Genomic DNA, 144,179 nt, shown 5'->3' on the forward strand with positions numbered 1-144,179 from the left:
GGAAATATTTCATGAATGTTCTACTGCAATGGGGTGACAATGACAAAGTGCAAAAATCAAGTTGATTAGGTTACGGGGCAAGGCTAATCTTCAATCATTTGATGGGCTCACAATCCCACAGCTGCAATGTAAAAAATACAGTAGCTGCAACCAAACGTATTCTGAGTAATGCCAACTTCCATGGAAATCTTTCATTGTGGGTGTGTGAGGGGGAAATCAGTCCTGCACAGACCTGAGTGAGTGTGTGTGTGTGTGTGTGTGTGTTTGTGTGTATCGTGGTTTTGTTCACATTCAGTCCTTAACATTGTGTCGGTACTCTAATCCAAACTGGTTTTCAGTATTTTTGTTTAGCATGAATAACTACGTGACTATGTTCAGCATTTAGTTTGGTTTATTACTGTGTGCAGGGCTCCATTCACATAGGGTAATTAATAGAGGTCGACCGATTATGATTTTTCAACACCGATACCGATTATTGGAGGAACAAAAAAAGCCTGATACCGATTAATCGGACGATTTTTATATATATTTGTAATAATGACAATTACAACAATAATGAATGAACACTTATTTTAACTTAATATAATACATCAATAAAATCAATTTAGTATCAAATACATAATGAAACATGTTCAATTTGGTATAAATAATGCAAAAACAATGTGTTGGAGAAGAAAGTAAAAGTGCAATATTTGCCATGTAAAAAAGCTAACGTTTAAGTTCCTTGCTCAGAACATGAGAACAGATGAAAGCTGGTGGTTCCTTTTAACATGAGTCTTCAGCATTCCCAGGTAAGAAGTTTTAAGTTGTAGTTATTATAGGAATTGTAGGACTATTTCTCTCTATACCATTTGTATTTCATATACCTTTGACTATTGGATGTTCTTATAGGCACTATAGTATTGCCAGCCTAATCTCGGGAGTTGATAGGCTTGAAGTCATAAACAGCGCAATGCTTGAAGCACAGCGAAGAGCTGCTGGCAAATGCAGGAAAGTGCTGTTTTTTCGAATGCTTACGAACCTGCTGCTGCCTACCACCGCTCAGCCAGACTGCTCTATCAAATATCAAATTATAGACTTAATTATAATATAATAACACACAGAAATACGAGCCTTAGGTCATTAATATGGTCAAATCCGGAAACTATCATTTCGAAAACAAAACATTTATTCTTTCAGTGAAATACGGAACCGTTCCGTATTTTATCTAACGGGTGGCATCCCTAAGTCTAAATATTGCTGTTACATTGCACAACCTTCAATGTTATGTCATAATTATGTACAATTCTGGCAAATTAATTACGGTCTTTGTTAGGAAGAAATGGTCTTCATACAGTTCCCAACAAGCCAGGCAGCCCAAACTGCTGCATATACCCTGACTCTGCTTGCACAGAACGCAAGACACAATTTCCCAAGTTAAAAGAAATTCATGTTAGGAGGCAATATTAACTAAATATGCAGGTTTAAAAATATATACTTGTGTATAAATTTTAAGAAAGGCATTGATGTTTATGGTTAGGTACACATTGGTGCAACGACAGTGCTTTTTTTTATGAATGCGCTTGTTAAATCATCACCCGTTTGGCGAAGTAGTCTGTGATTCGATGAGAAATTAACAGGCACAGCATCGATTATATGCAACGCTGGACACGCTAGATAAACTAGTAATATCAACCATGTGTAGTTAACTAGTGATTATGTTAAGATTGATTGTTTTTTATAAGATAAGATTAATGCTAGCTAGCAACTTACCTTGGCTTCTTGCTGCCCTCGCGTAACAGGTAGTCAGCCTGCCATGCAGGCTCCTCGTGGAGTGCAATGTAAGGCAGGTGGTTAGAGCGTTGGACTATTAACCAGAAGGTTGCAAAAACGAATCCCCAAGCTGACAAGGTAAAAATCTGTCATTCCGCCCCTGAACAAGGCAGTTAACCCACCGTTCCTAGTCCTTCATTGAAAATAAGAATGTGTTCTTAACTGACTTGCCTAGATAAGTAAAGATGTAAAAAATGTTTTTTTTTACAAACAGCTGGAGGCAGGACAAACAGCTGGAGGCAGGGCTTTCTCCTATAGAGCTCCATTTTTATGGAATGGTCTGCCTACCCATGTGAAAGACGCAGACTCGGTCTCAACCTTTAAGTCTTTACTGAAGACTCATCTCTTCAGTAGGTCCTATGATTGAGTGTAGTCTGGCCCAGGAGTGTGAAGGTGAACGGAAAGGCACTGGAGCAACGAACTGGCCTTGCTGTCTCTGCCTGGCCGTTTCTCCTCTCTCCACTGGGATTCTCTGCCTCTAACCCTATTACAGGGGCTGAGTCACTGGCTTACTGGTGCTCTTCCCTAGGAAGGGTGCGTGATTTGAGTGGACTGAGTCACTGACGTGATCTCCTGTCTTGTCCAGTGTCCTGTGAATTTAAGTATGCTCTCTCTAATTCTCTTTCTTTCTTTTCTCTTTCTTTCTTTCTTTCTCTCTCTATCTCAGAGGACCTGAGCCCTAGGACCATGCCTCAGGACTACCTGGCCTGATGACTCCTTGCTGTCCCCAGTCCACCTGGCCGTGTTGCTGCTCCAGTTTCAACTGTTCTGCCTGCGGCTATGGAACCCTGACCTGTTCACCGGATGTGCTACTTGTCCCATACCTGCTGTTTTCAACTCACTAGAGACAGCAGGAGCGGTAGAGATACTCTGAATGATCGGCTATGAAAAGCCAACTGACATTTACTCCTGAGGTGCTGACCTGTTGCACCCTCGACAACCACTGTGATTGTTACTATTTGACCCTGTTGGTCATCTATGAACATTTGAACATCTTGGCCATGTTCTGTTATAATCTCCACCCGGCACAGCCAGAAGAGGACTAGCCACCTCTCATAGCCTGGTTCCTCTCTAGGTTTCTTCCTAGGTTCTGGCCTTTCTAGGGAGTTTTTCCTAGCCACCATGCTTCTACACCTGCATTGCTTGCTGTTTGGAGTTTTAGGCTGAGTTTCTGTACAGCAATTTGTCACATCAGCTGATGTAAGAAGGGCTTTATAAATACATTTGTTTGATTGATTCTCCTATTGGGACAGCCGAATAACCCTTTGGATCAAATAACCCTTTTGGAACCGTTTTTGTGTGTAGCTTGCATCCAGTAGCTTGCTATCTGCTGTTAAGCCAGCTATTTTACAGCAGACTCTGCTTTACATAGCTACAGTATCTGTTATTTATAGCTTCAACATCTGTTCTTTAATACATGAATATGCAATGCTTCCCATTGACGTGGGCTAAATTATTTCACAACATACTATGACTAGCTACGTTAGCTTTCTAACGTTATCTAACTGGTTAGCTAGCTACTTGCAGTACTCACTGCCACATTGACTGCATTTCGTAGCCTCAAATAGTACCGTAGCTAGTTAGGGTTGTTATTCATAAATTAGCAAAGCTGTAATAACCCAAAGCGAGTAAATTTATTTGCAACCTACCTTTTCACAGCGTCCTCAGTTATCCAACGTACACAGGAAGTGCCGCGTGGTTTGGACTATCTTGTGACTTTGTAGTCTTTGTAGACGACCTGGGACTCATATTTGCAGCAGTAAATTGTAGTCTTTGTAGGCTAGTAAATCTAGTACTGGTGGAGGTTTGTTGCAAAGTACATTTTTTCTCAATGAGCTATTATGCCTGTTGGTGAAATTACATTGAACCAACGTGGAATAAGACATTGGATTGACATCTGTGGCCAGTGGGATTCTGTTCTGACCCCTAGGCACAAAAGTCAAGAAATCAATTTTTATCATTGATGATCAATTCGGTAAATTATATAATTACAAGGGTTTCATCATTAGGACAGTAGTTTATTTTTCTTTGCTATCCATTGCAGTTCTGAAAAGGTAAATAAATAAACGATGACAAATGATAAGAACAAATCTCACACACAAACTTTATAACAGAATCATGACGTTGTAACATTGAAGTATTCTTCATAACCAGTAGTATTTATTTTGATGTATTTACTTATATTCCATTTTCATTTACAAAATACACAAAATCGAAGACACCATACAATAGTACTCTGTCATTTACACTTCAGTTTTTTTGTCCTTTGTATTTTTTCATGGTTCCACATGTATACCGTATTGTAATTTCTAATATTATGATATATACTTACATACAAACAACTACAGATTCTACAGCACAGTACTATGACAGTGATAAATTCTCTGTTACATGTAATTAATTGCAATGTTTTCTTATTGACAAAAGCCTCCAAAGACCTAGGGGTAGTTTTAGAAGTGAATATAAGCCATTCAGTCCCATTTAGTAGAAGCCAACACACAGCATTTCAGTGGAAAAGGCCCAGCATATTATGTGTTTCATTTCCCAGTAGTGTTTTGGGTAGAGATAAAAGACAAACAATCTAACACTTATTGCTATAATTACGTTTTTGCACTCATGATTGACCGTTGACCGAGCAACAAGTTAAGAATACAAAAAAACCTTGTAACAGAATTGAAAATATGCAACTACAGGTACTAGAAACAATCTTGACTTAAAATATCCTGAACTGGTTCACTGAGAGAGTAAATAGATAGTTAAGCATTTCACAGCGTTCCATGTCGTACTATACAACATTAATATTGACATCCTTGTTTATCATTTCATGGGCGGTATAATTATGACAACATAGAGATAGGATATGGAAACACAGATCAGACATGCTGTAATGCTGATGCTGATTCTTCAATAACAAATGGAATATTTTAAGATTACTGCGCTTCTTCGAGGAATTGTGAATAAATGTACTTTCCGACAGACTGGCCATCCAAGTCCCAAATCAGTTCATAAAAACTGCTCCCCCTACCACAGGAATATTTTCATGGGGTCAAAGGTTATAAAGAGCTATAATATTTATTAATGATCTATGTTATATTTTATTTATTTTAATTTACATATTTAAATCTATATTCCAGTTTCTTTATGACATAGTATAAACTTAAGACATACAAAAATATTTGGCAATAATCAATGAGAGAAGTTACTCATGGCACACTTATAGATCGGCAGTCACTAAACCATCAGTGAATGGTTTGGATGTGTAGACTAATGCATGTCGATTTTGAGGAATGTGGTAACGGCTTGAAGTTCCTATATAGATTAAGGGGTCATACATTGAACGTACGATATGCTAGTTTATGGTAATGTGAACATAAAGTAAAGTGAGAGGTTGCTATGTCAATAAATAGTCAACTGCAACTACTGTAAATCAATGTATACTGATTATTTTGTGTGCTGTTCACAACTGCATGCGTGACTCATTTGGTACCAATGAATCATTTGGCTACTGTCTTAAATTGGTCGCTTGTAAGCAGTTATTGTGCGTACGTCAACTGCTCTACCTTCTGTTTCCCTTCATGTGCTAGCTACTGATATATTTTATGTCTCAAAGGTTTTGGTCTTTTCAAGAATGCAAGGCATTAACAACTGTGCATGTACAGCTAAGTACATTTAGTGCAATGGATTGGTCTTTATCTAGAATGCTGTTAAGTCTACATATGGCTGCTATCCTAAAAAATGGCAGTTTATGATCATTTCCTTTGTTGCTGAATCAGTGCTTTGTTGCTTTTCTGAGTTTGTTTCTTTGTAACATGCAATTGTGAACATACCACACTTGATCAATGTGCTTGCTATAAGGGGAATGTGGAACGTTGTTTGGTACCAAACCAATGTTCAGGAAATCTATGGATCAGATATCCCATGAGGACACTGCCCTTAGCAGTGTGTTTAGTCCTAGTCTATCATGTATGATAAAAAAAACTCAGCGGAGGTGTGTAACATGTTAAATGTACCCATATATCATGATGTTCTAAGCTTCAAGGGTGGAAATCAAAGGAAAGTTATACTACTTCTATTTCAATGCTCGGTGAAATGTTTCCCATAAGCATCCAATAATGTTCCCCATCTCATCGAGGTTTAATTGTCGTTTTGATCATCCAATCAATAAAGCAGCGTTTACTTGTATCGCCACATCAGTTAATCATACTCCAAGTATCGGATAAAACAACTAATAAACAAGCTATCAAGAATCCACAAAAAACACCTCAGTATTGCAGGTCAAAGTTCAATATTGCACAGGCAAACAAGCACAGTCTCACACCCATATCAAAATAAAGAATAAAATATGGGCTATGATGTACATGATAGTATTTAATGACAGTGCATATATGTCCTTACCACTATAGTCTCTTTTGAAACACATTGCACCCAAAAGTAAATATATCATAAATAAATACATCTTAAATATATCTTAATATCTTTCAAACTCAAAAATAAATATCAAATGGAATCTACTGAAAATATGTCACATTGTTGCAATGTTTCACGGAGGTTTACTACGTCCTTTCCATATCTTTGTGTCTTATTTTCAACATCTAGTTCCTGTTTCACAATATCACAAAAAATGAAAAGGTATGTTTCAGTTGTGCACATTAAAGTGGTTTGATGTGTTTAAGGGTTGCGAGAATGTTCCTGAATTCCAAGGTCAATGTTAGAACAGGCAAATGATATCAAAGGCAGTGTGATTTCTCTCGTAAAAAGGACATGGATTCAACATCTAACATCTGACTTATTGATCTACAGCAACATGATACACTTCAATGCCATTTTCGTATTGTGTTCTATCTTTTTGGCTAATTGTCCACGAATTCACTTATGCATACCACTTTCCAAAAACACATTTTCTACGAGCAAAACATAAAAACCTCTGACAGATGGAACAAAGAAGGCATTTGTTACTACAGGATACATGACGCGAGAATGACGCTTGAACTGTGGGCTTTTAAACGTTTGTTTAAAACGTGACAATAATAATAACTATTGTGACAAATTGTGACAACAGTCCTATTTGCATTAGCAAACGTTTGTGCTTTAAATGTGGAATGTTTGAACAAAAGTGCTGTTCTAAAATGTACATGGCGAACAATGTGGGCTGAACAAATTTCAACATTGTCAGAAATGGAGATTTGAAGGATTGATTTGAGCAGCCGTTTATGATTGACTGAGATAAGAACGGCTAGAAAGAATGTTTTAAAGGGAAAAGCTCAACAGATCACTTTTGTCAACAGTCTCATTCAAACCATAATGAAAAGTAAACCTAGAATGTTCTAAAACCTATAAAATGGCAGTTATTTTGTACATAACATAAACACAAGACCTTGGAAGGTATGAACATGAGGAGAGGCCTTGGTTTAACTGAATGTTTTGGTTTACCCATTAAGTCAAAAATGGTTCAAATCAAGGCATAACGTATCATTTATGACTGACGTTCTACCATAGCAATGTAGACTCATGTAGATGGGAAGTGAGCTGAGCTTATCAGAGAAATTGGTGTGAATATGGATTGGATGGCTAGTGGTCATTTCTATTGCGGGCTATTGGCATGGCTCATAAACTAGACCCCATGTCCCTACCCCATAACCCCAGTAATCTGTCTTCATTTTGGGGACCTGCATCTAAACTACCTCCTCAACCCTCATAAACACATACACTCAGTGATTGAGATTGCACTGAACAAGGATTCAAGTTGGAACAGCTTCTGTTGGTCTAGGGGCAGAGTTTGGTTGCACTTCCCTTTCTCTACCAACTCACAGCCTATTCATAGGGATCAATGTTAAGCATCGGCAGCACAGTTCCACAGATCTTAGTAGTATAGAGATGTGTCTATCTAAACAGTACATCCAATATCAGGCAATCCACAATATTTACAGCTTGGTAGATATGTGCAGCATCTGCATTGAACTAATTCCTGTGAATAGGCTCTGACTTCAATGGGGCGTACAGGGCGGAGTTTAGGGGTTTCTTGGACTACTTGTTGTTCACAGTGTGGCTTACTCATTCTGACCCCCCATGTCGCCCCCTAGGGGTGTGGCCACACTATTGCAGCACCTGGCCCCGCGTCTCCGGCAGCTTGAACGCCAGGAAGCTGCCCGCTGCAAGCGCCCCGGAGGCGAACAGGATGGGCACAGCCTTGGTAATGCCCACGAAAGAGGTGAAGATGCTGATGCCCAACACGGCTGCCAGCTTACAGAGGGCGTTTAGAAAGCCAAACGCTGTGCATCTGGGAGGAGAGAGGAAGATCAGTCAGTTCCCTACTGACCTCTATTCAAACAGTCTCAGATTGAACTCATAATGTAACACCTGCAGGAGGACTGTTCAGCCAGATGGGCAGCACTACTACCCTTTCTGAAATTGGAAAATAATATTTAATCATGGTCCAATATTATTAAGCAAAAAGGCTTGAGGGGGTGTGGTAAATTGGCCATTTACCGCAAACCCCCGAGGTACCTTATTGCTATTATAAACTGGTTACCGACGTAATTAGAGCAGTACAAATAAATGTTTTGTCATACCCATGGTATACGGTCTGATATACCACGGCTGTCAGCCAATCAGCATTCAGGGCTCGAACCCCATTGATAACAATGAACAGCCAGTATGCTATGATGAGATCTCAGAGTTTTGAAATGGCCAGAAATGTTTCAGTCAACCCAGTTTACTGGGATATACAGATTATTATTTATTTTTTAGTATATGTTGGTTGAGGCAGTGCAGTGTTCACTCAGCCATGGGGTGGCAGTAAGGATTCCCACCCAGTTTCAAGATCCACTACCACCAATGCTCTTACACAGTACTACAACCTCCATTTTCCTCCATCTAGTGTAACCAATTACATCAAGGCACCACTTTTGCCAGTACACCCTGGAAGCTACAACCTTCCACAATGCCAAGGTTTTGGTGTGGCTCTCTGGTTGGCGTTTCCTACCTCTTGTCAGAGGGGTAAAGCTCCACCGTCAGCACGTCCAGGGCATTCCAGGAGGCGATGCTGATGCCCCCGAACAGACAGAGCAGAGCGATCATGGCCGACTCGCTGTTGCCAAACGACAGGAAGAAACAGCTGACACAAGAGATCACACTGGAGCCCGCTGAAGAGTGAGAGGAGAGGAGGGAAAGAGATGGGGAGGGAGGGAAAGGGAGGGAGATATAGGGTAAGGAGGGGTCAAGAGAGAGAGAGAGAGAGAGAGAGAGAGAGAGAGAGAGAGAGAGAGAGAGAGAGAGAGAGAGAAGAAGAGAGAGAGAAGAAGAGAGGGAAAATGAGTGAATCTATGAATATGTCATTTAATATGCCTGCTATTCTTGCTGAATCCATTTTGGCCGTTGTGAGACAGAAGATTCTGCCCAATCTACCATAGATTAAGCAGACTACATTTTGTTTTCTTAAGGTTGCTGATCTCTATGTGTCGAAGACATGCACCAACAGTACAGTGCAAAATCAGATGACACCCTTGTAGCCGTGACGACACTGTCGCCTCTCCTCGCTCTATTACCCAGCATCCTCAGCCGTCCGATCTTGTCCATGAGCAGCGCCGACACAATGTTGCCGGGCAACACGGCCAGGGTGCCCAGGAAGCTGACAAAGTATATCATGTAGGCACTGTTCTCGTCGCTGAAGTCGCTAAGCATGCAGCCCTCCTTGTTGTGCAGGAAGGTGCTGTTGACCAGTTTGCTGTTGATCAGCCTGTACTTGAACAGATCTGTTGGGGAGAGGGGGGGGGGGGGGGGTGTTATTGACGAGAATTGTGGTTAATTCGATTCAATGTAGGGATAGACTTTAATGCATTCTGTACTGCTGGTATCTTTAATGTCAGCTGAGATCAGCTGAGATGATGGTACTGTGTTCATATGAGATATATGAACACAATACCATAAACTACAGTCATTCTAATGGATGAATGACAGAATATGAACTGGGGCGTAAGGTTCGCATATATAGGGCCTATTCAATGAGTTACAAAATAAAATACATTCATAATACTGAATTCTTTATTGGCGTTGTACATGAGAGACCGGTGTGTCCATACTGTCCAAGCCTAACCTCTGACCTCCAACCTCTAGGTTTTGCTCTGCTGTACTTCTCAGTATAAATCCATCATGTGGTTGGTCCCATAGTGGGTTAACATCCTACACTATGGCAACAATCTAGCAGCTTCTAGCTCTTAGTGGGAAAGAACAGAGAGATTAAGCATTAAAGCAGTAGTAGTGAAATGGCTTTTTAATTCAAATGCAAATGAGTAGCTCCTGCATGGCATTGATAGCAGCAGAGTGATTGCTTGACTAGCCTAATGACGGACAAACACCTAACAGAACGAGAGGGAGGCGTTTAGATCGTCACTATCGTACTGCTCTGATAACGTCTTGAGAGAGACAGAGAAAGAGAGAGCGAGAGAGACTAAGCCATTGTGGGCTTGTGTTTGGCTGATAATAGGTTTCCATCGTTGTAATGCCAGAGATAAAATTGGATTCTGCCGATGGATCGAGAGGACTTCAAGCTCATCAATTTTGCCCATCTTTTGTCATCAGCCATACAGATGAATCATCTTCTTGTGCAGGCTGCCGTTGTTTTGGAAAAATCTATCATTCAGTTTGAGATGACTGACAGTTATGTAATTTGCAGGCTGAAGTAAAATAGCATTGGGGCTGTGTTGCTAGGATACCTCTCTCTGTCTGCATTGCCTCATTATGTTACAGGGCCATGGAGTAGAGTGATGGTAATTGAGCCATTTTGTCTTGTATGAAGAATATAATTGGAGCTGATTCTCTGCTCTGTTTCTGGCTCTGTTTCTGTAAGAGAGGTTTAACACCTTAGCAAGAAATGCATACGACCTATATGAACAATATAAGACATGTTTATCTCCTTAGACAACAATATGGCATACAATTGTATTTTATCTGTCAATCAAACACAGAAGCCACTAACACAATTGAGATTACAGTACTTAGATGAGTTAATGAAGGGGAAAACCCTTATAAGCAAAACAAGACATTCACAACTTATAAACACTGATACAACACTCATCAGCAGAGAGTTGAAAACAACCGACCTGTGTTATAGAAGAGGGTGGCGATGAAGGTGCAGTTCTTGAAGAAGGTGTTGCTGGAGGTGATGTCTTCAAAGTAGCACTCCTCAAACAGAGAATCCTCGAACACCATGGACTTCATCTTCAGATTCATAAACCTGTCAGAGACAGGGAGACAGAGGGGGAGAGGGAGAGAATCAGGGAGAGAGAGAGAGAGAGAGAGAGAGAGAGAGAGAGAGAGAGAGATACAGAGTTTGTTTTAACATCAGAATGACTGACTGACCCTTGACCTGTATGAATGGCTTGGTACCCTGCTGTGTTCCCATGACAACGCTGGTGAGGGAAGAGGGAAAGGGGGACCTACTTGTTGTTGAAGTACTCTCCGTTGCGGTGCACCTGGTTTTCCAGGGTGAAGTTAAAGGTGACGTGCTCCACCTTCTCCTTGATGAAGACCTTGGTGCGCGAGGAGTACTCCTGCTTCTGGAGATACTTGATCATGTCAGGGAACCACACCGTCAGCCCATAGTAACTGAGGGAGAGAAGGGAGATGGATGTTAAGACAGACGTAGGGATCATGATGATCAACTTAACATAATCCACTTAGAAGGGATAGGACACTAATTACATCATCAATATCAGTAATATCAAACTACATTTTCACTTGAGTCAGACACAATCAAATCAAAGTTTATTGGTCATGTACACACATATGCAGGTGTTATAGCAGGTGCAGTGAAATGCTTATGTTTCTAGCGCCAACAATGCAGCAGAATGCCTCGCAAATACAATACTAATACACAAATAATAAAAAAATTGAAACAAGAAGTTAAGTTAGTTTATTATACCTGTAGTTCATTCTATGCGAACATGACTTTGGCTGTAAATGACCTGAAAAAAGTTTTGGGAGCGTGACTTTACCTGAACGACATAGAGAACCACACAGCCATCATCATGAGAGTGGTGCGGCGGTACTCAGGAGAGAATATGGCCAGGAAGTTGCTCCACACCTACAGGGAGGTTCACACACACACACACACACACACACACACACACACACACACACACACACACACACACACACACACACACACACACACAAACGGACAAACACACGCAAACAATATATCTCAAAGGAAATCTCTCTACAATCTACAACAGCAATAAATAAACATAAAGTTCCACGTTCCACACAAGCCAACAGTAAACACAGCTAGTGAACATAGCTAGTAAACACAGCTAGTAAACATAGCTAGTAAACACAGCTAGTAAACACAGCTAGTGAACACAGCTAGTGAACATAGCTAGTAAACACAGCTAGTAAACACAGCTAGTGAACACAGCTAGTAAACACAGCTAGTGAACATAGCTAGTAAACACAGCTAGTAAACACAGCTAGTAAACACAGCTAGTGAACATAGCTAGTAAACACAGCTAGTGAACATAGCTAGTAAACACAGCTAGTAAACAAAGCTAGTAAACACAGCTAGTAAACACAGCTAGTGAACATAGCTAGTAAACACAGCTAGTAAACATAGCTAGTAAACACAGCTAGTAAACACAGCTAGTAAACATAGCTAGTAAAGACAGCTAGTAAACATAGCTAGTAAACACAGCTAGTAAACACAGCTAGTAAACACAGCTAGTGAACACAGCTAGTGAACATAGCTAGTAAACACAGCTAGTAAACATAGCTAGTAAACATATCTAGTAAACACAGCTAGTAAACACAGCTAGTAAACATAGCTAGGTAATCTCTGCACACAGGCACTTTATAAACAACGGGGGCTCATATACAAACAATTGTTCCAGTCTCTCATTCTGTAGTTAAGAGCATATAAACATGAACCTTCTCTGTTCTCTTTGATAGTAATAGCAGTGGTGATTGTCTATCAGAGAGGTATGTGAGACTATAGTAGCCTAGCGGTTAGAGCGTTGGGCCAGTCACAGAAAGGTCGCTGGTTTGAATACCTGAGCCAACAAGGTGAAAAATCTGTCGATCTGCCCTTGATCAAGGTGCTTAACCCTAATTTCCTCCAGGGGAGCTGGACTACTACGGCTGACCCTGTAAACCAACACATTTCACTGCACCTATCTGGTGTATGTGACAATAAAACATGTTTTTTGTTATACAGATACTATTTAGTTTAGCTAGAACATAGCACATTTTTGTTAGACCAATGATGAGCATTCAAACTGTAGAAGAAGAAGAAGAAGAAGGAAGGATAATCCTCCCATTCTTGTTAAACTATTCACTCAATTTAGCCCCAGTTGACCAAAGATCCTTAGGAGAGCAAGTGAAACATTACAATCATCTCTGAACAGGTGAAGGTAGAGTATGTTACCTGGTTGAACAGGTTAAGGTAGAGTATGTTACCTGGTTGAACAGGTTGAGGTAGAGTATGTTACCTGGTTGAACAGGTTATTAAGGTAGAGTATGTTACCTGGTTGAACAGGTTATTAAGGTAGAGTATGTTACCTGGTTGAACAGGTTAAGGTAGAGTATGTTACCTGGTTGAACAGGTTAAGGTAGAGTATGTTACCTGGTTTAACAGGTTGAGGTAGAGTATGTTACCTGGTTGAACAGGTTATTAAGGTAGAGTATGTTACCTGGTTGAACAGGTTATTAAGGTAGAGTATGTTACCTGGTTGAACAGGTTGAGGTAGAGTATGTTACCTGGTTGAACAGGTTGAGGTAGAGTATGTTACCTGGTTGAACAGGTTATTAAGGTAGAGTATGTTACCTGGTTGAACAGGTTAAGGTATAGTATGTTACCTGGTTGAACAGGTTAAGGTAGAGTATGTTACCTGGTTGAACAGGTTATTAAGGTAGAGTATGTTACCTGGTTGAACAGGTTATTAAGGTAGAGTATGTTACCTGGTTGAACAGGTTAAGGTAAAGTATGTTACCTGGTTGAACAGGTTGAGGTAGAGTATGTTACCTGGTTGAACAGGTTAAGGTAGAGTATGTTACCTGGTTGAACAGGTTGAGGTAGAGTATGTTACCTGGTTGAACAGGTTAAGGTAGAGTATGTTACCTGGTTGAACAGGTTAAGGTAGAGGATGTTACCTGGTTGAACAGGTTATTAAGGTAGAGTATGTTACCTGGTTGAACAGGTTAAGGTAGAGTATGTTACCTGGTTGAACAGGTTGAGGTAGAGTATGTTACCTGGTTGAACAGGTTAAGGTAGAGTATGTTACCTGGTTGAACAGGTTAAGGTAGAGGATGTTACCTGGTTGAACAGGTTATTAAGGTAGAGTATGTTACCTGGTTGAACAGGTTAAGGTAGAGTATGTTACCTGGTTGAACAGGTTAAGGTAGAGTATGTTACCTGGTTGAACAGGTTAAGGTAAAGTATGTTACCTGGTTGAACAGGTTGAGGTAGAGTATGTTACCTGGTTGAACAGGTTAAGGTAGAGTATGTTACCTGGTTGAACAGGTTAAGGTAAAGTATGTTACCTGGTTGAACAGGTTGAGGTAGAGTATGTTACCTGGTTGAACAGGTTGAGGTAGAGTATGTTACCTGGTTGAACAGGTTAAGGTAGAGTATGTTACCTGGTTGAACAGGTTAAGGTAGAGGATGTTACCTGGTTGAACAGGTTATTAAGGTAGAGTATGTTACCTGGTTGAACAGGTTAAGGTAGAGTATGTTACCTGGTTGAACAGGTTGAGGTAGAGTATGTTACCTGGTTGAACAGGTTAAGGTAGAGTATGTTACCTGGTTGAACAGGTTAAGGTAGAGGATGTTACCTGGTTGAACAGGTTATTAAGGTAGAGTATGTTACCTGGTTGAACAGGTTAAGGTAGAGTATGTTACCTGGTTGAACAGGTTAAGGTAGAGTATGTTACCTGGTTGAACAGGTTAAGGTAAAGTATGTTACCTGGTTGAACAGGTTGAGGTAGAGTATGTTACCTGGTTGAACAGGTTAAGGTAGAGTATGTTACCTGGTTGAACAGGTTAAGGTAAAGTATGTTACCTGGTTGAACAGGTTGAGGTAGAGTATGTTACCTGGTTGAACAGGTTGAGGTAGAGTATGTTACCTGGTTGAACAGGTTAAGGTGGAGTATGTTACCTGGTTGAACAGGTTAAGGTAAAGTATGTTACCTGGTTGAACAGGTTAAGGTAAAGTATGTTACCTGGTTGAACAGGTTAAGGTAAAGTATGTTACCTGGTTGAACAGGTTAAGGTAAAGTATGTTACCTGGTTGAACAGGTTGAGGTAGAGTATGTTACCTGGTTGAACAGGTTAAGGTAAAGTATGTTACCTGGTTGAACAGGTTAAGGTAAAGTATGTTACCTGGTTGAACAGGTTAAGGTAGAGTATGTTACCTGGTTGAACAGGTTAAGGTAGAGTATGTTACCTGGTTGAACAGGTTATTAAGGTAGAGTATGTTACCTGGTTGAACAGGTTAAGGTAGAGTATGTTACCTGGTTGAACAGGTTAAGGTAGAGGATGTTACCTGGTTGAACAGGTTAAGGTAAAGTATGTTACCTGGTTGAACAGGTTAAGGTAAAGTATGTTACCTGGTTGAACAGGTTAAGGTAGAGTATGTTACCTGGTTGAACAGGTTAAGGTAGAGTATGTTACCTGGTTGAACAGGTTATTAAGGTAGAGTATGTTACCTGGTTGAACAGGTTATTAAGGTAGAGTATGTTACCTGGTTGAACAGGTTAAGGTAGAGTATGTTACCTGGTTGAACAGGTTATTAAGGTAGAGTATGTTACCTGGTTGAACAGGTTAAGGTAGAGTATGTTACCTGGTTGAACAGGTTAAGGTAAAGTATGTTACCTGGTTGAACAGGTTATTAAGGTAGAGTATGTTACCTGGTTGAACAGGTTAAGGTAGAGTATGTTACCTGGTTGAACAGGTTAAGGTAGAGTATATTACCTGGTTGAACAGGTTGAGGTAGAGTATGTTACCTGGTTGAACAGGTTATTAAGGTAGAGTATGTTACCTGGTTGAACAGGTTAAGGTATAGTATGTTACCTGGTTGAACAGGTTATTAAGGTAGAGTATGTTACCTGGTTGAACAGGTTAAGGTAGAGTATGTTACCTGGTTGAACAGGTTATTAAGGTAGAGTATGTTACCTGGTTGAACAGGTTAAGGTAGAGTATGTTACCTGGTTGAACAGGTTAAGGTAAAGTATGTTACCTGGTTGAACAGGTTATTAAGGTAGAGTATGTTACCTGGTTGAACAGGTTAAGGTAGAGTATGTTACCTGGTTGAACAGGTTAAGGTAGAGTATATTACCTGGTTGAACAGGTTGAGGTAGAGTATGTTACCTGGTTGAACAGGTTATTAAGGTAGAGTATGTTACCTGGTTGAACAGGTTAAGGTAAAGTATGTTACCTGGTTGAACAGGTTAAGGTAAAGTATGTTACCTGGTTGAACAGGTTAAGGTATAGTATGTTACCTGGTTGAACAGGTTGAGGTAGAGTATGTTACCTGGTTGAACAGGTTATTAAGGTAGAGTATGTTACCTGGTTGAACAGGTTATTAAGGTAGAGTATGTTACCTGGTTGAACAGGTTGAGGTAGAGTATGTTACCTGGTTGAACAGGTTGAGGTAGAGTATGTTACCTGGTTGAACAGGTTAAGGTAGAGTATGTTACCTGGTTGAACAGGTTAAGGTAAAGTATGTTACCTGGTTGAACAGGTTAAGGTAAAGTATGTTACCTGGTTGAACAGGTTAAGGTAAAGTATGTTACCTGGTTGAACAGGTTAAGGTAAAGTATGTTACCTGGTTGAACAGGTTGAGGTAGAGTATGTTACCTGGTTGAACAGGTTAAGGTAAAGTATGTTACCTGGTTGAACAGGTTAAGGTAAAGTATGTTACCTGGTTGAACAGGTTAAGGTAGAGTATGTTACCTGGTTGAACAGGTTAAGGTAGAGTATGTTACCTGGTTGAACAGGTTAAGGTAGAGTATGTTACCTGGTTGAACAGGTTAAGGTAAAGTATGTTACCTGGTTGAACAGGTTAAGGTAAAGTATGTTACCTGGTTGAACAGGTTATTAAGGTAGAGTATGTTACCTGGTTGAACAGGTTAAGGTAGAGTATGTTACCTGGTTGAACAGGTTAAGGTAGAGGATGTTACCTGGTTGAACAGGTTAAGGTAAAGTATGTTACCTGGTTGAACAGGTTAAGGTAAAGTATGTTACCTGGTTGAACAGGTTAAGGTAGAGTATGTTACCTGGTTGAACAGGTTAAGGTAGAGTATGTTACCTGGTTGAACAGGTTATTAAGGTAGAGTATGTTACCTGGTTGAACAGGTTAAGGTAGAGTATGTTACCTGGTTGAACAGGTTATTAAGGTAGAGTATGTTACCTGGTTGAACAGGTTAAGGTAGAGTATGTTACCTGGTTGAACAGGTTAAGGTAAAGTATGTTACCTGGTTGAACAGGTTATTAAGGTAGAGTATGTTACCTGGTTGAACAGGTTAAGGTAGAGTATGTTACCTGGTTGAACAGGTTAAGGTAGAGTATATTACCTGGTTGAACAGGTTGAGGTAGAGTATGTTACCTGGTTGAACAGGTTATTAAGGTAGAGTATGTTACCTGGTTGAACAGGTTAAGGTATAGTATGTTACCTGGTTGAACAGGTTAAGGTAGAGTATGTTACCTGGTTGAACAGGTTATTAAGGTAGAGTATGTTACCTGGTTGAACAGGTTATTAAGGTAGAGTATGTTACCTGGTTGAACAGGTTAAGGTAAAGTATGTTACCTGGTTGAACAGGTTAAGGTAGAGTATGTTACCTGGTTGAACAGGTTATTAAGGTAGAGTATGTTACCTGGTTGAACAGGTTAAGGTAAAGTATGTTACCTGGTTGAACAGGTTAAGGTAGAGTATGTTACCTGGTTGAACAGGTTATTAAGGTAGAGTATGTTACCTGGTTGAACAGGTTAAGGTAGAGTATGTTACCTGGTTGAACAGGTTATTAAGGTAGAGTATGTTACCTGGTTGAACAGGTTAAGGTAGAGTATGTTACCTGGTTGAACAGGTTATTAAGGTAGAGTATGTTACCTGGTTGAACAGGTTAAGGTAAATTATGTTACCTGGTTGAACAGGTTAAGGTAGAGTATGTTACCTGGTTGAACAGGTTATTAAGGTAGAGTATGTTACCTGGTTGAACAGTTTAAGGTAAAGTATGTTACCTGGTTGAACAGGTTAAGGTAGAGTATGTTACCTGGTTGAACAGGTTATTAAGGTAGAGTATGTTACCTGGTTGAACAGGTTATTAAGGTAGAGTATGTTACCTGGTTGAACAGGTCAGCCAGCCTCATCCTCCATCTCTGGTGCCAGGCGGTGCCCTCTCCCATGTCCACCAGCTCATCCATCTGCTTAACTGTCTTGATGGTGGTCACCTAGGGGCAACAACACAACTCAGTCACACTAACTTCCTTAACATAATTACTCCCTAAACAAGTTTTTCAAAGCTTAATTCAGAGCTTAATTCATCCTCAAATAACTAATAAGTTCAAGCTAATTCATGCAAATTGAACAAGGGTCCTCCTTACTGTAAATGTATGAGACAGGCTGTGATTGCTCAGAGGCGGGATTTGCTAGATGATTCATGAATATAAAAATGTCCCCTCATTTCTTTTCTCTGAATAAAAGACTGCTTCACTTCACAGACTAGATGTGTCTGATCTGGGTTTTATAGTAGTTTAGGATGGATGTACTGTGTGTGCATGTGTGTGTGTGTGTGTGGGGGGGTGTGTGTGTGTGTGTGTGTGTGTGTGTGTGTGTGTCACTCACAGAGAAGACCCTCTCTGGGTAGCCCTTCGCCCTCATGTTGGTGTCATGGACCTGCTTCAGAATCATCCAAGCCTCATCGTGTTTCCCATTCTACAACAGACAAGACAGACACATTTGTCTAATGAATAGCTAAATAAATAGGAGCTCATTATAGTATATTTGTGAGGATAATCAGGATCCCAGCAGCTGTATATTGAAAGTAGCTACTGTAGGTGTCATGATATTCAAACACAGCAGTAAGTCCCAAGTTAAACCCAAGATGATAAACGATGCCTTGGGTAGCTACTATGATTTTTTGTTATATTTTCATTGGTGGTTGGTGGACTGACCTCCAGGAAGAAGCGTGGGCTCTCGGGCATTGTGGTGAGGGCAGAGATGGCTGCCACAGAGGGGAAGGCACACACTAACACAAAGACACGCCAGCTGTGGAATTGGTACGCAGAGCCCATCTGGAAACTCCAGCCTGGGACAGGGACATACAGAGGTTGAAGAACTATGGTGCAAGGGTCATACCAGAGAGCAGTACACAGGACGATAAGCATATGCATCCATGTTTGATAGGAGCATAACAAAGAATGTAATGATTGTTTCTGTGTGTATAAACAGTGTGCATTCAATTGTATTTAAATGTACAGAATGTGTAATCTTTGCTTGGAAACCAAATTTCACTCTGGGGTGGTAGAAATGAACCGACGAACAACCCCCCAACCGACTCACTGATTTGTTGATTGATTCATTGAGTGATTGACTGGTAGGTTGATTGGTTCATTGACATTTCTTACCATAGTGGGGGATGATGGCCCAGGCCATGGCAGAGGCGTAGATGCCACCGATCATCCAGAACATGCAGAGCCAGCTGAGGTGCTCTCCTCTCTTCTCCTGGGCCAGGAACTCAGAATAGTAGGAGAACACGATGGGGATGGAGCCACCGATGCTGCAGAGAGAGAGAGAGAGAGAGAGAGAGAGAGAGAAGGAGACAGAGAGAGGGATAAAGCGGGAGGAGAGAGAGAGAGAGAGAGAGAGAGAGAGAGAGAGAGAGAGAGAGAGAGAAATAGAGACAGAAAGAGAGGTAATAAAGTCTCTTCAGGCTATTAAGCCAGTTAAATAATCTGTGCCAGCACAATAACATTGTCAACATCAATAATAGATAGGCTTCATACACATTTCATCCAGTTGATTTAACCAAGCTGGGATCGCTTTCAGACTTCCAGCTTTGGGAGTCATTGTGGGGCACATTAATTTTGGCATAATTTACAGTCGGCACTAGTATTTATAGCCAAGTTGTTCTCAGAGGAGAAGGGGTGTGTGACACAGCATGCTTCCTTACCCCACACCGGAGAGCAGACGGCATAAAAGGAAGGAGCTGTATCCTTGAACGAAGGAGGAGAAGAAGGCAAACACACTGTTGATGGAGAGGGAGATGAGGAGGGTCTGTCGCCGTCCAATCCGGTCGGCCAGGCCGCCCCACAGGAAGGCCCCCACCATCATCCCCAGGTACACAATAAGACCTGAAAGAGGGAGAGAGAGAGAAGGGGTGGGGAAGTGGGAAGGAGAACAAGGGAGAGAGAGAGAAAGAGGAGAAAATGTGAGAGGGAATATAGGGATGGAGGGGGAGAGAGAAGGTTATTAATACCTATTAGGGTTATTATAAAAAAGGGTTCCAAAATGGTTATTTCGCTGTCCCCATAGGAGAACCCTTTTTGGTTCCAGGTAGAACTATTTTGGGGTCCACGTAGAACCCTCTGCGTAAAGGGTTCTACATGGAACTCAAAGAGGTTCTACCTGGAAATAAAAGTGTTCTACCCGGAACGAAAAATGGTTTTTCAAAGGGTTCTCCTATGGGGACAGCCAAAGAACCCCTTTAGATTCTAGATAGCACCTATTTTTCTAAAAGTGTATGGATCATAGAAATAGAATGGATGGAACGGGCGTCCCCATTCAAGTCAATGATGGTGTAATGGGTGGACAGCCATTGTGAGTGTACCCATAGGAGCAAATCAGGAAGTAAAAGCAGGAAGTGTACCCATCAATCTCTGCCGTGATTTTTTGACTCAACTCAACTGACATTACAAAAATGAGCCACATCAGTTAGCATCATGTGAATGAACATTCTAAACTCAGAAAAAAAAGAAAGAGAAGAAACATCTTCTCACTGTCAAATGCGTTTGTTTCCCAGAAAACTTAACATGTGTAAATATCTGTATGAACATAACAAGATTCAACAACTGAGACATAAACTGAACAAGTTCCACAGACATGTGACTAACAGAAATGGAATAATGTGTCCCTGAACAAAGGGATGGTCAAAATCAAAAGTAACAGTCAGTCTCTGGTGTGGCCACCAGCTGCATTAAGTACTGCAGTGCATCTCCTCCTCATGGACTGCACCAGATTTGCCAGTTCTTGCTGTGAGATGTTACCCCACTCTTCCACCAAGGCACCTGCAAGTTCCCGGACATTTCTGGGGGGAATGACCCTAGTCCTCACCCTCTGATCCAACAGGTCCCAGACGTGCTCAATGGGATTGAGATCCGGGCTCTTCGTTGGCCATGGCAGAACACTGGCATTCCTGTCTTGCAGGAAATCAAGCATAGAACGAGCAGTATGGCTGGTGACATTGTCATGCTGGAGGGTCATGTCAGGATGAGCCTGCAGGAAGGGTACCACATGATGGAGGAGGATGTCTTCCCTTCAACGCACAGTGTTGAGATTGCCTGCAATGACAACAAGCTCAGTCCAATGATGCTGTGACACACCGCCCCAGACCATGACAGACCCTCCACCTCCAAATCGATCCCGTTCCAGAGTACAGGCCTCGGTGTAATGCTCATTCCTTCGACGATAAATGCGAATCCGACCATCATCCCCGGTGAGACAAAACCGCGACTCATCAGTGAAGAGCACTTTTTGCCAATCCTGTCTGGTCCAGCGACAGTGGGTTGGTGCCCATAGGCAATGTTGTTGAGGACCTGCCTTACAACAGGCCTACAAGCCCTCAATCCAGCCTCTTTTAGCCTAGAGTCAGTAGAAAGGCCTCTTTAGTGTGTTAAGTTTTCATAACTGTGACCTTAATTGCCTACCGTCTGTAAGCTGTTAGTGTCATGTATTGTCATGTTGTGTCTTGTTCCTGTTCTTTCTCTTCACCCTGTCTCCCTCTGCTGGTCGTATTAGGTTACCTTTTCTTACCCTCCTTCCCCCAGCTGTTCCTTGTCTCCTCTAACTACCTCGTTCACCCCTTTTCCCACCTGTTCCCTTTTTCCCTCTGATTAGGTCTCTATATCTCTCTCTGTTCCTGCTTCTGTCTTTGTCGGATTCTCGTTTGTGTTTCTCATGCCTGAACCAGACTATCGTCGTGTTTGCTGCAACCTTGTCCTGTCCTGTCGGTATCTGCCAGTTCATCTAACCTTGTCCTGTCCTGTGTTTCGTCATTAAAGAAACTCTGTTTTGTTAATTCGCTTTTGGGTCCTCATTCACGCACCTGACAGAAGAATCCGACCAAGAATGGACCCAGCGACTTCGGATCCTCTCCACTCAGCCGTCGAGATCCAGGGAGCGATGCTAGGCAGACACGAGCAGGAATTGTCTGCTGCTCGACATGCCGTTGAGACCCTGGCCGCCCAAGTCTCCAACCTCACAGAACAGGTTCACCATCTCCGCCTCGATCCACCGGCCACTTCCAGGGCTTTCGAATCTCCGGAGCCCAGAATCAATAACCCGCCGTGTTACTCTGGGGAGCCCACTGAATGCCGCTCGTTCCTCACCCAGTGTGATATTGTGTTTTCTCTCCAGCCCAACACTTACTCCAGGAGCACTGCTCGTATCGCCTACGTCATATCTCTCCTTACTGGACGGGCTCGTGAGTGGGGCACGGCAATCTGGGAGGCAAGGGCTGAGTGTACTAACCAGTATCAGGACTTTAAGGAGGAGGTGATACGGGTTTTTGATCGATCTGTTTTTGGGGAGGAAGCTTCCAGGGTCCTGTCTTCCCTATGTCAAGGTAATCGATCCATAACAGACTACTCTATTGAGTTTCGCACTCTTGCTGCCTCCAGTGACTGGAACGAGCCGGCTTTGCTCGCTCGTTTTCTGGAGGGTCTCCGCGCGGAGGTAAAGGATGAGATTCTCTCCCGGGAGGTTCCTTCCAGCGTGGATTCCTTGATTGAACTCGCTATTCGCATAGAGCGACGGGTTGATCTTCGTCACCGAGCTCGTGGAAAGGAGCTCGCGTTCTCCGTTGCCCCCCTCTCCGCATCACTACCATCTTCCTCTGCCGGCTCGGGTGCTGAGCCTATGCAGCTGGGAGGTATCCGCATCTCGACTAAAGAAAGGGAACGGAGAATCACCAACCGCCTCTGTCTCTATTGCGGTTCCGCTGGTCATTTTGTCACTTCATGTCCAGTAAAAGCCAGAGCTCATCAGTAAGCGGAGGGCTACTGGTGAGCGCTACTACTCCTGTCTCTCCTTCAAGATCCTGCACTACCTTGTCGGTCCATCTACGCTGGACCGGTTCGTCAGCTTCCTGCAGTGCCTTGATAGACTCTGGGGCGGAGGGCTGTTTTATGGACGAGACCTGGGCTCGGGAACATGACATTCCTCTCAGACAGTTAAGGGAGCCCACGGCCTTGTTCGCTTTGGATGGTAGTCCTCTCCCCAGGATTCAGCGTGAGACGCTACCTTTAACCCTCACTGTCTCTGGTAATCATAGCGAAACCATTTCTTTTTTGATTTTTCGTTCACCTTTTACACCTGTTGTTTTGGGCCATCCCTGGCTAGTTTGTCATAATCCTTCTATTAATTGGTCTAGTAATTCTATCCTCTCCTGGAACGTCTCTTGTCATGTGAAATGTTTAATGTCTGCTATCCCTCCTGTTTCCTCTGTCTCTTCTTCACAGGAGGAGCCTGGTGATTTGACAGGGGTGCCGGAGGAATATCACGATCTGCGCACGGTGTTCAGTCGGTCCAGGGCCACCTCTCTTCCTCCACACCGGTCGTATGATTGTAGTATTGATCTCCTTCCGGGAACCACTCCCCCCCGGGGTAGACTATACTCTCTGTCGGCTCCCGAACGTAAGGCTCTCGAAGATTATTTGTCTGTAGCTCTTGACGCCGGTACCATAGTCCCCTCCTCCTCTCCCGCCGGAGCGGGGTTTTTTTTTGTCAAGAAGAAGGACGGGTCTCTGCGTCCCTGCATAGATTATCGAGGGCTGAATGACATAACAGTGAAGAATCGTTATCCGCTTCCTCTTATGTCTTCAGCCTTCGAGATCCTGCAGGGAGCCAGGTTTTTCACTAAGTTGGACCTTCGTAACGCTTACCATCTCGTGCGCATCAGGGAGGGGGACGAGTGGAAGACGGCATTTAACACTCCGTTAGGGCACTTTGAATACCGGGTTCTTCCTTTCGGCCTCGCTAACGCTCCAGCTGTCTTTCAGGCATTAGTCAATGACGTCCTGAGAGACATGCTGAACATCTTTGTTTTCGTTTACCTTGACGATATCCTGATTTTTTCACCGTCACTCCAGATTCATGTTCAGCACGTTCGACGTGTCCTCCAGCGCCTTTTAGAGAATTGTCTTTTTGTGAAGGCTGAGAAGTGCACTTTTCATGCCTCCTCCGTCACATTTCTCGGTTCTGTTATTTCCGCTGAAGGCATTAAGATGGATCCCACTAAGGTCCAAGCTGTCATTGATTGGCCCGTCCCTAAGTCACGCGTCGAGCTGCAGCGCTTTCTCGGCTTTGCGAACTTCTATCGTCGTTTCATCCGTAATTTCGGTCAGGTGGCAGCTCCTCTCACAGCCCTTACTTCTGTCAAGACGTGCTTTAAGTGGTCCGTTTCCGCCCAGGGAGCTTTCGATCTCCTCAAGAATCGTTTTACTTCCGCACCTATCCTTGTTACACCTGACGTCTCTAGACAGTTCGTTGTCGAGGTTGACGCGTCAGAGGTGGGCGTGGGAGCCATTCTTTCTCAGCGCTCCCTCTCTGACGACAAGGTCCACCCTTGCGCGTATTTTTCTCATCGCCTGTCGCCGTCGGAACGTAACTATGATGTGGGAAACCGCGAACTGCTCGCCATCCGCTTAGCCCTAGGCGAATGGCGACAGTGGTTGGAGGGGGCGACCGTTCCTTTTATCGTTTGGACTGACCATAGGAACCTTGAGTACATCCGTTCTGCCAAACGACTTAATGCGCGTCAGGCTCGTTGGGTGCTGTTTTTCGCTCGTTTCGAGTTCGTGATTTCTTATCGTCCGGGCTCTAAGAACACCAAGCCTGATGCTTTATCTCGTCTCTTCAGTTCTTCAGTAGCCTCCACTGACCCCGAGGGGATTCTCCCTGAGGGGCGTGTTGTCGGGTTGACTGTCTGGGGAATTGAGAGGCAGGTAAAGCAAGCACTCACTCACACTCCGTCGCCGCGCGCTTGTCCTAGGAACCTTCTTTTCGTTCCCGTTCCTACTCGTCTGGCCGTTCTTCAGTGGGCTCACTCTGCCAAGTTAGCCGGCCACCCTGGCGTTCGGGGTACGCTTGCTTCCATTCGCCAGCGTTTTTGGTGGCCCACCCGGGAGCATGACACGCGTCGTTTCGTGGCTGCTTGTTCGGTCTGCGCGCAGACTAAGTCCGGTAACTCCCCTCCTGCCGGCCGTCTCAGGCCGCTTCCCATTCCCTCTCGACCGTGGTCTCACATCGCCTTAGATTTTATCACCGGACTGCCTTCGTCAGCGGGGAAGACTGTTATTCTTACGGTTGTCGATAGGTTCTCTAAGGCGGCTCATTTTATTCCCCTTGCTAAGCTTCCTTCTGCTAAAGAGACGGCACAAATCATCATCGAGAATGTTTTCAGAATTCATGGCCTTCCGTCAGACGTCGTTTCGGACAGGGGTCCGCAATTCACGTCTCAATTTTGGAGGGAGTTTTGCCGTTTGATTGGGGCTTCCGTCAGTCTCTCTTCCGGCTTTCACCCCCAGTCTAACGATCAAGCAGAACGGGCCAATCAGACTATTGGTCGCATCTTACGCAGTCTTTCTTTTCGTAACCCTGCGTCTTGGTCAGAACAGCTCCCCTGGGCAGAATACGCCCACAACTCGCTTCCTTCGTCTGCGACCGGGCTATCTCCTTTTCAGAGTAGCCTCGGGTACCAGCCTCCGCTGTTCTCGTCTCAGTTCGCCGAGTCCAGCGTCCCCTCCGCTCAGGCTTTTGTCCAACGTTGCGAGCGCACCTGGAAGAGGGTCAGGTCTGCACTTTGCCGTTATAGGGGGCAGACTGTGAGAGCCGCTAATAAGCGTAGAACTAAGAGTCCTAGATATTGTCGCGGTCAGAGAGTTTGGCTCTCCACTCAGAACCTTCCCCTTAAGACAGCTTCTCGCAAGCTGACCCCGCGGTTCATTGGTCCGTTCCGTATTTCTCAGATCATTAATCCTGTCGCAGTGCGACTTCTTCTTCCGCGATATCTTCGTCGCGTCCACCCGGTCTTCCATGTCTCCTGTGTTAAGCCCGTTCTTCGCGCTCCCGCTCGTCTTCCCCCCCCCCCCCCATCCTTGTCGAGGGCGCACCTATCTACAGGGTCCGTAAGATTTTGGACATGCGTCCTCGGGGCCGTGGTCATCAGTACCTAGTGGATTGGGAGGGGTACGGTCCTGAGGAAAGGAGTTGGGTTCCCTCTCGGGACGTGCTGGACCGTTCGCTGATCGATGATTTCCTCCGTTGCCGCCAGGTTTCCTCCTCGAGTGCGCCAGGAGGCGCTCGGTGAGTGGGGGGGTACTGTCATGTATTGTCATGTTGTGTCTTGTTCCTGTTCTTTCTCGTCACCCTGTCTCCCTCTGCTGGTCGTATTAGGTTACCTTTTCTTACCCTCCTTCCCCCAGCTGTTCCTTGTCTCCTCTAACTACCTCGTTCACCCCTTTTCCCACCTGTTCCCTTTTTCCCTCTGATTAGGTCTCTATATCTCTCTCTGTTCCTGCTTCTGTCTTTGTCGGATTCTCGTTTGTGTTTCTCATGCCTGAACCAGACTATCGTCGTGTTTGCTGCAACCTTGTCCTGTCCTGTCGGAATCTGCCAGTTCATCTAACCTTGTCCTGTCCTGTCGGAATCTGCCTGTCCATCTGAGCCTACATGTGTTTCGTCATTAAAGAAACTCTGTTTTGTTAATTCGCTTTTGGGTCCTCATTCACGCACCTGACAGTTAGTGTCTTAACAACCATTCCACAGGTGCATGTTCATTAATTGTTTATGGTTCATTGAACAATCATGGGAAACAGTGTTAAAACCCTTTATAATGAAGATCTGTGAAGTTATTTGGATTATTACGAATTATCTTTGAAAGACAGGGTCCTGAAAAAGGGACTTTTCTTTTTTTGCTCAGTTTACATTACCATGGAAATGATTGCATCACAATACCAGGTAGCCACTGAGAGTGTACCCATGAGTTTGCCAGGCAAATTGCCAGGGTTAGAGGTTCCAAGCATGTTCCTTTCATTTTATTTTATAGTATGGATCAATACATTCATTGACATTTCATTCAGTTTAGCTCTTGATAGAGTTCCAGGCAATCCTTAATCTAGCTAACTAGACAGTCTCATCGGACAGATACACAATTGCTTCTTCTACCACAAAAATGTATTAAAGAATGTTGTATCCTTTAACATTATTACACATCAGGGGACATATTCAGTGTCTTTAGATATTTTTGTCAGATGTTACTATGGAATACTGAAGGAATAATTACAAGCATTTCATAAGTGTCAAAGGCTTTTATTGACAACTACATGAAGTTGATGCAAAGAGTCAATATTTGCAGTGTTGACCTTATTTTTCAAGACCTCTGCAATCCGCCCTGGCATGCTGTCAATTAACTTCTGGGCCACATCCTGACTGATGGCAGCACATTCTTGCAAAATCAATGCTTGGAGTTTGTCAGAATTTGTGGGGTTTTGTTTGTCCACCTGCCTCTTGAGGATTGACCACAAGTTCTCAATGGGATTAAGGTCTGGGGAGTTTTCTGGCCATGGACCCAAAATATCGATGTTTTGTTCCCCAAGCCACTTAGTTATCACTTTTGCCTTATGGCAAGGTGCTCCCTCATGCTGGAAAAGGCATTGTTCATCACCAAACTGTTCCTGGATGGTTGGGAGAAGTTGCTCTCGGAGGATGTGTTGGTACCATTCTTTATTCATGGCTGTGTTCTTAGGCAAAATTGTGAGTGAGCCCACTCCCTTGGCTGAGAAGCAACCCCACACATGAATGGTCTCAGGATTCTTTACTGTTGGCATGACACAGGACTGATGGTAGCACCAACCTTGTCTTCTCCGGACAAGCTTTTTTCCGGATGCCCCAAACAATCGGAAAAAGGGGATTCATCAGAGAAAATGACTTTACCCCAGTCCTCAGCAGTCCAATCCCTGTACCTTTTGCAGAATATCAGTCTGTCCCTGATGTTTTTCCTGGAGATAAGTGGCTTCTTTGCTGCCCTTCTTGACACCTGGCCACCCTCCAAAAGTCTTCGCCTTACTGTGCGTGCAGATGCACTTACACCTGCCTGCTGCCATTCCTGAGCAAGCTCTGTACTGGTGGTGCCCCGATCCCGCAGCTGAATCTACTTTAGGAGACGGTCCTGGCGCTTGCTGGACTTTCCTGGGCGCCCTGAAGCCTTTTTCACAACAATTGATCCGCTCTCCTTGAAGTTCATGATGATCCGATAAATGTTTGATTTAGGTGCAATCTTACTGGCAGCAATATCCTTGCCTGTGAAGACCTTTTTGTTCAAAGCAATGATGACGGCACGTGTTTCCTTGCAGGCAACCACGGATGATAGAGGAAGAACAATGATTGCAAACATCACCCTCCTTTTGAAGCTTCCAGTCTGTTATTCGAACTCAATCAGCATGACAGAGTGATCTCCAGCCTTGTCCTCGTCAACACTTACACCTGTGTTAACAAGAGAATCACTGACATGATGTCAGCTGGTCCTTTTTGTGGCAGGGCTGAAATGCAGTGGAAATGTTTTTTGTGGGGTTCAGTTCATTTGCATGGCAAAGAGGGACTTTTCAATTAATTGCAATTCATCTGATCACTCTTCATAACATTCTGGAGTATTTGCAAATTGCCATCATACAAACTGAGGCAGCAGACTTTGTGAAAATTAATATTTGTGTCATTCTCTAAACTTTTGGCCTGCACAGTACCAGTCAAATGTTTGGACACAACTACTCATTCCAGGGTTTTTCTTTATGTTTATTATTTTCTACAGTGAAGACATCAAAACTATGAAATAACACATATGGAATAATTTAGAAATCAAAGAAGTGTTAAACAAATCAAAATATATGTAACCACCCTTTAACTTAATGAAAGCGTTGTACACTGGCATTCTCTCAACTAGCTTTTTATAAAAAATGTATTTAACCTTTATTTAACTAGGCAAGTCAGTTAAAGAACAAATTCTTATTTACAATGACGGCCTACCAAAAGGAAAAAGGCCTGCTGCGGGGACAGGGGCATGGGATTAAAAATAAATACAATAAGAGAGACAACACAACAAGAGAGACAACACAATACTACATAAAGAGAGACCGAAGACAACAACATAGCAAGGAAGCAACACATGACAACACAGCATGGTAGCAACACAACATAACAACAACATGTTAGCAACACAATATGGTAGCAGCACAAAACATGGTAGAAACATTATTTGGCGCAGACAACAGCACAAAGGGCAAAAAGGTAGAGACAACAATACATCACACAAAGCAGCCACAACTGTCAGTAAGAGTTTCCATGATTGAGTCTTCGAATGAAGAGATTGAGATAAAACTGTCGAATTTGAGTGTTTGTTGCAGCTCGTTCCAGTCGCTAGCTGCAGCGAACTGAAAAGAGGAGCGACCCAGGGATTTGTGTGCTTTGGGGACCTTTAACAGAATGTGACTGGCAGAACGGGTGTTGTATGTGGAGGATGAGGGCTGCAGTAGATATCTCAGATAGGGGGGAGTGAGGTCAAAGAGGGTTTTATAAATAAGCATCAACCAGTGGGTCTTGCGACAGGTATACAGAGATGACCAGTTTACAGAGGAGTATAGAGTGCAGTGATGTGTCCTATAAGGAGCATTGGTGGCAAATCTGATGGCCGAATGGTAAAGAATATCTAGCCGCTCGAGAGCACCCTTACCTGCTAAATTATGTCTCCGTAATCTAGCATGGGTAGGATGGTCAGCTGAATCAGGGTTAGTTTCAGCTTCATGTGGTAGTCACCTGGAATGCATTTCAATTAACAGGTGTGCCTTGTTAAAAGTTAATTGGTTGAATTTCTTTCCTTCCAAATAAATGCTTCACAGCGTTCAAGTAACAGACACATCTCACACCTGTTCAGAGGAGACTGCGTGAATCAGTCCTCCATGGTTGAATTTCTGCAAAGAAACCACTACTAAAGGACACCAATGAGTTAAAGAGACTTGTTTCGGCCAAGAAACACGAGCAATGGACATTAGACCGGTAGAAATCTGTCCTTTGGTCTGATGAATCCAAATCTGAGATTTTTGATTCCAACCTCCGTGGCTTTGTGAAATGCAGAGTAGGTGAACGGATGATCTCCGCATGTGTGGTTCCCACCGTGAAGCATAGAGGAGGAGGTGTGATGGTGTGTGGGTGCTTTTTTGGTGACACTGTCTGTGATTTATTTAGAATTCAAGGCACACTTAACGAGCATGGCTACCACAGCAATCTGCAGCAATACACCATCCCATCTGTTTTGCAGTTAGTGTGACTATCCTTTGTTTTTCAACAGGACAATGACCCAACACACCTCCAGGCTGTGTAAGGGCTATTTGACCAAGAAGGAGAGTGATGGAGTGCTGCATCAGATGACCTGGCCTCCACAATCACCCGACCTCAACCCAACTGAGATGGTTTGGGATGAGTTGGACCGCGGAGTGAAGGAAAAGCAACCAACAAGTGCTCAGCATATGTGGGAACTCCTTCAAGATTGTTGGAAAAGCATTCCTCATGAAGCTGGTTGAGAGAATGCCAAGAGTGTGCAAAGCTGTCATCAAGGAAAAGGGTGGCTACTTTGAAGAATCTAAAATCTAAAGTATATTTTAATTTGTTTAACACTTTTTTGGTTACTACATGATTCCATATGTGTTATTTCATAGTTGTAATGTCTTCACTATTATCCTATAATGGAGAAAATAGTAAATGAAATCCCTTGAATGAGTAGGTGTGCCCAAACTTTTGACTGGTACTGTATATAAAAAATTGTATTTGAAGACATCCACACACACTCCTACAGTATATTATTAACACAAACAAATCCAATGTAAGTCACTGGTGAGTGAGATCTGCTAAAGGATTCTCCTTCTTTTTACATTTTAGTCATTTAGCAGATGCTCTCATCCAGAGCAACTTGCAGGAGCAATTAGGTCTAAGTGCCTTGCTCAAGGGCACCTGGACAGATTTTTCACCTAGTCATCTACGGGATTCGAACCAGCAACCTGTTTGGTAACTGGCCCAACATTCTTAACCGCATTCTCACAAGCACAATTTGTACACACATACCACAGACATCAATTCAGACCCACTTGTGTGTACTGTATGTCTGTCGTATGTGTGTATACCACAGACATACAGTCTCAAGTTCTTTTTATACCTCAGTGGTGTAAATACACCATCACGATGACTCACACACACCGACCACACTATGGGCCCATTCACACAGATAAGTCAACAAGCCCATAATGGGTACAAGGGATCTATAATATCAGCTGTGCTAATCCATCACTAAGGCTAGGAAGCGAATTAGTGGAGCTCAGGTGAATGCAGGGTCAGTGTAGGCTAACGTTGAAATAGCGATTTCATGGTACCAAGTCTAACAGTACAGAAGCACTGTGTTGTTGGTGAGTCAGAGACCTGTGTGATGTTGGGTGTCCCACCGCCTTCCCCTTCAGCTGTGTGTGTGTGTGTGTGTGTGTGTGTGTGTGTGTGTGTGTGTGTGTGTGTGTGTGTGTGTGTGTGTGTGTGTGTGTGTGTGTGTGTGTGTGTGTGTGTGTGTGTGTGTGTGTGTTGAACAATGCCTAGATGGGTCTGAAGGTGACTTTCTTCCTCGTGCTAGGAGGTGTGTACGAGACCTCTCTATCTCTGTTTGTGCAGCGACGGTGTAGAGAGGCAGCTGTCAACGCCATTGTGTGTCCCCCGCCTTAACAATAGGCCTGAGCGGCAGGAGGGAGCTGGTGATGATGACTGAGCTTGAAAGCCATCGCCGCAATGCAGTATCAGTGGCAGCCAGTGGCCTGGGTGGCTGTGCCTCTCTCCCTCTCTTCCCTGGCCTATAGGGGGAGCAGAGCTCTGCCGGGGGAGCTGTCTGTGGTGCTGATCCTCAATCTACCCTAGCACTCACTGTATTGCTCAATGCTTCCCAAATGGTACCCTACTTCCTGTATAGTGCACTTATTTTGACCAGGGCCCTTGAGCTCTGGTCAAAAGTAGCCTCAATCTCTAAATCTGTATTTCTGTCGTCAAGTTAGCCACCAAGGCTATCGCAGCCACAGTCAGCAGCACATCCCAGGGACTGGCCGGAATGCAATAGCCCAGCCACAGAGGAAATCACATAGGGTGTGATAAATGCTTTATCTTTTAATGTTGTGAGAGATTGTTCCTGGTGAATTGAGTCAGTCTGACACGGCCTGAGAAATACATCTACAGGCCTTTTATTACCAATACAGCGGGAGAATATTAAAAACGCCAACAGGTCTAAAAATAGGAGATCTGACAAAATAAATGATTTGCAATGTTAAAATAATGGTTGCCAATGGCAACTGTATAAAATATTCACACTCACAAAAAAAAAAATGCTATAGTTGAGAAGATATTCACAGATGGCTTGTGAATTCTGCCATGATACCCCTTCCATACTTCATATTAGGCATTTTACAAATTGTGGCATATTGGCTACGGATCCCATGATGAAACATACAGTAGCCTAAAGTAGCACTCATAAACATTGCTAATGTTTATTTTTCATTGATGCATAGTTGAGTGAGTTTATTACGATATTAATTCTGTAGTGCCGACTTGCATCCAATGGTGGTGGTCTGTTATCATTCTGCCAACTCTGAGTGCTGTTGTTAACCAAAGTTGAATCTGTTTACTGTACCCAAGAGGATCACGGAAACAGTAGGGGAGACTCCCATGGGAGGCAGTTAGAGAGAGAGATGGGAGAGAGAGAGAGCCAGAGAGAGAGAGAGGTAGGAGGAGCCTTCCAGACAGCTGAGCTCCACATGATTCAAAAGAGAAAATAGGATGTGGGGAGTGGAGAGGAGGAGAAGAGAGAGAGAGTGATGAGAGGAGGGAGTCCACAATCTGTGAGCTGCAGCGTGGTGAGGCTCACTGAGGCTGCAGGGCTATGGAGGAGTGTTATCTGTATGTGTATGTGTGTGTGTGTGTGTGTGTGTGTGTGTGTGTGTGTGTGTGTGTGTGTGTGTGTGTGTGTGTGAGCGTGTGTGCGCGCACGTGTGTGTGTGGGAAGGGGGGTTAAGGGGGCATTATTAATAGCTCCTTTCTGCGAGAGCGTACAGGGCTTTTTGAGTGAGCCAGGGGCATAGAGTAGAGAGCATTGTGCCAGTTGATTTAGTTGACCATCACCATTACAGTCAAAATGCTACTGCTCTCACAAATTCTGTCCCCTCGTGTAAAAAAGCAGTATAAATCTATCATGGTGTTACTGTTTCTTTGCAAAAGCTAAAACGCTTCCTACTTTGCTGTACATTGTTAAAATACTGATGTTGCACACTGAACATAGGACATTCTGTTCCCTAAAATATTCAAAATGCTAATATAATACTACCAATGCTAAGATCGTTTTCTAATACACTACTATATCCATCATGCATCACTAAATGCTATCATGACTCTACCCTTGCTAAAAAGCTCTACACCAATTGCTAATATGCTCACACACTGCCTTCACAGTCCCTTAAATGCTAACCATGTTCCTCCTTGCTTTGCTGAGTAAAACAGACACACCTCTGCTCTGCTGTCACGGTCCAGCCCTTTTTTAAATCATCCCTCTCTCCCTCCTTCCATCTCTCCCACCCTTCCGTTGATATGCTAAGCAGTGCCATGTTGTCTAAAGGCCAAGGAGACGCCGGGAGAGAAAGGTTCTCTTTGCCCTCAGGGCTACCAGCCGAGCTATCTGAAAACAAGAGACAAGCACACAATGAAAAGACCAAAGGGGACAATGTGAATTTTCCCAAGGTTATGGCTATGTTAACATCCACCTTGAAAACATAACCACGGTAAAGAGAAAAGGAACCACGACTAACGGTCTGAATATAACCACACTGTCAACAAGACACAATGGTATCATTTTAGAAAATGGAGTCTTGATATTGTATGTCAGTAGAAATGAAGTGTATCTGCTCAACTGTGTTAAATCTGTCTGACAGTGAAATCTTACAGCTACATCTCCAGCAGTTCCCCAGAAATCTCTTGCTGAGCGGCAGACAGTACTGCCGTAAAATGGCAACCAGAGATTCTCCATTTGCGTTCTGTACAGAGAAATGTAACAATGCATCTGTAGCCATGCACCTTTCTGTCTTTCGTGAAAAAATGGATGTTCCAAGCACAGTGTCACGATTTCCAAATTCACCTCTTTGACTAATGTGGATACTTACCGCTGCTGGATGGGCGCAGCAGGGGGGAATATATTATGGTCATTGCCGCACACACACACACAGACACACACATACACTGTGTGGTTCCGCCAGAGTGCGTCAGGTTAAAGAGACTGGCTCCTTGACAACACTAACAGCGGTCTATTCTGACTACTAATACAATGGCAGGCAGGGTAACACAATGGCAGTCAGGGAGGAGGGAACAGCGAGGACACTAGGACCCATGGGCGGCACCGTGGCAAACACGAGTGAAGCACTCCAGCATGAGTCAGGCATGTTGTGTAACAGGGGAGAGACCAAGGGCCTTGTTTCCATACTGGCTCCCCCAACACAGCACGTACAGAGACCCAGTGAGGGACATAGAGAGAGAGAGCGAGAGAGATACACATGCAAGCCAGTCGTCAGCCAGAGACCACACATACAGTTCACACAGACACAAACACAAACATATACGCCTGCCAGAGCACATGTGGGGGAGTGTCACTGCTGGGTCCATACCTACACACCCATTACATACGAAAGCATGCACACATGCCATAGGTCGACTAGAAAACAACCCACACACGCATGACTGAATGTCAAATGAGTCATCTCTATGTCAGTGTTATGTGGAGTGTATATGATCATTCACTGAATTAATCTAAATATGAGCGAAAACTGCCATTGACAAAATAATCAATATGGATCAGTATGACTTTTGTCCGAACAACAAGAGAGGGGAACGTAATGGTGATGGAGAGAGGTTGTTTGAGTCCATTCTCAATTCTGCTCTGCTATAAAAACATGATACCCCTTTGAACACGCCATTCAATACGCTGACCCCACTCCCCACATCAAACAAAAAGCAACAAGACAAACAAAACAAATCGATAAACAACAACATGCATAACACATGGCCTGCCAGTATAAATACAGAATGAGTTGAATGTGTTAGGACCATAGCCCTCGTTCATTGTGTCCTTGCTGAATGGCCAAAGACAGATGGCATGGAATGGACATTGTCCCCCAGCAAAGGAAATGGTCACGTGAGTAACTTCACACAGCACACACCATTCTCTTAATGGGCCTGTGCTATGGTCTCCAGTGTGCAGTATAATCTGCTATAAAACACCTGAACCAAAGCATGTATAGGATTTGGCTTGGATTTCAGAGACGGTTTGAGAATTAAAGGGGGCGTTCAGTAGTTACATGGGCAGTGAATCCTAAAGGCCTTTAGCTACTGTAACTTCATATAAAGTGTGTTAAAATAATAAGAGTATGGGGAAAATGTGGCATGGGGAACATTTTATATTAAAGGGATACTTCAGCATTTTGGCAATGCGGCCCTTTATCTACTTCCCCAGCATAAGATGAATTTCTGGATAGCATTTTTATGTCTCATTTTTTTTAAATTTACTTTATTTAACTAGACAAGTCAGCTAAGAACAAATTCTTATTTACAATGACGGCCTGCCTCAGCCAAACCCGGACAACGCTGGGACAATTGTGCGCCGCCCTATGGGAATCCCAATCACGGCCGGATGTGATACAGCCTGGAGTCGAACCAGGGACTGAGATGCAATGCCCTAGACCTCTGCGCCACCCAGGAGCCCAGTATGAAGGACGTTAGAGGTAGTTTCTCGAGCTAATGCTAACTAGTGGTAGCGCAATGACTGGAAGTCTATGGGTATCTACTAGCATGCATGCCTCTGCCAAAATCCTGAAGTATCCCTTGAATAGGCCACCTCTTTGAACTCAAGCTTGATTTTGTAGGGAATAAAGAGATGCAGACAAAAACTGATGAAGAGAGTGAGAAGGCTAAATAGAGTGAGAGGGCTAAATAGAGTGAGAGGGCTAAATAGAGTGAGAGGGCTAAATAGAGTGAGAGGGCTAAATAGAGTGAGAGGGCTAAATAGAGTGAGAGGGCTAAATAGAGTGAGAAGGCTAAATAGAGTGAGAGGGCTAAATAGAGTGAGAGGGCTAAATAGAGTGAGAGGGCTAAATAGAGTGAGAAGGCTAAATAGAGTGAGAGGGCTAAATAGAGTGAGAAGGCTAAATAGAGTGAGAGGGCTAAATAGAGTGAGAGGGCTAAATAGAGTGAGAGGGCTAAATAGAGTGAGAAGGCTAAATAGAGTGAGAGGAATAAATAGAGTGAGAGGGCTAAATAGAGTTAGAGGGCTAAATAGAGTGAGAGGGAAAAAGAGAGTGAGAGGGAAAAAGAGAGAGAGGGAAAAAGAGAGAGAGAGGGCTAAAGAGCGAATAAAGAAGGAGGGAAAGAGGAATAAGGGAACCAGAATAGAGAGAGAGTAACACAGTTAGAATAATCGATAGCAGGCTGGCCATTAGAACCATCTTACCCAACATGCCCTTGCTTTCCTCTGACAGACACATGTCCTTCTCTGCGCTGGGCAGCACAAAGCCCACCACGAAGATCTCCACACCGTCTGCCATGAGGGCCAGCCCCAGAACAAAGTACAGCGTCCACTGGAACTTCCCATGGCCACACTCCTGCAGGATGGTCTCGTACTGCTGGGCCAGCTCCTCCTGATCCTTCCTCCTCTCTGCCTCGAACTGGGCCAGGTCCCTGATCTGAGCTTGGGGGGCCATCCCGTCCACCGGAACCGTTTTGCCGGACTCCGCCCGGGGGATCCCCTGGTACTCTCCCTCGTAGATCTCATCGTCTTCGTCGTGACCTTCCGTGGAGTCGCTGTGGCCGCCCTCGTCGTCGTTGGCCCGGCTGTCATTGCGGTAGTAGCCGTCGCCATCTTGGCTCTGATGCACGGGGTAGTCGTCATCCTCGTCCTCTTCCTCGAAGCGCTTGTATGAGCGCTTGGTGTACTCGTCGGCCATTTTGTCCACACTGCGGCCCACCTTCTTGCCCGCCTGCTTCTTCACCACCTTGGCGATGTCTTTGGCACCGCGGATGAAGTCCTGACGTCCGTCTTGTCCGTAGCCGTCGTCCATCTTGGCTCTGGCGGTGAGGTTGGTTGCTGCTAGGAACGCGAGATATCAGGAGTGGCACAAGGGCATGGGTGTGCACTGGGGATCTCTGTGGATCTGGAATTCAGCACCACGGACAGCTCCTTTATCAGCTACAGATAGAATATCTTCCTCCAAATTGAGACCTGGAATGAAAGAGGAGATTGTGTTAGAACGGCACCTCCAACACTGTGGAAAGACACTACGCAGCATCAACTGTCCATCGCAGTTCTCACTCATTCTCACTCCGTCAACTTCCAATCAAGAAATACAAACTATGGTGTCTACATACGGTTGGAATTTTCATGAGTATACACCTGCGTCTGTACATGACAGCTGGCCGGTGGCACCTTAATTGGGAGGACGGGCTCATAGTAATGGCTTGAGGGGAATAAATGGAATCACATCAAACACGTGTTTGACACCATTCCATTTCCTCCATCCCAGCCATTATTATGATCCGTCCTGCCTCCTGTGCTGCATGTGCCACAGAAAGCCAAACTCAAGTGAAGTCAGTAACCGCATGGAGGTTCTCAGTGCCTGTATTCATGATTCTCAACAAATGGCCTTATTCCTATGGCTGAGCCCATTCAGCCCACCTGATCTGACCCAATGTAATGTCCTTAATAAGTGGAAATGACAGCTTAAATTAGAAAATGACAGAAGAGCACCTGTTCTAACTCAGTGGCCTGCATTGATTGAGCACCAGTTATCTCATAGCTCTCTCCCAGCCCGTCCACAAGTCACAGCATGGCATTTCTAATGGCTCTCGGCTTGAATCAAACCTTCAAGGGAACATTTTTTTTTAACCTTTATTTTACTAGGCAGGTCAGTTACGAACAAATTCTTATTTTCAATGACAGCCTAGGAACAGCGGGTTCAGGGACAGAACGACAGATTTGTACCTTGTCAGCTAAGGGATTTGAACTTGCAACCTTCCAGTTGCTAGTCCACCACTCTAACCACTAGGCTACAAACATCAACACTGAAGGTTAAGAGCAGTTAGAAATCTCTGTCCCTCCTTCCCTATCTCTGTTTCTCTCTCTCCCTCCTTCCCTATCTCTGTTTCTCTCTCTCCCTCCTTCCCTATCTATTTTTATCTCTCTCCCTCTCCTGGCTCTCTATCTCTGTTTCTCTCTCTCCCTCCCCTGGCTCTCTATCTCTGTTTCTCTCTCTCCCTCCATACCTATCTCTGTTTCTCTCTCTCCCTCCCCTGGCTCTCTATCTCTGTTTCTCTCTCTCCCTCCCCTGGCTCTCTATCTCTGTTTCTCTCTCTCCCTCCCCTGGCTCTCTATCTCTGTTTCTCTCTGTCCCTCCTTCCCTATCTCTGTTTCTCTCTCTCCCTCCCCTGGTTATCTCTCTCCGTTTCTCTCTCTCCCTCCCATGGCTCTCTATCTCTGTATCTCTCTCTCCCTCCCCTGGTTCTCTCTCTCTGTTTTTCTCTCTCTCTCCCCTGGCTCTCTATCTCTGTTTCTCTCTCTCCCTCCCCTGGTTCTCTCTCTCTGTTTCTCTCTCTCCCTCCCCTGGCTCTCTATCTCTGTTTCTCTCTCTCCCTCCCTTGGTTCTCTCTCTCTGTTTCTCTCTATCCCTCCCCTGGTTCTCTCTCTCTGTTTTTCTCTGTCCCACTCCTGGTTCTCTCTCTCTGTTTCTCTCTCTCTCCCTCCCCTGGCTCTCTATCTCTGTTTCTCTCTGTCCCTCCCCAGGTTCTCTATCTCTGTCCCTCCCCTGGCTCTCTATCTCTGTTTCTCTCTGTCCCTCCTTCCCTATCTCTGTTTCTCTCTGTCCCTCCATCTCTATCTCTGTTTCTCTCGCTCCCTCCCCTGGCTCTCTATCTCTGTTTCTCTCTCTCCCTCCCCTGACTCTCTATCTCTGTTTCTCTCTCTCCCTCCTCTGGCTCTCTATCTCTGTTTCTCTCTCTCCCTCCCCTGGTTCTCTCTCTCTGTTTCTCTCTCTCCCCCCCTGGTTCTCTCTCTCTGTTTCTCTCTGTCTCTCCCCTGGCTCTCTATCTCTGTTTCTCTCTCTCCCTCCCCTGGTTCTCTCTCTCTGTTTCTCTCTCTCCCTCCCCTGGTTCTCTCTCTCTGTTTCTCTCTCCTTCCCCTGGTTCTCTCTCTGTGTTATTTGTGGGTAAGGATAATTGGTTCTCAGCTTCACTCTGTTCTTTCTGTTGTGTATTCCTCTCCTCGTGGCGCTATCGGCAACGCTAACCTGCCTGGGCTGTGCTGTTTAACCTCCCAGTCTCTCTCTCCTGCTAGAGTCTCCAGAGATAGCAGGCAGGTTAAACCTTGACCCGGAGAACAAGGCTGACAGAAAAATGGGCAGCCGAGTGGCCTGCTCTTTTCCCTGCACCTCTGTCACCATAACACACACAGGCCCATCAAATGTGTCTCACAGAGGAATACAGCAATACAGCCAAGGGAAACAGATGCAGTCAGATTGTCAGATTAATATACAATATCTTAAGAGAGAAAGTGTGCACACTGTTCATTGAAATCCATGCACAATATGTGCCTAGCCTACTATACAAACTTAAAATATGATGTTTCTTTAGTGAATACTAATTCGATTTTTTTCAGAAATGTGACTGTATGCTGTTAGTTTGAGAATAACACCAATCCCAAATGGGGATGTGTAGGAGACAGTGTGAAGCTGATCCCTTGATAGAGTGGTGTTGGTGCCCACTGTGGCTGCCTAGTGCTATTGGATTCTCTGGCCCTTTGAAGAGGAGGAGACACAGCAGGAGAAGAGAACAGGCCTCAGGGAGGGTCCATAGACCATAGCTGAACCCAATGACCATGCACACACTCTGAAATACTGTAACAGTCCCCACCCTTCTTTGGTTAGTGGCCCCCCTTTAATCTGTTAACACTTTATTTTACGGTCCTAGTTCAGCTAGTACCTGTTGGACAAGGGGTACTCTCTGGTGCTGCGAATCAGTACCTGGTACCTAAAAGGCACATACGTAATTACCAAGTCAACTGTGTAACAGGCTACTATTACAGCCTTACCAAACTGACTACTTCCTATACTGTGTTAGGAGTGTCCTGGCTAAGTAGCATGAGATCAGATGGGATAGAAACTGGAGGAGAGGAGAGGAGAGGAGAGGAGAGGAGAGGAGAGGAGAGGAGAGGAGAGGAGAGGAGAGGAGAGGAGAGGAGAGGAGAGAAACTGGAGAAGAGGATGGAGGGCTGGGGAGCTTCTCAGACAACAGACTGGCAGAGATCACTGAACCCAAAGGTCTTCTGGGAAGACTGTGTTTCCAAGTAACACTCACTTAGACTGAAAATGAACCCCGGAAACAACAGCAGCTATATCAGTCATCTCTGACCTCTGTCTTTTCTACCAAGGTAAGGAGCAGTAATGTGCCACACATATAAAGGTGACTTTGGTGATGTCTATGCATTGAGAATAATATGAATACAGTGGATGAATACAATGGATGGAAATGATTAAATTCATATGAATATGGCATATTTTCCCAGCTTTGTGTCCTATGTATGACCAGTTCCTCCAAACATGCACTGTATTAGCAGATACTGTGACACTGAAAGATGATTGCATGTCAATGTAAATTAAATAGATTGCATTGAATTGCATGTTAAAATTCTCTACATATCATGTCCTCTCCTTGTTCGCTGCCGGGCTAATATAGGCCAGTATATTGTATGTGGATTTGCTTCATCCACTTCACACGGTAAAGTGCGCATTAGGTGCCACCAGAGTGGAACATAGAAGCCTGATTTCCATATAAATGGCAGTGAGTGAGATGGCCCCTACTAGCCCTTGAAATCCCTGACTCTGAGTCAGACCCCATCTGCTAGCTACAGATGTAGGATCTTAATCTGATCACTTTTTTGTTGCTGAGAATGTTCATGCACAGCAGGAAATGCAAACGTGTAGTGTATTAGAGTTTTAAAAAGGCTTCTAAAGTTTGTCATTTCCACTTTGAAATTTCAGACTTGATTTGCCCTAACGGAAAATGTATCAACCCCTTCAAAAATATCCATGAATTATTATCCACATAATAATTCACATTGCCTGTTGCTGTAAGATTATTTTCCTGCTGTAGCAAACTGGCGCAAATTAGGAACCTACATCTGTATTGCTCGAGAATCCTGAAGCCATTGCATTTAAACCTGGGTCCATTGTACCACAAGCATCGTTCAGAGAAGAGAAAGCATAAGAGAGACAATCTTCCATTCCTACTGCACAGAGCTTGTCGTGAAGGTGGGAATATGAATTATATTTAAAAAATACTTGAAAAACATATGGAGGTAAATATGAAATTGAAATCCTCCTGTAGGACCTTTGGCAGGTGAACAAGAGCAGACATACAGTATGTATAAAACATGAGGCCTGCAGTAACAAGCAGGTTTCCCAGGAAGGGAACAACCTTGTGGTTGCATTACACATGGAGTTAGTGCGTAAAGAGGAGGAAGCTCAAGAATAGTTCTATATGCAGATGTGTAGAGCAGCCTCTCTAAGAAAACATTAAATAATTGAATATTTTGACAACATTATATTAAATTGTAATGAGATTGGAAATGTGGGCTGAGAGGGAATCTAATGAATCCCTGTTGATATAAATTCCATTCAAAGAAGAGAAAAATTATATAATTTGAAACAGATAATGTATCAAAATATGTCACCATGCAAAGAAAACTTCTGTCCCTTGTGCCTGCCTGTATTGATGCAGGAGTTTCCTGCCTTGACATCATTAGTGTTTAATGGTCCATAGTTTACAAGGATCCTTACACAGAATGACTCTGTTGGGAGCTGTCTGCTTTGGTAAGACATCTCAATCTAGCAACCAGAGGACATAGAGTTGAAGTTTACAATCACCTTAGCCAAATGCATTTAAACTCAGTTTTTCACAATTCCTGACATTTAATCCCAGTAAACATTCCCTGTTTAAGGTCAGTTAGGATCACCACTTTATTTAAGAATGTTAAATTTCAGAATAAAGCAGAGATAATTAATTATTTCAGCTTTTATTACTTTCATCACATTCCCAGTGGGTCAGAAGTTTACATACACTCAATTAGTATTTGCTAGCATTGTCTTCAAATTGCTTAACTTGGGTCAAACGTTTCAGGTAGTCTTCCACAAGCTTCCCACAATAAGTTGGGTGAATTTTGGCCCATTCCTCCTGACAGAGCTGGTGTAACTGAGTCAGGTTTGTAGGCCTCCTTGCTCGCACACGCCTTTTCAGTTCTGCCCACAATTTCTATAGGATTGAGGTTAGCGCTTTGTGACGGCCACTCCAATACCTTGACTTTGATGTCCTTAAGCCATTTTGCAACAACTTTGGAAGTATGCTTGGGGTCATTGTCCATTTGGAAGACCCATTTGCGACCAAGCTTTAACTTCCTGACTGAGGTCTTGAGATGTTGCTTCAATATATCCACATAACTTTCCACCCTCATGATGCCATCTATTTTGTGAAGTGCACCAGTCCCTCCTGCAGCAAAGCACCCCACAACATGATGCTGCCAACCCCGTGCTTCACGGTTGGGATGGTGTTCTTCGGCTTGCAAGCCTCCCCCTTTTTCCTCCAAACATAATGATGGTCATTATGGCCAAACAGTTCTATTTTTGTTTCATCAGACCAAAATACTTTTCTCCAAAAAGTACGATATTTGTCCCCTTGTGCAGATATAAACCGTAGTCTGGCTTTTTTTCTGGCTGTTTTGGAGCAGTGGCTTCTTCCTTGCTGAGCCGCCTTTCAGGTTATTTCGATATAGATACTTTTATACCTGTTTCCTCCAGCATCTTCACAAGGCCCTTTGCTGTTATTCTGGGATTGATTTGCACTTTTCGCACCAAAGTAGGTTAATCTCAAGGAGACAGAATGCCTCTCCTTCCTGAGCAGTATGACGGCTGCGTGGTCCCATGGTGTTTATACTTGCGTACTATTGTTTGTACAGATGAACGTGGTACCTTCAGGTGTTTGGAAATTGCTCCCAAGGATGAACCAGATTTGTGGAGGTTTACAATTTTTTTTCTGAGGTCTTGGCTGATTTCTTTTGATTTTCCCATGATGTCAAGCAAAGAGGAACTGAGTTTGAAGGTAGGCCTTGAAATACATCCACAGGTACACCTCCAATTGACTCAAATTATGTCAATTAGCCTATCAGAAGCTTCTAAAGCCATGACATCATTTTCTGGAATTTCCCAAGCTGTTTAAAGGCACAGTCAACTTAGTGTATGTAAACTTCTGACACACTGGAATTGTGATACAGTGAATTATAAGTGAAATAATCTGTCTGTAAACAATTGTTGGAAAAATTACTTGTGTCATGCACAAAGTAGATGTCCTAACCAACTCGCCAAAACTATAGTTTGTTAAAAATAAATTTGTGGAGTGGTTGAAAAATGAGTTTTAATGACTCCAACATAAGTGTATGTAAACTTCCAACGTTATTTCATGTGTAGTCAAAGAAGATGAATGAGGCCCTCCCATAGGACCTATTTAGTTATATGTTTGGATAAGAAAACGTGACAATAAAACAGAAGAATAAAAGCTGCATTAGACCTCCTCCACCTACTGAAATATAGTTACTCCTTACTCCCTAAAGGTCTAACCTCTGCTCTTGATCTTTAATAGTTTAAGAGGGCTATTACTCACCTACCCCATTCTAGATACCCCGGTGTACCTTACTTTAATGGCCCACTGATCTAAGCTATTCTGTAAAATAGCTGCTCCAAAACCAAAAGCATATTGTATCATCTCTTAGCAATCCAAGATCTTCAGGGCACATAAAACCGCCCACCTCTGTTCTTGGTCTAGAAATCTTGATCTTCGCACAGCGCCTCAATCTCTCTCGGAGGCGCCAGCCGGTTGGCTGGTCATTCTTTGTCTCCATGGTCACGACCTTCACACCAGGAGCCGCTCACTACTCCATCTAAATGCAATGAGCTAGCCATCACCATCAGATTACCCTTTACATCCCCACTACTGATCGATATGAGTAGGTACAAATAGGCTCTTTATCCTGGAATAATAAGCCATTATCTTCTTAAGAGTCATGCTGCTGCAAGTACGCGGTTGTTAGCACTAAAAAATCTAGATGAGAATATTTAATTTCCCTAATCTGTGAGTCATGATATGGACATTTGGCAGCAAATCCTTCTGGAAATATGCAACAACAAAAGGCTTAATATATGGGATAAACAGCAAGAAAGTCGATAAGATAACAACGTAATGAGTTATTCCAAAGTAAAGCACATCTCCTATTGGGCCTGGCATCTTTAATGAAGTGTAAATTGATAATAAATTAAGTGTCCGAGAGGAGCCGGACCAAAACCCTAGCTGTCGTTTGCCAGTGATGAAAGACTTAATTATGTAAACCTATTTTCTTCTAGTGAGCTGAGAGGATGCCAGGGGGCCAGTGGAGCTCCTCTCTACACCACACACAATACTGGAACAGAGCAGCAGCTTGCTAACAACAAAAGAGAGCAGAGAGAAACAGGAAATAAGATAACGCTAGCTAGCACGTTAAAAGTGAGGCAGTGCACTAAAGCGGAACAGTCTTACGCTCTGGCTGAAGCTACTTTATTTGCTTATCTTAGCAGGCCCTACCACGACAAAAATACAGCTAGTAAATGTAGACTTGAGTACTGGACTAGGCAACTGTCAACAGCTGAAATTGTGTGGGTCAATTTCCAATCAAAATCATTGTTAATGCTAACATGAGCAACCATTTGTTAAATGTGATACAACACTGCCCATTTCCACCCTTAAACCATTGTGGTGATAGTAATGGAGGAATATTAGCTTAGAGCTAATGCTACCAAGGCTATTAATCTAGCCAAGAAGGTTTATGAGAGTGGGAATACTGTATGTATGTTGAAAGAGAATTGTAGAGACACAGGCCCAACTTTATGTAATGCGGTATAAGGTGTGAGACAATCAATAAAAGTCACAAGTCAATGAAAACAGATTCGGTGGAGTAGGCCCTGTAACTCAATAGAAGATTTGTTTGCACAGTACAGTTGTCTGGCCGGCTGTCCAAAAGTCTTGTTTGTTTAATCACAGCACATGAGACCCTAAATACCTTTCAGTGTATAAATTCGTACCGTAAACCGTATTGACTTGTGCACAGTGTCTCCCTCTGTTCAAACAGTGGAGTAAGGAGGAAATATGATGTTTCCGTTTCAGTCGACTCTCTCTGACTCCTCTGTTTACAGTTCACTAGAGCCCAGATTGCCAGATTGCCAGGACAAGAGTCAAGATCCCATTAGAAAATGGCATGAGTCGCTCGGGGAGTCTGTCAGTGAACACTAACTGCTGTCATATCTCCTACCAGCAAGAAAACCCTTCCACAGAAAACCAGAAAGATCCACAACTGTGCTGAATAAGGACACGTCAATTTAGCCTTTGGCTACACTTGGATAAGCTAGGTGAATGTGCATATAAATCGGTAATTTAAATCCACTTCAAACAGATCTCCATTTGACAAAGTGGGGTATATACCCACCAAAGAGAGAAATGCACGTGATAAAGGAGTGACATTTTATTCAGCGGAGGCTTTCTAAACGTTTATCAGGAGACAGGGTTGCCGGGGAGAAGTCAGCCAGTAATGGAGTAAGAAGATGGATGACAGTAGGACTAAAGACACCAAACAGATAGATAGTGCACTGTTTTGACAGGAGGCCTAATCTCCCACTCAAATCATATCCTCTCGACTAAACTGGGGTTTGATGGAATTCTACATATACTGTATGGGTTTGGACAACTAAATTTACTTCCACGAGAGCATAGTTTGCCTCAACAATATAGTATTGTTTGGCTGTCCAATACAGTAGTCTGGTGAGTGCTTACGTGAACTAGCTAATCAGCAAGATTATCCATAATGCTACGGACAGAGTTTACAGTAAAGTATTATTTGAGGACAGAAGAGTGAATGAGATTGGCTCTTTATGGATGTGTTGATCTATGGGGTTTTGGTGACAGGGTACAAACAGTAGGGCTTTAGCATTGTGTTACATCTCTCTAGGGATGCATATACCTCCACTTCTAATCACACACACACACACATTATCTCTCCCCACCTCCATGTTGGCCCTCTGCCACCACCTCCAAATGCAGATGTCTGTAATAACTCCCCCTTGTAGGTATGTGCTCCACTGTCATCACTCTAAATCACATTTCTTTTGTGTATTTTTATTTCAACTTTATTTAACCAGGTAGGCCAGTTGAGAACAAGTTCTCATTTACAACTGCAACCTGGCCACATGGAACAAACAAGCGTAGAGTCAATAACACAATAGTAAAAAAAAAAGTATGTTTATATACAGTGTGTGCAAATGGCGTGAGGAGGTAAGGCAATAAATATGGCCAGAGTAGCGGAGTAATTACAATTTAGCAAACTAACACTGGAGTGATAGATGAGCAGATGATGATGTGCAAGTAGAAATACTGGTGTGCAAAAGAGCAGAAAAGTAAATAAAAACAATATGGGGATGAGGTAGGTAGAATTTCTTTGCAGTCATTGGTAGCAGAGAACTGGAATGAAAGGTGGCCAAAGGAGGTGCTGGCTTTGGGGATGACCAGTGAGATATACCTGCTGGAGCGCGTGCTATGGGTGGGTGCTGTTATCGTGACCAGTGAGCTGAGATAAGGTGGAGCTTTACCTAGCATAGACTTATAGATGACCTGAAGCCAGTGGGTCTGGCGACGAATATGTAGCGAGGGCCAGCCGACTAGAGCATGCATACAGGTCGCAGTGGTGGGTGGTATATGTGGCTTTGGTGACAAAATGGATGGCACTGTGATAGACTGCATCCAGTTAGTTGAGTAGAGTATTGGAAGCTATTTTGTAAATGACATCGCTGCAGTCGAGGATTGGTAGGATAGTCAGTTTTACGAAGGCATGTTTGGCAGCGTGAGTGAAGGAGGCTTTGTTTGCAAAATAGGAAGCCAATTCTAGATTTAATTTTGGATTGGAGATGTTTAATATGAGTCTAGGAGAAGAGTTTACAGTCTAGCCAGACACCTAGGTATTTGTATTTGTCCACATATTCAGAAGTCAGAACCGTCCAGAGTAGTGACGCTAGTCGGGCAGGCGGGTGCGGGCAGTGAACGGTTGAAAAGCGTGCATTTGGTTTTACTAGCGTTCAAGAGCAGTTGGAGGCCACGGAAGGACTGTTGTATGGCATTGAAGCTCGTTTGGAGGTTAGTTAACACAGTGTCCAAAGAAGGGCCAGATGTTTCTTGATTATCGTGGATTTATCGGTGGTAACAGTGTTACCTAGCCTCAGTGCAGTGGGCAGCTGGGAGGAGGTGCTCTTATTCTCCATGGACTTTACAGTGTCCCAAAATGTTTTGGAGCTAGAGCTACAGGATGCAAATTTCTGTTTGAAAAAGCTAGTCTTTGCTTTCCTGACTGACTGGGTGTATTGGTTCCTGACTTCCCTAACAAGTTGCATATCGCGGGGACTTTTCGATGCTAGTGCAGAAAGCCACAGGATGTTTTTGTGCTGGTCGAGGGAAGTCAGGTCTGGAGTGAACCAAGGGCTATATCTGTTCTTAGTTCTACATTTTTTGAAAGGGGCATGCTTATTTAAGATGGTGAGGAAATGACTTTTAAAGAACGACCAGGCATCATCGACTGATGGGATGAGGTCAATATCCTTCCAGGATAACCGGGCCAGGTCGATTAGAAAGGCCTGCTCGTAGAAGTGTTTTAGGGAACGTTTGACAATGATGAGGGGTTGTCGTTTTACCGCGGACCCATAGCGGATGCAGGCAATGAGGCAGTGATCGCTGAGATCCTGATTGAAAACAGCAGAGGTGTATTTGGAGGGCAAGTTGGTCAGGATAATATCTATGAGGGTGCCCATGTTTACGGATTTAGGGTTGTACCTGGTGGGTTCCTTGATAATTTGTGTGAGATTGCATCTATCTTAGATTGTAGGACTGCCAGGGTGTTAAGCATATCCCAGTTCAGATATTTTTTTCTAATATTTGGTCTTTTGACCAATCACATCTGATCTTTTCACATCAGATTTGTTTCAGAGCCCAATATAACAATAATGTGCATTTGAAAAGCCACTTATACTTACATTGGTTCAAAATACCGCCTTCATCAAGGCAAAAGGATCTGTCCTCTCCAGCTGTGGATTAAGAAGGACAGCTGTCGGTTGGTATGATCACATATCTTCCCTTAAGCTCTGCTATTCTGGTGAGAAGACTTGCTAAACCAGTAACCGAAAGGTTGCTAAGACGAATCCCCGAGCTGACAAGGTACAAATCTGTCGTTCTGCCCCTGAACAAGGCAGTAAACCCACTGTTCCTAGGCTGTCATTGTAAATAAGAATGTGTTCTTAACTGACTTGCCTTGTTAAATAAAGGTTAACATTTTTTTTTTTAAATAACAATGTTACAGCATATTATCTAGAGCTTCCGAAAGAATTGAATGAAACTTGCAGAACAACATAATAAAAAATTGATCAGAATTGGCCTGCCTGTGTAAACGCAGACATTGAGGCTGACTAAGAGGTAACATAATAGAACATTTAATGGAAAACCTCATCAACACCAAGTTACAGTAGAATACTGCAGAGAGAGAGTGGCTTGGTCATCAGCAGCCTTGCAATATTCATCAGAAGTGTAGCTAAAGCAGCTCAGCTAAACTGTAGCTCCAGTGCATTCATGCCTGATAAACCCAACTGAAATACAGTGGAAAATGCCAGTAATTGCCTGCTGATGTCCAGAAGAGTTTTCTTACTATTAATAAACACACAGTCAAATGTGAATTCCGTTGCTGGGAATTTCCACATATATGATTTGAAGTGTTATGGTCCAAATGAATAGCAATGGGCTTCAGATTTACATGGTGACGAGATAAGACGCATGGCCATGATTAGTTATGGGGAAAACCATCAATATCCTTTATAGGTAACTGCAGTATATCTTCATCCCTGTCAAGACTTCTACCGAAGTCGAAGCCTCTCCTTGTTCGGGCGGTGCTCGGCGGTCGGCGTCACCGGTCTTCTAGCCATCATTGATCCATTTTTCATTTTCCATTGGTTTTTGTCTTGTCTTCCTACACACCTGGTTTCAATCCCATGCATTACCTGTTGTGTATTTAACCCTCTGTTTCCCCTCATGTCTTTGTCAGAGATGGTTTGTTATTCAGTGTTGTGTTGTTTTTGTATTGACCGCAAAGGGGTCCTCGTACCCACTTTGTTTATTGTTACATTGTGTTTGGAGTATGTTTTGTTTATTTGTTATTAAACACTCCATTACACTTGATTCTCCTGCGCCTGACTTCCCTGCCACCTATACACACGACTCTGACAATCCCTGTTTCTTCATTACCTGGGTAGGCCTACAGCATATGTAATTATAAACTGGGTGAATGCTTATTGACTGACAGCCATGGTATATCAGACTGTATACCATGGGTATGACAACACGTTTATTTTTACTGCTCTAATTATGTTGGTAACCAGTTTATTATAGCAATAAGGCACCTCAGGAGTTTGTGGGTAATGGCCAATATACCACGGCTAAGGGCTGTATCCAGGCACTCCGCGTTGCATCGTTCTTAAGAACAGCCTTTAGCCGTTGTATATTGGCCATATACCACACCCGCTCGTGCTTAAATATACCTCAAACAGTATCCAATGTATCACGTTTCTGGTTGAGCCATATTTTCACACCATACTCCCACTTGTGGTTTTGCTAACAAAACCTTGGCTTGCCTCAATGTCATGTGTGCAGAGCAATGCATGCTGGGCCGTGTCAGTGCGGCCCACTCACTGCTGGCACACGTCTGGTCTGTTGGAAGTGATCCCCACAGGGTCCAGTCAACAAACCCCTATGCTGGTACTATCCTGTCCACCATGGTGAAACACATACACACTGAGGAGGATGTGTATCTAGTCAAGTCTATTTGATTGGGAGTTCTGTTCAACAGGGAGCAAATAACACTTTGATAGGTATTACTCATTTCCAGTGTACACACCGAGCGAGAGGTCAACTTCACATTCTTGTGAGTGTCTTTTTAGATTTTTATAATTTCCTCAATACCAGAAAGCTTGTTAGTAAATGTGTTTAAATTGGTTCCCCTTGGAGCGGATGAGGTGCCGCTTTGAAAGACCAGAGGTTAAACCAATACCATTTCACTTCATCTAACTCGAAGCGAGAGTTGCATGAGTTGCAGTTTGGAGGATACTCAACATGATAGACTAGACAGAGTCTGTCTAGGTAATAAAGTCATTGAATTGCCCTCAAGGAATAAGTCTAGGAAGACAATTGAGTGATCTGTTGAGGCAAGGCAGACTAAGGTAGAGAGCCTTGGGACTCCCCTGAGGACATGCATACAAGCTCGCACGCACTCACACACCATTTTATTTAATGTCAATCTACCACAAACTGCAAAGAAAGGAGAGAAAAGAGTATCATTTTGAAAAAGAAAGTTGTGGAAAATAGGAAAGGGTCAGGTGAGGTTTTTACAGTAACTTTCAAAATATGATCTACTTAGACAGCTAAGTTATCCTTTTTTCTCTCCCATTATTCAGATATCTGCTGCTCTGGTTTTAGCATCCAGGGGTGGCCTGGGCTGGTCAAAACATCCATCAGTTATTGACTGCTCTGGTCTGAGTGTCCAGGGGTGGCCTGGACCGATCGAAACACCCATCCATTATTCATGCCTGGTTGTCTGGGCACAAGGACAGAGGTGCAGCAGCCAAGTCATCCCTAAGTGATGATGTATAGGCACGTGAGGTGATAAACTCCCACCAACAGGACATTGGTCAAATGTATTCAGCTTACAGTAGTCTACAACGATGTGGGCAATATACAATACCCGTCAAAAGTTTGGACACACCTACTCATTCAAGGGTTTTCTTTATTTTTTCTATTTTCTACATTGTAGAGTAATAGTGAAGACATCAAAACTATGAAATAACACATATGGAATCATGTAGTAACCAAAAAAAGTGTTAAACAAATCCAAATATATTTGAGATTTGAGATTCTTCAAAGTAGCCACCATTTGCCTTGATGACAGCTTTGCACACACTTGTCATTCTCTCAACCAGCTTCATGAGAATACATTTCAATTAATAGGTGTGCCTAAAAGTTAGTTTGTGAAATGTCTTTCCTTCCTAATGCATTTGAGCCAATCAGTTGTGTTGTGACAAGGTAGGGGTGGTATACAAAAGATAGCCCTATTTGGTAAAAGACCAAGTCCATATTATGGCAAGCACAGCTCAAATAATCAAAGAGAAATGACAGTTCATCATTACTTTAACCTCTACAGGATCGGTGTTCTCACCCACGGGACGGTTGAGCTAACATAGGCTAATGTGATTAGCGTGAGGTTGTAAGTAACAAGAACATTTCCCAGGACAAAGTCATATCTGATATGGGCAGAAAGCTTAACTTCTTGGTGACAGGGGGGCAGTATTGAGTAGCTTGGATGAATAAGGTGCCCAGAGTAAACTGCCTGCTACTCTGTCCCAGATGATAATATATGCATATTGTTAGTAGTATTGGATAGAAAACACTCTGAAGTTTCTAAAACAGTTTGAATGATGTATGTGAGTATAACAGAACTCATATGGCAGGCGAAAACCTGAGACAAATCCAACCAGGAAGTGGGAAATCTGAGGTTTGTAGTTTAATTTAAGTGATTGCCTGTCCAATATGCTGTGTCTACGGGGCCAGATTGCACTTCCCAAGGCTTCCAGCAGATGTCAACAGTCTTTAGAAAGTTGTTTGAGGCTTCTATTGTGGAACGGGGTCAAATAAGAGCTGTTTCAACAAGTGAACTAGGCTGTGGCCAATCAGTTGTTTACTGCACGGTCACGTTCCTTCTTTTTCCTCTGTAATGAATACGCTATTGTCCTGTTGAAATATTATTGAAGATTTATTATAAAAAGACCGTAAGTATTGATTGTAAACATCGTTTGACATGTTTCTACAAACTGCATGGAACTATTTTGACTTTTTATCTGGATTTTGTGCTCACGCATTGTGCCTTTGGAATAGTGAACTAAACACGCAAACAAAACGGAGGTATTTGGACATAAATATGGATGTAATCGAGAAAAACGAACATTTCTTGTGGAAGTGGGAGTCCTGTGAGTGTATTCCGACGGCAATCAGCAAAAGTAAGTGAAGATTTATAATACTATTTATGACTTTTGTTGACTCTACAACTTGGCGGGTAACTGTATGGCTTGCTTTTGTGGCTGAACGATGTTCTCAGATTATTGAATATTGTGCTTTTGCCGTAAAGCTTTTTTTAAATCTGACACAGCGGTTAAATTAAGAACAAGTGTATCTTTAATTCTATGTAAAAACATGTATCTTTCATCAAAGTTTATGATGAGTATTTCTGTTATTTGATGTGGCTCTATGCAATTTCTCCGGATGTTTTGGAGGCATTTCTGAACATTGCGCCAATGTAAACTGAGGTTTTTGGATATAAATATGAACTTGATCGAACAAAACATACATTAAATTATTGTTAATCTAACTGCACTGTCCAATTTACAGTAGTTGTTACAGTGAAACAATACCATGCTATTGCTTGAGGAGAGTGCACAGTTATGAACTTGAAAATGTATTAATAAACCAATTAGGCACATTTGGGCAGTCTTGACACAACATTTTGAACAGAAATGCAAAGGTTCATTGAATCAGTCTAAAACTTTGCACATACACTGCTGCCATCAAGAGGCCAAAATCTAAATTGCGCCTAACCTGGAATATTACATTTAGGCCTTTCTCTTGCATTTCAAAGATGATTTTAAAAAAACTTTTAAAAACATGTTTTTTTATTTGTATTATCTTTTACCAGATCGAATGTGTTAAATTCTCCTACATTAATTTGACATTTCCACAAACTTCAAAGTGTTTACTTTCAAATGGAATCAAGAATATGTATATCCTTGCTTCAGGTCCTGAGCTACAGGCAGTTAGATTTGGGTATGTAATTTTAGTTGAAAATTTAAAAAAAAGGGTCTGATCCTTTATGACATGAAGGTCAGTCAATCCGGAACACTTCAATAACTTTTAAAGTTTATTCAAGTATAGTTGCAAAAACCATCAAGCGCTATTATGAAACGGGCCTTCATCAGGACCGCCACAGGAAAGGAAGACCCAGAGTTACCTCTGCTGCAGATATGTTCACTAGAGTTAACTGCACCTCAGATTGCAGCCCAAATAAATGCTTCACAAAGTTCAAGTAACAGACACATCTCAACATCAACTGTTCAGAGGAGACTGCGTGAATCAGGCCTTCGTGGTCGAATTGCTGCAAAGAAATCACTACTAAAGGACACCAATATAAGAAGAAGAGACTTGCTTCGGCCAAAAAAACATGAGCAATGGACATTAGACCAGTGGAAATCTGTCCTTTGGTCTGATGAGTCCAAATTTGAGATTTTTGGATACAATCGCCTTATCTTTATGAAACGGATGATCTCCGCATGTGTGATTCCCACCGTGAAGCATGGAGGAGGAGATGTGGGGGTGCTTATTTAGAATTCAACGCACAGTTAACCAGCATGGCTACCACAGCATTCTGCAACAATACGCCATCCCATCTGGTTTGCGCTTAGTGGGACTATCATTTGTTTTTCAACAATTACCTAAAATACACCTCCAGGCTGTGTAAGGGCTATTTGACCAAGAAGGAGAGTGATGGAGTGCTGCATCAGATAACCTGGCCTCCACAATCAGCCAACCTCAACCCAATTGAGATGGTTTGGGATGAATTGGACCGCAGAGTGAAGGAAAAGCACCCAACAAATGCTCAGCATTCCTTCAAGACTCATGAAGCTGGTTGAGAGAATGCAAAGAGTGTGCAAAGCCATCATCAAGGCAAAGGGTGGCTACTTTGAAGAATTTAAAATATAAAACACTTTTTTTGGTTACTACATGATTCCATATGTGTTTTTCATAGTGTTGATGTCTTCACTATACATTGTGTCCCTGCTGCCTGAACACTGCACAGGCTGGACACTCCTGGGTTGGGCATTACAGGGTGGAAGTATTCCTGAGAGAGGATGATGAGAGGCTGTTCAGCAGGAGTAGCAAACAGAGAGGAAACAATATCTATTCATTTAGCTGTTCTTTTCTGTCCAGCTCCAGTGCCATGTTTGGATGTGCGTAAACACGCTCCTTTCATGGATCATACAGTAGCTCCACCCACCTAGACAGTATGCATGGTTCTGCAGAGAAAGAGAGAGAGAGGTCCCCTCTGGAAAGGGCACAGCCCAACATGAGTCACGTCATCATTGTCATCTTTCCCTGGGTGGAACCTCTCAGTGTGCATAGTCAACCTGGGCTCACTACAGCAGCTAGCAACACCATGTCAAACAGCATGTCATCCCAGCATCCATTTTAGTTCCCTTCACTGCTATATGGATATTCAAAGAAAAAACTGCTGTGGATGCAGTCGCAGTACCTATAATGAAAAAGTGAATTATAAGCATCTGTGGCAGTTGCCCTTGCTCCAGAAAAGTTGAATATACAAAATATTGTACTATTTGAGAGGGCTTCTTCATGTCAGTTTGGAGAGGTAACAAGGGAATGAAATGGGTGATATATGCAGAGGGAGACAACTCAATGAGCTTGTTAAACCCTTCAATGATGTAACGGTCCATAGGTTTTAACGGTCCAGTACTTGAATTGGATGTTGGTGGTATCCATGTCAAGGGGAACTACTTTGTACCACTCCTGTCCACCTTTAAACGGGGGCACTGATTCTCTAATAGAAGCTATTGGCATTTGATTATACCTACTGTAATGCCTGAGTTGTAATGCCTACGTATGAAATAATAGATATGTACAGGGTTTTTACCATTTTCATGGTCGTTTCATGACTCATAACAACAATGTTGTCTTCAATCTACTGTTTCAAATGTAGCAGCAGGTGTAGATGCTAACACAATAATGCCAAGCTTTGAACTGAAATATGAGAAGACGGTGATTATGTGTGCTGGATTGTGAAAGCTTGGAGAGGAAAGTATAAAGCATCCTTGCTGGAGAAAAGGAATCTTACAAACAGGAAATTGTACACTGCAGTGAAATACCAGAGAGGAGAAGGTAATTTCTCTAACAGAACCCAATAATATACTGCAGGGATTATGGGAGGAGAAGATGATGATGCTGGGGACTGGGGTACTCTCTATGCAGATATCCTCACCACTGCATTATGTAGAAAATATGGCAAGCTCTCTATGCTCAGTGTTATGCATTGGATTAAAACCATTTGGTTGTTGTTGGACTCTGATGAAAATAGCCAATGTGAAGCGTTTGAAATGGCTACTTTACAGCTACAATGTTTGCTCTCCTGTACTGCGTGCACTGGGGCTATTTGTTATGCTATTGTGCAGCTACACTGTGTGGTTTACTACCGCTTTACCGTTTGGTTTACAACATTACGTTCCTCTGAGGTAGATACCCCATATGGCAGATTAAAAGCACATTTGCTGTCAGTGGAAGACTGATGGTAATGTGCATTGAGAAGAAAAAATGCATTGATTATCTCTCAGTTGTACAGTAAATCTACAAGAGAGTAGAAATGTAAAACACGTAAGTATGTATTTGACCGATGGCCTGTGTTTCTGGGTCGCTAGGTGGTGATGGAAGTGGACTGTCTAAATTTAGCAAGACCTGCACTGATCAAGTGATCTCAATGATATGTACTGGTGGATGGGAATGAGAATGAGTTGAATGTCTGTGTTGCTGGTCCACAGGCTATTTCAGCCTGTCTTAGGATGTGTTATGTTAATGCAGTAAGCCCCAGTGCTCACAGCCACCGCAGAGTGAAGTTGTAACTTGTGACAAGTCTAATCTTTGAGGACAGCCCAGAGCACACCCTAATCAGCAGAGGTAGCAGGCAGAAAATAAGACCACCAAACTGTCCAGCTCCCTTCCCTGTCGTCTGGCTAACTGTGGAGGCTGTAGCTGCTGTCTCATATCCACCACACTCTCTCTCTTCAATGGATAACCTCCAGTATATTGTTATTGTATCGATTAGATCAACTCTCCCTTAGTATAACCACCCAGAGCTTGATGCCTCAATACTTCCCCAGTTTGCTGGTACTTGATGTACTTGATTGTACTTCTGTGCCACATCACACACAGCTAAATGAGACCAAATAGCCACTGTATTTAATGAATACTGCCTTTAACACCACTTTAGCAATGGCTCGTCTGGCTTCAAAGGGTTGTTGAACAAGCACAAACAACAGAGGGAGTAATAGCAAAACTCCAATAAAGATTATGCACTGAAGAGGAACGTATCATCATGGGCATGACTGTAGCTGTCATCAATCTGAGCTGCCAAGTCATTCTCAATGTATTCTGTTCTACCCTGTACTCTACAGTACACAAACCTTTCAGATGTAATCTCTTAAGGTGACACTACAATGAGTATTGCAGTATCAAAAGAGTAGGGAATCAGCCAAGAGACTGACGGAGGAATTACTGCAAGGTTAGATAAAAACATACATTTATATATCTGAGTCACCAACAGGCTTTGCAAGTAGCTACAGCAGGACTTGATTGACAACAAGCATAACAAATGAAAGGGAGGGTAGTAAATACTGTGTCACTATTTGGCAAGCACTGTAATCCAATCCATAGGCCTAGTCAATTAGATTGTGAACTGATGTACTTCACAAAGCTTCCAATCTTCCAATCACATTTCGATCTTAATAAATAGTGTGTTAGCCTATAAATGTATATTTTATTTAGCTATCATTATATTGGTAAAGGCCATATTGTAGTTGATCCTATCCAAGGATCACATGGACATTGTAACAACATTATATGGCTATAGCCTAGTAAACAAAATGTAACAATGATTGTGAATAAATGATTTTAAAAGAGATAGGTGTCAATTGTTGTCAAATTATTTTACAATCAGATCGAATATTTTTCCCTGAAGGCCCTTTCTATCAGGCCAACATGTCAATCAGTAACCGTAGCCTATCCATTCTAGACGCTGGGACAACCCGAAGATGCCTTCAAAAATCGACTGTATAGGCCTATGTGTCATGTTTTTAAATGACAAGGTCATTGTAGCAGAACTAACGCGACACTGCACTGACAAAGAAAAAAATAAGTTCTAAGCAAGTTCCGTTCATCTTCGAGATCACAGAGCGCAAGGTCATTTATCGCGTTCTACGCGTAATGAATAGGACGCAGCCGTTTATGCCGCTTATCTTAAAAATAATAATAAACAGTCTACATATAGCCTATGGTAAAAAAAAACATTCACTGATGCTCAACAGTGTGTGCAGCCTATACCTTATGGTTCAGAGTGAATATATCCAATCATCAAATCAAATTCAAGCAGTCCAGACTGGTGAAGCGGCGAGGCGATAAGGTGAGAGTCATTATTTAAATCAACGCCAATTAACCATAAACTAAACTATGGAAGAGTCTTCACCACTATACGTAAATGCACTGTAGCCTATATTTAGCCAGGTTATGTCATGCTTGAGAAGACCTCAGTTTTCAGTAGTAATAATGGCTCAAATGTGATGGTACGGGGATGGAGCAGGGATGCAGGTTTACATTATTACGCACGAGACCACCGGACCAAATTTGGTGGCTTTAGAAATGCTATTCGTTCTTTGGAGATATGTTGTTTTTGTTGTAGAAACAGATGTATATCACTTGTATTTTACACACAGACGTTGACTTCTCTTCTGGCTATTTCACTAACAGGCTATTTAGGGATGGGGTGGGGGGTTTTCTATCGGTTGTGCTTTCTTGCTATCGCTCAAAATAACCTCGGCAGCTCGGCGTGGACAGCCGTGGAAAACTATTGACTAGGCTATTTAACACAATTATTGCAATACTACCCTAAATGCTCTTGATAAACATCGAGTATGACGAAATTTACGGCAAATAAATGTAACTGAGACTTATACTCTTCCTTACCTTTGGTAGAGAAGGTTGGCGTTTTTCCAGTCGACCTCAACTGTATTTATTTGTTAATAAGGTTGTCACCGTGTTAATAAAAAAAATCTAAAGGTGTTAAATCCGGTCTATGAAAATTGTTCTGTGGTCACCTACCCAGTTTAGAATACAACATAACCCTGTTGTGTGCACAAGGATGACGTCGTACGCTACCCTACCACACAGCATCCTTCTTGGAGCACCCCCCTCCTCTCGAGCATCCCCCTCCTCTCGAGCATCCATCCCTCTAGTCTCGCGTACACAATTCTCTTCGGAGACGGTGTTCTTCTTTTGCTTCAGTGTGGACGTTAGAATGTCAATGGAACCGTACGCTGTTTGTGATGTGGCATTCATTAATTCTTCAAACCACGGGAGCATTTGAAGACATATTTGGCAATATTATAGACGCTATAGATTTCTGCCCAAACTGTCTTTCTCGCCATACTCACCAAATTGTTGGTGCATTGAGCTGTGCACGAGATGCTTCTGCCTACAAGTGCTGCAGCTCGTGGCTATAATTGGACATGAGAAATGATACTGTTTGATACTGTGTTTGTAAAAGACTGATAAATCATTTGGGAGAGGTAAAAGGTGTAAGATCTTTTGGGAAAGGTATTGCTCTAAATTCATTGGGTATTCACAGTCTGCGCAAACCATAAGTTGTAACACCAAAATAGACTAACATACACTACCAAACTGTACACTGCACCATACATCTAACTCTAATAAGCCTACATATTGCCATGCCAACTGCAAACCCTGATCTCATCAGACCAGATGAGTTCCTGGCCTTTAGCTTCAGGCGTTACTATAGTCACCAGCCACAGTCTGTTTCAGAGATGGCAAGCTGCCATTTGGACAGGTCCTACAGGCTGGTATCTATTGACCACAACAGTTAAACTCCTATATTTCCCCCAATCTCTGCACTGATTCCACATTAGATAAGCCTATACCCTTTCATTCACATAAAGTGAGAAGTGATTGATTGAAGCTGTCAAAGTAACAGGTCACATGACCGTGATGATGATGGGAACAGGACATCAGGACACCCCATAGTACTCCTGACCTCTGATGCTCTGCACTCAGTCCCAGTGGGATGCTCAGTGCATGACTGGCATTATGTTAGAATAGCTATATGGCTTCTCTTACACTCTTCCCTCCACCCTGGCTGACATATGGGAGTAGTACAGTGCAACTTCGTCACTGTCTTCCAATCATTTCCAGCACGGTTTGTTGGTGAGAGATCTGATTGGTTGGGGTCAAAAGTCGACAGATTAAAGCTGCCTTGTTATTTAATCAGCATTGATGTGAGAGATATGCATTAGAGTTCCAAGGGACTTCTCCCTTGTAGCACGATCCAACTTGGAAAGCATACTTGAAAAGCATACAATTAAAATCAGAACAGAAGTCAGGAAATGGAACTCTCAGGGTGCTGTGATACCAGCTCAGAATTCATTAGGGAGGACATGCTGTTTTTAATGAAACACATTAAAAGATGTTTGGGGAAGTTGTGTTGCCTATTGCTACAGTAAACAAAACATGTTTCTATATGATTTTCATGTTATGAAATTGCATGATAACAATACTGTAATGAACAGAGACCAACATTTCATTTCCGTTACAATCTATAATACTTAAACTAAATTCATATTAATATAATACTATAATCCTTATAATCACTGTATCACTGCAACCACACACAACCCTGAGTAAAATGATCATCCTGTATTGCAGTAGGTGCTTATAATGCTGTACTGTATCTTAACTAGACATCATTTCCACAGGTGGTCCAGACTCCAGTGGAGGGAGGAGCAACAGCTATCCATGCATCACCCTCAGAGGAACCTGCTAGAAAACTGACAGACCTGATCAACACTCCCACACAGCTGCACAAATTGCCCCCAAACCAGTCAGCAGATGGGCTGGCTGGTGTGAGACCCACATAACTGACAGAAAAGATTACAATCTTAACAAACAAATGTTCCTGAAAGTAAACACTGCCCAGACTAGCTAGCATCTCAATGTGGCCTACCGTAGAATGGTCTTCATTGCTATTTGCAGCTATTTGACTATTATTTGCCTGTTATTACATTTAATTTAGAAGAATATGTGTGTCATATATTTGTACTATAACAAAAGTGAGCCTAGCCAGTGCTAGTTTACCAAGAACACCTAATTTAATTACAAAGATATCCAATTTCCTGTGCACAATAGTGGCATCATCATTTCCTTCCCTGCCTTATAATTTCATACTTTATGATAACAATATAAGACAAATAATATAACACTTGCATTGGAACAACTCTTTTTTTCAAACGTAAAGTTAAAACGATTGACTGACTATATAATTAAAAACATTGATTGTAGCCCATAGCTGACATTAAAACTCAGTGGGTCAGTAAATTTAGTCAAAGAATGCTCAGGTATGTATCGCCACCATGTGGCTACCTTGTAAAGTTATGCCTTCATGTAGCGATCGCCGCATCTTAATGACCCGATTTTCCACAAGAACACATGAACATGGCCCTTAAAGAGAAAAACCCTATGCGCGTTTGGCGTCAGACCATTTAATTAATGTATTGCTATATTCCGAAACGCCAAGTGTAGCCTATAGACTTTCCATGTATTATAATAAATAACGTAAAGATCAATATCAACTGTCCCGTTTTCATCGCATTGGTCAAATCTAGTCTACGTCGTGTGCGCTTTTAGTCTATCCTGATTACTCCAGCTGCTCCACTTCGTATTCCGTTTCTGTTCGCGTGCGGTGTATACTTGGTGTCAATGTAACCTACTGTAGGTACAGGAAAAATCGCCATTGTAACGTTATTCATTTTTTCTCGACTGGAACTAGTACAACGATACTGCTTTGTTATGGTTTTTGGATTTGCCTAAATTTCATATTTAGATAGGGTGGTTTTAAGGACTACAGAGATTGTAACATATGAAATAAGACCGACGCAAAGAGGATGTGGCCCAGAAACCAGGTCGATGAAATATTGGCGCTATCATGAGAGGAAATGGTATGGACCTTTTATGGAGAATCTTAGCGGCTCTGAGCTTCGATTGTTTTAAGGATTCGGCGTCTTCACAGAGGTGAGTGTGAGAAAATCAAATTTTCCCAATGACCATAATTGTTTGTATGATATCCCACAGTTTTTGATGCCATTATATATTACAACTGAACAAAAATGTAAAGGCAACATGCAACAATTTCAAAGATTTTACCGAGTTACAGTTCATATAAGGATATCATTCAATTTAAATAAATTATTTAGGCCCTAATCTATGGATTTCATGACTGGGAATACAGATATGCATCTGTTGTGCACAGATGCCTTAAAAAAAAAAGGTAGGGGCGTGAATCAGAACCAGTCAGTATCTAGTGTGACCATCCATTTTCCAGTGCCTCATGCAGCACAAGACATCTCCTTCGCATAAAGGTGATCAGGCTGTTGTGGTCTGTGGAATGTTGTCCCACTCCTCTTCAATGGCTGTGTGAAGTTGCTGGATATTGGTGGGAACTGGAACACTCTGTCATACATGTCGATCCAGAGCATCCCACACATGCTCAATGGGTGTCATGTTTGGTGAGTATGCAGGCCATGGAAGAACTGGGACATCTTCAGCTTCCAATAATTGTGTACAGACCCTTGCGACATGTGGCCATGCATTATCATGGTGAAACATGAGGGGATGGTGGCAGATTAATGGTACGACAATGGGCCTCAGGATCTAGTCACGGTATCTCTGTGTATTCAAATTGCCATTGATCAAATGCAATTGCGTTTGTTGTCCCGTAGCTTATGCCTGCCCATACCATAACCCTACCGCCACCATGGGGCACTCTGTTCCCAACATTGACATCAGAAAACCGATCGACCACAAACGCCATACACGCTGTCTGCCATCTGTCCGGTACCCTTGGAACCGGGATTAATCCGTGAAGAACACACTTCTCCAGTTGCCATCGAAAGGTGCGAATTTTCCCGCTAAAGTCACTTACAACGTCGAACTGCAGTCAGATCAAGACCCTGGTGAGCACGACGAGCATGTAGATGAGCTTCCCTGAGAAGGTTTCTAACAGTTTGTGGATAAATTCTTCAGTTGTGCAAACCCATAGTTTTATCAGCTTTCTGGGTGGCTTGTCTCAAACAATCCCGCAGGTGAATGAGCCGGATGTGGAGGTCCTGGACTGGCGTGGTTGTGAGGCCAGTTGGACGTAATGCTAAATTCCCTAAAACGACGTTGGATGCGGCTTATGGTAGATAAATTAACATTCAGTTCTCTGGAAACAGCTCTGGTGGACATTCCTGCAGTAAGCATGCCAATTGCATGCTCCCTCAACTTGAGACATCTGTGGCATTGAGTTGTGACAAAACTGCACATTTTAGTGGCCTTTTGTCCCCAGCACAAGGTGCACCTGTGTAATGATCATGCTGTTTAATCCGCTCCTTGATTATGCCACACCTGTCAGGTGGATGGAATATCTTGGCAAATGATAAATGCTCACTAACGGATCTAAACAAATTTGTGCCAGAATTGGAGAGAAATGAGCTTTTTGTGCATATGGAATATTTCTGGGATCTTTTATTTGAGCTCATGAAACATGGGACCAACACGTTACATGTTGCGCTTTATATTTTTGTTCGGTATATTATGGAGTCAGAGCCGAAGTGTCAATATCACACTAAGTAATATTTCATTTCCGTTTTAAGACTAGATTAATAGCATATGGACCATCTATTTGATCCCCCCTCTATAAGAGTTTGTGAAGTGTAACAATATATTTGCTATTTAGTTGTTACGACAAAAGGTTTGTGAAGCAAAAAGGCTTACCTCCATTCTCCAGCATTGTCTTCATGAGACGCATTATGAAAGGAATGAAATAATGTGTTACATGACCACAAATGTAGCCAGAAATGCATCTGACTTTGTTGGAAACCCTTTGTTAAACCAAAACATATCATACAGTGTATATCGTACTGAAAATGCAATGATATCTGCATGTATGATATGTGTTTTCTATTCAGGATTGCTGAATGATAGTTTCTATACTTATAGGATCCTATTACATACCATTTTGCCCCACAGCATTTGTTTGGGATAAATTCATTTCAAAAGATTCACAGAGTACTACACTGTATAGTCTTTACCATTGCACTTCAGCAAACACCTTGTCACGCCTACTTCTGCTCCCTCCCTCGGGCGCTCAACATCAACGGTCTACTAACTACCAGTCCTGGCAACCCACATTGCGTAAACCTGGCAACCATCATGGCGCACACCTGCTCCCCATTGTTAAGCACACCTGGATTTCATCACCACCCTGATTACTTTCCCTTTATATATAGCCCTCAGTAATCCTCAGTCATCCGGCAGTATTGGGTTTTGGTCACGTTCAGTACGCGTATCCTGTTTTGTATTTTCTTCATGTTTATTATTATTAAACTCACCTTCTGCGCCTGCTCCCTGACTCCCTGTGTATACATTACACACCTCTTACCCAGAGTCCAACCCCTAACTTCTCATCCCCTCTGTAGGTCTCCAGGCAAGCTGAGCTCCAGCCAGGCAGGTAGTCTGGAAAGCAGCTCCCTGACTGGCTCTCTCTCCTTGGGGCCAGACCTGCCTCACTGCCAGTGCTGCATCTCCTACGAAGCCCGTCTGAAACGCCTGTCCTGTGGCCACCTCTACTGTGACCCCTGCACAGACCAGATCGTCAACCTGGCCTTCGAGGACATCGAGGGCCTCTCTGATTACCCCTGCCCCATGTGCAAATCCCTCCGCCAGCTAGGGGACCTGGGCCCCCCCTCTTATGGGTACCTGGGTACCCCCTCCTTTGGGCCATGTGGGACCCTGCAGCAGCAGGTGGCTAAAGAGCATGGGAGCAGCTGGGGGTAAAACTGAGGCAGTTTATACTGTACATCAAGGGGTGTGGTTAAAAAACAAATGCATGTTGTCCCCTCTCCAGATGAAATACTGTAGGAACCATTTAGACTTTTCAGTTATGTCTTTAGTGTTTTGATTTGAATATTTTAATGCACTGCCTTACACTGAGATTGTGATCTGGTAATGTGTGATGGATAGTGGCTCAGTGTTTCTTCCTTGTGTAATATGGTGGTGGAAGTGAAACTAATGGAAGTGCATAACATTACAGATAATGTCCTTTGGTGTGCCATGACATACTGTAAATTGATATTACAGGGTGATTAAGCCAGAGCTAAGTATTAGATGTTTGTGTCAGACAGTTCTTTACATTTATGTGTAATGATTATTATTAGTAGACATTTGGACCTTACTTTAAAAATATTATATTTTGAGTATACTTACTGCTTATGCATTTTAATTTAATTTAATTGTACAGTGCCATGCTACTTTTAAAGTGTTCAATATCATATTGTAAATATATATTTTGCTAAAAAAATAAAGTTTGTGAATTGTATTACTCTGTTTGAAGACTTGAATGATTGCAGAACATCATCATCTGGTCATCTGGGGTCCATGGCATGCCCTCCATTGTGATCTCTGGCCTGACTCTTCTGCAGACTGGAATATGTTCCGGGATTAATCCGATGGCATTGAGAAGTATACTACCACATCCGTCACCGCCTTCATTAACTGCATCGATGACGTCGTTCCCCAAAGTGACCGTACATACATATCCCAACCAGAAGCCATGGATTACAGTCAATATCCACACTGAGCTAAAGGCTAGAGCTGCTGCTTTCAAGGAGCGGGAGACTAATCCGGGCACTTATAAGAAATCCCGCTACACCCTCCAATGAACCATCAAACAGGGAAAGCGTTAATACAGGACTAAGATCGAATCCTACTACACCAGCTCTGACGCTCGTCGGTTGTGGCAGGGCTTGCAAACTACTACGGATTACAAAGGGAAGTCCATCCACGACCTGCCCTGTGATGTGAGCATACCAGACGAGCTAAATGCCTTCTATGCTCGCTTCGAGGCAAGCAACACTGAACCTTGCATTAGTGCACCAGCTGTTCCGGATGACTGTGTGATTCATAGATGATGTGAGTAAGTCCCCTTTTAAACAGGTTATCATTCAGATTATCAGGACACATACTCAGAGCATGCGCTGACCAGCTGGCAAGTGTCTTCACTGACATTTTCAATCTCTCCCTGACTCGGTCTGTAATACATGTTTCAAGCAGACCACCATAGTCCCTGTGCGCAGGAATGCAAAGGTAACCTGCCTAAATCAAATCAATACTGACTGCTACCCTGTGGCACTCACATCTGTAGCCATGAAATGTTTTGAAAGGCTGGTCATGGCTAACATCATCATCCCAGAAACCCTGGACCGGCTCCGGTTTACATACTGCCCAACAGATCCACATATGATGCAATCTCTATTGCACTCCACACTGCCCTCGACAAAAGGATCACCTACGTGAGAATGCTGTTCATTGACTACAGCTCAGCGTTCAACACCATAGTGCCCTCCAAGCTCATCACTAAGCTAAGGATCCTTGGACTGAACATGTCCCTCTGCAACTGGATCCTGGACCTCCTGACAGGCCTCCTCCAGGTGGTGAGTGTAGGCAACAACACATCCACCACGCTGACCCTCAACACGGAGGCCCCTCCAGTGCGTGCTTAGTCCCCTCCTGTACTCCCTGTTCACCCATGACTGCGTGGCCATGCATGACTCAAACACCATCATTAAGTTTGCAGACACAACGGTGTTATGCCTGATCACCGACAACGATGAGACAGTCTATAGGGAGAAGGTAAGAGATGGTATGTTACATTACGGTTGTCCATCGTATCCGATGATGACTTCTAAGTTAACAGTGAATTCTTTGGTGACTGTAGAAACCAATCCGAGATCCACAAACTTTATTGCAGGTGGGGCATATGCAGTCTGTGTTGGCGGGGCATGGTTGTATGTCTCCTGAGCTATTTTTGCAGTTTTGTTGTGCTCCCCTCCTCCCAACTATGTACACCGCTATGGCAGAGCTGCCGCCAGGTGGAACGGTCAGCAGCAGCATCCTCCAGGTCTGTGGGTTTGATGCTGCACTACTTCAGCAACGTTTTCAGCATATCGCCGGACAAGATGTAGCTGGCCATACAGGATCTTCCGCGTCAAGCACTTCTGAGACATTCTAATGACATGCTCAAGCCAGCGCAGTTGGTGTTGTGTGATCATGGCATCCATACTCTTGCAGTTGGTCTATGCAAATATTTCTGTATGGGGCACACGGTCGCACCAGGTGATTCCCAGGATGCGCTTCAGGCATCTTATGTGACCCATGCTTCACAGCTGTGAAGAAGTGTGGTGATACAGACTGCTTGATAGACAGCAACTTTGGTTTGGATGTGGAGATCCCTGTTTTGGAAGACCCTTAGTCTGAGTTTCCCGAAGGCAGTTGATGCTTGCTTGATCCTATATTTAATTTAGAGGTCGATGCTGCAGTCCTCAGAGAGGATGATGCCCAGGTATTTGAAGGATGTGACTGTTGCCAGTGATTTGTGTTCAATGGTGAAGACAGGCATGTTGGGTGGAGGGCAGGATCTCCATTGGTAGACCACCTCTGTCTTGGTGGTGTTGATAGACGGTCCCGTCCTGCTATAGACCCTCACAGCCGCTACAAGGACGGACTGAAGGTCTTCCAGAGTGTGGCCATGAGCACAGTCATCAGCATACTGCAGCTCAAGAACCCGTGTCGTCAAAACCTTGGTGGCTGCTTGGAGCCTCCTGATGTTGAATAGGTTTCCATCCAGCCTGAAGTCCACTGCAAACCTGCTGCTGTCCTCAAGCTTATTATGTAGATGCTGGGTGACACATAGAAGGAAGATGTTGGGGGTGCAGGTGCCAGCACACGCCCCTGCCTCCCAGCGATGATTACTCCAAATGGCACTGACTCCTGCCTTCCTATGGCCACCCAAGCCATCATCCCATCATGGAACTGGCAAAGGATGTTCACAAATTTGTCTGGACAGCCAAATTTGAGTAGAATGCCCCATAGTAGTTCCCTGTTTTGTGTCGAAGGCCTTGGAGAGGTTGACAAAGGCCATGAAAAGGTCCTGATGTTGTTCACAGCATATATATCATGTCGACTGTACTCCTGTTCTTTCTGAAGCTGCATTGAACTGCTGCCAGAGTCACCTCTGTTGTTTACCAGCCTGTGTAGCATCACCTTGGCCAGGACCTTGCTGGCAACAACCAGAAGGGATATTCCCCAGCTGTTTCTGCAGATGGACTTGTCACCCTTGTTCTTATAGATGGTGCAATGTTTGCATCCCACCACTGTTTGGGGACGATCTCCCGGTCCCAAACCTCAGTGATGTACTGGTGGAGTGTTCTGGTGCAGAAGTAACCTCCCTTAAGTAGCTCTGCCAGGATGCTATTAGCACCAGGATCCGTGTTGTTCTTGAGGGAACGGATAGCTGATAACACCTCTTGGAAGGTTGGCGAATGGTTGAGGTCTTGAATGGGTGGACGGACTGGCAGTTCTTCCAGGATGGAGTGGTAGTAGGAGACCGCTGATTGAGTAGTGCTTCAAAGTGGTCAGCTCACCTCATCAGGATCTGGTTTTGGTCCTTCAAGAGATTCAGACCATCAGCTGTTTTCAGGGGGGTGATGGAGCAACTTCTAGGGCCATAGATAAAAATTGTGCATGCCGTTTTTGTCAGCATAAATTTGGATTTCCTCTGCCTTATTCATCCATCATTCATTCTGCAGTGCACACAATGTTTGCACTTCCTTGCATGATGCATTTTAACCTTTATTTAACTAGGCAAGTCAGTTAAGAACCAATTCTTATTTACAATGACGGCCAAACCCTCCCCTAACCATGCTGGGCCAATTGTGCGCTGCCTTATGGGACTCCCGATCACGGCCGGTTGTGATACAGCCCAGATCGAACCAGGGTCTGTAGTGACGCCTCTAGCATGCCATTGATGGTGGAGGGTAGTAGATGTGTGGCTGTTGAGAGTAACCCTGTGTGCTTTGTGGATATTGTCTAGTATGGTTGTGATGGTGTCATAGTTCTCATCAAACCAGTTCTTATGTTTCCTACCTCTGTAGCCAGTGAAGTGGGCCACTTCCCGATAGAGCACTGAGCTGATAGATGCCCACTTCTGGTCCATGGGGTCCTCTGCGCTCAGAAAAGGCTACATTTCCCTCAGCCTTTTAGTGAGAGGGCGACGGAACTCGTCCCTTACTGCAGCTTTCTCAAGCTGGGTACAGTGCAGAGGCTTCTTACTGGACTTCTGCAGGCGTTGGGGGATTTATTCTCACCTGGAGGTTATCCAGTATCATACAGTGATCTGTCCAGCATTCAGCACCCCTCATGGCATGTGTCAGCAGGACGTCATTAGTGTCAGGGTGCATCCATGATGTTTTATATTTGTTCTTCTGCTGGAACAAGGTGTCAGTGAAAAATGAGATTGTGCTCGGCACATAGTTAGCAGTCTCATGCCGTTCTCATTGACCTGGCCAACACCATGCCTACCCAGTACTCCACTCCATATCCTGTTGTTCTGTCCCACCCTAACATTGAAGTCACACAGCAGAAAGATCTTGTCATTCCTGGGGATGTGGTGAAAGGCCTCATGTAGTGATTGGTAGAAGCAGTCCTTTGCCTCATTTTCTGATGGTAAAGTTGGTGCGTATGCACTGAGAGGAGTAGCATAACGCACCTTGGCTAGGGGGATATGGAGAGACAGGAGACTTTCACTTAGGCTGACAGGTGTTTTTGGTGAGGCTGGGTAAAAGGCCGTTCTTAATTGCCAGTCCCACACCATGCTGATGTTGTCCACCCGGAGGATAACCTTTCCAGAAGAAGGTGTAGTCTTCTTCCTCCTCTTTCAGGGAACCTTCATCCAGGAACCTGGTCTCACTCAGGGCAGCAATGTCAATGGTGTAGCGCCTTAGTTCTGCAGCAATCAAAGCTCTTCTCCGATGGGTCTATCACCATTATCAACAGTGTCCAAAAGAGTTCTGATGTTCCATGTCGCCAGTTTCAGGGGAATTATTATTGTTAGCATTTTTCGACCGCTGAGTGGAACTCTGATAGGTGCGGTAGCCTATCCAGGATGGAGTAAGTGGGTAATTTTTTGGCCACCTTTTCTATGCCTCTCCTCTGCTGGGGTGAGCAGTGTGGCTCCTAAATAGGGCTGCTCAGTCACACAAGGGTCTGCCGAGAGCAGCTGCCACTCAAGTCCCAACTGCTGGCGACCATAATAGTCCTGTGCCGCTGGTGTGCAGTGGTCTGATTTTTAAGGGTGCATTCACTCCTGCCCCCGTCACCAGACACCCCAACACCACCAGACTTTAGTCCGCTTTCCGATCGATGGCTTCACTGAGGACAGAAGTGGATACCTGCGCAAAGGAAGTTACTTAAAGTGCCACTGAGGGTGCACAATCACCAATAGAACTACTTCACTGTAGGACGGTGAATTCCTGTGGCCAGGATGACCGGTATCTTTCACAGCTGCAGGAGGCTGCCGGATACCCAGACTGTCGGTGTCCGCCTGCCGCCAGCACGCTGCTTTACTCTCAGCGTGTGCTCCCCTTGCCTTTGTCGTACCAGACTAACCCACAAGGCAGCAGGGCAGTGGTTGACGGCTGCCAGGATGTGTCCACACAGAGGTGGGCCTGTACAGATGCATCTCTGGGGCCCACTGCTGCTCTGAGATCCCCTGCCGGATAGCCTAGAATTTCAAGACAACCAGTTAACTGGGAGGAGGTCAGAGAACTGGCAGTGTGGTGCCGGGACAACAACCTCTCCCTCAATGTCAGCAAGACAAAGTAGCTGATCATAGACTACAGGAAAAGGAGGGCAAAGCACGCCCCCATTCACATCGCCTGGGCTGGGTGGAGCGGATTGAGTGCTTCATGTTCCTTGGTGTCTACATCACTAAGAACCTATCATGGTCCAAACACACCAACACTGTCCTGAAGAGGGCACGACAACACCTATTCCCCCGCAGGAGAATGAGAAGATTTGGCATGGGACCTCAGATCCTCAAAATGTTCGACAGCTGCACCACCAAGTGGTGGTTATCCTCCGGGTGGACAACATTTTTCTCTGGTTGCATCACCACTTGGTATGGCAACTGCATGGCATCCGACCGCAAGGCGATTCAGAGGGTACTGCGTATGGCCCAGTACATCACTCAGGCCAAGCTTGCTGCCAGCCAGGACCTCTATACCAGGCGGTGTCAGAGGAAGGCCCTAAAAATTGTCAAACTCCAGCCACCCAAGTCATAGACTCTTCTCCCTGCTACCCTACAGCAAGCGGTACCGGAGCGCCAAGTCTGGGACCAAAAGGCTCGTTAACAGCTTCTACTGAACAGTTAGTCTGCATAGCCATTTGATTATTTGCATTGACCCCCTTGTTTTATTCTTATTTACTATAATTTTTTGCACTCACTCTTGCACAGGCTCATTGTACACTCACTGGACTCTAACTACACACTCACACATACTACACTGACATTCCAACATAGACACGCACATGCATATTGACGCCACACACATACACTCACACTCACATACGCTGCTGCTACTCTGTTTATTTATTTATACATAGTCACTCTACCTGCATGTACATATTCCCTTGACTAACCCGTACCCCTGCACATTGACTCGGTACCGATACACCTTGTATATATCCTAATTATTGTTATTTTGTTACTTTTCTTCTTTTAGTTTATTTAGCATAACTCTAAATTGTTGGTTAAGGGTTCGTAAAGTAAGCATTTCACGGTAATGTCTACACCTGTTGTATAATTTGGTTGCCAGAGGAACAGTTCACTAGCAGGGGTGTCCTTCTGCCTGTAGACATGGCCGACACGAACAGACAGACACAGCAAAAGCAAGACTGCTTCCCCAATCAAAAGCCCTGGATTTAACACAAGAGGTATGCGCTCAAGTAAAGGACAGAGCTACCCCACACAGAGCTATCGCAGTCAACCCAGAAGCGATGACTAAGGACACAAACGTGTACAAGAAGTCCCACTACGACCTCTGCAGAGTCATCAAACAGGCAAAAGGACAATGAAGGAACAAGGTGGAATCCTATTACACCGACTCCGCTGCTCAATGCATGTGGCAGGGGCTACAGTCCATTACAAAGGTAGACCTAGCCGTGATCTATTCAATGGTGCCTCTCTACCAGACGGGTGTTCTCTGAGCATGCACAGACCAGCTGGCAGGCATCTTCATGTTCAACCTCTCCAGTCTGTAATCCCCACGTCTCAAGCTGAACAATATCATTCCTGTTTCCAAGAACTCGGAGGTTAACTTCCACAATGACTACTGCTCTGTAGCACTAACATCTGTAATCATGAAGTGCTTTGAAAGGCTGGTCATGGCACACATCACCTCCATCATCACAGACACCCTAGACCCACTCTAATTTGCATACCGCCCAGACAGATCTACAGACAATGCAATCTCAATTGCACTTGTAGGTGAAAAATTCATGACCATGCTTGATTTTCCAATGACCACCTTGAAGTATTGAGACAGAAAACATAGGGCTAACAAATAAGACATGTGTAAGCAGAATATAGGCTGAGCTCAGTTAAATGGAAAGAGCTGGATAAACAGAGTTAAACATTGAACTGCAGTAAAAACACAATTTAGGCAGAATCCATAAGAATGTACAGACTGGGTCAACATGAAGTTAATCAGCAGAAAATGTAACAAGGAACCCATGGTTGTACTAATCAAGGATCATTAGAAAAGCACATCCCTGGAACATACAGTGGGGCAAAAAAGTATTTAGTCAGGCACCAATTGTGCAAGTTCTCCCACTTAAAAATATGAGAGGCCTGTAATTTTCATCATAGGTACACTTCAATAAATTCATAAAAAATCCAACAATGTGATTTTCTGGATTTCTTTTCTAATTTTGTCTGTCATCTTTTTAAGTGGGAGAACTTGCACAATTGGTGGCTGACTAAATACTTTTTTGCCCCACTGTATATGTGCAATAAATGTATTTTTTGTGTTACAACTAGGGCCCCGCCACCATTATAACCTAAACCGATGTGGGCATTAACAAGCAAGAACTGAGACTGGAAGATAATGGTGGTGCAAGGCCAAGGGGAGTTATTCATCTACAAAGAGGGGAGTGACTGTGTGTTATGAAAAGAAGCAAAACTATAAAGCCTGAGCTCTGTGGCAAGAAAGGCAGTTGTTCCATGGAATTGCTCGGCTCTGTTACTTTGTAATAAAGTCTAATTGAATGGGACCCCCACGTGTGTGCTTAGCCCCCTTCCTGTACTCCCTGTTTACCCACGACTATGTGGCCACGCACAACCAACTCCAAGTTTGCTGACGACACGAAGATGGTAGGCCTGATCACCAACGGCATTGAGACAACATACAGGGAGGAGGTCAGAGAACTGGCAGTGTGGTGCCAGGACAGCAAGCCCTCCCTAAACGTCAGCAAGACCAAGGAGCTGATTGTGGACTACAGGAAACGCGGGTGCACACACCCATCCACATCAACGTGGCCACAGTGGAGAGGGTAAAGAGCTTAAATTTCCTCTGTATCCACATCACTGAGGACTTAACATGGTCAGCAACACCTTTTCTCCCTCAGGAGGCTGAAATGATTTGGCATGGCCCCTCAAACTTTTACAGCTGCACCATTTGAGAGCAGCCTGACTGTATCACCGTCTAGTATGGTAACTGCACAGCTTGCGACCGGAAGGCCCTCCAGAGGGTGGTGCGGACAACCCAGCGTATCACTGGGGGCGAGCTCCATGCCATCCAGGAAGTACATGCCAGGCGGAATCTGAGAAAGGCCCGAAAAATTGCCAGTCTCCAGCCACCCGAGACATGGACTGTTCTCCATGCTCCCATCTGGCAGACGGTACAGGTGCATCAAGGCTCAGACAGCTTCTATCCCCTGGCCATAAGGCTTAATGGCTAACTAACTGCTTTCCCACAGACTATCCACACGGACTCTATGCCTATTCACAGGTCTCTACTCTACCCACTGACAAAACCTATGCTAGAATGAGTATTGATTTGATGTTTTACTCCATTACACTGCTGTCCATTGACTATTGATTGCTATTACCATTAGTATTTATCTATTTATACTGCTACTGGTCACTATTACTCCTGTTTACATGTATATCCTACTACCAGTCACTTTTCATGTTTAAACCCACCTCAACCACTCCAGTACCCCTGCACATTGAATAAGGTAAATACTGTAAATACTTGCATTCTCCTGTTCTTCAGCTCTTGTCATAGTTCGAGGTTTTTATTCTTACTTGTATTTTTTAATTCCATTATCTACTGTATATTACTTTCATTCCATTGTTGGAAAGAGCTCTCAAGGTAAGAATTGAACTGTACTGTTTTACACCTGTTGGATCCTGTGCACGTGGCGAATAAACTTTGAAACTTGAAAGCAACGATTTCATGAACTTATAATAGTTTATTAATCAGGATCCTAACATGCTGATACAAAAAATATGTACATCTGGCAAATCATTGTGTCATTCGTACCAAAACATTTAAATATATAATGGTGTAGAGACACAGGAAGTGGGGTTGCATGCTGAAAGGGACATTTCATTTTCTCTCTGTAGAGCCAATGCCATTAGGGAATGTGATGACCTTGTTTTTTCCATGGAAGATGAGAGCAAAAGTACTGGCATCAAATCCAAAAACACAAACAACCTGATATTCAGTAACTGATATCAGTGTGCTGTGATATTCAACAATGAATATTTACAGCCATTGAATAATTCAAAATGCTCTCGTACTGAGGCATAGGAATGACTGTAGGTAATACAGACCAATGTAAGTCACATACATTACCACCTTCAGCCTTTATAGTTCATAAACATAATGAGACATTTCAGTGAGAAATACATTGTATGCCAGCCAGAAACCCTTTCATCCTATGTCACACAATACAAGTGCTTCTCGGTATGGAAATGCTAGTTTGGTATAAACACACAGTACATCCCTGTAGTCTTGAGTGTTACAGTATATGGAAATCATGCCAGTGTATTTGCTGCTTAATATCCACATCATGCAAACAACAATCTGGCTGGACTGAGTAGCCCAGTCCCAATAGCTCACTGGGTTTTGAATGAAATGACGCATTTAGAAGTCCTCGACCTGAATGCAAGCTGAATACGAAACTAGCAGTCAGGACAAGTCATGAAGAAATACACTATTGAAAAAAAAGTTGCTTACCTTAAAGCTACATCTAGAAGTACCAAATAAAAGTAAATTATAAATATGAACCATCAGAACGTATGGTTTGCACAATGACAGCATAAGGGGAAAAAAAAAGAGTAATACTCATCTTGGTCACGATCACTTAAAAATGTATCGTTACAATTTCTGAAATTCATACGCAACCAAAGTTGGTCAATAATACTTCGAACTCTCAATAGAGATGCACAGACAATAGAAATATTAGCACTTTTATCCCAATCATGCACACTTACAGCAATATTAACTGACCATGGCCATATTCTGAAAAACAGGGTTATGATACAGAGTCACACAACTCAGCTTATGCCTCTCATTGTTCACTACTAGCATGCATGCAAGTATAAAGATATGGGAACGGCACCAAAATAGCTCCAGTGCCCTAAATTCCAGGTTAAATTTGCTGGACAAAATGCCTGGAGTTAAAACTGCATGTTTTTTGTGACGCCAATGTCTCTCCCTAGTGTTTACTTGGTGAGCAGCTCTCTGTATTTTTCCTCTCAAGGCTGAGTTGGTTTTGGAACTGGAGGTTGTAGTCACTCAAAAGGACTAAGAGACCGAGTCAGGACAACAGTCCTATTATAGCCGTCTGGTCAAGAATGAAGGTTGTCACTCCGTTGAAATCATGATTCTAAAAACAGCTGAAGTCTGATCAATAGAGGTATTTGATTCCATATTTCAGCCAACAGCTCATTATTTGTGCCCTTATGTCATTAGCTTATCAATCATCATCAGCCCTTATTCATTTTGGGTATTAGCTTGCTGCTTTTAAAAACACCAATACGTTCTCAGGGATGCTGACCAGAACCTTCAGTTTGGGTGTCATATTCAGTAAAACAGACAATTTGTTACAAGTTAAACAATCTTTCAAATACTATTTGTGCTTTGCACTGCTCAATGCATTATTACTGCAGTTTAGACTCTCCTCCCTGCTCAGTACATGACCCTCCTCGTCTTGTTATTGCCTCAAAGCCACTCAAACAGGCCTTGACAGGAAAATCACATCTGGTTCCACCCAGAGATCAGGTGTCAGGGAAGGAAATAGAGTCTTGGAGGGTGTGTATAGGTGATCTCATTCTAGAGTTCAGAGCCGGGGGAACAGTTTGTACCATTTGTGCTAACTGACAGGGGACACCCAGAGCTCAGGAACCCAGTGAAGGACCGTTGCTCTTGGGCAGCTTGGCATTATTATTGGGCGCGGGCAAGTAACGCTGGTCTGGACGGGACTCTGAAGAGGATGGGTGGCCAAATAGGAATGTGTGCTTGCTGCTGTCTCTGTGACCAGCTCTAGAACGAGCTGGAGGAACCCTGGGTTGGAGGTTTGAGATAGGGGGCGTGATTCTGGAGGCAACCGGCCCAGGGGGTCTGGAGGCTGGGAAGAGGAAGGTGCTATTGTTGGTGTTCTGGTTGAGGTTGGAATCTGTCCGACGGGGCTCCTGTGTCTTGGCTGGGACTGTGTTAGTGGGGCTGGAGGCCAACGTCAGCTTGTCTCTGAGCTGCTGGACCTCCCAGGCTAGCTGTTCCACTGGGTGCTGAGTGGATGAGGAGATGGGGTGGGAGAATGCCTGAGGACACAACATGGCCAGGGTTTCTGTTAGTTTATAACACCATCATGACTACAGTCATCCATGAGCAACTAAATGTAGTTTCTAATGTGACCAACAAAAATTAGGAGCTTTTCCAGTACAACATTGCACTATTCAGTTGAATAAAAATATGAATTTCAACTTCTTACTACATTTTTTTATGCAATACCTCTAGTTGAAATCCTTTTTCAGTTACCGAGTTCAAAGTTCATTTTGATCACCCACCCACATACCAGTAGAGTAGGCTATTATAAACATCCCCATGGCAACAGTGTTTTAGGCTCTGTATAGTAGTGAGAATGATAATCCTTCCCTATATACCTGAGCATGAAGAGCCCCACGGAGGTAGCAGTCCCTCCACACACCTAAGCAGGGCCCCAGGAGCAGGGGCAGCAGAGGCTCGTAGGAGTCCAGGGGCCCCTGGAGACCGGATGTGGTGGTGGTGTGGCCCTGAGGGAGCTCTGTGAGGGCCCAGGCCTTCAGAAGCCTCTCCAGGCCCGGCAGGTTCTCTGAGGAGGACCCCCCTCTCCGGTGGCTCTTCCGGTAGACGCCTGAGCCCCCTCCACTGCGCCAGGGCAGGAGGTTAGCAGAGCAGGAGAAGGAGCCCCTGGAGAGCAGGAACACAGAACCTGGTGCGCTGTCACTCAGCTGAAAGAGGGATGGAGAGGAGAGGAAGAGAGAGTAATACGTTTGACTATCCCTTTTCTGCATTAAGCATGTTGCAATACTGAGACCTACCACACGGAGGTGCAGTGGGCCTGTGTTCATCCCTCATCATGGTCGTTAATATTTAGTAAGTGGATTTATGTGTGTGTGTGAGCGGGGTGGCTTTTGTAAGACAGGAGCTCATTGAAATAGCATTTGAATTACTAAGTACCCTAACATGAATGATCAAATGCACGATTTGCATTTATATAGTGCTTTTTACACTCCTTGCGCCTGACTGTATCCCCCATAATATCATCCTCTCACTCCTACCCTGTGTGCCTCAGGGTTGGTGTTGAGGTTGCCGTTGAGTAGGGGCTGTGGCAGGGTGAGCGGGGGCACTGGCTGGGTGAAACGTTCACGTCTCTGGCTGCTGTACTGCAGAGCCCAGTCCCACACAGGGGGCAGAGGGGGGTCTGAGGGGTCTGGGAAGGAGCCCCTGGGTACCAGGTCTCTCCAGCCATTCACTGGAGTGTAACTCTGGGATAGGTTCTGGGAGAGAGAGGAAGAAGAGGTGAGAGAACAGTGATTCGTCTGATTCAATCTGAGCTCATTCAAGAGTTATCGTTGAAGTCAATATGAGCTGATGCATGTGTGGGATTAAAAATGACGTGGACTCGCCTCGCAAATCAACCGCTTTAATCTGAGATGGTTTACAGAATTTATGACTTTCAAACTTTGATACAGGTATTTCCAACATTTTCCATGTTAGCCTACAGTAGCATACCTACAATGTATCTTCTCTAGTACTACAGCTTCAGCATTAGCGGTGGTGTTGCTGAACATTGGCCTACCTGTGAACGTTTGCACCTCTCCCTGTGGCAGTTGGCCAGGAAGCTGCTGAAGAGGGGCAGGTGGAAACTGTCATGGAGGGCCAGCAGGAAGTCCCCTGTCAGCTGGAAGCGGCATGGGTATTGGACCCAAAGCTGCCACACACAGTCCAGGAAGAGCAGGAACACTGGTGCCTAGTGGGGAGAAAAACACAGGGTTAAGAAAGATGGGAGAAAGAGCCCCAAAGACATATGACTGGCATTAAACACTGTGTCCTAATGCAAATAGTTTCCTTTCCTTGCCCCCCCCCCCCCCCCCCCGTGACCACTGATAGGTGAATTTACTGATAGGTTGCAGCTTATCGTCTCACCTCTTCCTTATCGCTGTCCCTGTGGTAGTTGATGCGGCTGAGGAAGCGGTGTCCAGCCATCACCCACTCCTTCTGCACCAGACCCTGGAAGCCCACCCTGGTCCTGCAGTGGGGGTCACACATCACCTGGACCAGACTGGACACCACACAGGTCATGTCTCGGTCCTCCGCCTCTGCACACAACAGGAGGAAATAGACCATCAATAATCAATTGTAATTGAATACAGTAACAGTATGCATATTCAAGGCTCAGAGGATAAGAGACGTGTCCTTGAGTTTATCATCTACCCCAAAAACACACAAAATAAAAGATTTGAGAAGGGTAATGCCTTGTATAAAAAAACAACACAACATGACAATCCAAATGCTACAGTCTCACATCAGCCCTTTCATTCTCACAAAAAGTGCCCCCCCTCTGTGGACTTGAATAGAACTTCTCCCGAATCCCCACATCTGGTTGGCAGGTTTTTTCTAACCACAGGCAGTAGGGAGTGTTGTCTGGGCCTGTCTGAAAATGCCATTGGGTCATTTCTCCAGTCATTTACTTGTGTTTAGGACACAGTCAGCTCTGTGGTTTTATGGGGGTGATATACAACCCTCTTCTCCAAAAGGCCCACTTGAAACTGGCCAGGCAACACAACTCATACGGGGGAAGGGAAAATCACAGGGCAGTAGCAGCCATTGTTCATGTGACACAGATTCCTGTTGACTTTTCAGTCTGCGGTAGCTACCTTCGGTATCAACAGACTAGGACTGACTCTCACAGCCCAATTATATGTTTCAGTACATGGAGTCATGTAATAATAATGTATGAACATAGTTGTATTTAGTCAAGGATGTCTGTATGTTTGCCATAAGACTGTTCTCCCTATAATAGACCGTAATATTACACTTATCTCTCCAAGGCCGTGGTCTCCAGCCTGGGTGCCAGACTATTTATGTTCAACATCGCTAGTTCGCTGCGTCCTTGCCTTGTGTGGCAAGACAACCACAAGCTGGATAAAATAGAAACAGACAGACTGGCATCCACCTTGAACTTCCAACACACTCCTGTATACTTCCACAACTAAGTGAGCCAGTCAGCATGACAATATAGTACACTATCCTAACACAATCTCAACAGACACAATAGACTACCACCTGCTGTATTAGCTGTGGTGTAAAGTACTTAAGTAGTTTTTGGGGGAATCTGTACTCTACTTTACTATTTATATTTTTGACAACTTTTACTTTTACTCCAATACATTCTTAAAGAAAATAATCCACTTTCTAATCCCTACATTTTTCCTGACACCCAAAAGTACTCATTACATTTTGAATGCTTAGCAGGACAGGAAAATTGTCTAATTCACGCACTTATCAAGAGAATATCCCTGGTCATCCCTACTGTCTCTGACTTGGCAGACTCACTAAACACAAATGCTTCGTTTGTTAATTATGTCTGAGTGTTGGACCATGCCCCTGGCTATCCGTAATTTTAAAAAACAAGAAAATCCTGTCGTCTGGTTTGCTTAATATAAGACATTTTAAATCATTTATACTTATACTACATTTAAAACCAAATACTTTAAAGCTTTTACTCAAGTAGTATTTTCCTGGGTGACTTTTACTTGAGTCATTTCCTTTTAAGATGTCTTTACTTTTACTCAAGTTGGAAAATTGGGTACTTTTTCCATCACTATGTATTGGTGTCCTAGTAGAGTAGTGCATCTACAGTAAGAGTCTCCTTCAGGGTAAGCCCTAACGCCGCTTTAATGAGGGACGCAGCGTGAATAATAAATGAACGGATTGAATATTCGGTGCTGCTTGGCCCTCGTCATGTGACTCACCTTGCAGCACCACGGTCAGGTGACCTCCGCGGAGCAGGCAGGCCACCTCAGCAGCTTTCCTCAGACAGCACCTGGGGAGGGAGCAGAGCAGCATGTGAATCAGGCTAATGCTATGCTACTATCACAGTTCTAGCTTGTTTCAGCACATAGACGCTTCAACATCCATGTGTGTAAGCCTGTAAAAAAAGCTATGCACTAGGTCTTGGTCTACTGTGTAGATATAGCAGGCTCACGTGTTGAATATATGAGAGCTACATTCAACATCCATGTGTGTAGGCCTATTATAACCTCATGCTAACGGTATGTTCTGTAACAGTATGTTAGAGCATTCTAAATCTGCTTACAGCTAATGTAACACAATAAAACCACATATTCAAACAGGGATAGGCTAATGTGCTATAATGGTACATTCATACTACATCAACATTGCGCTATTCACGATCATTGCTAGGTAGACATAAAAAAAAATCAGCCAAATCAATGTAGGCCCGGCACATTTATTACAGATGATTTATTGCTTTGATGAGAAGCCAATCAGGACCGCTCACCTGGTGTAGTCCAGCCAATGGGTGCTCTCCAGCGTAGACAGCCATTTGTCATCTGGCACCGACACAGATGTGGAGATGTCTGTGGACCAACACAGAAGACAAAGAAACCTTGTTCATGTTTTTGTCGAAGGAGCTTTATTGTACATAAATTAGAGTGGGGATTTGACAAGTTTTAAGATATACTATTGCACCTGAAATCTTTAAATAAGATCCATAGCTCTGCATATCAAATGAGTTTGGTTGTAAATAAATATCTTCTGAAACATATTGTTTTAGTCTTAAAAAAATATTTCACAATTGTTAAGGTAGTTGAAGCATGACATGATGAGTGAGGCCCGTAGATGTGTGTGGTTGTTGTCTATCCAAATCCCTTGGCCTTGTGTAGAGGTATCACACAATAAACCAAACAATGTGAGCATTGTGTTGGCAATGTGTGAGCCAATGGGAGTCAGTGACCTGTGGTGTGCCCTGCCCTGTCCCTGTGAACTCCACATCAGCACAACAGAGAGGGTGTTGTCTAGGAAACTAGTTGTCTCCTAGTCTAGGAAACAGTCTCTCAAAGATGTTTGACATCTTACAGCATTAGAGGAAGAAGCGTCAGGAAAAACACGCCACCATCACATGGTGCTCACATATCGTAAAATAAGAGTAGTGTACGCCAGTGATCGGAAAAGTACCTCATTTTCATACTTGTAAAGTAAAGATAACTTCAAAGGAAATGGCTCCAGTAAAAGTGAAAGTCCCCCAGTAAAATACTACTTGAGTAAAAGTCTAAAAGCATTTGGTTTGAAATGTACTTAAGTATAAAAGGTAAAAGTATAAATCATTAAACATGTCTTATATTAAGCAAACCAGACGACATAATTCAATTTTTTTATTGACGGATAGCTAGGGGCACAGTTCAACACTCAAACATAGTTTACAAATGAAGCATTTGTGTTTAGTGAGTCTGGCAGATCAGAGGCAGTAGAGATGACCAGGGATGTTCTCTTGATAAGTGCGAGAATTAGACAAATTTCCTGTCCTCCTAAGCGTTCAAAATGTAATGAGTACTTTTGGGTGTCAGGGAAAATGTAAGGAGTAAAAAGTACATTATTCTATTTAGGAATGTAGTGGAGTAAAAGTAAAAGAAGTCAAAAATATAAATAGCAACTCCTTAAGTAGTCCTTTAAAGTATTTTTACTTAAGTACTTTACACCACTGGAGTACACTTATATGAGGGGGTATACATTCATTTATTGGGGATTTTGTCTTGAATCCAAATCCGTAATTTCAGGAGGTAAATTGGTGTCTGGGGTCTTGTCATCTGGATGTGATCTCTACTAGCCCACCATCTCTGTCTCAGTAGCATTGTAATGGGAAGCACATGGAAACAGATTAACACCACTTTATGTCCTCTATAAAATCTGCATGCCCACTGTCCCTCAGGGCTAGAGTGCCCCTCCATAGATGCGGCGTAAAACCTGTGCTAAAGCGAATTAATTTGTCAACAAATAAAAAAAGACGGCACGGGAGAGGCAAGGGGAGGGCTTGCCAATGAAACTGGCAACCCCACTCAAATGTCACTGGTTACAGGCTATCATGTGAAACTGGCAACCCCACTCAAATGTCACTGGTTACAGGCTATCATGTGAAACTGGCAACCCCACTCAAATGTCACTGGTTACAGGCTATCATGTGAAACTGGCAACCCCACTCAAATGTCACTGGTTACAGGCTATCATGTGAAACTGGCAACCCCACTCAAATGTCACTGGTTACAGGCTATCATGTGAAACTGGCAACCCCACTCAAATGTCACTGGTTACAGGCTATCATGTGAAACGGAAACAGAATACATTCCTATGTTTAAATGCACTGTAGCAACATTTTGACCAACATTTTATACAATGTGGGTCTTGGTCAGATACATTAAAACACAGACTAATACACTTGACTTTCCAAAAGGTGCAGAAGGTTTGTACTGACCTCCCAGACACAGAGCCCGTAGGCGGGTGTGTGCCAGCTGTATGTCTGTGGGTGAAGGCATCTCGTCTCCCAGCTCCACCACCACACATAGAGACTGGCCCCCAAACAGGATCAACTCCAGGTTCCTACAGTAACACCCCACAGGACAGACACACAGGGAGCCCTTAGCATTATGCTCTGTGATTAGACATGTCACATTCCATTACTTTGTAACCATAGCCCAGGGCTAGTAAACTGTCTTGCCCCCAGGCTAAGCGCTGTCTCAGACATGCACAAGGAATAGCATTTCACAAAAGCTTGCTAACCTGTCCCATCTCAAGAATGGCCGGGTAACATGTACATGATTACAGGTTAGTTTTGACTTAAACATTCTGTTGAGAAGCAATAGCCTTTGCCATAAAAGCAATCAACAACACTATGACTATGTTTATCTCTATCTTCCTCTGTCTCTCTCTCTCTCTCTCACACACACACACACACACACACACACACACACACACACACACACACACACACACCTGATGTCATCCTTCTCATGATAGATGTTGTTCTGGAAGCTGGCCATCCGTAGCAGGTCACTGCCCCGAGGATGACGCCAACACCAGCGCTGGAGGACAACAGTCACACAGATTTAGACACAACGTGGTCTCAATAGTAATGGTTTTTGGATATGTTCTAAAATCCCTGTATGAGTTCTTAGTGACCAGGGCATGAGATTTTAACTGGGTTTTCTGACCTCACTGATATTGAGGGGTCATACGATGAGTGGTAAAGTTCTACTTACAGGAATGACTGATATTGATGAGTGGTAGAGTTCTACTTACAGGAATGACTGATATTGATGAGTGGTAGAGTTCTACTTACAGGAATGACTGATATTGATGAGTGGTAGAGTTCTACTTACAGGAATGACTAATATTGATGAGTGGTAGAGTTCTACTTACAGGAATGACTGATATTGATGAGTGGTAGAGTTCTACTTACAGGAATGACTAATATGGATGAGTGGTAGAGTTCTACTTACAGGAATGACTGATATTGATGAGTGCGTAGGCTTCTGGTAGAGTTCTACTTACAGGAATGACTGATATTGATGAGTGGTAGAGTTCTACTTACAGGAATGACTAATATTGATGAGTGGTAGAGTTCTACTTACAGGAATGCGTCCCTCGTTGAAGTGGGCAAAGGTCTTCTTCAGCTCAGTGTCTAGAACTTTCTGGGGGACCACGTTGAACTTGGGCAGACTGACATGAAGTAGGATAAAATGACATTAACCATTGCAAGTTTAATGGGCATTTGGGCTAGGACACTGAGTTTACACTAGGAGCACAGTGTGCGCAGGCTTCTGTTCCAGCCCAACACTAACAGGACCAGAGTGGGCAACTATATAATATATTTTATATTTTCCACTAATAAAGTTCCAAACAGGTGAACCACCAGGAAAGTTTCAGGTGGTGGGTGTATAGGCTACCTGGTGGACATCTCAAAGCGGTCATTGACAGAGCTGACCCTCCAGCCGCAGGCCCCGGTCCTCTCCAGCTCCTGCTCCCAGTCCGAAGAACTATCAAACCAGTTCATGTGGGAGTCACGCCTACGGTTGCTCAAGAACTGCTTCATCTCTGGGGGGAAGAGAGAGGGGGTGGTGGAGAGATTTAGCTTTCCTTGAGAAAAGCCACACTGAAATATTGGTTATGCTGATTTGATGTGGATCACCATTAATACATTTTTTTTATATCACACTTAAAGCTGCATTATGTAACTTTTTAGGCAACCTGACCAAATTCACATAGAAATGTGTGTTATAGATCTGTCATTCTCATTTTAAAAAAGTCTAAGAAACGGTATATCTGTTTTATGTATGCTATTTCTATGGTTCCCGTTCTTAAGTTTAGTTTTTGTGTCTTTTACCTAGGGTTTTGTACACCAGCTTCAAACAGCTGAAAATACTAGATTTTTGCTTATGGGGAATATATTTCACATCGGTTTACATGGTACAGTATTTTCTACACTATACTTGCTTGTTTTGGCAGTACTGGCAGCTTCATAAAATACTACCCGCAAAACTCCAGTCTCAACGTCAACAGTGAAGAGGCGACTCAGGGATGCTTGCCTTCTAGGCAGAGTTCCTCTGTCCAGTGTCTGTGTTCTTTTGTCCATCTTAATCTTTTATTTTTATTGGCCAGTCTGATATATGGCTTTTTTTTTTTGTGTATATATATATATATTTTTTAATATTTGATGACATAAAGGCCCAACCTTCTTACCATTTAATACCAAACAAATACAGTAATACAGTTTCTAACTTGTCTGTTTAACAAACCCCTATAATGCTTTCAATATGTGAAGAGCTTCAGTGCACTGTATTAAAAACAGTATGTTCTTTATTTTTTTTGGGGGGGGGGGGAGGGATCTTTGAGAGCCAGAGAGAATACCTGTAAGCTTGAGATCTTATCAAGGGCCTGCATGCAATAGCAATTATTTCCAGCCCCATAATCCTTCAGACAAAAACAGTTGTGTGTCTGTGTGTATTTGTTTGTGTGTGGATGTATGAATGACTCATAATGAAACGATTCCAAGTATCCCTATGACCTTTAAAATACTTTAGTTCTTTGTACTCAGAATGTACTCTCGTCAATGTGACTTTTTGAATAAAGTATTCCAGCGTGTGTGTGACTCACCAACGCTCCCCAGGGCTGCATTCTGGAACGCGAGGACAGTCCCTGGCTTCAGAGGCTGGTAGGTCTTGGCAATGGTGTACGTTATCTGAGGAGGAGGAACACGACTCATTCTGCTGATCAGCATGACAAAGTGCATCAGCTTTCAACATGGAGGGAGACCCTGTGTGCATGATCACAATGACCTAGCAGACACATCAGTTTCTCTACTCACAGGGTACATGCTGCATAATAGCCATTTGAAACTCAAATCACAACCGTCTGAAGTCAACCTTCAAATCAGGAGACGCTGGGCATGCTACATGGTAATTATTATATAGGTGCTGAATATGCTTTGAAGGTAATTTTGTATTTAATCACAAGGACCCAGTATACTAAAACATACACACACTTGCTGACAGTGAATTTGGAAAGTATTCAGACCCCTTGACTTTTCCCACATTTTGTTATGTTACAGCTTTATTCTAAAATTGATTAAATTAAATGTTTTCCTCATCAATCTACACACACTACCCCATAATAACAAATATATAAAAAACTAAATAAAAACGTATTTACATAAGTATTCAGACCCTTTGCTATGAGACTCGAAGTTGAGCTCAGGTGCATCTTGTTTCTATTGATCATCCTTGAGGTGTTTCTACCACTTGATTGGAGTCCACCTGTGGTAAATTCAATTGATTGGGCATGATTTGGAAAGGCATACCTGTCTATACAAGGTCCCACAGTTGACAGTGCATGTCAGAGCAAAAACCAAGCCATGAGGTCAAAGGAATTGCCCGAGGACCTCCGAGACAGGATTGTGTCGAGGCACAGATCTGGGGAAGGGTACCAAAATATTTATGCAGCATTGAAGGTCCCCAAGAACACAGTGGCCTCCATCATTCTTCAATGGAAAAAGTTTGGAACCACCAAGACTCATAGAGCTGGCCGCTCAGCCAAACTGAGCAATCGGGAGAGAAGGGCCTTGGTTAGAGATGTGCCCAAGAACCCATTGGTCACTCTGACAGAGCTCCAGAGTTCCTCTGTGGAGATGGGAGAACCTTCCGGAAGGAAAATCATCTCTGCAGCAATCAACCAATCAGGCCTTTATGGTAGAGTGGCCAGACGGAAGCCACTCCTCAGTAAAAGGCACATGACAGCCCCTTGGAGTTTGCCAAAAGGCACCTAAAGGGCTCTCAGACCATGAGACAGAAGATTCTCTGTTCTGATTAACCTAAGATTGAACTCTTGACGCGTGACTTGACCTTCGCCTCTCCCGAGCCCGTTGGGGAGTTGCAGCGATGAGACAAGATCATAATTGGATTGTCACGCTGGGGGGGGGGGGGGGGGCTTTACTTGGCTCATCGTACTCTAGCGACTCCTTGTACCGGGCCGTGCGCCTGCAGGCTGACTTCTGTCTTCAGTTGAACAGTGTTTCCTCCGACACATTCTTCTGGGTTAAGCAGGCGGGTGTTAAGGAGCGTGGTTTGGCGGGTCATGTTTCAGAGGACGCGTGACTTGACCTTTGCCTCTCCCGAGCCCATTGGGGAGTTGCAGCGATGAGTCAAGATCGTAATTGGATATGACGAAATTGGGGAGAAAAATAAGTCAAATGTAACAAATCACATATTAATAACTTATATGGACTCACTCTGTGTGAAATAATAGGGGTTGACATGATTTTTGAATAACTACCCCTTCCTCTGTCCCATACATACAACATCTATAAAGGTCCCTTAGTCAAGTATTGAATTTCAAGCACATATTCAACTAAAATGACCAGGGGACTTTTCGAAAGCCTCATAAAGAAGAGCAGTGATTGGTAGATGTGTAACAATAACAAATCAGACATGAAATATATCTTTAAGCACGGTCCAGTTAATAATTATGCTGTGGATGATGCATTAAACTACTTAGACACATCAAAGATGCAGTCTTCCTCCTGAACTGAGCTGCAGGACAGGAAATAAACTGCTTAGAGATGTCGCTATGAGGCCGTTGGTGATTTTAAAACAGCTGCAGAGTGGCTGTGATGGTAAAAAAAAAAATGAGGATGGATCAACAGCATTGTATTAACCTAATTGGGGAAATATGTAGACAGAAATATTCCAAAACATGCATATGTACGCAACACGACACTAAAGTAATACTGCAACAACAAAAAAATACTCTAAAGGAATAAACATTTTGGCCTAAATGCATGGTATGTGTATGCCTGACAATGACAAAGACTGGAGAGTTTTTCGGTATGAAAATTAATGTGATGGAGCTAAACACAGGCAAACTCCTAGAGAAAAAACTGCTTCAGTCTGCTTTACACCAGACTGGGAAAGGAATTCACCTTTCAACAGGACAATAACCTACTACACAAAGCCAAATCTACACTGGAGTTGCTTACCAAGAAGACAGTGGATGTTTCTGAGTGGCCAAGTTACAGTTTTGACTTAAATCTGCTTGGCAAGACTTGAAAATTGCTGTCTAGCTATGATACCCAAAACCTTGACAAAGCTGGAGGAATTGTGAAAAGAACAATGGGCATATATGGCACAATACAGGTGTGCAAAGCTCTTATGAGACTTACCCAAGAAGACTCACAGCTGTAATCGCTGCCAAAGGTGAGTCTAACATGTATTGACTCAGGAGGTGAATACTTATCTAATCAAGGAATAGTAGTGTTTTATTTTTCATTCATCTTAAAAAATATATCACATTTTTCTTCCACTTGGATATTATAGTATTTCATGTAGATAGTTGCCAAAAAGGAAAATTAGTCTAAATCTATTTTAATCCTACTTCGTAACACAATAAAATCTGAAGATATCCAAGGGGATTGTAGACTTTTATAGGCACTGTAGACATATAAATCAAATCAAATCTAATTTTATTGGTCACATACACATGGTTAGCAGATGTTAATGTGAGTGTAGCGAAATGCTTGTGCTTCTAGTTCCGACCATGCAGCAATATCTAACAAGTAATCTAACAATTTCACAACAACTACCTTTTACACACAAGTGTAAAGGAATGAATAAGAATATGTACATATAAATATATGGATGAGCGATGGCCGAACGGCATAGGCAAGATGCAGTAGATGGTATAGAGTACAGTATATACATATGAGATGAGTAATGTAGGGTATGTAAACATTATATAAAGTGGCATTGTTTAAAGTGACTAGTTATACATTTATTACATCCAATTTTTAATTATTAAAGTGGCTAGAGATTTGAGTCAGTATGTTGGCAGCAGCCACTCAATGTGATGGCAGTGATGGCTGTTTAACAGTCTGATGGCCTTGATGATCTTTTTGGCCTTCCTGTGACATCGGGTGGTGTAGGTGTCCTGGTCTAAATTCCAAGCGTCACATCTGGAGGAAACCTGGCACCATCCCTACAGTGAAGCATGGTGGTGGCATCATGCTGTGGGGATGTTTTTCAGCGGCAGGAACTGGGAGACTTGTCAGGATTGAGGGAAAGGTGAATGTAGCAAAGTATAGAGAGAGATCCTTGATGAAAACCTGCTCCAGAGTAGGGCTGTTACAGTGACCGTATTACTGCCACACCGGCAGTCAAGAGTTATGAAGGCAGTCAAATTCCACGTGACTGTTTAGTCACGGGAATTGGGTTTCTCCAAGCTCTAATGCTCCAAACTGCCTGGTACTCAGCACTCGATTGTCCCTCTAATGACATCAATGTAAATGTAATCGAAAATCTAATCAAACACTTCATGAGAGCCCATGAGCTTATGTTTATGCAATTGCATGAGAAAACAGGGTGATGGCCTCTATTAAAAAGAGGAGGATCCTATCAGCTTTCTATAGGCTAAACCTACTATATTTTTTACTCAACATTACTAATATGAAGCACATTGCTTCTCTTTACAACAGGAGTATAGCCTACCTAACTGGCATGAAAATTAACTGTGGGAAAAGCTGCTCCCGTCGCTATTTAAGTGCATAGATTACATGTATTTTTTCCCTTTCCACTGTTTCGAGACAGGTGCAGGATAATGATCCATTCTAAATCAAAACAAATTTCACACATACAGTGCCTTGCGAAAGTATTTGGCCCCCTTGAACTTTGCGACCTTTTGCCACATTTCAGGCTTCAAACATAAAGATATAAAACTGTATTTTTTTGTGAAGAATCAACAACAAGTGGGACACAATCATGAAGTGGAACGACATTTATTGGATATTTCAAACTTTTTTAACAAATCAAAAACTGAAAAATTGGGCGTGCAAAATTATTCAGCCCCCTTAAGTTAATACTTTGTAGCGCCACCTTTTGCTGCGATTACAGCTGTAAGTCGCTTGGGGTGTGTCTCTATCAGTTTTGCACATTGAGAGACTGACATTTTTTCCCATTCCTCCTTGCAAAACAGCTCGAGCTCAGTGAGGTTGGATGGAGAGCATTTGTGAACAGCAGTTTTCAGTTCTTTCCACAGATTCTCGACTGGATTCAGGTCTGGACTTTCACTTGGCCATTCTAACACCTGGATATGTTTTTTTGAACCATTCCACTGTAGATTTTGCTTTATGTTTTGGATCATTTTCTTGTTGGAAGACAAATCTCCGTCCCAGTCTCAGGTCTTTTGCAGACTCCATCAGGTTTTCTTCCAGAATGGTCCTGTATTTGGCTCCATCCATCTTCCCATCAATTGTAACCATCTTCCCTGTCCCTGCTGAAGAAAAGCAGGCCCAAACCATGATGCTGCCACCACCATGTTTGACAGTGGGGATGGTGTGTTCAGCTGTGTTGCTTTTACGCCAAACATAACGTTTTGCATTGTTGCCAAAAAGTTCAATTTTGGTTTCATCTGACCAGAGCACCTTCTTCCACATGTTTGGTGTGTCTCCCAGGTGGCTTGTGGCAAACTTTAAACAACACTTTTTATGGATATCTTTAAGAAATGGCTTTCTTCTTGCCACTCTTCCATAAAGGCCAGATTTGTGCAATATACAACTGATTGTTGTCCTATGGACAGAGTCTCCCACCTCAGCTGTAGATCTCTGCAGTTCATCCAGAGGGAGCATGGGCCTCTTGGCTGCATCTCTGATCAGTCTTCTCCTTGTATGAGCTGAAAGTTTAGAGGGACGGCCAGGTCTTGGTAGATTTGCAGTGGTCTGATACTCCTTCCATTTCAATATTATTCCTTCCATTTCAATATTATCGCTTGCACTGTGCTCCTTGGGATGTTTAAAGCTTGGGAAATCTTTTTGTATCCAAATCCGGCTTTAAACTTCTTCACAACAGTATCTCGGACCTGCCTGGTGTGTTCCTTGTTCTTCATGATGCTCTCCGCGCTTTTGACGGATCTCTGAGACTATCACAGTGCAGGTGCATTTATACGGAGACTTGATTACACACAGGTGGATTGTATTTATCATCATTAGTCAATTAGGTCAACATTGGATCATTCAGAGATCCTCACTGAACTTCTGGAGAGTTTGCTGCACTGAAAGTAAAGGGGCTGAATAATTTTGCACGCCCAATTTTTCAGTTTTTGATTTGTTAAAAAAGTTTGAAATATCCAATAAATGTCGTTCCACTTCATGATTGTGTCCCACTTGTTGTTGATTCTTCACAAAAAAATACAGTTTTATATCTTTATGTTTGAAGCCTGAAATGTGGCAAAAGGTCGCAAAGTTCAAGGGGGCCGAATACTTTCGCAAGGCACTGTATATGTAAAGACAGGATTAAAATCAAGAATTGTCTGATGGGTGACAATATTAGCCAATAATATCACTTGTGAATTATATATTATCACTTGTGAATGATGCCCAGCTTAAGGCAAGTGTAACGTGTGCACTGAGAGTCGGGAAGCAAGTTCAGGGAATGAGTGTTTAAATAAATAAACATAACATACTCCAAAACACGAACAATGCACAGACATGAAACTGAAACACAAAACTTGACGCCCGGGGAAGAAACCATAGGGAAGGTAATCAGGGAAGTGATGGAGTCCAGGTGAGTCTGACGACACGTAGGTGTGCGCCATAATGAGCAGCCTAGTGACCTAGAGGCCGGAGAGGGAGCACATGGCAGTACCCCCTTCCTAACGCGCAGCTCCAGCCGCTGACCTAAATGACGATCCCGGGGATCAGGAGCGGACCAGTCACCTCTGCTGAGGTGCGGGAAACCTGTCAGTCTGGCTGAGATGCGAGAGCATGGCGACCTAGAGCGCCGGAGAGAGAGCATACGCCCCTCCCCGGCGTGTTCAGCGCCAGCCGCAGGACGCAAACCAAAGGGACGATCCCGGGGATTAGGAGCGGACCGGTCACCCCTGCTGATGCGCGGGAACTTGTTACCGGCTGGGACGCGGGAACCTGACAGACTGGTGATCCGGCTGAGGCATGAGAGCCTGACGAGCCGGTGGAAGCAGGGGAGCCTGAGTCCAGATGAGTCTGATGACACACAGGTGCACGTAATGATGGTGACAGGTTTGCGCCATAATGAGCAGCCTGGTGACCTAGAGGACGGAGAGGGAGCAGGTGACAGCAAGAAACAAAGCCTTTATTTTCAACTCATCGTCACACACCTCATGTAGCTTAGCCCATAGGCCTATATGTTTTGAAAAGGTTTGTGCCAAATAACATCTTAAAATTAAGCACATTAATCCGCTTTACAAAGGGTGTAGAGCCTAACTGGCATACATAAGCAGTGCGTGAGTTTCACGTTTGGCGAAGATAATTTCCACCATAAAAATGTACCGTTATAATAAAAGCATTACATGCATAATCACATTTGCGGTGACTTTTGATAATGGTGTTTTCCCGCTAATGGAACATTCAAGCTTATAGCCTACTGCCATGTGCACATTTCTGCGCTTAGAAATAATAGTTTATCAACATTTTAAGCTAAACGTTCTGATCTGTTGCGTCAGCCTCATTGCATAAAAAGGCATTTTTTTATGCTAGTGGTTGTATTAATTTGGGATCTATCGCATCCCACAACTGTCCAAGACTATGTTTGGAATATTTATTTCTCTCACAGAATATGTCAACTTTTGTACTATGGGGGATAGTAGATTGACATAGGCTAATGCTTTTGCTGTTCGTTAGGCCTACTCATCTTGTTGGCTGATGAAACGTAAATGTGAAAGTTCTTTCAATATCTTCAATATGGAACTCGGAATTGGATAAGGACACCCTCAGTTGCGTCTCCGTTGTGTCTGTCTTCACTTGTAGCCTGTGAGGAAGACCCGATCATGTGATGAGAGAAATGTGACTGAGAGGTGCTACGGAGCTTGCAGCACTCAGGGAGAAGGGGATTAGAATTATTATATTTAACCCAAGAGTACAACGACCACTGGGGCATTATGGCCACACAAAGGGGATGCCGCTGGGAAATTCTAGTGCTTGTCAAATTATCAGACTGATGAAGTGTGTACAGCCTTAGCAAATAACAAAGCAGAGCTCATGCCTTTCAAGCAACGTTTTTCAAATCATCATTAGAGTCGAGTCAGGTAGCCTTACATTTAATACAAATTCGAAATATATAGCCCAACATTTGTAGAACAACTGAAGTTAAATGAATAACTCTAAATTAGGCATATAGGAGTACCAATTTCTTTGTTAACCGCTCAACACAGAATAGCTGCATGTGCGCAGTTCCTCAAATAGTTTGGAGAAAATATCCTTTCTATTTTATTCAGCTTTGTTCAATTGTATTCTTCATACTATAAATTAATGGCACAGAATTCTAAGCAACTCTTGTCTGCTAAATGAACTAGCGTAGCCCACAGCCATATGGCATAGCCAGATCAGAACCTAACATAAGGACATACATGGATTTATTGTGAAGGAGTAAGCTATATTACATGGATTTATTAGACTTCATAAAATGTAGATGTATCGGTGGCTTGTAGGCAGTGTGGAAGCCCGGAGTTGCTAAATGTGTTTATGTTAATTAACAGTAAATTACCGTGAAACGGCAGTTATTTGCTTGACAATCACTGGATGACTAAATTTCGTGACCTCCACTGCCCTACTGCAGAGCGCTCAGGACTTCAGACTAGGGTGAAGGTTCACCTTCCAACAGGACAACGACCCTAAGCACATAGCCAAGACAACACAGGAGTATCTTCGGGACAGTCTCTGAATGTCCTTTGAGTGGCCCAGCCAGAGCCCGGACTTGAACCCGATCAAACATCTCTTGAGAGACCTGAAAATAGCTCTGCAGAGATGCTCCCCATCCAACCCGAAAAAGCTTGAGATGATCTGCAGACAAGAATGGGAGAAACTCCCCAAATACAGGTGCCAAGCTTGTAGTGTCATACCCAAGAAGACCCGAGTCTGTAATCGCTGCCAAAGCTGCTTCAACAAAGTACTGAGTAAAGGGTCTGAATACTTATGTAAATGTGATATTTCCATTTTAAAAACCTGGTTTTGCTTCGTCAATTTAGAGTATTGTGTGTAGATTGATGAGGAGTTTTAGAATAAGGCTGTAATGTAACAAAATGTGGAAAAAATCAAGGGGTCTGAATACTTTCTGAATGCACTGTATACACGCCAGCACTCACTCACACACGCACGCACACACGCACGCACACACACACACACGCGCAGACACACGCACTACCTCCACAGCCTGTGTGTCGGGGGTGAGGCGGTCGAAGAGGAAGCAGAGAACACGCAGGTCCCGGCAGTACAACACCAGCTCCTCAGGAGTGAACTTCAGAGAGGAGCTAGCCGTCACCAGCTTGGTCCGGGATGGGCCCACTGCAGCACAGAGGTTACACAACCATCTTACAGTCAAAACCCAGGTACACAGAACACAGTACACCACTGATGGTTCACAGCTAAAGCTTCCTGTGTCAAGCCCATACTTGAATTGGGTTTAGGATATTACGATTGTTTATTATTTCATCATATTTTTTTACAAGTACATCTCGTGGCTCTCATAGCACAAAGGACTTTGGGAGCACTACAGCCTAGTAGAGTTGTAGAAGAAGCCTTACCAGCTACAACCTTCTCAATGGAGGCCAGGGCCACGTCATGATCCCCCAGGAGCACAGGGTCTGCGTTGTCCTACATAATGAGGGTTAGAGGGATGGTTCAAATATAGGTCAGTTTGTCTGATCAGGATTTTTTTACACCAATGAATGGATGGTCTGAAAACATTCTATATGATGTTGTTGATTGTGATGATGATGATGATTATGCCCACAAGCCTTCTTCTAGCAATAATAGGGCATCATTACTACTTTCCTACTACGATACCAGGCGAGCTGTCCTTCAACAGTCCATACTCAGAGCTAGTCCAGCACTCACGTCAGGTTTGGGGCTGTCCTGAGGCACAAAGGCCACTCTGAAGTGGGTACAGAAGAGAGTGCCAGACAGCCATCCACCCCCCTCCTTGGCAGTTAGCTTCTTCCTCACCAACAGAGCCCTCTGCAGCACACACTCTCCTGGGAAACACAGACAGGGGGTTTAGGCTGGAGCTTACTGAATAGAATACAACAACTATATTGTCCACAGAGTGTTTTAAATGGGGTTGATATTGAAAACAATTTTTAAAAAGTAGACAATTTTAGAACATCATGAGAGTTTCATCGTCAAGACTGAGCATTCCAAGGTAAAGTGATAAATTGTGGAAAATACCAGAATGATTGTGTGTTTGAGGGAGATGGTAACGTTGAATATTACATATAACAGAAATGTGAATGAAAGTAAACTTCTGCATGGAGTTTATCAAGGGTCTGGGAGGTGCTATTTTCTCAGCTATGTCAGCCACTGAACGATTGAGTCAAACAGATGTAGTTGCCTGGCATCCGGGTCCAGCTTGGCATTCGCCTCATATTTCCGATCACATTGACATTTCACATACACATGATAAAATACTGTGTGTGCAACGAATGTGATGACAGTTCTAGTGTACATAACATTTAGCTATGTTGTAAATAACAGACCTTACATATAAGACCTCTCTCATGTACTTTGATCTGCAATCACAATACATCAGCTTGTGATAAAATCAAAATCACTGAAAAGGTACTCAGACACTAATTTTCTCTCTAAAACGGCACGCAACATTCAACTCTCTGAATTAGTATCTATTTCTTTACCTTTATACAAATAGTTTAGCTCAGTCTGTCTACGTATCTATCAGTCTGTATCAAAATGGCAGCTGCTAATGTCTCAGTAGAGAAGGACCAATTCTCCTGTCCGATCAGGTCTGGATCTACTGAAAGATCCAGTGACTGCCTAGGGACACAGCTACTGTAAGGACCGTATTGAGAGCTACTGGGATCAGGATGATGAGAAGGTGGTCTACAGCAGCCCCCAGTGCAGACAGACCTTTATCCCAAGGCATTTTCTAAACAGAAATACCATCCTGGCTGATATGGTGGAGAAACTGAACAGATAATTCCAAAGTGTTTCCTTTTATGCTAGACCCGGAGATATGCAGTGTGACGTCTGCTCGGGGAGAAACCACAAAGCGGATACTTCCTGCCTGGTGTGTATGACCAGCTACTGTAGGACTGCCCTCCAGCATCACTATGAATCTTCTGCATCTAAGATGTACACGCTAGTCAAAGCCTTGCCAAAACTGCAGGAGAAGGTCTGCTCTCGTCATAACAAACTGCTGGACGAGTACTTCGAAAAACAGCAATGTTTCTGTTATCTGTGTAGGTGAACATAAAGGCCACGATAGAGTCTCAGCTGAAGCAGAAAGGAGTGTGAAAGAAATTAAGGTGAAAATACGGTGGGAAACATTCCAACTGAAGAGAAAAGAGAAGACATGGGAGATAGAACAGCTCAGAGGAGCTACGGCGTCACTCGAGAGCTCTGCACAGGCAGCAGCAGAGGACAGTGAGAGGATGTTTACTGAGCTGATCCACTCCATTGAGAGAAGGTGTTCTGAGGTGAAGGAGTCGATCAGAGCCCAGGAGGAGGCTGAAGTGAGTCGGGTTGAACTGCTCCTGAAGAGACTGGGGCAGGAGGTGGGTAAGCTCTGGATGAGAGAAGCTGAGCTGGAACAGCTCACACAAAATATCAAATATATTTCGTTCAGATGTACAAGGAACATTGTAACCCTGTCTCTGAAGATTTGCTGTGATTTTGGGGCGGTGAGGAAATCAGACACTGAACTCAAGAAAAAGTTGAAGAGCTACTAGAAGGGAGGGGTGGCGATAATACCATGGCAGTGAAAGCTGTCCAAATGCTAGTGCTACTCAAACATATTTAAAGCAAGTGAGGAATCATTCCGTCATCGCAATTGTTGATATCAGTGCAAACATTGTCGCAAATACAAAAAGCAGCATGATAACAGAGGCATGTCTGTGTCAATTATTACATTTTCCTATTTAGATTAATGGACAGTCCCCTGCCTTTTCTCACTGTGGTGTTTTGGCCTTAAATGAAGCTGCATGTATCAACGCCAGTCATATACTATTCCATCTCAGTCTCCAACTTTATCGCATCAATATACTGTACTTATGTATCCTCATTACACTTCAGATGCATTTTCCAATCCAAATGCATGACTTCCCTTCTGGGCAGGGATGCATTGGTGCATATTTACAGAGCCTTTTTTTATGTCAATAAAACTTGCAACTTAACCTGCTCTTGTCCCTTGGGATACAGGGCCAATATATTTTCCAGATTGATACAGCTTGGGCTCTACAGCTATCAATATTAGTCTATTACCATGTTATTATGCCATAAATGTGTTTAAATGCTTTGTTGGGAATTATGAATTTATGCAACATATTTTGAAATCTGTTTGTAATATTTAGTTCATGCTTGAAAATAAAAATTAGATTCCAGAACTCTAGAACTCTAGAACAAAGCTTCCAAAAACAAGCCCATTCACCCATACAGCTTTCTCACATCTAAACACACTGAGCACACAGACACACCTTATTTCACACAGCAGTGAGACAGCACATTTGTAATGCTCCCTGGCAGCAAAACAAAGCCTTTGCCAGCTAGACTTGGGTTTCCATGGCAACAGAGTCCAGGAGAGAGTAGAGGGGGAACATGGCCTTTTTGTCTCTTGCAAGGGAAGTGTTGGACCAGACACCATCATGGTGGAGAGAATGTTTTCATTTTCAGTTTTTAGAACAATAAAAAGGATTTGGTGGGTTGTTAACAGGGCTGAATTCCTTCAAAACTAATTTTAAGGAACAACTGAATTCCTTCAAAATAACGTTTAAGGAAAACAAAAAATGAATAAGTCAAAAACATAACTGCACAAAGCATGCCATTTTTGGTACAGCTCAACCTCCTCAGATTAGACCTCAACCTCGGTTAAGAGAAGATTTTCAGGGATACCGAATTGCATAAAAAGAGAATTACAGGAAATCTTCATTTAACACATCAAATGCTTGTTTATCCTATAAGAAAGGGAAGTGTGGTTGTAATCACGGTCATCACAGCTAACACTCCAATACTTCGCCCATTGCGCAAGATTAACACCAAAGCCTGGCAAAAGCTACAAAGAAATCTTCAAAGGGTCCCTCAGCGAAGCCACAAGATCTTTGGGGTGTGTGAGCTGAAGACTGGAATCAAGCAAGGCACTGAGATTAGGCTACGTTTACACCGATTTCGGTCTCACGACGCAGGATCAAAGTCACAAACTCTCAGCACAAGTATTCCCTTTCTAAAGTCTCAGACATATAGCTACAAATTAAACTCTTGAACCAGGCGCCCTATGGACAATTTAGGTTGTAGGATTGCCTGTTACTCTGTGGCCAATCAGGCTCAGTGGGATTCGCGTGCTCCTTTTAATGGCTCCGTGGGTGCAACAGTGTTGAAGACATTTCTCAGGCATTGTGGCTCACAGATGTGAGAGAGGGGACAGGAAGTGTCTGTTTCTGGTTTGAGATCTGGACTGGAGAGTCTGCAGGTAGTTTACATTCCCACAGCATGGGAAGCTGAGGATCGAGTCACTCAATACTCTGTATACAGTGAAGCTGTTTATGAGACGACACTGGTAATTTTAACATTTTAAACAGTTTTACTGTCGTCCTACAGAGTGCAGGCCCCACCCCCACCACACACACAACGCTCAAGTGCCTTTGGCGCTCTCTCTTTCTAACCCTCTCTCGCACACAAAAACACATGTACACACAGACTCACATATGCACGCAGACAAACACATACACATGCACAGACACTTTCATGCAAACACACATAAACACTGGAAAATCCCCACTGTGGCCATCTTTCTCTTTGTCCATTGGTGTTCTGCCAGTGGATTGAAAAACCTGAGAAATCGGCCAGAGAGAACACAGCTGCATGTGATATGAACCAAATGCTCCATTTTCAATTTCATTTGTGTCCAACCACATTTGTTCTCCATTTTGTTCCTATGTGTGTGCAGAGCAGACGTTTCTGGCCCTCTGCTAACCGATGGGAGAGATTAAGACAAATCGGTTGTACCAGAGCAGTGTCATGAGACGTCTGATGAAACAACACACAGCTTTGTTTTCCTGAACTTACAGGACGTTTTGGGGAATAGAAATGTATTCCCATTCAAAAATCCTATTCTCCCTAACCCTAAATAGAACCCTAGCTTCAACCCCAAAACTTAGCACTTAAGCCTAAAATAGCATTTTAACTAAATTCAGGACATGCAAAAAGTTCTGACCTTTCAAAATGTTTCTTGTTTTCCTTGTGGTCGAGATAATGTAGGAAAACATGTATACACATGCACACACAGAATGCACAGAGCTCTTCGCTACTTCTTTAGGTAGTGTGCTATCCAAACTGAGCTCATAAAGCATACAATTGTATATTCTTTCATTGATGTTGACCTGCTCTTCTCTTGTCACTCAGCAAGGCCAGCAGTGACAGTCCAATGCTTGACACCAACCCAAATCCTGTGTAACATAAGCGCATGGATCAGGGGATTGTGGTTATGCTCTGAGGAGGGTCCTCAGAGGAGGGTCCTCAGGCCCCTCACATTCAAAAGGTACACAATCTATCTATCTATCTATCCACCCATAGCTGTTTGCGCTGCCCTGATCCATTCACCCCCTGGAGCCTGTTCTGGTTTCCCCTGTCCTGTGTCTGAGTGTTATCTGAGAATGTGATGAATGGCACGCAGGGTTGTATAGTATACAGTACACTGAGGCCTGGGACTGTTCTGACCGTCTGTGGGATGCTGCATCGTGAGCCCTTTCACCCAGTTTGCTTCCACAGATGTCCCATTCCCTTGCGTGGTGCCTCTGAAAGTGTGTGTAGCACATTTTTCAGAGCCGAAAGTCAGTTTCCAACATGAGAGAACTCCTTCGCAGAAACTGACAGTGTTTCCCATTCGGATGAACCCTTTCTGCCTTAATGTGAGGCAGGTTTCCATGACCAGCTGTGTTTCAAATCTTCCATGACATAGAAAATTGGTCAGAGAAAGGGAAGAAGAGGGATGTGAGAGCCGGAGAGAAAGAAAGACTGTCTGTCTGTCTGACGGACAGCATGTCACAGTCACACGATAAAAAAACAACAACTCAGAATGGGACCATAGTGATCCTCAGACAGACTGGGAGAGTCTGGAAAGAATGAGATAAAAACAGTTTCTGAATCAGACAGAAAAAGTGAATGAAGTGGAAAGTGAGAGAGGAGGGACGGGGAGGGCTGTGTCTAGGTCAGCGGTACAAGGTGGAAGTGAGAGCTGAAAGTGAAAGGGACAAGGAAACACACACACACTGCTCCCACAGAGGTGCTGTGAATAACTGCTGATATGAAACGGTAGAGATTAGCATGGCTCTGGAGGGGCCCTGGCCTGCCAACATTCCTGTTGGAAAGCTCATGCCACGCGGCGTGCTGCTGAAACTGAGATTATGACCAGGGGCAGAGGCCTACAGCACTGCTCTCCGCAGCACACAGACACACTGTTCTCACAGAGGCTACATTACAGTAGCTTAGCACTAGGATTTAGTAAGAAAACAAGAGATATAGATGGGTGCAGTTTCAAAAGATGGACTTGCCTAAAGAGATGTGGCTGACACTGTGTTTTCAGACCCACATGTTATGATATGCGTATGGCTACTGTATTTCTGACATGGAAATAGCATCATATTCATCAGCGCTCTGCAGTCTGGGACTTACCTGGTAAGCAGCGCAGTCCAAACACATCTCTACCCCGTGCGTTGACACCACTGTGACTCAGCATCCTCTCCTGCGGGGGGGGGGGGGGGGGGGGGGGGGGACAGAAAACAGACCTGGTGTTATTACTGCAACCTTTCAAAAAAGAATTAGAGAACAAACACTCATGTGATTTTGCTTCAACTCAAGATCTTCTTATTGACCACATTCCCCAAAACCATAGCCAATCCCACAATGCTCCATGTTGACTCTCAGTTTCCATGTTTTATTAGTTGTTTTGCTCTGTACTGTATGATTTGATGCGGTCTCGAAGTACTCCAGGCTGTTCTGCTAGCGGCATAATCCAATCCCATAGAACCACAGGTTGCTATTACCGGACTACTGGCTAGCTGCTAGAACATATGGGCCCATTTAGCCTGAGCTCCCACCCCCCACAGAAGACCATTTACACAGGGTAGAAATCACACAATGCACAAGACATAGGCCTAGGCATTGAAAAAGGAACTGTTTGTTCTGGTAATGACCACTCAGGCGGTCCAGTATAGAAACATGGAGATTGCTTTGGACTGAGGTCAAAGTATACAATGAATCCTTATGGTACTGACTACTCACTCAGCAATTCTTCACTGCCTACAAGGCCGCTATTCACAATCATGTTACATTTTTGCGCCAGTTTAGTCACATATTTCTTGGTAGAACGAACTAAAAACAACTTACTATAATGTGTGACAAATACTCTTAGGCTACTATAACTCTTGTGACACACACAATGTAGTGGTGAAGTGAACTGCGTGCTAACATGCTAATGAAAATGTATGGCACTCTTCTGGTTAACTTTAGATTGACAGTGGCTAAAACCTCACGAGAGTGTTAAAACAAAGATAACTGTTGCTCCATCAAAAGGTTGTAAGTTCCATTCATTCATAGCATAGCTGTTTGCCTTGTCTGTGAAACACATATGCCCAACCGACCATATCAACAGAGGCCTAAACTCACGAGCACTCCACTAACATTAGCATGATGCTAGCATCATTTGGTTTTCAGCTTCTTTCCCATCATCAAATCTCACAGCTTTTAAATTCTTGCCTCAGAATGCAAGTGACAATTCTCAAGTGAAGTCATGTGGTTAATACATTTTCCAAATTCATTGGCTGCAGTTAGTGTGAGAGAAACCCCCAACCCCAAACTGCCAACCCCCCCTAACAAATACCTCAGAAACGGGCTAACAATCCTTACTTTCTCAAAACAGAAGATGAAGTCCTGGGTCATACCAAGACATCCTGGACAGGGTTATTGTTCCACCAATTTTATTGACTCAATCCTCCTCCCAAGACCTGAGTTAGCAGAAGGGAATGGTGGAAAAACAAGCCTGTTTTTAAATTACAAGGGAGAACACTAAAACTTTACAAGGTTCTTGGTTTCTGCTTGCCAGCAGACCATTGTTCATTTTTGTTTTCATCTGGCTTTTCAAGTCATTTGTTTATCCATTGTTTCAGCACCAATTCCCCATGTATAACTAAAACATTCTGCATTCCGTGCTCTTTTTCAGAACTTATTTAGATATTTAGATCTTGTTTTATTTATTTATTTTTTATCTGAAACTCAGTTCCTTGTATCAACCAATATTAACAAACGCTGTGTCTGTGCCTTGGGGTTGTGTTATATTCCGAAAGTTCAGTAAACATATTTGGATTCCAACAGCAGAAATTCTCCAAACTGCTCCACCAGCTAAAACTACATTGGAGGCTGAGGAAGAATAGAGCCCATCAAATAAACTACAACAAAATGTGTCATAACAGGAAGAGGAACTGCACTAGGCAAGTCAGTTAAGAACAAATTCTTATTTTCAACGACGGTCTAGGAACAGTGGGTTAACTGCCTTGTTCAGGGGCAGAAGAACAGATGTGTACTTTGTCAGCTCGGGGATTTGAACTTGCAACCTTTCCGTTCCATGCTCTAACCACTAGGCTACCTTGCCGCCCCAATAGGAGAGAAGGGCGAGGTGAAGTTGTCTAGATTAAAATGACTGGAACCCTAAATCAGTGAAGGAGAGGAAAAATCCCAAATTAGAGTCCCAAATCCAATTCACCCCCCAAAATGAATAACCACATGTCCAGGCTCTGTTTCTGCTGATGTTTCACTCCTTGACTCTGCCTTAAGTATCTGGCTTCTGCGTGTGTACTACTCAATCAACTCTTTCCCTCCCTCCCTTTCTCCTCAGGGAGTGCAGCCAAGGCCCATTGCAGTTTCCATTGCTCATGGCTTCCCCTTGCTACTGCGACCAGACTTCTTCTGCAGAGGAGAACATACCTCCTCTGCCCTGAAATAGACCAAACTTTACCGGAGGGAGGAAAGTGGCAGTCCAACACCACATAAACCTCACACTGTAGGGTTGAACAACGTCCCTCGCCAACAAGCACAACAAGGGGCCTGTGTGTAGCTCTGGTAGTTACATTTTTACTAGTTAGATCATTACAACACATTGTTTTAACATGTGGTGCTGCTGTAGAGGGAGGTTAGCCTGTCGGTTTATGTGGTATTGTCAATTTCCTCACATCAGTAAGCAGGTTTATGGCATTGTCGTAGGGGCTCTAAAAATATAAACAAGGATGTGGGGTCTTTTCTCTAATCATGGACTCACTTTGAAGTGTTTTTACCTCTTGCCCCATTTGGAGCAACCCCTGAAACATAAACCAGACAAAAGTCGTCCTGAAACCCAAAACCGTTTCTGTCTAGCCGTGAGTCGTGGCTTTTCTTTAATGCCGCCTCTTTCTTTTGCTTTCAAGGAGCATCTACGACAGTGCAATACATTTCCTACAACATAGTCACATCACACACTTTATTATACAGAGAGAAGAAAACCCCAAAGACAAAACAACAAAAGAGAACCCACAATGGAATAGACTACTGAGAATTCCACCTCGGAATGTACAAAAAACAAGGAAGGAAAGTGATTTAAACATATAGGAGAAAATATGAATGTTTTTAATGAAACGTGAATTCATATGCCATTATCCACTTGCCCTGCTTAAAATGCAGCTTTGAACCACTAGCTTACTCTACAGCCTGCAGAAGCAGTACTATAACTCTCCCTGTGGAATCAAATGTGAAAAAAGTATTTGATCCCCTGCTGATTTTGTACGTTTGCCCACTGACAAAGAAATGATCCGTCAATCATTTTAATGGTAGGTTTATTTGAACAGTGAGAGACAGGATAACAAAAAAAAATCCAGAAAAACGCATGTCAAAAATGTTATAAATTGATTTGCATTTTAATGAGGGAAATAAATATTTGACCCCCTCTCAACCAGAAATATTTGTGGCTCCCAGGTGTCTTTTATACAGGTAACGAGCTGAGATTAGGAGCACACTCTTAAAGGGAGTGCTCCTAATCTCAGTTTGTTACCTGTATAAAAGACACCTGTCCACAGAAGCAATCAATCAATCAGATTACAAACTCTCCACCATGGCCAAGACCAAAGAGCTCTCCAAGGATGTCAGGGACAAGATTGTAGACCTACACAAGGCTGGAATGGGCTACAAGACCATCGCCAAGCATCTTGGTGACAAATGGAAGAAACACAAAATAACTGTCAATCTCCCTCGGCCTGGGGCTCCATGCAAGATCTCACCTCGTGGAGTTGCAATGATCATGAGACCGGTGAGGTATCAGCCCAGAACTACATGGGAGGATCTTGTCAATGATCTCAAGGCAGCTGGGACCATAGTCACCAAGAAAACAATTGGTAACACACTACGCCGCGAAGGACTGAAATCCTGCAGCGCCCGCAAGGTCCCCCTGCTCAAGAAAGCACATATACATGCCCGTCTGAAGTTTGCCAATGAACATCTGAATGATTCAGAGGACAACTGGGTGAAAGTGTTGTGGTCAGATGAGACCAAAATGGAGCTCTTTGGCATCAACTCAACTCACCGTGTTTGGAGGAGGAGGAATGCTGCCTATGACCCCAAGAACACCATCCCCACCGTCAAACATGGAGGTGGAAACATTATGCTTTGGGGGTGTTTTTCTGCTAAGGTGACAGGACAACTTCACCGCATCAAAGGGACGATGGACGGGTTCATGTACCGTCAAATCATGGGTGAGAACCTCCTTCCCTCAGCCAGGGCATTGAAAATGGGTCGTGGATGGGTATTCCAGCATGACAATGACCCAAAACACACAGCCAAGGCAATAAAGGAGTGGCTCGAGAAAAAGCACATTAAGGTCCGGGAGTGGCCTAGCCAGTCTCCAGACCTTAATCCCATAGAAAATCTGTGGAGGGAGCTGAAGGTTCGAGTTGCCAAACGTCAGCCTCGAAACCTTAATGACTTGGAGAAGATCTGCAAAGAGGAGTGGGACAAAATCCCTCCTGAGATGTGTGCAAACCTGGTGGCCAACTACAAGAAATGCCGGACCTCTGTGATTGCCAACAAGGGTTTTGCCACCAAGTACTAAGTCATGTTTTGCAGGGGGTCAAATACCTATTTCCCTCATTAAAATGCAAATCAATTTATAACATTTTTGACATGCATTTTTCTGATTTTTTTTGTTGTTATTCTGTCTCTCACTGTTCAAATAAACCTACCATTAAAATTATAGACTGATCATTTATTTGTCAGTGGGCAAACGTACAAAATCAGCAGGGGATCAAATACTTTTATCCCCTCACTGTAATGCCTATGGTGTCTTGGCCTTATATCATTATAACGACCTCCGTATAGACTTGGTCTGCAACAATCACTCGTTAACTGCCCTTAACGATAGTCGAAATGAGTTGTTCATGGTGGGATATTTTGTATTCTAATCCTCTTCTATATCCCTCTCCATTCAACTGTGTATAATCTAGTCCGAAGTAAACTGTTTGTGTACTCAGTGATGCACTCGCTGTGAAAGTAAGGTTCAAAGTTAAATCAGAGTGTGTGTGTGGCACGCGTGTGTCAGAGGGTGTATCTGGCGATACATATTTCAAGCTTCTATTTGTCACTGTGCATGTGCATGTGTCAGTACGTTGCTTAAGTATGTCTATTTGTAGACTGTAATAACAGGACAGGTTTCAATAACTCATGTTTTAAATGTGCTTCTTGTTTAACAAAAATGTGTGACTCTAGCAACTCATAAACATACAACTCCCACATTGGGTGTTGCCCAAAACAATCTAGACACTTGAAATGGACAGAAATAGGCTACTATCCTTGTTTCACGCTTTCCCTGGGGGATAGCAGTATCGGTTAATAATCACCCAATGGACGATCAATAAACCCTTGAAAACAAGCCTACATCTTGTTTACTAATGAGAGGCGGCATTGTTTTTGTTCAGTTTCTGCATGGGAAGCACCGCCAGTTCCATAGCTTGTTTCAGGATCTGAGGTCTTGGCCCTATGGGACTGGGTGTGTGAATACCATTTTGGCTCTCTTTTATGAGCCCTCCTGGATCTCCAGCCACTCTGAATAGAGCTGAGCCCGCCTCTTACATTTTCACTACTGTGGCACTTGCATTGTGTTGTGTGGCTGACTGACTGCTTCCAGATTCCAGCCCATAGACATATGTTCTAGCTAGCTGAGGAGCCAGCATGTGAACAATTCAGGGGAGGGGAAAGACAGCGTGTGGGAAAACAACCAGCCTGGAGTGTAATTATGAAAAGTAACATGCAAACCTCCTTATAACCCAATCAGTCTGCATGTGATGTGAAATGAATGGGAGAACTTTTCTGAACCTTATGTAATTTCTCAATGGTAGCCTACATACACAAGAGTTACAACACTATTCCACAAATGTCATTTAGTTCAGTATTGGGGTGCTGTAGCCTACTTACTAAATACAAAATGAGAGCGACAAAGGTTTCAGATCCATAGACAACGCATTCCTAATTTCTATTCAGTGCGTTTCTAAACCTCAACACGTTAGTGGAAGTGAAACCAGAATGTGTAGGTGTATAATTTTCAGGACATCACCATGTGTTTCTCTACAGCCACATTGCAAACGTATATTTAAGATGGCTAAAATAAACTGCCGTCTCTGTTAGGCACTTATATTCATAATCAAATTCAAAACATCCTGCTCCTCAGGCTGTTGTTTCCATGGCAACGGTCAGATGTTGCACTAATCACCACCACTCCACGTGAGCAGAAATGCCTAAGGGTGGAGTTGAGGCATCTTTTATTGTTTCCCCCTGCGGCTTCTCAAAATAACCATGGAGGAAGAGCTAAGCAGCACAGGGCGCACAAGCATAACATTTAAAATTCAAAAGAATATCTAGGATATGACATAAACCATCACTGTAATAATCAGTCCACCAATTTTCCCCGATTTAAATTGGTTTTAATTGTATTGGGCTTATAGACATGTCCCTCGCCCCGAATGTGCTCACATAGACACAGTCTTCCATGTAATGACGTCCAAAACTGTTGTCTCTCTTGTAAAGGAGGCAGCAATGCAGATTTACCAAGACTTCTCCAAAGACGGGCGTGACAAAGCACGTTGACTGACATACTGTAGGTAAAAGGTTGATTGATCCCTCTGTGGTGGTATAACAGAGTTGAAGGCATCAACAGTGTAGACAGACCCATCCAGAGCTACACCACAATGTGTAGTGTGCAACAACAAAAAATTCAAGGCCACAACACATGAAAGATCTCAGAAATAAACCTGAATATTAAGAAACCACAGGGCTCTCTGCGGTTCATATATATTTTTTTTTATATATATATACACACACACGCCTTTAGTGATAAACTGTGTGATGATAGCAGCTTCCTGGATGATTGCTTCCTGGCCACCCAAGCTTAGAATCACATGAGGTGCTGCTGAAGAGTAGTTATGAGTGGTTTAAGAAAACAGGCATCGCTCTATGCATGATGATCCAGGGTCTTAAATATGTAGCCTAATCACACTTGCTGAAGTCAATTCATATTCCCACATTTCATTCTTCTCATATAATACTGTACAGTATGCAACTGTACACTATGTGCCTGTAGTGTTTAAGTTTTGGTTTAGTCCATCAGCTACAAAATGTTTTTTTTCTTTCTCTAAATACATAAACCATATGGACATTCATAGCACATGCCATCATTTGGTATGGATAATAATTCATACAATCCAAGCAGGCAAAACTCAGTGCACACGTGCTGCCTGTCTACCATATAGAAACATTGTACATAAAACAAAGAATGCTACGATGAACAGCTTGTATTTGTTGCTACATAAAAGGAAAACAACTCCCTCAGTCCCAGACAGTAAGAATTAAAGGCCTTCTGCCTGTGGAATGTAGGTTATCAAACCATGAAACTGTTTCCACAAGTAATACCGTCTTAAAATGTTTCATAAAATTCGATACAATGTGTCCAACTAATTCGACAATGTAACTAACCATTCTGAACACAGCTAAATATCTAGGTGGAATCTACACTCTACCTCTGTGTATATAGTCCACCAATGATCAAACAAAGTATTTCAGTTTATTATTCTCATTGGTACCTAAAAAGTTCAGCCAGGGCAAGCTACATTTCAGGATATGAAGAAAATGAAACAGAATATTAAAACATTGCGTCGAAAGCCTACCTTTATATCTGGAACCATTTGCCTCACTTTGAACGTGGTTTTGGATCCCGTTAACATTTTGACGTCCAATGTCCAACTCTCTCGGCACGAACTACAGAAAGTAAGCTATCAGACTTTAGTTAATTTACGTTTTTTCCGATGGCGAGAAGAAAAAATGCCTTTAATCGCTCCATGTCTTTTCCAGGAAAACATAAGAAACGGTCCACTTTCTTCGAATGTCAGCGAGTCCATGCATCACCGGTTTCGAGAACAGAAGTGGTCTCTGAATTACAAACTAATTTAGTTTCTTTCACGTTTATCATTGGCGAAAGCATCCATGTCTGTACGCTACTGTGTAGAGCACGCCACGCATAAATGTACCGCCTGTCAGGAATATTTGCTTATAGGTTGTCAGTCACTGGTAAGGGGAATTAATGTATACCTCTGCTTGTCCCTCTTGCGTTCCATTTGTTGTTTCCCCTCACCATAGTTAAAACGACACACACCAGTGAAAACAAGCAAGTGCAGTAGAGCCTCTTAAAGGGCCAGCAGTGTAAAAAAGCATCTAATAGGAATCCATTTTTTTGTTTTACCAGTAGTTTGTTCTTCACTAATGGTCCTGCAAATTAAGCCACAAGGTGTGCATGTTCGGTCTAGGAAAGGTATGTAGAGCTTTTGAAGTAAGCCTAGTTTTATGGAAATAGTGATGGTTCAAATGGGCCAATTAATAAGTTGTTAAATACAGGCCTATACACAGATGCACATATATTTCTAAATACAAGTGTTTTGCCTCCAATGCTACACTGTCATTTGTAATTGACAAACTGATTCACTGAAATTAGAACTTTCGAAAACCACCTGAAATAAAAACGTGATATCTTAGACAGTCTAGTCCCATTAACTCATATAGATACTTCACATCAGCCGCATTATAACATTTTACAGGATCATACATGCTTGTAAAATAGTTGTAAATCATTATACCCATGTTACTAATGCAGAATGAGTTGGATGCTGCATTTGTAGTATTCTGTAAAATGGCATTGTCACTAAGTGTTCAACTTCTCGCCTACCTTGAGAATTTCAAACAAGAATGGAAGCAATGATGTAAACATAAGAAAAAGCCATGAGGATGACTAAGCTTAAAGAGCACAGAAGCAATAAAAACAATACTTCAAAATCTACATAAATGACCAGTAGTTTCAACCAGCATACAACTACATACAAAATAAACCCCCCCCCCCAAGAAAAGGTACCCATTTGTAGGCGTTAGTCTTATTAGTCTTAACAAAGGCAAGTGATGGATGAGTGATACAGTACCTGCAGTTGATCCTTTGATAAATGGCTGCTCTGTCATCGGAACTGACAATGTAGAAAGGTAGTACTGCAGTAATGCAGACAGATGCTATTGGAAGAATATTCCAGTGGGAATGTACTGCATAAATTCCTTTCGATGAGCAAATAGAAATTCTAAATGGATGAAGTACAGTCTGTCCCTCCTAACAGCCAGGTGGGGAGACCGTGTCCTTGTGAACGAGCTATAAATCCAAACCTCGTTCGACCACATGGGACCCTATTCAATATTAAATAAGGGTCTCCAATTTCTCTAATACATAGAACAGCTTCAGGCAGTGTGGGCTGCATCATCTGGGTGAAAGTTACTTCTAATGTGTAATGCTGTGATGAGTTGTTTCTAATATGTAAAAACAGCTTTTGCTGTTAAGTCTCTCTTGCATGGTTGATTTGAGTGTTTCAACACAATTGATAATTGGACAATATAATCCAATAGTTTTACATTTAAATCCACTGGCTGGCATCAGATGTAGATGTATCGATGTACAAACTGACTCTAACAATGTAATTTCAGTTAACCCAGAACTAAAATCTGGTGTCATTTGGTCAGATGATCGATAAATGTACTGGACTACGGTACTATTTATGTTTACATCGTTTGGCCACGAAAGATTATAAATCAACGGTGTCACAATTACATCATCCTTAGATCAAGATAATACCAATTCTCACCTTTCATCCAACATTATTGTACATCCAATGAGCACATTGAAAAACAGAATCCCTTTTCTGTACATCTCTGGAATACCTACCATACATTTGTAAACCCCCCCCCCCAAAAAAGTCAGAAACAGAGTAAAACTTTTGGGATTGCCACCATGTTGTTGAAATACAATGAGAATTTATTCAAACAGTGCATCAACAAAACAAAACAAAAAAAAAACAATTAAAATCAGATGTTCTTTCCATCCAGATTGCACTGTCACAGCCTCTCCTCTCCAAACATGAAAAGATGAAAAAAACTGGTCACAAAACCAGGACTGCCCAAATCAGCTCAAAATAATGCACAAATTTGTTTAAATGGATAGTCATTTACATGCAACAATTCCAGTCCCATGCAACTAAAGTATCCCATGTTCATGTTGCTGATGACTATTCTGTCCCATAGAAATGAGAAAATGTACTATAGAAAAATAATGGGTCAGTTACTTAGTAAAACAAATTCAAAGCCATCTTATTCCGAGAGAGGGATTGCAGCAAGAGTATAGGTTGAAAACACCAACAATCAAGTATTGAATCATTGCTGTAATGTGTTAGCATTGCATGGATTGGTGGTGAGAAATAAAAAATAAACTTAAAATTCAAATAAAAACAAACAAATAAAAGCCAGTCTGCTTGACACGTAGGAAAGATACTAAAAGTTTCTCAACTAAACATTCCAAAAGGAAGCTTCTGGAAAAAAAGAAAAAAAAAAAGATTCTCACTATAAATATATATTCTCAAATCATATCGTCAGGTCAGCAAGAAGGAAACTAGTTTGCTAATGAGAAACCTTTGAGTTTAGGAGGCTCTTTTGTGATCAACCTTGACAGCCAAACTGTCCATTCTGATGAATACTGACTCCTCCATAAACCCAGGCTATAAGCTTATCTTCCACTAATTTTAGCATCCGTCAATATAGATTATCTTTAAAAACATTGTAAAACTTTGGGTTTACAAAAATAACTTGAACATATACAACCTCAGTCATTTGTTTTTTATACAAAAATGTTTGCAGTCTAAGTCAAATGTTCAAGATGTTGTCTGTAAGCCATCCAATTCTTTAAAAAATAATAATAATTGTTGTTGATGTAAGCAAATATTGTTACATTGGAAGGAGAGGAGAAAGCACACATACACCCATTTCTTAGTTAGCCATCATCTTTTCATTAAAGATGACCTGTTTGTGCCTTATGAGCTGCAATTTTTTGTTGCAAAATGGTTTCATACAGCGTAAGCGCACAAACACACGCGCGCCCCCCCCCCCCCCCCCCCCCCCCACACACACACACACACACACACAGAAATATTGTTTGGGATATAGCTTAATGGTATTGTGGGGAATGGTTGGTTCCAATTCAAGATGCACATGCCACCTCGAAGTCATGGAATATTCCCTTGAAGGGTGACTATTTTGAGCCGCATGTTTGAACTGCCTCTCAAAAGACAAATGTTACTTAAAAAGAGAGAAGAGTCCCTCATACCCTTGGCAAATGTTATTTTTTTAAATAAACTCAAATCTTAGTACCCATAAATTGTTCTCTTTTGTATTTTTGGTTAAGTCAAGCATGGAAACTTCAGGAACATTGAATACAAATACAAGAGCGCCATCCATTGAGCAAGGCAGTGAATTGCATACAGATATTCTCTCGCTATTGTGCTTCAAGTGAAAAGACGTTTATAGAGTCAGGAAGATTAGTCTTCCTCATGATTCTACATGGCTCATTGGTAATAACACGGCTTGGATGAGAAAGTGTTAATACATTGGTGATGAGAAAAACAAATCAATTCCTAATCTGCAAATCATTGTGTAACACGAGACCAAAACGGTATCTAAAAAATGTGATATGTTCCAAACTCCAGAATTATTATGATACTGGGAGACATCTAAAAATGGTAGAGATATATATATATATATATACACACACACATATACATATATATATACATACATACATACATACATATATATATACACAGTGCCTTGCGAAAGTATTCGGCACCCTTGAACTTTGCGACCTTTTGCCACATTTCAGGCTTCAAACATAAAGATATAAAACTGTATTTTTTTGTGAAGAATCAACAACAAGTGGGACACAATCATGAAGTGGAATGACATTTATTGGATATTTCAAACTTTTTTAACAAATCAAAAACTGAAAAAATGGGCGTGCAAAATTATTCAGCCCCTTTACTTTCAGTGCAGCAAACTCTCTCCAGAAGTTCAGTGAGGATCTCTGAATGATGCAATGTTGACCTAAATGACTAATGATGATAAATACAATCCACCTGTGTGTAATCAAGTCTCCGTATAAATGCACCTGCACTGTGATAGTCTCAGAGGTCCGTTAAAAGCGCAGAGAGCATCATGAAGAACGAGGAACACACCAGGCAGGTCCGAGATACTGTTGTGAAGAAGTTTAAAGCCGGATTTGGATACAAAAAGATTTCCCAAGCTTTAAACATCCCAAGGAGCACTGTGCAAGCGATAATATTGAAATGGAAGGAGTATCAGACCACTGCAAATCTACCAAGACCTGGCCGTCCCTCTAAACTTTCAGCTCATACAAGGAGAAGACTGATCAGAGATGCATCCAAGAGGCCCATGATCACTCTGGATGAACTGCAGAGATCTACAGCTGAGGTGGGAGACTCTGTCCATAGGACAACAATCAGTTGTATATTGCACAAATCTGGCCTTTATGGAAGAGTGGCAAGAAGAAAGCCATTTCTTAAAGATATCCATAAAAAGTGTCGTTTAAAGTTTGCCACAAGCCACCTGGGAGACACACCAAACATGTGGAAGAAGGTGCTCTGGTCAGATGAAACCAAAATTGAACTTTTTGGCCACAATGCAAAACGTTATGTTTGGCGTAAAAGCAACACAGCTCATCACTCTGACACACCATCCCCACTGTCAAACATGGTGGTGGCAGCATCATGGTTTGGGCCTGCTTTTCTTCAGCAGGGACAGGGAAGATGGTTAAAATTGATGGGAAGATGGATGGAGCCAAATACAGGACCATTCTGGAAGAAAACCTGATGGAGTCTGCAAAAGACCTGAGACTGGGATGGAGATTTGTCTTCCAACAAGACAATGATCCAAAATATAAAGCAAAATCTACAATGGAATGGTTCAAAAATAAACATATCCAGGTGTTAGAATGGCCAAGTCAAAGTCCAGACCTGAATCCAATCGAGAATCTGTGGAAAGAACTGAAAACTGCTGTTCACAAATGCTCTCCATCCAACCTCACTGAGCTCGAGCTGTTTTGCAAGGAGGAATGGGAAAACATTTCAGTCTCTCGATGTGCAAAACTGATAGAGACATACCCCAAGCGACTTACAGCTGTTATTGCAGCAAAAGGTGGCGCTACAAAGTATTACCTTAAGGGGGATGAATCATTTTGCACGCCCAATTTTTCAGTTTTTGATTTGTTAAAAAAGTTTGAAATATCCAATAAATGTCGTTCCACTTCATGATTGTGTCCCACTTGTTGTTGATTCTTCACAAAAAAATACTGTTTTATATCTTTATGTTTGAAGCCTGAAATGTGGCAAAAGATCGCAAAGATCAAGGGGGCCGAATACTTTCGCAAGGCACTGTATATATACATATGTATATATGTATATGTATATGTATATGTATATATATATATATTTTACATTTGATCTCTAAATCACTTTGTTATGATCTTCGAAAATGACTCCATGTCTGGGTGCAAAATGAAAATATTTAAAAACAGGGGATTTACACTGAGTAGGGTACAAAAACACTAGACGAGAAACTGCAGCAAAAACGAGTATTGTACACCTGATGCACATTTTGTAAAACATACAAACAAGATTGTAATGCCACAAGGACAAGAGACTGAAAAAAGGCAACTAGGAAATAGAGTTAAACCACAACACTGGCACCAAAAAGCTGTTCCCATGGTAACTGAATCCTTAGCGAAGGGGTTCTAGCCCATGCGTCTGCCTTCCTGCAAGTAGAGGTGCAGTGTCTACAGTTCTGACATGACCTAAGGACAACATAACAGTCAGATACCTTCAAAACGGTAACAAAATGTCTACGGACATTAGGAAAGTGCTTGAATTTGTGCAGAGAGGTTAAGCGACGGGGGTCAGTCACTTGTTTGGAATCAACACAATGCCCTCAATTAGGACTTGAAGGGGATTTGGGTTAAATAATCCAACTTGTTTTTAATCGTATCAATGGGGTGTCCATGTCAGGAATTTGGGGTTTGCCATAAGTAGGTATTCACGAAAAGTTATTAATATTTAGACTAAAGTAACACAGCCCTATGGACAAGATTCCATAAAATACCTGTTACCTTTCTCAGCCACAAGAGAAGCAGAGTTACAATGTTACAATGGACAGTGTCTTTTTCAACCAAAATGTGAACGTTCATCAGTTTAGCATGTACTGATTACCTTGAGGTCTTGAGCTGAAAATGCGAGGGGAGTTGGTTTTGAATGCCAGTTTAGTAGTGTTGGATGACCCTAAATGTACCAGCATATTATTGAAATGCCTCATTTTCATGATGGATATAAAATGACAAAAACAAGCCAGGAACAGTAAGAATCTAGCAACCTTATTAAAAACTGTATATTAGCCATTTGGGAATATCTACCACAGTACTCCGCCATGTATGTTCTATAATTGATACTGGGAGACATCTAAACATGGTAGATGTATAAAAATGGACTTGACTGACATCTGGACACAGTGGTGATTTTAGATTGGATGGCTACTTTGCCATAAAAGGCATCTTAAGGGTGGATAGGACTATCTGTTTTGCTTGTTATATTTGAGATGAACTTGAATAGAGGTCTGTTGCATTCTGGAACATTAGCAGCACCGTTGAAGCCAGAACAGCAACCACTGTAACATAATACTGTAGTTTCAATTTGCATTACAAGAGCGAGGACCAACGCAAAAGAAACCCAACTACTCATCAGGAAAGAGCACTGTTCATTCCCAAGTCATACATGAGCACCCGGTAACAGTAATGCCCTGGGCTAGTCCGTCTGCATACATCTCTAACCCTCTGGTTGAAAAGACTAACAAGACATTGAAGGGTTGACTCGTATGTTAAAATACCACCAATTTACAGGGCCAAATATAGGTCGTCTCCACATATGGAGAAGAGTGATAATCAAGAAGTTTCTGGTTGTGCTTGTGCAGTGTTAGTTTGTGTGTGTAATGTGAATGTCAGTGTGCGTGTATCGCCTGCCGTATACATTCTCTCCACCAGGAGGAGACAGCTGCAAGGCAACAAGGGGACAAAGTGGAGGAGAGCTTGCAGTTCTCACACACACACACACAGCCTGCATAAGAGCCACAACAAATGTAAGAGATGTGCACAGTCCTATTGTCTAACGCTCGCCGCAGCCCCCTTCTCTCCAGTCTCTGAAGTCACTGCACTGATCCTGTCCAGGACGCTCTCCACACACAGTGTTGCCTTTAGAAAAGGAAGTGATGCGATAAGAGGGCCAGGCTCTGTATCGTCCTATAGCAAGAAACCTCATCCATCAGTTTCCTTGTGGTTGGTGGCCACAAAGCCAGTTCTGGTCAGTCCGTCTGTTCAGAACCTGTGGATGGCTGGCTCCGTCTCCCTCCTCTTCAGCTCCTCTCGGTAGCAGCAGGAGCAGTAGTTGCCCGTCTCGGGGTGACCGTAGTAGTTGCAGCTGGGCGTCCGGCAGCGGCTGGACAGGCCTCCGGCGCTGCCCAGGGAGTAGTGTCTGACCGGGAGAGGCCCGCTGCGAGGAACATCCAGGGCAGCGCGCAAGTCCCGGAATCCGTTAGTGTAGCCCCCGCCTACAGGCTCTGAGGTGGGGTAGTCTGGAGTGTCGTGCTCGGGGAGGTATGAGGGTGCGAAAGAGGGGATGAGGCGAAAGGGGCTGAGGGGTACCGGTGCCTGCGGGGGGTGGTACTGGGGGTGAGGGGGGCCCTGCGCCATGGGGCAGTGGCGGGGGAGGGTGGCATAGGAAGGCAGCCCGGGATAAGACGAGGCTGGGGAGCCACCTGCAAGCTGGCGCCGCGTCTCCATGTAGCCGTGCATGTGTGGGTGCTGAGTGAGCAGGGCCGGGGAGGGCGGCTGGTCCATGAAGGTTGGCCGGGGGATGGGCACCACGCCGGAGTAGAGTGAGGGGTTGAATGAGGACGACTTGAGGTGGCTGAAGTTGGGCGGTGAGCTCTCAGTCGACTCCTCTTTCGGTTCATAGGTGCGGTAGCCCACCTCTGTGCCTGCCGTTGCCTCCTTCTTGGGCTGCTGGATGCCGTTGGTGCTTCCTTTCCGCTCTGCCTCTCTCCGCTGCTGCTCCTGCTCTACCCGGAAGCGCTCCTCAGCGTCAGACAGGTAGCGCTGGATCATCTCCTCCTGGAAGGGCTGGCGGTTGCTGGTGATGAGCAGGCCAGCGAAGATGAACTTCCTCTCGCCCTGCATGGCCGCCCGCAGGATGCTCAGGCTCGCCTTCACGTCGGCACTGTACTTATACGGGTCACTCTCGCTGCTGCCACTGCCCGTGCCATTCTGACGCTCACTGCCCGACGACGGCGAGCCCTTCCCAGAGTCCTCAGAGGCGTGGGCCGAAGGCGAGCTGTCCTTGCTGCCCTTCCGCCCCCTCAGCGAACTTTTCTTCTTCTCTGTGCCCTCCTGCTTGGCCCCGCTGCCTCCTGCATTCTTCCCCGTCATCAGCCCGCCCACGTTCTTTTTAAGCTTGCTGCCCAGGCTCTTGCCGAAGCTGCCCAGCTTGTTGGCCACAGAGTCAGCCCTTTTCTTGTCTTTGTCTTTCTCCTTCTTGGGCTTTTCCTTTCCCCCCGTACCCGTCGTCAATGTTGCCGAGCTGTTACTGGACGAGCTGGAGGAGGAGGAGCTGTTCTTAGTCGACACACCTCCACCTACGCTGGCAGCCCCTGCTGTCATCATTGCATCACCGTTGGAGCTGCTGCTGACTGACTCCTTGTCGGATTCTCCTGAGTCGGGAGGGGTGCGGGCGTCCTCTCCTGCAGAGGCGGTGGGGGACTCGGGCTGAGCCAAAGGTGCCTGCTGAAAGAACAGACACACCGATGATGAATTATAGAGAAATAAAAAAGAAACAGGGAGCGGGTGTGAGTGTGTGATGCAGAGAGAAACAGAGAGATTAAGAGCAGGAGTGAGAGGTGCAGATGACTCGGTTCAGAAAGCTTCTTTGCCATTTCTATAGATTCTATTGGAAAATATACATGCTATAATTGGAGAGGGTGGGACCTACAATGAAGATAATGATGACACTAGTTCACACAATGGACAGTTATCAAAACGGTCCTTTCTGCCAAGCCCCATAACCGTGACAACCGAAGTGTTGTAACACCAACGTCCTCGTTTTTATTGGAAAGTCAGAATACCTCAGCTCTTCAACAGCGATTCGTCTATTGCTACTTCTCACTAGAGGTTAACGGTGAAATTGCCATGAGGTTGATATTCTTTCTAACTCCCAGCATTAGATTGGAATGCACAAAAAGGCCCCTCAAACCATTTAGTGTGAGGTCATTTTATGGGTGGCTTGTTTTCAACATGGGGTTTGTGAAGCAGAGGGAATGACTACAGACTAGAACAAAACATCAAATTACAACCCACATAATAACAGAAACCCACACAGTTATGTAACACAGTAAATAGCCTATCTACATTTTATATATCTCTCTTCATTTCAATTTAACCATCCAATACAACATGCTAAAAACGTAACCAGGTAGGTAACATATGATCTAAGCTTCACATTCACAAACAATTTAGAGGGGGTGTTCAGGTATGCTATTGTTACAAAATTATCTGCAACCAGGGCTGAATCCAAACCGACAACTCAAATGGTCACAGTCTCCCATTGACATCAATGCATGACTGAGGGAAGTGTGTTAAGAGTTAGGATTCCCCCTTAGCGAATGAGAACACGAAAGATACCTCACAGGGCAGGGGCAGCCAGGTGACAGTCATGTAGCTGTGTAGCAGCTGGAGCTTTGCCTCCAGGGACAGGGTCACACTGAGGGAGGAAGACAGACAGGTCAAAGTTCAAAATGGAGGGTGAAATCGCCTTGTCGTGCCCCCAACAGTAACACCATGTTGGGTGAAACGTTTAGAGAAAGGGCTGCTTCCCAGAATATTACATGCATCATTTAGAGAAAGGGAAATAAGAACTAGGCTACATAAGTGATGTCTGGAAACATGGCAGTTATTCAAACTAGGCTAATGGCGTGGCATCTGTTCAAGTCTTGAGGCCCAAACGGCTCACTTGAAACTATGTAACCTTTGATAATGGATAAATACTGTCAGAAATGTAGCCAACATGAATGCATAATTGTGTAGAGCTGAAATTCTAATTCCCCATAAAAATTGTTCTATAATCCATTTGACAAACTATGTGCAGTGCCTTCAGAAAGTATTCATACCCCTTGACTTATTCCACATTTTGTTGTGTTTCAGCCTGAATTCAAAATTGATAAAATAATCTCACCCATCTACACACAATACCCCAATGGTATACCCCACGTTTTTAGAAATGTTTGCTAATTTATTTCCGTAAAGTATTCACACCCGAGTCAATACATGTTAGAATCACCTTAGGCAGCGATTACATCCGTGAGTCTTTCTGGGTAGGTCTCTAAGAGCCTTGCACACCTGGATTGTACAATATTTGCACATTTTATCAGTTTATTCTTCAAGCTCTGTCAAGTTGGTTGTTGATCATTGATAGACAGCCTTTTTCAAGTCTTGCCATAGATATTCAAGCTGATTTAAGTCAAAACTGTAACTGACATTCAATGTTATCTTGGTAAGCAGCTCCAGTGTATATTTGGCCTTGTTTTAGGTTATTGTCCTGCTAAAAGGTGAATGCTAAAAGAGAAATGTGTCTACCAGTGTCTGTTGGAAAGCAAACTGAAGCAGGTTTTCCTTCCTCTAGGATTTTGCCTGTGCTTAGCTCTATTCTGTTTCTTTTTATCCTAAATAACTCAATAGTCCTTGCTGAATACCAGCATACCCATAACAGGATGCAGCCACCACCATGCTTGAAAATATGAAGAGCGGTACTCAGTGATGTGTTGTTGGATTTGCCCCAAACATAATGCTTCGAATTCAGGACATAAAGTTAATTTCTTTGCAGTTTTACTTTAGTGCCTTTTTGTAATATTTGTATTCTATATAGTCATCCTTCTTTTCACTCTGCCATTTAGTTTAGTATAGGGGAGTAGTGCTGAGAAATTAAATACAAGTTATTTTTTGTTTTTTAAAAGAACTAATCGTGTTGTTGGTTCAATTATTTGAAATCCATTTTTCCCCGTGAGCTCAATGCGCACATTGCAGTTTCTCTAGAGATAAATCTGATCCAGCCTGAACTGTGCGATGTAGTAGTGAGTTGTAGTTTCCAGCAGACAAAAATTTTACATATTTTGGAACTTAAAATGTGGTAATTAACTACAATGACCATAATCCATTGCACATCTACTTTTCCGGACTTTCTTTTACGCCTGCTACAGAAGAGACACGAATATTTGATCGTGATTGGACATAACTAGCGAAGCAACAGCTGCTTTCTATCTCTACCTGAAAATACAGGAGTCATAAAAGTATGCCTTTGAAGAACTAAAACAAATTGGGATTTTGTCAGACAGCAGCTCTACAGAGATGAGGACTTCAAATGAAATAAAGCCATAAAACAAATGTAATATACACAACTGAAATATTATTAAAGTAATGTGAATAAATGATAAGCAGTAATGGACAGTCCACTACCATCATGGGACTTTTATTCATTGTTTTATTCAATCCAAATAATCAAGACGTGATTATTTTTATATAATCAAACCAAAACGACCTAAAAAAAAAAGCACCAATCGCTCAGCACTATTGTGGAGTAACTACAATGTTGTTGATCCGTCCTCAGTTCTATCACAGCCATTAAACTTTAACTGTTTTAAAGTCACCATTGGCCTCCTAGTGAAATCCCTGAGCGGTTTCCTTCTTCTCTGGCAATGGAAAAGTCACTGGGTGTATTGACAAACCGTCCGAAGTGTAATTAATAACTTCACCATGCTCAAAGGGGTATTCAATGTATTCACTGCTCGACTAAGAGACCTTAAAGATAATTGTATGTGTGGGGTAAAGATGAGGTAGTCATTCAAAAATCATGTTAAACACTTATTGCAACATGTTTCCTCCTGAACTTATTTAGGGTTGCCATAACAAAGGGGTTGAATACTTACTGGCCAAAGACATTTCAACTTTTCAGATTTTTTTTATTCATTAGTAAAAATGTATAAAAACATAATTCCGCTACAAAATGTGGAAAAAGTCAAGGAGTTTGAATGCTTTCTGAAGGCACTGTGTTAATTCCATTTAAGTTATTTTTGTACACCATTCCAGTTGAAACAGCAGCAAATCTTAATCCCGTGGAATAATTATCCAGTTATTTTTATTTCAGGCTATTTCTGTATTCCCCCTTGTTCCAATCATAGAAGGCATTTAGAGCTAATCTCACTGACTGACGAGCATTTCTCTAATCTGGAGCAGGGGCCAATACAGGATATTAGGTCCTACGAGGACATAGTGACTGCGTGTGTGTTTTTGGAGGGGGTAATGCAGACCCAATTTGAAGTGCAATGAGTCGGATCATACCTTGCCAACATGACATTGTCCGTGTCATCCTTGCCCCATTCCCAGTCCTTCCCAGGGTCCACTGCAAAGTGTACAGGCAGCATCTTGTGTTCTGAGTCAGTGAGAGGGATCACAACTGTGGGGGAGAGGGAGCAAAAATGTTCAAAGTAAAATTAAAAGCATTCTTCAATCCAGCAATTGTCATTCAACTGATGCAAAGTACTAATTAAAGAGGGACCGTAATGGCCAATTTCTGTGCCTCATTAACAATGCAACTGAAAAGACTAGATTCGTGTCTTGGAGGCGTACTTTGATGTTGGTCATGGGGTGAGTTCGTAAACACTGGCAATCTACTCCAATTAGTACTCTGGTTTGAGAGACCCAGAGTGCAGAATAATTGATGAATTTACAAATGACATACACCCAGTTGACATGTTTCAGTAAAGACTGGCTAAAAATGTTTTGTTACAGTCATTAACCCTTCTTGATAAGAGAAGTCTAACCAGCTTTTCTAGGGTGAGTAAAATGGTCAGAAGCTAGCCAACTTCTGCGTGAGTGTTTGACTGATGTTGTGAGATCAGAATGCTACTCTTCAGTCGGAGCGTCAAGTGAGTGATACTTTACAAACAAAACACTGTCAGTCAAGGGAATTACTTGAAACCAAAACCGAATCTTCAAATATTACAAAGAAATCAGATGTCACAGGTACCCGTTAGTCCATTTTGGGACTATGATTGATGTGCAGTTCCTCTAATTTCAACCTTGGTGAGGTATAGTCTATTCATGTGGTCCACTTCACTATGAAACATGTTGGTTGTGATAGGTAGTTAAGAGGATGATGAACACGTAACATTACCTTGCTCTTTCGAGCCGTCCTTCTGCTCCATGGAGACGAGGGCAGAGAAGTGGGCCTGGTCGTACGCCAGCACTAAAGGCGAGCGGTGGCACTTGGCAGCTGGCACCTCCAGGGGCAGATAGATCCCTCCAAATGGGATGGGGGCAAAAGCTGGTGAGGGAAGGAAGGAGGAGGAGAACAACATTCAGCATAAAACATCACAATCAGTTACAACACTAAAGTTCATAAAGCACAGCTTATGGATGTAAGGCGGCCAAATTGGTAATATCAAAATGTGTCACCTTACCCTCTCCTCCAGAGTCCCTGAGCATGGTGTCTGCCACCACTACTATGGGCCTCCTCAAGACATGGGCCAGGACGAACACATGGAACTCCTCCAGACTCTCGTACACAGGCTCCTCTGATGACTCCGTCCTGTACATAGGAAACGAACGGGGTCAGATCAGGAAACACACAGGAAGTGACATAGGTAGCCACTATCTAACATTTTCCTCTTACTATCTTAGTCTTTGTTCCAAAACAGAGGCTCATGATGGGCCATAACTCCATTTGGCATGCCTCAAACTTAATATAATAGTATACATACTTAAGATAAATAATGCGTGCGAGAGGTGTCCGAGACAGGTCTTACCCATTGCTGCCATTGGTGCTATAGTGTATCCTAGGTTCACTGGAGGCCAGTTTAAGCAGCTCATTCCACTCCTTCTGCCACTCCTCCTCTGTGTACACCAGACCAGACTGTGGACACACACACTTCAATACACTGAAATGGAAGTTTGGACTGTAAACAATCCCTTGGACTAAGTTTCACATGGATCCAACCTAGTGAATCCCCCACCTCTTTGTTCTGCAGGGTCTGCTGCCACCTCCACCTGCGTCTCAGCGACTCCCTCTCCTGGCCGTGGTCCATCAGTGCATACAGAGACTTCCGCAGCATCAGGTCGCGGTCATGAAAGCCCCACATACCTGCAAGGCCGTACAGGCACATAGTATAAACACCATCTCAAAGAAAGGAAAACCAGTGGTTACATCCAAACCTTACTCAAGGCAAAAGGCAAGTTGTTTGATGTGGGAGTTGTGTTCTTAATTAGCCTTGTGTGCCATTATGGGCTGTAGCTTCAGGAATATCACAAATGAAGTCCAATTTCTAAGGATGGATTACAAGGCATTTTAGCTACAATGCTTACACCTCAATTGGATCCTAATTAACTGCTCTGGGCTAAGCCTCTCCAGTAGGACACTGACGCTTAGCTATAATGTGTACCACAATTATTCAAGGGCTTACTTCAGCTAACAATGAAGCTCTCATCATTGATTGACATAGCAGAGTATGACCTAACACGTTAGATTTGGATCTTGTTTGAAAGGCTATGACACTCACCCAATGACGCTGCATGTAACAGGCAGTTTCCGTCCCCACTCGTCGCCAATGGCAATAGACTCTGACAGTTAGGTCCCACCCGTGTCCACCAATTGAGTCGGCCTTAATGTAAACAGAACAGGCACTCGCGATTTCATTCACACTAAAAACAATTCAGCATGCACGTCTAGTACTGAGAAGCTATGGTGTAGACGGTCACCTACACAACACAATTAACAAGATTGCCTTAGAAGTGAATAAAGTCATTTATTTGTAATTGGTGGCAGCAGTGGGACCCGTGCAGTTAAACTCACCGGCGTGCTCTAGGGCCACCATCATAGATTGCTCGATGAGGTCCCTCTCGATGAAGCCACGAAAGTCATCCCGGTACACGGTGAGGTCAGGCAGCTGGAATGTGCACAGAGGCGTGTCCAGAAGGGGCTCACTACTACAGTTGCCCGTACTGGAGACGTGTGACCGTGCCAGGGACACAATGGTAGAGCTGGCATGGGAGATGCCTCTCGATAGACGCTTCTCTGTGGCTGCGGAGGGAGGTATCACAAGAGAGAAAGAGGAGTTTAGGTTAGTTGTGGGAAGGGGTAGGAAAGAGAAATTGGACAAGGGGAAAGTATACAAGGAAGGTTGACTTGACAAACATAAAAAGTGAACTAAAAAAACAAAAGGAGAGGGTTCTAGTTCATCACAATGAGGAGAACAAGAGGACAACAGATAAGTGGTTGTAAATAAGTGACATTATGCCCAAAATATATATATTTTTACTTACCACTGTTCTCACCTTGCGGCACCTCCTCTTGACGGTGAAGAAGGGGCCGCCCCACTCTGGCCATCTCCTTCTCCGGGCCTGGGTACGTCCTCTCCTCAGCAAAAGAGTATGACAGGTTCCCAGCATGCACTTGTCGCAGCTGTTCAAAGTCACTGAGGGCAGCGGTGAGATCCCAGTTCTTCCCTGCAAATGGAAAGGACAAGTCAAACCTGACCGAAAAAGCCAACGCATTCTATAAAAGTCAGATCCACTCAACAGTCATTAGTATAAATATTTACCATACGTCAGAATCATAGCGACTGTTATGTAAAGGCCACTGACACATTCCATTGCTTGAGTAAATATTTGAATTTTGAGCACGTCTTGTCTCTCACCACCGTATAGCTACTGCACTGCTCAATGTATACCCCTCACTAGCAGTTGACCATAAAACCATCTATTTTACCCCAGAATGCCTTGCAACTCACCCTCTAGCAGGTCTCTGGCTAGTCCTGGCTCAGCTCCAGTGGAACGGACAAAGTCGGACAGGACTGCGTCCATATCCAAGGTCATGTGATCATGAATTTACAGGGCGGCATCAGGGTAGGAAAAAAAACAGGGGATCTGCCCTCCCCTACAACACTGGACCAAGGGGAAGGGGGACTCTTCAACTTGCCTTACACGTCCAGCCAAACCTAAATAGAATCAAAAAGAAGCAAAAACGGATGAAAATGTAAACCTGAATTGGCATCAAACTATGATCCATTTGTACAGCAGGCAGGTACTGTGAAATGTAACGTTATAGGACCAGGAAAAATGATTCAAGTGTGTTAAATGTAATCTTAACAGCTAACACACCAAAAAAAAGATGGACCATAACCCCACTGACCCTTTCATAGTGCCCATGTGGAAGCCTGTTTTTGTAAAGGGCAACACCTCTGTGGAAAATTATTTTCCAGTTGACCCTTCTGCCTGGCCACGTCTCACTCACCCATGACCCCTGTTGTGGTAGGCTGCTCACAGAGCCGCTACACAAAGGTGTTCACATTTGCATTGAATCATGGCAACAAGATAACATGTTGGGATGACGCAGATGGGTCTCTGTTTTCTACCTACACAGCAACACTCCTAATAGCAAATCTTTACTTGTGCTATTGTGCACAGCCACAGATTCAGTTAACTGGCCGTCACTCCTATCACAATGGGCAATAAAGAATGCTTTACAAAAAGCACCACAGAAAAATGCTCATTGCAAAAAGTAATAACATTGAATTCGGGAACCTTGACAGCACAATTATAAAGTTGGCAAACATTTAAGGCCAGACATAAGACAGAAAATCTCTACACAAGGACATTATTGAACTCGCCTTCAGTTGGAGGCGAGCCTTCCCTTTAAGAAACCATTCTGACTATAAACATGGCTCAGTCAGTGAACCTCCAAACTACAGGGCACAAAGAAGTCTCAAACAATGACCAGGGTTTAGAAAAAGTCAAAAACTGCAGCATTCCATGGGTAATAGAAATCACATTACTGAAAAGAGGCATTGCTGGATCAGGCAACATGTCATTTTACTATGGTAAGTGTGATAGGTTTTCAGTGTAGAAAATAGCAATGATGACCCCCAATCGAGACTGGGGAACAATACATTTTCTACAGATGGGCTATTGAAAGGAGAGATGCAGAGGGCAATCAATACAAGTGCAAGGATGACTGGAAATGTCCCTGACAGAAATAAGATGGGCTTCTAGTGTCAACATCAGTCCATAAGGTAGCCTAGTGTTTGGCTGTAAGCACTGTGCCAATGTGACCTATAATACATTTAGCAAATATATAAAACACACAACATGCAAACTGTTGGTCCCATGTTTCATGGGCTGAAATAAAAATCCCAGAAAAGTTCCATACAAAAACCTTATTTCTCTAAGAGTTTATGCACAAATTTGTTCACTTCACTGTTTGTGAGCATTTCCCCTTAGCCAAGATAATCCATCCACCCAGCAGGTGTGGCATATCAAGAACATAATGCCACACACTCAAGTTGAGGGAGCGTGCAATTAGCATGCTGACTGCAGGAATGTCCACAAGAGCTGTTGCCTGAGAATTGAATGTTCATTTCTCTACCATAAGCTGCCTCCAATGTCGTTTTAGAAAAGTTGGTAGTATGTCCAGCCAGCTTAACAACTGCAGGACCTCCACATTTGGCTTCTTCACCTGCGGGATTGCCTGACAGAGGTGCTGAAGAGTATTTCTGGCTGTAATAATGCCATTTTGTGGGGGGAAACAAATTCTGATTGACTGGGCCTGGCTCCCCCCCATGGCTACACCCCTGCCCAGTCATGTGAAATCCATAGACTTTGGCCAAATGTATTGATTTTCAATTGACTGATTTCCTTATATGACCTGTAACTCTGTAAAACCTTTGAAATGTTTGCATGTTGCGTCTATATTTTTCGTTCAGTATAGATATCTGAATTGAGATTATGCTCTCTTTGAGCATACACTGCCTAAAGCAGTAATTCAAATTCCTTTGGTACCCTAGTGTACATCTTAGAGTCTAAAACCCCATTTCCCTTCTATCCTCCTAAATGGTCAAATGTTCCACCTCTCATGTTATGTTATGAATTTGAGATAGTGAAGTTCAAGCTTCAAGCTGTGACTGGACTACTGTCCTTGTTACCTGCAGTCATCTAGCCCCACCCATGCCTCAGTGAACTCTTCACCACCGCACCTGATGAATCAGGAGTTCTCTTTCTTTCTTTTTTACACCCATCCCTCTCTCACTCTCTTGACCCAGCCTCACTCGCTCTCCCCTCCTTACAACAAAGGCACACTGGCAGGCAAGATAAGAAAGGCAACAGGACAAAAGGTCTTTCTAAACCAGTGAATTTCCAGTGCCCTCGTTCCAAATTCGGCCACAAAAAAAAAAAAAAAAAGAGAAAGACTTCTCTCTGCAGGGTCTCCAACACACTTGCGGTGTAGCAATTCACTGATGTTCACATCTCTTGTAATAGTCTTTTCCCAAAGCCGCTGTAACACACAGCTAGGAGCTGTGGATAGGGGCCAGCCTACCCTTCAACAAAACTATACAGTGCCTTCGGAAAATATTCAGACCCCTTGACTTTTCCACATTTTGCTACGTTACAGCCTTATTCTAAAATCGATTAAACATTTTTTAAATTTTACTCAATCTACACACAATACCCAATAATGACAAACCAAAACCAGGTTTTTAGAAATGTTTGCTAATGTATAAAATATATTAAACTGAAATAACACATTAACATAAGTATTCAGACCCTTTACTCAGCACTTTTGGCAGTGATTACAGCACTGAGTCTTCTTGGTATGATGCTACAAGCTTGGCACATGTATTTTGGGAGTATCTAAACACTCTTCTCTGCAGATCCTCTCAAGCGTTCAGGTTGAATGGGGAGAGTTGCTGCACAGCTATTTTCAGCTCTCTCCAGAGATGTTGATCGGGTTCAAGTCCGGGCTCTGGCTACTCAAGCTACTTCTGCATTGTCTTGGCTGTGTGCTTAGGGTTGTTGTCCTGTTGGAAGGTGAACCTTCCAACTCGATCTCCCAGTCCATGCCACTGAAAAATATCCCCACAGCATGGGGATATCCATGATGCACTGTAGGGATTGTGCCATGTTTCCTCCAGACGTCACGCTTGGCATTCAGGACAAAGAGTTCAATCTTGGTTTCATCAAACCAGAGAATGTTGTTTCTCATTGTCTGAGTCTTTAGGTGCCTTTTGGCAAACTCAAAGCGGGTTTTCATGTGCCTTTTAGAGCAGGGTGGCTTCCGTCTGGCCACTCTGCCATAAAGGCCTGATTTGTGGAGGGCTACAGAGATGGTTGTCCTTCTAGAAGGTTTTCCCATCTGCACAGAGGAACTCTGGAGCTCTGTCAGAATGACCATCGGATTCTTGGTCACAATCCCTGACCAAGGCCCTTCTCACCTGACTGCTCAGTTTGACCGGGCGACTAGCTCTAGGAAGTCTTGGTGGTTCCAAACTTCTTCCATTTAAGAATGATGGAGGCCACTGTGTTCTTGTGGATCTTCAATGTTGCAGACATTTTTTGGTACCCTTCCCCAGATCTGTGCCTCGACACAATCCTGGCTCGGAGCTCTATGGACAATTTCTTCGGCATCATAGCTTGGTTTTTGCTCAGACATGCACTGTCAACTTTGGGACCTTATATATAGTCAGGTGTGTGCCCTTCCAAATCAATAGAATTTATCACAGGTGGACTCCAAGTTGTAGAAACATCTCAAGGATGATCAATGGAAAAAGGATGCACCTGAGCTCAATTTCGAGTCTCATAGCAAAGGGTCTGAATATTTACATATATAAAATGATTCTAAAAACCTGTTTTCACTTTGTCATCATTGGGTATTTTGAGTAGATTGCTGAATATTTTTTAGAATAAGACTTTAACGTAACAAAACGTGGAAAAAGGGGTCTGAATACTTTCAGAAGGCACTGTTGACAAGAGGCCTGTGTGAGTATACCCATAATTCAAAAGAGATAGGTGTTGAGTTGAGTGGACAAGTACTTCTGGCCCTGGAGGTAGGTAAGTGTTTACACTAGTGAGAAGCAGAAGCCAGCAACACAATATCTTCCTAGGGCCTGGCTGCCATACAAAGCCTCTTGTTGTGTTGACTTTACTGCATCTCATAAAGATAATTTTATGACCTGATTGGTGTGAGACACTATTACACCTACTGCTGGGAGTTGAGCAAACTAAGTCCTGCAAATAATGATGTATCAACGGACAAGCTAGTGCCAATGCCTGTTGGTAATGTGTCGCTCTGTGGACAGAATGTACGCTGACAGACCAGTGAAAGGACTTTGTTATTCCCTCAGCCATTCCTGTGGACGCACTCAGCTTCTGACGCATCAACCAGCAGGAGCTCCTGACAATGGGGTGAGGTCCACAAAACTAGGGAAGGGTCCCACTAAATTATTCGTTGACAGCTGCTAGGGGTGATAAACCGACAAAGACAACAAATTAATGTCAATGTTGTGTCTGCAAGTATTGACAGCAATGTAAGCGATCCGGGGTTGAAACTGTCAGAATTTCCCAAAAATAGTTTAATTCAAGTTTAGGTTTTGTGAGAGACACACCTAAGCGATGGCCTGACTAGCATAATGGCCGTGTTGCCAGCACAGAGCAGTCAGTTGTGTGTGTGCAGGCCGGCCATGCTTTTGTCTGAAAGATTACATAATGGGGGGTGCTGAGCCTGGGTGAGGCCTGGATCACTGAAGCAGACATGGTCACCACGGCCTGCTGCAGCCATTGTGTGGGCCACTGGAAGATTCATGGAGGTAAACAAGGGATGGAGAGACAACCTCCATTACAGTATAGGCTTCCAGCAGTGAAACAACTGCAGGCTAACCAAAACAGAGACTTTCACAAGACTGAGAAGTCTAATTTAAGCATGTGAAGAACAGGCCTACTGCAAGTGATTTAGGAGAAACGAGAGTTGTGTAAGCACAGTCAATGCAGTGCTAATCTGACTTGGGCTAACAGGTTAGTACAAAGTTAAATGTCAGCAAACCAGAATCTCTGGCCAGCTACTCCATTAGGTTCTGGGTGGAGGACGGGGAGATGTTGGACTAGTGCGAGAAACAGATCCTGTTTGGTAGCTTCCCACCCCCACTATCTCGCTCTGCAAGCCTATGGGCCAAATATACCCTCCTGTTCCGAAATTCTAAATAATGTATGGTCTGGTGTAGGTGAACCCTTTCAAAAATCGTGATTCTTCCAAATAAACCATTTCACAAAACAGGCGCAACAGAAGAAATGTTCCACACTATCCTTCATATCCCAGTCTCCTGACAGACATTTTAATGTTTTTTTTGTTGTCACAAGAGACTAGTAGAAACCTAAAAATCAAACACAGAATCAATTGAAAATAGAAAAAAAGGATAGTGCTGCCTGCCACAATTTGAATGATAAATTGGACCCAAAAGAGGCATGGCCTGAAATCATGACACTAAATTATTAGTCACTGAAACAGCGGAGGCCTCCTTGGCATGTAGTTTGGGGCCATGTTGGTCTAACACATAGCTACAGAACCTGGGGTGGTGAGCCAGCTAAAACCAGAGAGCTGCTACCACAGCAGCTAAGAGCCACATAAGAATACTAGTTATATCATTCTGAACAGGAATAGGTATATAGAACCACTGCTTTAAACTGAGTCAGATATGATAGGAAGTAATCTAGCCTAAGATAAATGTTTAGCACAACAAGACCGAGAGACTAGGCTATAGTCTACTTATTAAGGGTGGGACTGCTCCAAATGCTTTGCCATGTCACATTGTGCATTCATGTAAGGTCACTCAATATGCCCTACCCCAAGCCCTAGATGTGTTTTTTGCACTTGCTCCACTATAGGTCCATCACTTAGAAAACCTTGCCTATCAAGGCCTACAAGACATCCTGCTCCAACTTCCATCAAGCCTGGACAATAAATTAGGTCCAGCTGTACCAGGCACTCTTTCATGATAAATCTGCATAGCCTGTGGTAGTGCACATAGGGAGTATCAAGTATCCACAAGGCAGTCATAAACTGGTAGGCCTACTGCTAAGATGGATGCACAGGTCTGGAATGACCAATATTTCAGAATTTGTGACCTCTGCCAACCCTTTACATAGACGTAATCAGAACCTCGTTAAGCAAACAGACCCCATTTTGGGGCGACTATTAAAGGGAGTTCAACTTCCTGATTTGGCTTTGTTTAGCGACTTGGTCATTACATGCAATGGCCATGACTGAAGCCAAAGTAGAGTTGTCTTGGTGGGTGGTTTAATGTGGGTGGTTTAGTGGTTTCTCACGTGGCAGGCGTTTGTACATAACTTAAAACAGTTTAACCAGGTCGTGTCTTGAAGTTGCCTAGGTTAGTTAGTGCTAGCCAACTTCTTTAGTCAATAAGCAGGCTGGTGTGAACTGTGGCAATGTTGGTTTGACATTGGATAGTTCATATCTGGGGCTAGTTAGGCACCGTCAATAGATTACACAATGTAAATGGGACAATATTTTCATGTTGCACATCTTTTAGTTGTCTCATTTAATGCCTCAATATTTGTATATGCATTTTTATACAACGTTCATTTGAGGTTAAGTCATTAAAATTGGGAGCTACTGACATTTTAAAATAATTGTCCCATGTAGGCCTACGTTATGTAATTTACTGATATCCCTTTGGTGTTAATTGGGGACTATCGAATGTCAAACCAAATTGACCATGGGCTTTACGAAGGGGGCTCGAGCAGCTACACGTACCTAATTGATGATTGCTTGTGTCCTGCCTGCTGTGTACAGGATTGAAATAAACTCAACCCAAGGAAAACTGTTACAGTACCCTTTATTCTGTGACATACCATTTTTTCCTTTAAAATCTCAGCTTTGGACCAGATTGACTTTATGACCAAATTAAAATGGGCTTTTTAGGGGCAGTCACTTTTTAAAGTGAGCCCTCTATGCATCCTTACAAAATGAGAGTGATCTGCACTTCCAGTGAAGGGGGAGCAGGGTTGTTGCCTGTCACTAGTACACAGCCCACTAAGTCATTCATCATGTGAAACATGAACCTCACTTTCCAGTCGAGAGGGAGAGTAAGCTAGAGCCTGAGGCCCAATATGAAAGCGGTAAGGCTAGCCACTATACCTGAAGATACTCAGGCTTTACAATTATATTGTTCCATTATCATCAACATATAGTCTAAAGTCAGCATTTTCCAAAGTTTGATAATTGTGTTTTTCAATTCCCATTTCATGCTCAAGATGATGGATGACCACACCTCTAAATGAATCAGTTCTATTTTAGTTTAATCAAAGTTTCCCTGTGATCTCAGTGAGTGTGTAACACCCTCACACCACTGCTAAAACATGAGTGATGATATAGAAGGGCTGATAAGACAACCGAGGCTGTGTGAGTTGCGCCAGTGATGATAAATGTTGCCCAGTGGTAGGCCCATACCTCTGGGCTGGAGGAAAGGTGGAGAGGGGTTAGGAAATGGCACAGTAGTCCGAGGCACAGCAGCTCAGAGATGGCCATAAACGCTGGAACAACAGCTTAAGCTATTTGGTTTGACTGATTTATGAACTTTATGAAGTTGCATACTAGACCGTCGACTATAATCAGATAAGCTACATGGAACATGGAAAACTTTTAGAGCATTTAAGGCTAGCCTAATCATTGGAATAATTCTGATTAACCACAGCTTTAAATATATATATTATCTGCAATAGCCCCAAGCCTTCCTTGTTTTGAACTAATAGTCCCTCATTATGAGCAAGTCAAATGTACCAGGGATCAGTCAGAAACAGGATCAAGAGATCATAAAGTGACTAAACAGAGTACAGACACTTCACAACTAGAGGAATTTAAACAATGTGGTGATTACTGACTGAAGCTGAGCCCACTTGCTCATTACATAACTGCACCGCTACGTCTGAGGCGGCCGAGTTTGTCTGGCGGAGGAATTAAGTAAAATCAAGCCCATTTACCCAGTTCCTCCTGAGCTTCAGAACCCTGCAACTACAGCTAAGCATACCGCACAGCAGCAACGGTCTTGTTGTACAAGTCAGCATAACGCATCTCAACTGAAGTAGCCTACTTCTCGCTTTGCATAGCTGCAGAAACGTAAAAAGGCAGGAGGCCTGGACAAAGAAGCCCAAGCAAAGATTACAGGTTACACACTGCAAGGCAACGAATCGCAGGACATCATAAGAGACATAGCTGCCCAACATAATGCTACGCAACGTAACACCATGGTAGTCAACACAATGCAAATCATTGAGTGCCCATTCAACACTGGCGCAGGAACACAGCAATGTCTGTGTCCAGTCAGGAGCCGAGAAAGCACTACTGCCCATACGCTCCTGTTCCACATCTTGCCTTTACAGAGGGGGGGAAAGAAATATTTATTTTTTTAAATACTCCTGTTCTGCAAGCAAATTGGTGTGTTGCTAATTGTACCGTTAATGTTTTGTCCGTTTGGTTGAGTAAATGTGCTTAGTTCAGGTGGCGAGACTAATGTCTCCGGTTTTCAATGCCTTCCAGCTCTTAGCCAAATCAATATACACTGCTCAAAAACAATAAATGGAACACTAAAATAACACATCCTAGATCTGAATGAATGAAATATTCTTATTAAATACATTTCTCTTTACATAGGTGAATGTGCTGACAACAAAATCACAAAAATTATCAATGGAATCAAATTTATCAACCCATGGAGGTCTGGATTTGGAGTCACACTCAAAAGTAAAGTGGGAAAAAAAACACACTACAGGCACACTACAACTTTGATGTAATGTCCTTAAAACAAGTCAAAATGAGGCTCAGTAGTGTGTGGCCTCCACGTGCCTATATGACATCCCTACAACGCCTGGGCATGCTCCTGATGAAGTGGCGGATGGTCTCCTGAGGGATCTCCTCCCAGACCTGGACTAAAGCATCCGCCAACTCCTGGAAAGTCTGGTGCAACGTGGCGTTGGTGGATGGAGCGAGACATGATGTCCCACATGTGCTCAATTGGATTCAGGTCTGGAGAACGGGCGCGCCAGTCCATAGCATCAATGCCTTCCTCTTGCAGGAACTGCTGACACACTCCAGCCACATGAGGTCTAGCATTGTCTTGCATTAGGAGGAACCCAGGGCCAACTGCACCAGCATAGGGGGTCTGAGGATCTCATCTCGGTACCTAATGGCAGTCAGGCTACCTCTGGCGAGCACATGGAGGGCTGTGCGGCCCCCCAAAGAAATGCCACCCCACACCATGACTGACCCACCACCAAACCGGTCATGCTGGAGGATGTTGCAGGCAGCAGAACGTTCTCCACGGCATCTCCAGACTCTGTCACGTCTGTCACGTGCTCAGTGTGAACCTGCTTTCATCTGTGAAGAGCACAGGGTGCCAGTGGCGAATTTGCCAATCTTGGTGTTCTCTGGCAAATGCCAAACGTCCTGCACGGTGTTGGGCTGTAAGCACAAGCCACATCTGTGGACGTCAGGCCCTCATACCACCCTCATGGAGTCTGTTTCTGACCGTTTAAGCAGACACATGCACATTTGTGGCCTGCTGGAGGTCATTTTGCAGGGCTCTGGCAGTGCTCCTCCTGCTCCTCCTCGCACAAAGGCGGAGGTAGCGGTCCTGCTGCTGGGTTGTTTCCCTCCTACGGCCTCCTCCACGTCTCCTGATGTACTGGCCTGTCTCCTGGTAGCGCGTCCATGCTCTGGACACTACGCTGACAGAGACAGCAAACCTTCTTGCCACAGCTCGCATTGATGTGCCATCCTGGATGAGCTGCACTACCTGAGCCACTTGTGTGGGTTGTAGACTCCGTCTCATGCTACCACTAGAGTGAAAGCACCTCCAGCATTCAAAAGTGACCAAAACATCAGCCAGGAAGCATAGGAACCGAGAAGTGGTCTGTGGTCACCACCTGCAGAACCACTCCTTTATTGGGGGTGTCTTGCTAATTGCCTATAATTTCCACCTGTTGTCTATTCCATTTGCACAACAGCATGTGAAATTTGTCAATCAGTGTTGCTTCCTAAGTAGACAGTTTGATTTCACAGAAGTGTGATTGACTTGGAGTTACATTGTGTTGTTTAAGTGTTCCCTTTATTTTTTTGAGCAGTGTATTTACTTGGATTTGGACCATTTTCCCTGGTCAAATAACATTTGTTTAAGCTGGTCATTTGAGAAAAATCTATGAAATGCACAACTTAAGCCTAGAACATTTTCTGAGATGTCAGCCAATTGAACCATGAAAACCACTGACTTGAGTTTTAGGGAAAAATTGGTTTTCCATAGCGAAACAAGCTTTAGTTTGGTGTCAATGGCACAAACAGCCATTCTGTTACCAAACTTTTCATCTTCTCTGTTCTCCCTTCTCCAAATACGGTAACGCAACACAGGTGCAAGAGTTTGGGGAAACAAAGGATTGTTACTGGTTTCCCCTTTGAATTAGGCCTGGTCTTTTGGTCATCTTCTATTCATTCATGAACTCGGAGATTCCAGTCTTGAACAAGGCTTGGACACCAGCTGAGGTTAGTAGTGTCACTGAATACAAAGACACTGCTCATGCGCTAACCAAAAGAGAAAGGGGGAGAAAGAGCTGATGTCAGAGATTCCATGGGATGACCACCCTCCGAGGGGGCATGTTGCTGGAGCCAGGGCTTAGAGATGTCCAGTCATCACCCAAAAATCTGCCCCTTTCACCCTTCCCAGGAATGGGAAGTTAAGACCAGGAATTTTACTTAAATTCATAAAAAAAAAGTTACCTTATAACAGTGAACCTTTTTTGTGGGATACACATAGGGCAATTCTAGGGCTTGTAGCATATTTTGGTTAAACTATCCCCAATTCAATAGAATTGCCTGCACAGTGCATTCTTCCATCACATGTGCAGTGCAGTGCACTCTTCCATCACATGTACAGCTGATTCTCAAGATCTTGCACACTAATGAGAATCTATTGAGCCCACACTACTACACTGTCTGAGTCAAGGACTACGTGCTTTCTGGTAAACTTTGATTACAATACTGGGTGGGGTGAATATATTTTATATGACATGATTTTTTTGTTAACTAGTAAATAGTAGCCTACAGCAAAGTGTGTTTAAATCATTTCTAACTTGTTAACAATTTCTGCTAGTTAGTTTTTGCTACCATGTGGGTTTTAGCTTTCTTGAGCCTGCTAACTGAGGAGTGTTAACGCACCTGTTTCCATACATGTTTAATTTTAAAACATGTATCTTACAAAGGAGGTATTTAATCTAACTGCTTAACTATTTATCTCTACATGAAATTGTATTTGGGGGTTTTTGTCTTTTTTTTCTAATATTTACAGGAAAATGTCACGGGCACTATCTGATGTGTGGAAACATTTCATTTCAGCTAATGTAGAAGGAATACATTTGCAAATACTGTGCCAAATCATATGTGAAGAATGCAACAAAAGATGCAGAATCATCTGGCCAAGTGCATAAAGTTCCCTCAGCGCTCACAAAAAGCAACCTCTGATAAAAGTCCCTCTATTTCTATTCAAGGTGAAAATTATAAATCAGATACCTTATCGATAGCAACAGCTCATAGTCCTCCTGGAATCAGAAGTTTTTTTGACTCAATGGAGGAATGCTGATGGATGTCTTGTTTAAGCTGTGTATGCAACTGGTGCACCTCTGATGGTCACAAGCAATGTGTATTGGAAGAGATTTCTGAATGGAGCGGTGTATGCAGGGCGAAGAACAACCAGACATGCTTTATCTACTAATTTGCTGGATGCAGAGTTCAACGGCTCAAGTGAAGGTCTAGCAAATCATAGAGAATGCAGTCTATAATGCAATCATCTCTGGTGGGTGGTTGAATGTTCTTGGAATAATTAACTACATTATCGCCACACCTAAACCAGTATTCTACAAGAGCACAGACACAAGGGACAACAGACACACCGGTCTCTACATTGCAGATGAGCTGAAGGCAGTAATCAATGACCTTGGACCACAGAAGGTATTTGCACTGGTGACAGACTATGCAGCGAACATGAAAGCTGCTTGGTCTAAAGTGGAGGAGTCTTAACCTCACATCATACCCATTTGCTGTGCTGCCAATGCATTGAATCTGCTCCTCAAGGACATCATTGCACTGAAAACAATGGATACACTCTATAAGAGCCAAGGAAATGGTTAGTTATGTGAAGGGTCATCAAGTTATAGCAGCAATCTACCTCACCAAGCAAAGTGAGAAGAATAAGAGCACCACATTGAAGCTTCCCAGCAACACCCGTTGGGGTGGTGTTGTCATGTTTGACAGTCTCCTGGAGGGGAAGGAGTCTCTCCAGGAAATGGCCATATCACAGTCTGCTGATATGGACAGCCCCATCAAGAGGATCCTCCTGGATTATGTATTTTGGGAGAGAGTGGTAAGCAGCCTGAAACTCCTGAAACCTATAGCAGTAGCCATTGCACGGATTGAGGGAGACAATGCCATCCTGTCTGATGTTCAGACTCCGCATGCAGATGTAAGAAGAAATCCGTACTGCCCTGCCCACTTCATTGTTGCTCCAAGCAGAGGAAACTGCAGTTCTGAAATACATCAAAAAGCGTTAAGACTTCTGCTTGAAGCCCATACACGCCCCAGTGTACATGTTGGACCCCAAGTATGCTGGCAAGAGCATCCTGTCTGGTATAGAGATCAACAAGGCCTATGGTGTCATCACTACCGTGTCTCACCACCTTGGCCTGGATGAAGGCAAGGTTCTGGCAAAGTACACTTCCAAGCAAGGGCTTTGGGGTGGAAATGCAATATGGTAGTCGTGCAAACATATCTCATCAGCCACCTGGTGGAAGGGACTTTGTGGATCTGAGGCTCTTTCCCCTGTTGCCTCCATCATCCTCCAAAACCCAACAACATCAGCAGCCTCAGAGCACAACTGGTCCTTGTTTGGGAACACACACCAAAGCACGCAGCATACAGACCAATACAAGGGTTGAAAAATTGTGGACAAAATTGTGGCAAATTTGAGGCTTTTTGAGCCTGCAATGAGCCATCCCCAACAAGGATGGAAAGTGAAGTGCAGATGAGGCCTCAGTCTGATGTTCAAGAGGTGGACATTGAGGTTTAGGAAGAAGACATGGAAACCTGAGAGTAAGACAACCAAAGCTTTAGTTTCTACACTATCATTTTACAGATGTACGTTGAAAATGTTTTGGGGAGATGCGATGGCTCATTCAATATTCCCTTTTGATGTTCAGTGAAATCATCCCATGTGAAGAGTCAAGTCATTTAATTTGAGTTCAGTTTGTAACAAAAAAATAATAATCTATTGGAAGGATTTAATAATTTGCAATTATGATAAGGTAAAATGGTTATGTTTCTGTCTCTATATGATATGGTAAATATATCCAATGCAAAAAAAACATTACATTTAAATGGTATTAACATTCATTTGCATATATTCCTGTTAATTCCCACAGAAAGTTTCCACCTCTGAATATTCCCCAAAATGTGAAACCCCTAACATCCCATCCGAAGGAGGCTATAAAACAAAGTGGCATCAAACATTGAATGGCATAAGGGGATCCCACGTGTTGTCTAAGCCTGCTGTAAGCATTCAGTGACGCTTGTTCCCAGTCTTCCCTCACTCCTTAAATACTCAAGCTTCTAATTCCATGTGATAGCAAACTGTCAACCCTGTAAGTTGTACAGTGAAAAAAGGAGACTTTACATTTGTACAGTTTGTTACCATAGCTACCATAGCTAGAAATGCATACAGAATGCCAGCCCCTCATCTGCAAGGTGTCAAAATTAAAACAGACTTTTCACAGCCTAAAAATACCACTCCATGAACCAAATATAGCACCTCCCCTCAGTGCAAAGTTTTTAAACAGCAGACAACTGAAAGAAAACAGGCGGGAAACAGACAAAACGTTCTGGCGAGCAAACAAGACAGCTAAGCTATGTCTGCAAGTGTCATGGCTCGGGAAGCTTGTCTACAACGACCACAAAGCATCCCTGATAGGCTACTGCTCTTTCTCTCTGGTGTATCTGCTGAACTTCAATGGGAAAATGGGTTATGCCACCAATAAGGTGTGCAGTGTTCTCTGACAGTGTAGGACTAGCTACTGCAGGCTTTTCACTAGCAACTGACAGTGTAGGCTAACTCCAGTAGGGTAAGAAGTTAGGGGGCCTGGTAGTCAGTCACTCTTTTTGGCAGCTAGAGGCCCGATTTCCTCTTGTTGACATGCACAGCGGCGTGGTAGCAACTGCCAAGTTCAAGCAGTTAAAAATGGGCAGAGTAATAGTTTTCCAGAGAACTGTTTATCAAGTGTCTGAGAGCCGATGTCATGGCTAAGCCAAGCATTTTGTGGCCAAGGTCTCAACGAAGTTTCATTTACCCACAAACTTGTCTTTCTCAAGTGAGGAAAAGGATGTCTCGGTTCACAATTGGTGGTGTGGGTCATGTGCATGGAGTATTTCTGAGCAGCCTGTTCTCTCCTCTCCTGCCACCATGCTCCATTGGGCACTTTATTAGAGCTGACCAGTACCTGGCTTCAGAGGTAACCCTGCCCTGTGCCCAGGGTCTGTCGTTGTAGTCACACCCAGTCAAGCGGTGATAATTAACAGCCACTCATAGCAGACGGCTTCAGATGGGGATGTGGGGTGCCGAGGCAGCTGCCAACAGTACTGACACCTCCGACCAGTGCTGTGTGCCATGCCATGCTGTGTCATGCCACACCGTGAACGGTGGTGCTGACCCATGCCATATTGTGCCTTGCTGTGCCATGTAGCAACGTAAGAGGACACACGGGTAGTTCACAGAGAATGGTTGCAGAAAGGGAGTAACAGGACAATTTACGAGGGCATGTTTCATTTGTGTGTGTTTTGTAATGAGACTAGGCCTACACTTTGTGCCCATCTGCATACATGTCAATGCTCTTCAATGCTGTGGATAATCAAAATAATAGAGCTTGATTCTGTCAGCTGCAGTGTGCGAGCAGAGTGCTGCTATGTCAATGAAGGACTGCAGCACAGAGATATGCAGCAGAAGTGTTTTTGTTGGACTCAGGGAACAATCTGCCCTGGTTTCAGTATTCCCGGAGCACTGCCAACCTAAACTCAGCACACCGTGGGCGGGAACTCCTCATACGGCACAAGCAGATTTTTATTGATGTCTTGTCTTTGAGCAGAAATGCCAGCTTCTGCATCTGCACAGCTAGCCTATTTGGATGAAATGTGCAATCAATATGAAATTAAGCAGTAAGACACGAGAGGGTGTGGTATATGCCCAATATACACAGCTATGGGCTGTTCTCAGACACGACGCATCGCAGAGTGCCTGGACACAGCCCTTAGCGTGGTGTATTGGCCATATACCACAAATCCCCAAGGTGCCTTATTGCTATTATAAACTGGTTATAAAAGCAATTAGAGCAGTAAAACTAAACGCTGTCATACCCGTGGAATGCGGTCTGATATACCCCGGCTGTCAGCCAATCAGCATTCAGGCCTCTAACCACCCAGTTTATAAAAACAACTAAAACACTATGGACAGTAAAACCTGAGGGCAGTAAGAGGAATGAGCCTGAATTCAAACATGTGTACCAACATTTGCTTTCCCCAGTAGCTCAATATGCAAAGGCCATCAATGTCTTGTGGATGCCAATGAGACTTCCCAAAACAATGAGCTAGGGCTTACATAACTCACATTTAAAAGAAGGGTGGGAGTTCGCTTTTGCAGTAATTTATGCATTACTCCTTCACGGATATCAGAAATTTCTTAGACGCAAACCTGCATCTTTGGCTGCACTGATCTGTGGAAACAACCACAAGACTAAGCAATAACAGTACACATCCTAACCATGTTACAAAACTTGTAAATTAAGTCTTAAAGTAAAAATCCTATGAAAGATTTATGGTGTATATATATATATATATATATATATATATATATATATATATATATATATATATATATATATATATATATATATATATATATATATATATATATATATATATATATATATATATATATATATATATTTTTTTTTTTTAAGGAGGCAACAATAGCCTTCTTGTAGAAAAACACTGAAAACAAAAAGGTCTATATTTGCAATTGTTTAAAGACCTACCATTATGATCAGAATGGGCAATATTGAACTTGATATCTTGAATGTTAAGACTCTCATTGAAATTAGCCTAAATGAATGATGATTAATGCAGAGTTGCGCCTGTGGATCTCAAGTCAGAATACCGTCAGCCCAAATTGAATTGTAAATGGTCTATTTTGCAGTTATAGAATTAGCCTTGCACTCCGAAAACACACATAAAATAACTGATTTTCAACATCAGGTAGGCCATCCTATGTATGTGCAAGGCCTACCGAACCTGTATGCAGTCCGTGGCTAGGCTAACAGCAGTGGTTAAACGAGCATTAGCAGCAACAGGCCTGGGCACTAATGCTCATGCAAATCCCCACGTGGTGCTGGCTTGGCAGTCAACGCAGTGAGGTGGCTTTACATGCCCAGGGCGAGAGGCTCCTCTCCTGCGGGGACAGGATTACTGCGGTCCTGGATCTAGAGTGGAGAGAGTGGGAAGGACTGCTGTTATGTAGTAACGGCATGGTGAGGAGCCAGCAGCCATGTGATCTTACCATGGCTTTCTTCCGGTAGAGGGCCCAGTCAAGGGGGATTGTGGAGCTTTTTTTACGTGAGAGAGCAAAAGGATAGCCTCCATTCACCCCTCTATTAGGCTTTACCCATCAACCGTTTAACCCGGTTGGCCCATCCGTAGAGCGATGCTGAGATAATATTGGGCATGCTTCAGAATGGAAAAAAAATCGGGAGCATGTGTCCCACTGTTTTATATCAGTCGAAATCAATGTATTCAACATCCTACAATCAGTGATGCATCTGTGAAAAGAGTTGGCATAGCAAAGTTGAGTACAAAAACACGTCATAAAATTATAAAATAACTAGTCAGAGTATCCCAAAGCATTGGGCACACTCACCCAGTCTCTGGTTGAACACAAAGGAAGTAGGTACTAGGTAGGGCCGAGGTGCAATTGCTGATGCTTGGTTTTGAAGGCCTCGTCACCCTGACACAAACAGCCCTGGGCCCTGGCTGCTGTGTCAAAGGGCTGGCAGGCATCTAGGCATGCAGGGGAGGGTGGGGCTGAACAGGGTTTTATGAGTCGCTGTCTGTGTGCACAGGCTCTCAGAGACAAGCTTCCTATTGATTGCCCCTCTGCTGAGAAATCATGGGGATGTTTCTTTCTTCCAAAGCACATCTGGTACATTCTTGTTTTGACCATGCTGTATGCTGGCAAACAAGGATGCAGGGGTGCATGGTGGTGGAATTCTAGATGCCATGGTGATAAAGTCTTATGAAAATGTATGGAGTAGACGATATGTTCTGTGTAAAGCAGTAAATTGTGACCAACAGAAATAGTCTGAAGAATAAATCTTTGCCTAGTTAGAGAATTTCTTCAGAGGCTAGCAGGATGTTTCCATTCATGTTAACGTTTACATTACATTTGACATTTTAGTAATTTAGCAGACACTTATCCAGAGCGACTTAAAGTTAGTGCATTCATCTTAAGGTAGCTAGGTGAGATAACCACATACAGTATCACAGTCACTGTAAGCAACAAGGCCCAAGCAATCTCGGTTAACCCAGAACTAAAGTCTTGCGGAATTGGTCAGCTGCTCAATTAAGTTCTCCCAACATGATGAAATGCCCATGTAGGCCACCTCTACCCTGTTATTTTCAGGAGTCCAGGTTAACTTTGACCTTCCTGATGAAAGCAATGAAATGCCTCTGTTGGCTAGAACATTAAGCTGGAAACAACTAGGGTTGAAGGGATGATTCCTGCATGCATGGGCCTACTAAAAGCCTAGATATGCATTGCATTCCCTTCCCTGTAGCATATGGTCGTGGTAGGACAAATTACAATCCTTGAACACAGACTAGATAGAGGCAATAAGACACGTATGGTCATGCAGTTGTCCCACTAACCTGGAGAAGCACTCAACTATTTACTTATTAATCTGACCTTGTTTTCAGGGGTAAAGGGATCCTATGGAGATAGTTTTAATCTACATGGGCCTGGCACTGAAGCTGACACTGGATCCTTGAAACACACTTACTGAACAGCTGTTTGGGGGAGCCCAGCGAGAGACCACTAAAATTGTATCTCTAGATTAGGCGTTGCTGCGGAAGCAGGGTTCCACACTGAAATATAATATTCAGTCTACTACCACACAGAGACAGTCAAGATGGCTAAAGCCAACCAACACAATGGTAGGCTAAATGGCTTTGTGTGAGAGATAGAGGGTTTAGGCTTAACTCATAACTTCACGTAGGTAGGGCTTGATCATTTATAAACTGTACAGTGACACACCATTTAGACTAGAGCTTGGAGAGTGCTAGTTGAAGAGAGTGGAAAGAGGGAAAGGATCCTGAAGGACAAATGGATGGACTCTGGGGGTTTTTCTCCAAAGAACTGTCCGAATAAGACTTGAGTGCTCACAAAGGAACTGCACACAGATCAGTCATGTGTGGATGACTTCACTGTGTGTCACACATAAGCTAAAGGACACCAATAAATTAGCCAAGCACACCCTGAAAACTTCCACAATGCTCAACTGGTGATAAAACCGAAGCGAATTATGACGTCAATAGGATAATCCCTTGCCTTGATGGATTATGGCGATAATGCTCTCTGTCATCAGTGTCATGTTTCTCCCACCTGTGATTCAGCCAGCCATCCTGTTTGACATAGTGTAGTGTTTATACATCGCAGGGCTTCTTTAGAGGCAAAAAAACAAACCATTTGAATGTTGGTGGAGAAGCATGAAAAGTTGCAAATTAAGCACAGGTTTGCCATGTTTCATTGTGAAGAGTCAAAGGGCTCTACGCAAAACAATTAGTGATCACTGTCAAACAAATGCCATCCGAACACCATTTTGTTCTATGTGATAGTCATTTTTAATAGTTATTTTTTTGTGTAATGTTGGGGATTACCCTGGGGGTCGGTGTGGGGCTACACCAGTGCCATGATTACTGTATATATGTGATAACCTTTGTATGCCTGCAATGCGCAATGATGGAAAAGTACTGGGTAAATGGAGATGTACTGCTTTAGTTCTCAGGCTGAGAATTGTCTGCACCTGCTGATAGTCACCCAGCCTCAAGGCCGAGATAGTAAAGTGAGAATCCACAGTCTAGACATGTTTTTCTCATCTTAGATACTTTGTATCTAATCCAATGCAACAATATTAAGATATGATTGACGATAGGGCCTGTGGTCGCCTGTTTCGCCACACAGATCTTTACTATAGACTACTGAGGTATTCTGTATGTGAATCTCTGTCTGCAATTGCATTTTATTACTAAATAGTTTTATACCAAGGTTCCTGTGTCTGTGTCAGCTATCTGGAAGACTGATTGTTAAAGGAAACTGACATCACACCATGCAAAGGACCACCCAACAGTAACATATTTGACATTTACTGCTGGATAATTTACAAAAAACAGTCATTCACAGTGTCTTGGTTGTACTAGAGAATCTCAATATCACAGAGGGACACTATACAGGCTCCCCAAAAGATGACCTCAAGGTGTTCTGTGTGACGCTGCATGGATCAATGCGTTCCTTGAAAAAGGGAAGACTTGCGTAACAATGCAAACTTGCACTCACACCCTAGCAGTCTGCTCACTGAGGAACACTCCTCTTGCCAGTTAGCCCTTCCAGTTTGCCTTTCCAGCATCCCCCTGCATTGTCATTGAAATTTGTAGAGGTAGGAGGGATAGATGCATTTCTTCCTCCCACTGCAAAAATAGATCCCTCAGAATTCCACTGTGCTTGTGCGCTCCCTCTGAATTCTACTTGTACTAATATTAAGGCATTTGCTGCATTTGTCCCTTTTGTTCTCTCTCCTCAAGTGGTAGGCTCGATCGACTAATGTTTTAATGCAAATGGTCACAACTTGAATGACACCACAATCACATGGTCTTAAGTGAAAATGTCCTGCCAAATCACAGATATAACAAATCCCAAAATGATGCTTAATCTGTTACATGCATCATGTTATAATGCATAGTGTACTTGTAGTGGGAGCAAGACAAGCATGGGTTCAGGTTCAAGTGCATACAAACAGCAGTCAGAAAGCTACAGGGAAGGTAGAGTTGATAAGGGTTAGTCTTCTTCATCTTCTAACAATGTGCCTTCTTTACATAATGAAAAAGAGAAAAGGCCCTGTATGCCTAAGCAGTGAAGAGCCTGTCGCTCTGTCCTACTTTTATGTTGCAGGTTGTCTGCCTATACTAGACTACAAGCAAACAAAATAAATTGTAAATAAAGAGCTGAATAATTCAAGTGTAATGATACCCTTTCATTGTAGTGGTGTTGGCAATGGCGCAACGCATAGTTTACATAATGACGAGGTCTTTAAATAAACCCACTGTGGAGCTGTCAAAGCCTATATCACTCGTTTCAATCATCCAGGGAAGAATATTAGTGACCTAAGAGTGTCATTGAAAT

General features: G+C 43.2%; 4 protein-coding genes across 4 annotated transcripts in view; 1 reads left to right on the forward strand and 3 right to left on the reverse strand.

Moving 5' to 3' along the window:
* Positions 1-3,809: 3,809 nt before the first annotated feature.
* LOC110515097 (synaptic vesicle glycoprotein 2A) lies at positions 3,810-58,733 on the reverse strand. The gene is made up of 13 exons (XM_021594142.2): positions 58,170-58,733; positions 36,631-37,398; positions 19,969-20,149; positions 19,424-19,575; positions 18,971-19,104; positions 18,642-18,731; positions 18,140-18,247; positions 11,805-11,893; positions 11,251-11,415; positions 10,911-11,044; positions 9,357-9,563; positions 8,795-8,954; positions 3,810-8,089 (listed from the first exon to the last, which is right to left on the reverse strand). Exons 2-13 carry the CDS (start codon positions 37,235-37,237, stop codon positions 7,906-7,908), a joined length of 2,211 nt encoding a protein of 736 aa, XP_021449817.2. The 5' UTR covers positions 37,238-37,398; positions 58,170-58,733; the 3' UTR covers positions 3,810-7,905.
* Positions 57,483-64,629, forward strand: LOC110515127. Its single transcript, XM_021594156.2, has 3 exons — positions 57,483-57,609; positions 59,972-61,283; positions 63,731-64,629. The coding sequence occupies exons 2-3, from the start codon at positions 61,198-61,200 to the stop codon at positions 64,086-64,088; spliced, it is 444 nt and encodes a 147-aa protein (XP_021449831.1). The 5' UTR covers positions 57,483-57,609; positions 59,972-61,197; the 3' UTR covers positions 64,089-64,629.
* An 8,973-nt stretch (positions 64,630-73,602) lies between these two features.
* LOC110515141 (myotubularin-related protein 11) lies at positions 73,603-111,483 on the reverse strand. Its single transcript, XM_021594161.2, has 17 exons — positions 107,465-111,483; positions 99,906-99,975; positions 94,125-94,261; positions 93,812-93,881; positions 93,433-93,572; positions 84,869-84,953; positions 83,662-83,809; positions 83,347-83,434; positions 82,709-82,797; positions 82,191-82,315; positions 80,223-80,301; positions 79,675-79,745; positions 77,846-78,018; positions 77,499-77,669; positions 76,978-77,196; positions 76,321-76,647; positions 73,603-75,978 (listed from the first exon to the last, which is right to left on the reverse strand). The coding sequence occupies exons 1-17, from the start codon at positions 107,519-107,521 to the stop codon at positions 75,556-75,558; spliced, it is 2,472 nt and encodes an 823-aa protein (XP_021449836.2). The 5' UTR covers positions 107,522-111,483; the 3' UTR covers positions 73,603-75,555.
* Positions 111,484-113,048: 1,565 nt separating this feature from the next.
* Positions 113,049-144,179, reverse strand: part of LOC110515154 (OTU domain-containing protein 7B) — a 32,463-nt gene continuing 1,332 nt past the window's right edge. The window contains exons 2-12 of the mRNA XM_021594163.2: positions 123,597-123,803; positions 123,130-123,312; positions 122,660-122,887; positions 122,367-122,468; positions 121,824-121,951; positions 121,617-121,723; positions 121,272-121,399; positions 120,986-121,135; positions 120,151-120,265; positions 117,442-117,520; positions 113,049-116,547 (exon numbers count right to left, since the gene is read on the reverse strand). Of these exons, the coding sequence (XP_021449838.2) occupies positions 115,084-116,547; positions 117,442-117,520; positions 120,151-120,265; positions 120,986-121,135; positions 121,272-121,399; positions 121,617-121,723; positions 121,824-121,951; positions 122,367-122,468; positions 122,660-122,887; positions 123,130-123,312; positions 123,597-123,681 (2,769 nt within the window). The 5' untranslated portion in view covers positions 123,682-123,803 and the 3' untranslated portion in view covers positions 113,049-115,083. The remainder of the gene's footprint in view (positions 116,548-117,441; positions 117,521-120,150; positions 120,266-120,985; positions 121,136-121,271; positions 121,400-121,616; positions 121,724-121,823; positions 121,952-122,366; positions 122,469-122,659; positions 122,888-123,129; positions 123,313-123,596; positions 123,804-144,179) is intronic.

Source organism: Oncorhynchus mykiss, chromosome 3 (genome assembly GCF_013265735.2).
Source record: "Oncorhynchus mykiss isolate Arlee chromosome 3, USDA_OmykA_1.1, whole genome shotgun sequence".
Lineage (NCBI taxonomy): Eukaryota > Metazoa > Chordata > Actinopteri > Salmoniformes > Salmonidae > Oncorhynchus > Oncorhynchus mykiss.

What these genes read in the sequence shown, in the direction of transcription:
- LOC110515127 (XM_021594156.2), top strand. Translation starts at nt 61,198, where the DNA reads ATGAGAGGAAATGGTATGGACCTTTTATGGAGAATCTTAGCGGCTCTG. An exon ending in GATTCGGCGTCTTCACAGAG is followed by an intron (nt 61,284 to 63,730) that starts GTGAGTGTGAGA and finishes TCCCCTCTGTAG; the next exon opens with GTCTCCAGGCAAGCTGAGCT.
- LOC110515097 (XM_021594142.2), bottom strand. Translation starts at nt 37,237, where the DNA reads ATGGACGACGGCTACGGACAAGACGGACGTCAGGACTTCATCCGCGGT. An exon ending in ACCCAGAGAGGGTCTTCTCT is followed by an intron (nt 18,248 to 18,641) that starts GTGAGTGACACA and finishes TGTTGCCCCTAG; the next exon opens with GTGACCACCATCAAGACAGT. An exon ending in TGGTTCTCTATGTCGTTCAG is followed by an intron (nt 11,416 to 11,804) that starts GTAAAGTCACGC and finishes TCTCTCCCTCAG; the next exon opens with TTACTATGGGCTGACGGTGT.
- LOC110515141 (XM_021594161.2), bottom strand. Translation starts at nt 107,521, where the DNA reads ATGTTAACGGGATCCAAAACCACGTTCAAAGTGAGGCAAATGGTTCCA. An exon ending in AGGACAGCCCCAAACCTGAC is followed by an intron (nt 93,882 to 94,124) that starts GTGAGTGCTGGA and finishes CTCATTATGTAG; the next exon opens with GACAACGCAGACCCTGTGCT. An exon ending in CGCTTTGAGATGTCCACCAG is followed by an intron (nt 83,435 to 83,661) that starts GTAGCCTATACA and finishes ACTTCATGTCAG; the next exon opens with TCTGCCCAAGTTCAACGTGG.